The 133951-nt window shown below is 44.1% G+C and overlaps 4 protein-coding genes across 7 annotated transcripts; 3 read left to right on the top strand and 1 right to left on the bottom strand.

Annotated features, from left to right (window-relative positions):
• Positions 1-15259: 15259 nt before the first annotated feature.
• Positions 15260-61565, top strand: MYO15B (myosin XVB; the record flags this gene model as incomplete). The annotated part of the gene is made up of 66 exons (XM_082492298.1): positions 15260-17773; positions 18077-18280; positions 18356-18417; positions 19441-19504; positions 20310-20419; positions 21032-21106; positions 21509-21605; positions 21972-22075; positions 23732-23795; positions 24327-24440; positions 26073-26234; positions 26578-26691; positions 27128-27186; positions 27277-27400; positions 29217-29312; positions 29909-30040; positions 30227-30352; positions 30860-30937; positions 31270-31418; positions 31541-31586; positions 31965-32089; positions 32226-32343; positions 32850-33025; positions 33455-33548; positions 35231-35308; positions 36906-36963; positions 38542-38672; positions 38779-38874; positions 40620-40855; positions 40938-41116; positions 41598-41670; positions 42116-42322; positions 42424-42503; positions 42710-42807; positions 42985-43072; positions 44512-44622; positions 44804-44895; positions 45487-45726; positions 46215-46311; positions 46662-46808; positions 47102-47291; positions 47424-47514; positions 48066-48285; positions 49770-49885; positions 50938-50997; positions 51236-51311; positions 51811-51929; positions 52184-52302; positions 52762-52903; positions 53040-53151; positions 53478-53638; positions 53910-54022; positions 54139-54202; positions 54441-54513; positions 54863-54939; positions 55326-55402; positions 55981-56111; positions 56723-56817; positions 57115-57192; positions 57513-57621; positions 57957-58105; positions 58523-58650; positions 59639-59772; positions 60260-60393; positions 60836-60976; positions 61254-61565. 66 exons carry the CDS (start codon positions 15260-15262, stop codon positions 61311-61313), a joined length of 9987 nt encoding a protein of 3328 aa, XP_082348424.1. The 3' UTR covers positions 61314-61565.
• Positions 61566-63185: 1620 nt separating this feature from the next.
• On the bottom strand, positions 63186-101823 carry RECQL5 (RecQ like helicase 5; the record flags this gene model as incomplete). Of its 2 annotated transcripts, none has more annotated exons than XM_082492133.1 (19): positions 63186-64394; positions 64498-64570; positions 65066-65317; positions 66188-66266; positions 66479-67152; positions 67618-67758; positions 68207-68300; positions 68804-68880; positions 69026-69084; positions 69868-69904; positions 70411-70510; positions 71969-72196; positions 93771-93853; positions 94221-94383; positions 96599-96710; positions 97159-97264; positions 97947-98465; positions 100307-100428; positions 101703-101823. In XM_082492133.1, 19 exons carry the CDS (start codon positions 101821-101823, stop codon positions 64273-64275), a joined length of 3162 nt encoding a protein of 1053 aa, XP_082348259.1. In that variant the 3' UTR covers positions 63186-64272. The 2 variants fall into 2 exon arrangements, with proteins under 2 accessions (XP_082348259.1, XP_082348260.1); XM_082492134.1 differs by having other exon boundaries at positions 63186-64373.
• Positions 75825-86039, top strand: SMIM5 (small integral membrane protein 5; the record flags this gene model as incomplete). Of its 2 annotated transcripts, none has more annotated exons than XR_014269797.1 (4): positions 75825-75962; positions 82002-82125; positions 82548-82693; positions 84325-84350. XR_014269797.1 is itself a non-coding variant. In XM_082492136.1 (4 exons), exons 3-4 carry the CDS (start codon positions 84352-84354, stop codon positions 86037-86039), a joined length of 249 nt encoding a protein of 82 aa, XP_082348262.1. In that variant the 5' UTR covers positions 75825-75962; positions 82002-82125; positions 84325-84351. The 2 variants fall into 2 exon arrangements, 1 of the variants encoding a protein (XP_082348262.1); XM_082492136.1 differs by lacking the exon at positions 82548-82693 and adding an exon at positions 85918-86039 and having other exon boundaries at positions 84325-84478.
• Positions 101824-102539: 716 nt separating the features above from the next.
• Positions 102540-133324, top strand: SAP30BP (SAP30 binding protein). 2 transcript variants are annotated; one of them, XM_082492124.1, is made up of 11 exons: positions 102540-102673; positions 102798-102907; positions 105968-106015; positions 119586-119628; positions 125928-126016; positions 128550-128641; positions 129105-129165; positions 129663-129714; positions 130111-130169; positions 131402-131486; positions 132158-133324. In XM_082492124.1, the coding sequence occupies exons 1-11, from the start codon at positions 102559-102561 to the stop codon at positions 132337-132339; spliced, it is 936 nt and encodes a 311-aa protein (XP_082348250.1). In that variant the 5' UTR covers positions 102540-102558; the 3' UTR covers positions 132340-133324. The 2 variants fall into 2 exon arrangements, with proteins under 2 accessions (XP_082348250.1, XP_082348249.1); XM_082492123.1 differs by lacking the exons at positions 128550-128641; positions 129105-129165 and having other exon boundaries at positions 102558-102673.
• The last annotated feature ends 627 nt before the right edge of the window (positions 133325-133951 follow it).

Below are 133951 nucleotides of genomic sequence, written 5' to 3'. Positions count from 1 at the left end.
TGATCTGACAAACTAGTTTCTATTTCCTTATTTCTACTAGCTTCATTATTTCCTTGTTTCTATTGCTGCAGGATTGAGGCTGACAGAAAGGTGGCCTGCTGTTTTCCACCTCTTGTGCCAAGCACTGATGCTGCAAATTTACAGGAAGTTAGGGTTTAATCAGCAGCTTCTGACCTGGTGTGATCCTGTGCCTCATCCTGGTGCACCCAGATGCTTCTTTGTGCTCCTCACAGATGGGCTGATTCTAATGCCATTTCTGAGTATTTCATTTGCTGGCAGGCTTGGGGTGACATGGCAGTTCTGCTCAGAAAGGGCAAAAGCAGTTTATAGCTTCTCCCCATTTTCACCCACATAACTTGAAAAATCCAACTGGTCCACTGAAAGAGTTAGACAAGTCACAAAAATGCGATCATAATTTGTACACCTTAAAGTGAATTTAGATTTAAAAATGAAAAAAAAAAACCAAAACCTTTATCCAGGCTTCTTGTTATTTTCATGAAAGCACAAGCCAGACTTAAAGGGATTGATTAGTTTAGGATGTGTGCTGATTCATGGCAGATTTTTCCTAGCAATGCTTATTTCAAACCTACAGCTGAAGGATTCGCTGGAATAAAATGCTTGGCTTATTGTTGTGAGCAGAGGCATTAAGAATCCTTTTAGAGCTGCTGTGCCTAAAATACAAGAGAAATAGCAAAGGGACAAAGCAGAAGACTGTAACTTGTGTTGTGCTTTCAATTATATTCTGAACTGAGCAGGAGAGGATGGAAAGCCTCATGACATTCGGAACTAGGGTGTATTTTTTGTGCTGTCAGAAAACCACTAGCAAGTAAAATTAGTGATGGGGATAAGGTGTTCATGAAGGATGCAGTCTTCAGTGAATGTCTGTAAGCAGCTTTTGAATGCAACAGGGGGAAAAAAAATCCCTCTGTATTTCTCCCTTTCAGGAATTGCCTTCTGAGTCTTGCTGTTACCCCTTAGTCTGCCCATCAGCTGACAGTAATAATAATAGCCTGTTTCTGATCAGAGGATTCAGCTGCTGCCAAACTCCTTGAGTTTTGTGCCTACCTCTGCTTTTCACTTGAACTCCCCTTGTCTAGGATCTGATAGAAGCTTGCTGTCTCCAAGAGCTAATGCTTAATGCTTGGAAGCACTCCGAGGGCTCGTTGGCCCTTATTAATGTTATTGCCAGTCAGGCTTTGGCAGTGCTCTCCCCTTCTCCTGTATTATGCAGTCTCATTGGGGTCTGGCACCATCAAGTGCCCCTCCGCTGCAGGAGCTGAGCTGCTGTTAACACTGGCTGCCAATGCTTGAAAAAAATCCTTTCTTTATAGTTATATTGGCAGCATGTTCCCTCACCCTTGCAGACCTGTTTCGCTGCAGAGGGGAAAGTATTGGATCACAACTAAAGAACAGCCCAGATTTTCGGCATCTGAGTACACATATTGGGTACCTATATGGGACGCTGTTTTATAGCGGCCTGAGTTTTAGGTCAAGTGCTTTCTTGCAACGTGAGCTCTTTTATACGGTTGCATGTTTGGTGCCAAAATTCTCTAGTCCTAGAAAAGCTTGGCCTGGGGCTTTTTTTCTTTTATTTTTCCATCCAATAATAATGTAAGCTTTCCTCAGATGTTTAGCAACTGAATATTTGCTGAATTTGTCTAACAATTCTATTAGAAGAACATAATGTTGGAAGGAAAAGTACTTTTCATCTTAGTTGTAAGGCCTGAGGCATGTCTGGTTAGTAAGAGAATGAAATTTTTTTACAGCTTAATTGGTCTGTTTCTTAGAATTTGCAGCTACAATAAATGCATGCCTTGACTGTAGTCCTAAATTCAGCCTGCAAAGCATGTCACTGCCTATGTGGCCTCATGAATTGGGATGTCTTTAATAAGAGTAGGATGGGGATCTGGTGTTGAATTGGCATGGCTGAAGAATGAGACAGACTTCAGTAGAGGTTTTCTTCTAAAGCCCAACAGTCCTCGTTAAGCCACATGATTTGACTTAGTGATCTCTCTCAAGCAAAGGCCAAGGTTGTGTTGCAGCTGTAGCTGATTCCCTGAGGTAAGCCAGGTGGAGAAGACTGATTCCTTCAATAGCCGCCACAAGTCCTTGGTCACAGAAAACTCGAGGTTTTCACTAACAGCTGCAAGCCCCAAGTGCTTGGATTATTTCCACGCAGCACATTAACCTCTTCCTCTGATGTGATGGGGAGTTTGACAAGCTTTCCAGATTAGGCGTAATTTACAAGAGAACAGGTAAAACCCTATGCGAAAAGGCTGCTGTAGCAGTAGGATGGCCCTTGAGATCATCCTGCTGTCAATCAATTTGTTGCAACTGTTGCTTGGGTAGAAATGATGCCCCTCTAGCACAGCCCCTTGCCAAACACGTCTGGGTAGTGGTTTCTGGTCAAGGAAGGGCCTTTTCTTTGTGCTGCGCCTGTGGAGATGGGTAGGCTGAGGTGGCCTGGCTTTCCCTGGTGGCAGTTGCAAGCTCTGCAATGACAATAGTAAATGCTTGCAGGGAAAGGGGATTGTTTTCTCCACTGAACTAGTTTATCCTTGAGTCTTCCCCGTGGCATGGGAAGTGAACAACTGAAGTAAATGCTCGTCTTGGTGTGAGGGGTCATCTTCCACTGATTGGCTTAACGTGTCCGGAAAGAGGGCTGAGGCCACAGCTGGGTGTCTGCAGAGGGGTGAGTTTCTTCCCTTCTTGGTTGGCTGCTCCACAGCCTCCCGAGAGGTGAGTCTCCCTTGCTTTTTGTGCTTTCTGTCACTACAACCTCTGTTCGGAGACGCGTTTCTAGAGCAGGAGGGCTGAACCTGCCCTCTCCTGCTGCTTCGCCTCCGATCCGCCTCCTACCTCAGGGGCTCCGGCGGTGCTGAGGGAAAACGCTTCTCCTCTGCCCTCGCCTCAGAGCGGGACGCGGCGCCTTTTCCCGCCCTTTCGCCCGTCTCGCGCAGGCAGCAGAGGGCGCTGCCGCCCGCCGTAGCCGCCCCTGTCAGGCGGCTCCGCGCAGGGCCGCGGCGTCAGGACGGCTTCTCCGTGCGTTCAAGTCCCGGCACTGCCGCCTCTCCGGAGGTATTGCCAAGAAAAAGTTTGTCTTTTGTGATAACGGTGCAGCAAGGGCTACAGGAGTTCAGGGAAGTTCCAGGAAGCACCTTTGTCTCCTAGAAACATGCTGAAGTGTCCTGGGTGAGGTCCAGATGCTGTTCATGGCTGCCACCATTCAATGCCTTCTGAGCATGGTGTAAATGCATAAAATACTTCACTTTCCTAATGCTTTACCCTCAGGCTGGGCCCCAATGTTCATCCCCTGCTCAGCAATGCTGTTCCTTATACTGCCTTTGCAGCAGCCTCTGCTTTTGCCGCCTAAAATAGGACTCAAAGCTACAAAGCAACAAAGGTGGGAGGTGGGAGATTCAAACAAGTGATCTCTTCCACCGCTGGCTGTGAGCAGAAAAGGAGACAGCCCTGGTGCTGAGGGAAGTCATACCCTGCAAGGTCAGTCAGCTCTGCCAGGGACTCCAAAGGGACTGATTTTCTCGTAATGAAACACTGTTGTGTCAACAAACTCCTTGTTTTCCTCTTGCTTCTCATGAAGGTGTGCTTTTTCTGAATGTTGACTGAACCGTGGGGATGCAGGAGGAGGGTTGCCAGGAACACTACAAAGACAAGAGAGTTAAAAGGCTCCTCAAATTTGTGGCCTGTTTCAGTAGAGAGGAGAGTAGCTAAAACGGTGCTGTGATGTGTGACTGCTACCACCGCACACCTCTTCCCAGCTGAGCGCATAGGGACTGCTGCTGTCCAGCTCTTTGTGGCATAGATTTTGTGTCTAGAGCTAAGTTTTATTTTAAGACGTTTTGGTGAGGGGGACTCTCTTTAAGATGGATGGTCCTGAACATGTGTTGACAGCAGTCAGGGAGAGTCAACCTAGGTAGGAAGGACCTGTATCTTCATGTGCAGAGCACAGCCTGTCACTGGCTTCCCCTTCAAAAGATATGGATCTCATCTTCCTGTATGCTCCTGTGGCAAATGAGTCTATATATTTTGTGCTTATTCCTAAAGAGACTCTGAACGTTCATTTGTTTAAAGTCAATCTCCTGTTCTCTGCTTATGCTTAGGGCAGGGACTTAAAAAAATGAAGCTTGTATTCTGCTCACACTCTGCTTCCTTAAAGGGAGCTTATCCTTTTTTAGATTGCTGTGCTGGGCCCTTGAAAAACAGGCTGAGCTCAAAACCAAAACAAAACAACAAAAACCCAACCAACCCAGATCTGCTACACCAAGGACATCTCTGAGCTGCTGAATGCCACCCAAAAGTCAGATGTTACAGCTCAAGTCTAAGGAAGTGGAGAATATGGCAGGTTCACATAAAGGCTTAGTGTTATTTTTAGAGAATCTGCTAACTTAGGCGGTATATTGAGTTGAAAGTGGTTTAAGTTATTGCTGAGGGAGCTTTATTCCAAACTGCAAAGTCTGAAGATTATTTGATTTGAAAGAGTGTCTGTCCTGTTAGCCACAGGAGTGGAATTTGGGAGAGGTATTCTCAAAGGGTGTGATTATTCTACAGACAAGTACATCCTCCTGTCTTTATTCTGACGCAGATAAGAGCAGATGAAATGCAGATTTGTGACCAAAGGAGGTATGATAGCCCTTAATTAGTTTGATGGCTTGTGATGCTGTCACTGTTGTGACAGTTTGCTCACAGTTCAGACCTGAAGATATTTGCCTTTCCTTTCATTATAGGAAGACATTTTGAATGCCGATGAACAGTAATAAGGACTTTAAAAAAAAAAAAACATCTCAAGGAAATTCAGTTCCATCAGGTTAGGCCCACGAGGCACAGTTTCTGGAAATCATAAAACTTGTGTTAACTGGTAGTCACCTACTGAGGAATTAACCTTTAAAAAAGACTGGTTCAATTTTATACTTAGTTAACTTGCTGGAGACTCCATAGCAGGTGGCAATGGCTTAGTCCTAAAGGCTCAGAAAGCACAGGAAGAAGCCTTTACTAAAAGCAGTCTGAGAGTCCAGGCACTATGACTTCTGTTGTGCAACATTCAGGGTCCATTCTTAAAAAGGCGTGTTTTGACGATGGTAAGTGGGACATAAGAATTTCAAAGAGAAATAATATCATGTCATCTCTCTGAAGTGCATTGCACTTTCAAAGACTCTAACCTTGCATTGGATGTAAACCACTCCTAATCTGTTTCAACTCTTTAATGATATTGCTTAGGCAGATTCCTCTCTACTGTTCTCTGTACCCATTCAACTGTTACTTAGATGTTTGTTTGTTTGTTTGTTAAACCATTAGAAAACCCTGTTTGAGGGTAAGATCTTCATCTAGCAATTTTTTTAGTGCACAAGAAAAATGCTAATTTCTCAGTACCTTGCATCACAGCCATGAATGAATGTATCGGAGCTCCATGTGCCTCATTAGTCAATAACATGGGAGTCGGATACCATTAATGCTGGTAAGTTTTCTTTGACGAGAAACAGCAGGTAGTAGCTGTCATCTTTTCTTGTTTCATAAGGCTGAACAGACTTGGTTCAGCAGGTTAACTTGCTCACTGATGTGCTTGTCTTAGGACTGCTTATGCATAGAAAGAGAACTTTCCATTAGAATGTGTACTGCATGGAAGTGACTCAAATTCTATAAACCTTGTTAACGTGATATCTGTTGAGAGGGATGTATTACTTATGTGCATGGGGAGCGATGAGACCTCTCGTAAAATCAATAAGGATCTATCTACAGAAGATTAAGGACATTAAATACCTGCAGTGGAATAGAGCACGAGATACTGACAGGCTTGTTAATATTAAATGGGAAAAAAAGTTCATCATCCTATAAAATAAATGGCAACTTTTGGAGGCAATCCCCCTGAGAATGTCTTCTAAAGCCTGGCTAGGCAAACCAGTCCCAGTTTGCCACAGATCTTTAGTAGCAAAGCATAATAAGAGCACCTATGCTTGCAAAACTTGTAAAGACAATGTAACATGGCACAAAAAGCATGAGTGGCCCAATATCCCACTAAAGTTTTTGATGTTCCACTGTAGAATAAACTGCTTTTGACAGAGCATCTGTCAAAGTTTCAAAACCAAACCTTCTTCTATGTACTCTAACCTGCCTGTACTCTCTTCCTCATTCCCTCCCAGAGCTTAGGAGCCCTAAAAGAGTTTCACATCTGCGGTGTTGCTGCTGAGAGCTGTTCTGCCCTCCCATCTTACTTGTTCCTGCTCCCTTTCTTCTAGTACCTATTTGTGCTTTTCAATTTTATTTTTAACTATGTTAAAATTTTGCTGAATCAGTCAACTGAACTAATGCCTTATAATCTTGCCTTATGATCTGCAGTAAGGGAGTAACCAGCAAGAGCAATGGCAGGCAGGCAGGCCCGCTCATTTAAGAGGAAGCTCACAATTAGATCAACTTACCTGGAAGGTCAAATGGCATGAAGATGACCACCAGAACTGGTGCAAGAAAACAACTGAGGAATACAGAAGACACCAGAAGGAAGGAGTGGCCCCTTTCAGATGGCAGCCATAAAGTCATTTTAGCTGTAATGTGAAACCTCACCCCTACCTGCATGATTCCTTCTACCTTTATCTCTGCAGGCTTATTAGCATCTGCTGGGGATTTTCAAATACCTGGGTGTAATCATTTCAGTCTGGACAATCTAACTTTCCACTTTGATCCTTTGATTTATACTTCAGGGGCTATGATGCTTTCTGCAGAGAAGTCATTTCTCATGGGAGAACAGGTCCTGCAGGCAGCCACACACTAGGGCTGTAGCCCACACAATTGGAAAGTCTCTTGCCTTCATGTATAATTGGTTTGAAAATCAGTTCAAATCCAGGGGATTTCACAGACTCAAATGAGTTCTGTATTAAACCCACAGTTCCCAGCTATGCAGAAAAGGAAGAAGAGGAACAAGGACTGCTCCTTACTTGAGGCCATCCAGGCATGTCGGTGTGCCCAGTAAAAAGAAAGTATGATGGAAGCACAAAGATCATATTCTCTTTTGTTATACTGTAGCTAGCACAGGACACAACAACAGTGAAGATGCAGTAGAATGACAGATGGGCCTGTTTGCTCAGTTCTAATCATGCCAGAGTTCCTGCTGTTGTCGTTACTCTACCAGTTATTCACTGTTATTACCTGGTCTGGTTACCGAACCAGCAAGATTAAAGTTACTACAGGCTTGCCTGGCCTTGCATCTTCAGTTTACTCTTTCTAGACACTAACTACTGAGGTAGGTCACGGGATTAAAAGGAGGAAGCCTGAGCTGCGTCTTAGCACAGTGCAGAGTCTTTCGGCTCAGACCCAGATAAAGTCCATCCCTCCAATAGGGTGTAATACCATCTGTACAATGTGTTGATCTGTCATTTTGGCTGACCTCTGGGTAGGGGCCATGGGATGCTGGCTTCCAGTGTAACAGGATCATCCAGCCTCATTGAACGGCAGACAATTGGGCAACAAAGTGCTCCTGAAATATTCAAGGAGGCTGTTTTCAAATGTATGTAACTTAATTGTTTTGGTTTCTTCTTGCAGTCATGAATACTTTATTTGGCTTCCTCGGGTTATTGCTGAGGAAGAGGACCTTGGAGACCTCCTTGCTCATCTTAAAATAGCTGGAATAGGAGAGCAGAGGCCTTAACAGTTTGAAGCATTGAAAGGCCAGGAATTCTCTCTCAATAGCCTGGGGTACAGGCTCAAGGGAGAATGTTTTCTGTCAATATGAGGCAGCATGTGATATGGAAGGAACAGAGCAGATATTTTATATTAATGCAATGAGACCTAGCGGGGGGGGGAACAAAAAAGAAGATGATATTTTTGAACCAGCCTTATAGGCTGCAGGGTCCTGACGGGATTATCAATTCTGCTTGCTATAGAATGAAACCAAGAGGAGACCCTATTTATACACTTATCAAGTTTCATCTTAAAAATAGTTAGAAACAGCATTGACCCTTACTTGAACTACTGCCAAGCAAACAAGGCTGTTGTGAATTTATGCAAAGTGTCATTTCTCTGATCAATCATAACCAGATTCTACTCCTTTATTCATGTGATTTAGCCTTTTTTTTTTTTAATTGAGTTACCTTCTTATCTCTCTTTTCTGCAACAGCATCAATGCTTTTATTTTATGCAGTTGGCTTAAGAAAAGGTGGATCTGCTGTGTATCACTCTCTAATAACATTTAAAAATAATAGTGGCTGAATACTAGCTGAAAGGAGCTGATATTTTGAGTAAATGAAGGAATCTTTAGGAAACTGGCGAGCCTCGTACTTTCTCAAGGAATGTAGCCTCTTTTTAAAAGCCTTCTGTTCCTTCCACCTGCTGCTGGATTTCCCTGTCAAAGCAGTTTCTTCAAGGTAAAAGGGCTTTTAAGTCAAAGGAGCTGGCCAGCTGGAAATTCCCCTTGGTACTGGTATCCCCGAGTAGCACATAGCTGGCAAAGATGGCATAATTCCTAGCTCCTTAGTGCACCCAACATTGCCTTCTCAACCCATAAGTGTGTCCAGACAGAAATGAGCAGAGAAGGGCAGTAAAACTGGGAAAGTGCAAACAAGATTTTCGTTGAAAAGATGACTTAATTGTGTCCTGGTTTGCACATACCAAATGTTGAGGGTGCTGTGCATGAAAGCCAGTTGTGTCGGTATTCATACTCTTGCCTGAAACAAATCTCTCTTGTTATTGAAGCAATGACTTGGGCAAAAATACATGGTAAAACAGTAGTTGAGGTGGGCACTGAATCCAAGTCTCAGGCCACAGCTTCCACTGTCCAGTCTGCTCAGGGATCTGGAGCTGAAATCTGGAAATGTTTCATCTATCCTGGCACTTACCTCCTGCTCCCTTAAAAAAGATATGAACAAACTGCCAGCATCTTGCTAGGAGCACTTTAAAAGACAAACAAATATAGTGTTCAGTCTGTGCAGAGAATTCAGGTTAGAGGTGCTGAGGCAGACAGGCTTGACACTGAGGTGGAGACGGAGTATTTGCACAGCATCCATTTAGCCTTTCTCATCTCAGTGTAGCCCAAAGCAGACAGTAGTCTGATAAGAAACTGAACATGATCAGTACCTTCATCTTGGCCATCCTCCTCAGGCAAAACCCAATCATACTGTCTGGGACTTCTGACAAATCAAAGAGACAGAGGGCTCCAGTTCTGCCTGGGATATATGGAGCCTTGAAGAGGCTCCAACTGATAACGACATAGAATTTGTTAGAGCCATTTCCTCCACAGGAACTGTGAAGAGTTGGATTTTTCAGAGAAGTGTCTCTTCCCTGCCATGCACACATTAGAAGTTTAGAACTAAGAGCCCCTGGGCTTTTTTTCAAGATTGTATAAGGAATTCATGATCCAGATGACATCAGTCATTCTGGGCTTTACAAAAGTGATCTCTCTTCTCTGCAGAAAGGGATAGAGAGTTATTTGTAAATAATGAATGAAAGAACATGATGAAATAGTTAGCTAACCTGTTGCTCTACAGCCTCATTCTTATGAGCTAAAAGAAGAGGACCATCCAGTGACAGAAAGCTTAGGTAAAGTGTGTTTCTTAAGTTCTCCAGCTCAGTTCCCAGTTTTTACCTTTGCTTCTTAGTGGAGGAGCCCTCAAAGTACAGTACGTAACAGCCCAGGGGATTCTTGGAAGGAGACAGGAAAACAAGCCCCACGGAAACTAATGCTGCTAAGCATCTCATATCTTATCTTAACAGCACTCATCACATTTTATGTTAGGATTGCTTGTTCTGATTGCTGGCCACACCTGAGTTTATCTTGCTTAATCTCCAACTCTTCTTGGAAAGCCTTTTTAGGAGGGAAGGAAGGGGTAGAAGGGGACTCTGCCTTAAAGAACCAGGCTTATTCTCAGAGTAGTTAAATCCTGCACTAACCATGCTGTCACTTCACAGCCTGGTGAGTGCAGAGGGAAACTGCATGTACAGACTAGACTGTGTGCATTTGTGCTTGCTCTGTTACCTGCTTTCTTGAGAAAAACCTAGGAAGGGGAAAACTATTACTGAATTAGACAGCAACATTGTATGGACATAATCACCTGCTGCGAGTAACCTTGACCTGTCTGCAAAAGCTGTGTTTAAAGGGGAGCATGGCTTTATTTGGAAGTTCAAGTTGAAAGGAGATTTAATAATTCTGCTTGATTTGGACTGAGATTTAGGCATAATGAGGGCAAAAATGGTGCCAATTTTGCTGTCTTTTCAGTGCTGAGCTGGAAACTACTTTCCTGCTGTCAGCAGAGAGCTTGGTATTGGCAAGGAGAAGGTGGCAGAGGCTGAGCTATCCATGCTTGGCTCCCTGAAATAAAACTCCAGGGATGTAGAAGAAGGAGGCTTATGATTTATTTTTTTTCACTAGCCTAAGTTCTTATTCACTGTGCCTCATCTGGTAGCCTTTTGGATTATAGCAGACATGATTTGGTATTGGAATTGACCTCTCCTTTTCAGTCTTTGGAGATGTACCTAGTCATATCACGTTTGAGCCTGGCTCTTGCCGAGGTGAAATCCCACCTCTTCTCTTATCCAAAACTCTGCCAACCAGCTGGTGATATTGCTGGTTGAAAAGTTCAAAGGTGCTATGAGAAAGCTTAAATTATTGATGCCACTTTCCTTCCATACACCTGTAATCATCTGCTGTTTGGGCACAGCCTGGCAAGAATTGATGTTAAACTCCACAGGCTTGCAAGGACACTGGAACGGACTCTAGGCTGCATGGAAACAAGGTACAGGAGAGTGAATATGTTACTGTATACATGAATATGAGCTATGACACGCAGTACTGGGAAGCTTGCTAGAATCAGGACTGACGGTGTAGGTACGTTGAAAAAGTTACTGTGCAAAGAGATAAAGAAGGAGCTTGAGCAATTTGTACAGGTCAATGAAAACAGAAACTGTTAAGAATTAAGTTCCAAGCATTTCCCTTTAAGATTAATGATTGTACTTTTTCCTCTGTGTGAGCTGAGAGAAACCACGGTGTTTAGGGAAGATTAGACTCACTTCTCTATTGGTCTTAAAATAACAGCATGAGCTTTTTGTCTGTAGGTTCATACTGTGTTTCTTAATAGCATTGAGGTTCTCCTTTCTCTGCTATGAAGTATTGTAATTTCTTCTAAAAAGGAAGAACAAAATTGAATTGTTGTTTTTCCTGTAGTGATTTAGATGAAGTTGTTATAGTGAGTGGAGTTGAAAAACTGATGAGAAGGATCTTTCACCTGCTCCAGCGTGTCCAGGAGGCAGATGGTCCAGGGCAGTTAATTGAAGCAGGTCTGATGTCAAAGGAATTGTTTATATCAGCAGTGATTCATCTTAGCATTCCCAATAATAACAGTGGTGTTACAAAACAATCTGCTTTAAAAACCTGTCTCAGAAGAATTGTGAACTCTAGTTTTTTGCATTCTAACCCAGATTCAGAGTCTGGGGTCTTATCTTTACAGTGAGTCAAACCAGAGTCCTGTGTCTAAGCTCCCTACGAATTTGGGCAGTGTTTCTGACCTCCCTCATCATCCAAATATTGCAGCATTTTGTTTTGCAGAAGGATTTAGCTTTCCGGACACATGACTATCTAGCAGTAGTGCATAAAAGCAGACTTTTAAGTTTTGTTTTTTTTTACTGCATTTGGCATTGTAGAGAAGCAGTATCAACTTTAAGCCCCCAGGAGGATAGAATAATAACAAATATTCTGTACTGAAGATTTAGGGTCTAATTCAGCTACCATTAATCTCAGTAACAAAACTCTTGTTGCAGGATTTAGGGATCTAGGCCGCCGGTATTGGTGTGTTAAGCAGGGGGGGTGGGCTGAATTAAGGTGACTAGATACCTACAGTTTATATAGAGTACTGTTTAAAGACAGGGATAAAAGAAGAGGGTTTGATGTTAAGAGATTAACTCTGTACTATGCAATGTACGTGTCCAATACATTTCGAATAGTGTCAAATCTAGACCGGAGTAAAAAAGCAAGTTTAGAGGGAACACTAAAGATACTGATTGTTGAGGAACACTTAACTGTACCTAACAGTGCTGTTAGGGCAGCAGCTTTTTGCTCAGCATCAGACTTGCAACTGGGGAAAAGGGAGATACTGTTTTTTCCAGTTGCAGAAGATTGTTTTATCATGCAGAAGAGAACAAAATGGGTAATATACACAAAAAAAACCGAAAACAACTTTTGCAGTAAACCCATGTGCTTTACATACACCTAGTGTGCTTTAGAGCTCAGAGCATCAGCCTTCCTGGACTGTGTAAATCTCAAATGTAGTTTTGCTGCCCTCCTTGGGGTGATTTGGGTTAGGCAAACTTTGTTTCACTGAGTTGTTCTCTTAAGAGTTTGTTTCCAGAGCACTGGAATGTATTTTTTTAATGGCTTGCTTTTTTTTTTTTTTTTAAATAACTGGTAAGGATGCTTGGACAAGTTTTAGTCTGCAAGCAAGTCATAAGGTGTTCTGGAGAGTGGATGGATTTCCATCCAGCAGAGAAGGCTGCCTTCTTGAGGTACTAAATGTTAAAAATCCTCATTCCCTGTCAGACTTTGTAACAGCTGCAAGAATTTAAAGCTTTATGCTGAACTGGAATCTTGACTGTGTACTCTTCCCCCGTTTCCCTACCCTAGGGCAAGGAGAGGCCTGTGGATGGAAACAAGTTTCAACAAACATTGACCAGAACTCTTTTGGGCTTGTAACGTGTGTACAATAACCAGCGAGGGTTTACTTTTCGTTATGGGGAAGAAAATATTTGTACCATATAGTATAGCTAATCCTCCTAGCTCAATTCCATCTCTCAAGAATTCTCCACCGACCCTTGTGTGTCCTCACAGTCCTCATTACTGTTGGGTATGGCTGTCAGAGCTTGTAAACTGCAACCATGATTACTGTTGTGAGATAGGTAAATATGTTGCCAGCATCCCATAATAGTTCAGCATCTGACTGAAGGCTTCCAGACACTGTATTTCAGCCTTTAAACAAATAAGTTAACATTTTGTGGATTTATGATGACAGTAGGAATTAGTAACAAAATCTTGACTGCTAGGTCCTCTGTTACCTATTGAGAGAAACTGTAAGGCCTGTAGAGAATCTGTCAAGTTGGCTGTAAAACAAAGAGAAAAAAGGAGCAAAGGAAGAGAAGAGTTTAACAGAGAAAGAGGTGAGAGGACAAAATCCATAACGGAATTTCCCTGTGTCCTGTGTGCTGGTTTGTTCCTCACCCATCATTGGCTAATGTAATCTCTAAGGTAGTTACAAATGCCCCTAACAGGAGGATTTTTACCTTTCTTTTTTTGCTTTTGAAAGATGTTGCAGACTGTTTGGTTTCCTTGCTATAAGATTTTTTTCTTAGTCCTATTCTCCTCTTCCATTCACCTCCAAGTTTCCAGTTATGCCCTTACTGTTTTCTGGTTTGGACCTTTGCCTTGAAGTGTTTAGTGACTGGGGAATAAAAACGAGGCTCTGCCATTAGCACTTCATTCAGACTAATGTGTAGAAATGGGGTCTGGAGCCCAGGTGGTATTTTGGTCTGTCTGAAGCAGCAAGAGGTTGAATCATAAAATAAAGGTTCTTTATAACTGGAAAGGATAGAAGTGACAATTTCCAACAGGCTGAAAGGTTAGGTCTAATCCTTTGGGCACTTTTACATCCTTTATTTCCTACCTATGATTAGAGGAAAGATAAAGTGGTAAGTAATGATGATTAATACTTAGAATACCGAACATTTCCTAGACTGTCAGCTAATAACAGTGCACTCAGGAGGAGTTGTGTGGAGATGCTGTAACATTGTGGAGTAGTGTGTGCTTTTTCCTTCTTGCTCAGTTTAGCCAGATCCTGGAGGGCATTGAACACTTGTTCATGGAACACCCCATTCAAAACCAGGCCCATCATGCTAAAAGAAAAGGAGTGAGGCAATTTCACAGACATGCACTGGGTCTGTGTTAGGAGTTTTCTTTGGCGTACAAATGCTTGCCAGGATTTATGCAGTGTGTTTTTGCAGTACAGTTATGTATCAACAAAAATCCTGATGTAGAATCAGTTATAATGATTTGAAAATCCTTTTGCTGCAGGCAACTAACATACACTATCTTAAAAAGAAAAAAGTTGGTATTTTATGTCTTCAGAAGCAATTCTGAACTGTAGACATGCTACAAAGTTAAGCTAGTTTCAACTGCCTTTTCCTGCAGAGATTATCAGTTAACATGATTGGATTGTTGTTATTCTTTTCCACTCCATTATATTTCTTTTTCTACAACTTTATTTCTTCTCTCTTTTCCCTGTTCCTCATTAATTCCCTTATTTATTTAGGCTTCTCTCCAGTAAGATTTCAGGAGAGCTGTTCAGGGAAAGACATTATTTGCTATGAGAGCTAGTTTCCTCATCGATTGTGCTATTTGGGCTAAACTGTTTTCATGACAGGTCAAATCTTGAATACGATCTGTTCATTAATGTCATTGTCTTGCACTGCAGAAAAATTAAAGTGTTATCCCCTGGAAAATCAGATACTATTTAACTCTAATTACGATCTATATTTAAATTTACCAAGTACTTACTTGCTTGTTAAGAGACAAGTGCTCATATAAAAGGGAAAGAACAATAGATAAACACAAAAAATGGGGCTTATATTTTTGCATCCTTTCTGCTAATTATGTATCAGCTCAGCTTGTACAGATGCTGGTACTGCAGTATCAATTCAGCTTGTACAGTTTGAATTAATTTTTTTTTGTTTGCTTGTTTTGTTAACAATCAGTTGTGGTCTTTTCAGTTCTCCTCAGCAATACAGCATCTACTCAGTATTGTGTAAGGAAATTGAGTTAACTATTTACTGTTCATTCATCTGACATAGATTATTAGATGTGTTCCTGTCTTCTTCAGCACAAAGAAGGTTATTGGATAAGCAAAAGCTGAAATAAAATAATCATCCTGTCTTAAACTACAGTGTGGCCAAACCTTTGTTAACTGTGGAAAATCATAGACATTCGTTCAGTTGCCTGCATATGACCGGCCTCTTGCAAGAGTCCTAATAAAAGAAAAAAATAAGGGTGCATCGTGACAAAATAAAACAGAGATTAACCTGGAATAGGACAGTCAGTTTGACACTCCTTACCTGCACAAGTATGGTTCTGCAAATGTTTGTTTGGTTCTATAGAAATGAGGTAAATTACCACTTAGGAGGATCTACCTCTCTTTGTAGCTTATTTTACAGCAAAATGCACAATGTTTCCTTTCACAGGTGAATTGAGATAAGCCATCGCATACTGCTGAACCCTGGAGAAATGCCTCCTTCCCAATCCAAGACTAGGCACAGAAAGTTTGGAAAAGAGAAGGTGTTGAATTGTGAGAAAAAGGCAAGCTCACTGGGAGATTCAAAGATCCACTGTGGTAGACGGTGGGAAAGTAATAGTAAAGGCCAGGTGAAGGACAAAGAGTCATTGCCTGAACAAGATAACACCCCTGAAGAGGACCCCTTAAAAAGCCAGAGGCTGGTAAGGCTTCAGGGAAGCAAAGAAAATGGCCACAAAAAGTTATTCCGGGGGAAAAGAGCCTACAGGAGAAATGATAAAAGAGAATCTGGTTGGGGGAGAAAACATGGAGAACAATTAGTGTCCAAGTTGGAGGGAAAAAAAGGAAAGGCCTGCAAGCAACAGGAAATTACATCAGGGCGAGAAAGTGAGCACAGTAGTGATAAGGAAGAGAAGGCCACCACAAACAGCAAGAAACACAGTTTTAAAAAGAAGCGTGGAAAGTATCCTGCTGTTAGTGAAAAAGTCACCGAGTCAGAGTCTGTAAAATCAATTGCAGTGCAAAGTGCTGCAGGCTCTCTTCAGAAACATGACTTGCAGCAGAAGACGCACAATGCCAGGCATAGGGAAAAGCACAATGAGAATCATGGTTTTAAGGAAGCTCATGAGCAGAAGACATGTTCTCAGTCCCAAAGCAGTATGGCACAGAGAAAAGGTGAGAGAACTTGGAAAAAGCAAGTTGGAAAACATACCAGCGTTATTGTCGCTGAAAGTGCAGAAGAAAATATCCTGGAAACCTCAGATAGCTCCTCCTCTGACTCCAGCAGTGAAGACCATTTGACCCATAAAAAAGGTACAAAAGAGACTGTAGTGGACAGCACTGCAAGTAATGAAGAGACGAGTAGTTCTTCAGAGGAAGATGGCATCAGAGAGAAAGAAGCAATGCTTGAAGATCCTCCTGTGGCTGAAGGAAAAGGCTACAAGGAACTGCTTGATGAAAGCAATGAAGCATCTAATGAAACTGAAAGGGAACAGGCGACTACAGATGGAAGGAACGAATCTGAGGATGAAGGCACTGACTTTGCAGGACTGGAGGCAGAGGAGAAAATGAAGAAGCAATATGACAATCCACGACAACCAAAATCTATTCTAGCTGAGAGTAGTGAGGAAGATAATGAAGTAAGCATTTCAGGATTCCAACTTAATAGTCTTGAGACCAGAGAAAATGGCAATGATGAAGCAGGCAAGGAAAATATATTAGAAAATGACCAAATTCAAGCTATGTCAAAAGATACACATGATAATTCTGACAGAAATGGAGAGAACAGCACTGAAGGGAGCATTGACAAAGGAAAAGAAAATGCAACAAAACAACCATTGCCTAGTGCTGTGAAAGCAAAACTCCCTGTTCACCTTTGCAAAGTACTTCAAGGAACTGAACAGAAAGAGAGTGTGTATGATGAAGGCAGTGCACTGGAAGATAGCCCTTTGCTCTCCAAGCAGCAGATGACATTGAAAGAGGAATCTGGGAGGTGTAAGACTGCAGAACAAGGTAAAGTGGTAGGACACATACAGAGGGACAGTTCCTCAGACTGCAGGAAGCAGGAGTTAGCAGTGATGATGCTTACAAAGAAATGCTCTTCTCAATCCCAAATACTTCTCAATCTGAAAAACAAACATAAAAATGCTGAGACCAAACTATTAACAAGCTGTAAACCAAATCCTGTCCAGATGGCTTCGGAAACCAACTCTCACCTGAAAAATGTTGAAAACATCTGTTCCAAACCCACAACTCCAGAAACCCCCAGTACACAGAAAGAACCCAACATAGCTCAGAGTTTTGGAGAGAAAAGATTAAATCTTTCGAATATTTCAAGCTGCTCCACTATTACAAAAAAATCATCTGATAAACAGCTCCTTGGCAAGAAGAAGAAAGTTGGAAAAGTTATTGGAAATGTTAAACTGAGTTCAGGCCAGACTTCAGAGGCAAAACAAGAGAAAGCAGAAGTAGTGGTTGCCGAGGTACCTTCTGAAGAAGAAAATGTGTATGATGAGAAAGGATCCAAGTACTTGCACACCCATTCTACTTTTAGAAAAGTCACCGGCTGGCTTGGTCAAAAACCTGCCAAGAAAGCAGGCCTGAAAGCTCGTCTGCTGAGCGTGGCACGTGCAATTGGTATTTCAAGATGGCTTTTGAAGAAGTTTGGGAAGAGGAAGAGGAGCAGCAGACCTTTTGGATTCAGAAGTAGGGTGGCAATCCGGATTGTGAGCACTGCTGGGTGGGTTGGTCGGACTGGCAAAGCCTTCCCTGGCCCAGCCGGACCACTGCGGAGGGCTGAATTGAGTGACAAAGAATCTTCTCCTCCATTAGTGGAAGGTAAAGGTGGTCCTAAAATGGCAGAGGAAGTGGGACACATTGATTTGCCTTCTGGTGATTCCCCACTTAATGGAAGCAGTTCCTTTCCATACTTACTTAGCTTGGATGAGGAGAAGAACAATGCTACTGATGCCAAGTTTGCTATAGTGTTCCCCAGAGTCCACAGCATGGTTAAGACAAATAGCACCTTAGCCAGGGACTCTGGGAATGGTTATTCCCTAGAGAAACTGAGATCTCTATTGGACAGAAAATCTGTAATGCCTGTGCAACAGGGTTGCAGATTCAAATGTGACCTTCCCAGATCTTTGATGGATGAAAGCCCTCACAGAAACAGTGAACCGGGCTTCCTTCCACATCGAGAAGAGGATCCAATACATACACCAGATTATTCCAGTGAGGTAGATGTCAAAGAGGGTTCAGGTGTCCTCCAGACTTCAGGGCCCATAGGCGCACCTTGTGTTCATTGGTCTCAGCAGCAGGCTGAGGGATGTGATCCTGCAGCGTGGCTGAACTCTGAATTGCTATTACCACGACTAACCATTGAGAACCTAAGCAAATGGGCCATCTACAAGGACCCACATCTGGCCAACAGCCATGTGATGAAGGTCTGTGAAGATCAGTGGGAGGCAGAAGACATCACTGACAATATGCTAGAGATGGAATTAATGCAGAACAAGGTACAGGTGTTGTCTCCAGTATTATAATGAAGCTGAACTTCTCCCGATTTTCAGTAATGTATCTATGCATTTCAGGTTTATGTGTGTGAAGACCACTGTGGAGAAGTTGAGGAGACTGAAGATCTAACCAGGCTGGAGTATGTGTTGTCAGTGGTATTCTGCAGCTAATTCAAGGTCACAAGGGCTTGCATGTTATCCTTCAAAGCTACTGTTGGCTCAACAACAGAAAGCACATTATAGATCCTTGGCTACCATGTCAGAAAATAGAATTAATTTGATGAATATCATAGCTGAGTAATGGATGCTCTGCAGTAAAGCTAAGTAAAAGACTGAATTATGCTGTTTAAGTTATGGACCTACTGAATTATGTGGGGAGGAGCGCAGCTGCAGAGGGAACTCCTGACTGTTGTTTATAGTGTGTCCCGCAGCTCTGCTGCGCAGAGAGTGCACATTGAATCTCTGCAGTTACACACCAGAGAGAGCAGCTCGTCTTAGCAGACTTTCTTACAGATGCATCCAGGGAACTCTCTCTTGTTAAATGGTTCCCAGTCCTAAAATGTGTTCTAAAAAAACCAAGTATACTTTATAGGTAGGGGAAATGAGGTTTAGAGGCTGATGTGACATTTGTGGTGTTGCAGAGGGACAGAACTGGGAATTTGACATACCATTCTTATTGCATGAAGTGGGTGGTAAGTCAGGAAGACTTGCAGGATGAGAGGCACATTTCTATGTTGTTTGCCTACTGACACTCGCACCTGTGGTGTTAGTGACTCCTTTTGCTTTCAACTATGGCAAACTCAGGTCCTACATCTTTAATGGCTTTTAAATCATGTGTTCGCTGCTGTTGTTGAAAGAAAAGCACCTAACACTGCTTCTCACACATGTCCTGCACCTTCTACCCTTGCCATCCTGTTGAGATAAACAGCTGTAAAGGCAGTGTGCAAGGAGGTGTGATCACACGGAGATGGACAGGTTGGATGTTCTGAGCTTTGGCTGCTCTACTTTCTGATGTGTTTAATCCTGGACATGTTGGAACCACGTGAAGGCAGTGAATAGTTTCGGATCCTCGTCTCCTACAAAATCCTTGCGAGGGCAGAAAGGTTAATATTAATACATGCAAGTGAAGCTTCTGGCTGACGAGTCCTTTCCTCTGTTTGTAGGGAAGTCTGTGAAAGCTCAGTTCTGCTGTGTCTGAAGAAGAGGTTTCATCGCAATCTTATTTATGTATGGGTAATTGTGTTTGGGGTTTTCTGGTTTTGGCTGTTTTTTTTAAATTTTATTTTTCAGGGTTTTTTTTAAATTTTATTCAGTTTTATTTTTCAGATTTTTAATCATTCTGAGCAATGAGCTTTAAGAGAACATAATTTCTTTCATTCCATCAAGCTTTAATAATGCACTAAGTAGCTCAAGAGCTAACTCATTACTGGGAACAATGATAACAAGGATACTCACACTGCTTTTGCTCAGAAAATGGGTAGCGTTAAATATTTGTGGTAAAATTTGAAAGTCTCAGAGCTTCTCTTTAATGTTGGTATTTGTTGCCAACCCATGAGTGTACTTGAGTTCAGTTTTAGTTAATCCTACTGGATCTCTCCTGTCTTAGCAAAGCAGTTCTGAGTGAAAATTGTGGACCTCCAGAAGAAACTTCAGAGTTTCTGCAAACATTTCAGTGTTGCAGTCCAGAGCTACTTCTGAATGGCTAATTGTTCTCTTTTTCATTTACTGGCTCAGGTGTTCAAACCTGTGCCTGTAATTTCATGTGAAGCTTGGAGAATAGACAGTGACCAATGAAGATGACCATGGACCAGTGAGTGCCCACTTATACCAAAATATTAATGATAGAACTCTGAAAATGACGACTGAAAAATTGTGCTATGTTCTGAATAAGCTGATAGTAGAGTCAGAATAGACGGTATTCCTTAAAAGGTTATTTCAATCTTTGTATTAATATATGTGTTCAGAAGCATTCCTCATTCAGAAAATTCTAAGAAGCCACCAGATTTTTTTCCCTTTCTTGTTTTTGTTGTAGACTTACATTGGGCAAATTTTGGTTTCTGTGAATCCTTTCAAAGACCTCAGTATCTACTCTGAAGATGTGGCTACCCAGTACCACCAAGGGAGTCTCTCAAAAAATGCTCCGTATGTTTCTCTGTCTCAAATAACTCCCTAAATTTTGTTCCGTTTGCGCTCCAGAAAGTATTTTATTTTCCTCCAGTTGTCTGATAGAGCAGGATGAATGCTGCAGAAAGTGAACAATCCATCTGACAAAGTTGTAGTCTCTCGGACTTGTAATGCTACAGAGCTAAACTCTGTAGGTCCAATTTCTTCAGTATTGCTTGAAGGTTCTGAATTCAATGCCTGCTAGGATTGTACCTGAGTAGTTCTGGCAGTATGCACTCCCCACTGCTAACACTGGTACAGCCCTACCAGAGCTAGCAATGTAGGCAGGTTCCTCTAGTGCAGATAATACTGCTTGTGTCCCTTATATGAAACACCATGGCACAGAGTGTTACTCAGGTTAGGCTGAAGAGGTCCTGGAGGAATCTGAACTTTGCAATAGCTTGTATTAACCTGGTATTAACCTGATGTCAGCAAAGAACAAAGCTCTGATTTTCCTTGTTCCTCACATTTCTCAGATCAAGATACTGGCCCGTCTCTAATGTAGATCACTGATGAGTAACCTTTTGTTGCTGTATTTGTGGGGTAGAAATGTGAGGTCAGTTAACTGGGATTTTCTTTCTGTACATCTAGACACATCTTTGCCATAGCAGAAATGGCCTACACGCTATCTCAGTCATCAGAGCAAGAGCAGTGTGTCATCATCAGGTAGGAAATAAGGGTACTTTTTTGAAGGCTTGTTTATTTCTTTATGTAAGACTTTCATCTTTCTATTTCACTGTCCTTAAGGTTATCATTCTGGCTCTTGTGTGAAGGCTGTCAGTAGAGAACATGAATAAGATGGGTTCTTATTTCACGCCGTGCAAATACACCTGAATTTATCTTTGCATCAGTTTAGAGGAGTGGAAGAGAAGGTGTTTGGCATTCCACAGCGCAATCTTATTTGGGCCTATTTTGTCAAGTTGTCTCACTGTTTCAAACAATAGGTGACAAGTCTTCATTAGTTGTAAATCAGTACAACTCCATTGATTTACTGTAACAAGTCCTCTGATATGTCTAAATTAAGTAATTCTGTTTTGATGCCGGCTTCCTTACCTCTTGTTCCTCCAGTGGACACAGTGGATCGGGTAAAACAGAAGCAGCCAAAGCAATCGTGCAATACCTGACCATGCTGTACCAGAGATCAGACAGCCACAGGATCAGACAGGTAAGAGGCAACTGAGATTGACTTTATGCTGCAATAGTTAGGCAAGGAGTGGAAGCCAAAGACAGGGTAAAGAGGCCATACTGTTTATGTTATTTCTTTGTTTCTGGTTAATTGAGCTGGACTTAGGATGGCTTGTGGTTCAAGGTGAAGCTCCAGTAAAAACATGAGGACAGCTGAAGTATTTGTTGTTCTGTATTTTAGTATCTGGGAGCCCTGATGCTATGTAGAGTGCTGTATCTGTTTGAACAGAGAGATGATACCTGCATTAGAGACCTTATAGCAGTGTCTGGGAGGTGAATCTGAGCAAACACAGAGCAGAAGTAAACCCATGATTGCTACTGAAGTGTTCTCCATCTTTTCTTCAAGCCCTGCAATGTCCTACCCATCCTGGAGAGTTTTGGGAATGCCAGAACCATCCTCAATGACAACTCAAGCCGTTTTGGAAAACTTCTGAATGTCTATATGCGACAGTGAGTTAAAAGAACATCTTGGGATGCTGTCTTTCCCAGTTGTCAAGGGGTGCTTGGGTGAGAAAAGGTCTAGCAGTGCTTCAAGTTCATGCCATAGCCCTCCCTCCCCTACACTTCTGTTATCATCGTGATGGGAAAAGAATGAGTTTACACCACTATTTTGCTTTTAGATTTCCTCCATAAAAGAATAGATCTTCACCTCTCAAGATGGATGATAAATTAAGAACATATAAATGGCTGAACAGGTTTATACCAAGGAGCCATCTAATACAATGTTGTGTCTCCAACACTGGCCACAAGCATTCACTGAGGCAACAGTAAGAACAGGCAAAATATATATCATGCTTTTCTCTAATGCTCTGTTAGCTCTTAACCATTTGCAGCAGCTCAGGAGTTTTTCTGAGACTCTTGTGGTTTTCCAGTTTCCTCTTGGACTCATAGAAACTTCATGCCTCTGCAACAGTCTTTGGCAAGTATTCTACAGGTCTAACCAGTTCTGTGAAAAACAGTTTTTGTTTTCAACCTGCCTCCTTTCCAAATTTTGTCAGTTTGCATTTAACCTGTTACATTTACATTAAACCTGTCAGTTTACATTTACCTACAGTGAATTTTGTGTGCCATTTTCTTGCTCACTCACTCGGTATTGTAAGGTTTGTCTGCATTTATTCACAGTTGGCCTTCATCCTCACTGCCTTGAATAATTTCGTACAATCAGGAAGCTTTGTCACATTGTTGTTCATCTCCTCTTTTAGGTCATTTATCAAACATTAAGTTACACTCACAGTTCAGAGCACAGACACTTTGTGGAACTCTAGTGGTTGCCTCCCACTGTTAAGAGGATTAGGCATTTACTTCCACCCATGTCAAGACCTTCCCTCTTATGCCAGGGTTGCTTGGTCAAAACCTTTTGGAAAGTCATGTAGACTAGATCCCTTAGATAGTTCTTATCTTCAAATTTGTAATCTTCAAATGACTCCAGGAGGTTTGTGAGGCAGGATCTCCTTTTACAGAAGCCATATTGACTCTTCTCAAATCAATTGTATATATTCATGTGCCCACTAATTCAGGCCTTCATTACACATCTGCCTAATCTGCATGGGACACATGACAAGCTTGAAGGGCTATAGATCCTTGCATGCAGCTTAACTTGAGGCTGCTGGCTGCATGGCCCACTATTGCTGTAGTACTTGGACATCCTGGTTTTAGTCCAGGATCACTTTGTGCAAGACACAATTAAATTACAAAACAAAAAGGTGGTCCCTGTCCCCATGAGTCATCAGCCTGACATATGAAATGAGTGCGTAAGGTCCGATGGGGGAGTGATAATGGAACAGCTACAGCTGAAGGGAAGAGGCATGGCATGTTCCCTGGATTATTTTCAGGATATATCCCGTGAGGATCATTCAAGTCCAAGCTCCTTTGCACTCTGGAAGCTGTCCAGAACCCAAACTTGAATCTGTATGTTTCATTGCTGCTTTCTCTGTAATAGTCTGATACAAAACACCAGTGCTGGAAAGCTTCAAAATTCAGACCAAGTTGGTCAAGTCATACCCTTGTTTCTCAGCAACAACTCCATCTTCTACATCCTCAGGGAAATGGATCTACAGAAAACCTGTCACTAGCTTCTGACAGGATCTGTTGTTGTCTTATGCTTAGTGGCATCGTGGTGGGAACGTCCATCTCCCAGTATCTGCTGGAGAAGTCTCGTGTGGTATTCCAGGTGAGGACCAATGATGCCCTCCCTCCTAGAGCGGTCCCTCTGTCCCTTATTCATGTTTAATCTTAAATTGACTGTTAAATAAAGGGATGGGAATAAGTAGGAGATATTGCCTCACATTTCTTCTGTTAGCAAGAAATATGTCCCCTCTGTGTAGCACACGGTGATCACTTATTTTATTTCCATAAAATAGGAGGTTGCTCTGCCTCAAACAGGTTGAATTAAGTGACTTATTAGGGATTACTGGAAGTTAAATCTTTCCTCAACTAATTTTTCTTAATGCCTGGAGTGTGGAAAAGGTCAAATATTGGAGCTGTGTGAAAGGGATTGCTCTCAAATGGAATGTTCTTAAGGTGTCAGTGAGAAACCCTGGAAAATTTTCAAAAGAAATAGTTCTTGGGTGGCTTCTGGCCTCATCTTTCTGACCTCAGAGTTTCAGTGTCCTGCTCTTTGAGTGTTTATTCATGACAGCATGTATTCTGTAGGGTTTTAGAACTGGATATGAATCAACTCTATCAAATATGTCCCTGTCAGGCCCATGGTGAGAGGAACTACCATGTGTTTTATGAGCTACTGGCTGGGCTGCCTGTGGAGCAGAAAGAGGAGTTGTACTTGCAAGAGGCAGAGTCTTACTTTTACCTGAATCAGGTGAGTGAGATGAGGATGCTTTGCAGCAGCTGATAGAGTGAAATGGCCAAGCCATCACTTCTGTTTGGTTAGTGAGGCACCTGATAATTTTGCTTCCCTCCTGATGTGTCCCTCACAGGACTGTGTGAAAGTCTGCTCTGCTCCTTGTCACACCTGACCTAAGAAGGACTACCTTTGTCTCTTATGTGATCTCTTTCTCATCTTTCAGGCCCCTTGTGCTCCCAAAGAAAGTCTTTTAAAAAAGGAGCCATCATGTAGGCCCATGGCTCCACCACGTGGTGAAGAAATCCTTTTCTCATTGCCTTTCCTTGCATTTGCAATTCATTGTGGGACTGAAAAAAGTGGAGGATATTTCTTTCTACCTTCAGCAAAACACTTCATTGACTGAGTCAATGGGTGGAAATTTTAAACTCCTGAAATGTACTACTGATTACAATCTGTTTAAACTCGAAAATTGTTTGCCAGACTTATGGCAAGCCATCACCTTGGGGCACGGTTTCTTTTGTTTAAGAATGTTTTCCATACTCTAGAAATTCATAGCAATAGCAAGATATCTTTCCTGTTTTGGCTGTGTGAGTCAGCTTTCCCGGGTGGGCAAACTCTTTACAGCAGCTGTGGTCATGTGAGGAATCCTTGATGAATGATTGCTATCATATTTCCTTCAGGCAATGAATGGACAAGTACCATTAATGACTGTCCTGGTTTAGGCTGAAATGGCCACTGAGGACATGGGGCACCCCAGATGGGACTGTCAGATGCTTCCCCCCACCTCTCTTCAAGGATGGAGGGCAATTAAGGGTGCATCCCTTAATGGGGTGATACTCCTAGTTGGCAAAGGATCTGTATTGTAAACTGAACTTTTCAAGGTGATAGTTAACAGGAGTGCCTCAGCCTGCTGCAGAGAAGAAAAGGGAAAAAGATCAGACCATGAATAAAGAAGTTAGCAGAGACAGGCAAAATCTGTCTTGGGTCTTGGTAAGAGGAAGCCCAAGGTCTGCTTGGACCTCATTCTTGTCCTTATCTGAATTTGGTGATCAGCTAGAAACTTTTTTCAAAGAATGCCCTTGTACACAAACAGGTTCTACAGACCCCCTTAACCCAGGATTTTGTGAACTTTAGGGTCAGAGGCAGTCGTCCTCTTGTAGAGAAAAACATGAGAAGAATAGGAGTGATATGCCTATGTTGTAGTGAAGCTGTGGCAGGGGTGAGTGAGACTATAACCCAGGATGGCTCTCTAGGTGCACAGAAACCCATTTGCTTTGATACATTGGGTTCTGGTACTCTTTGGGGTAGCAACTCTGACATGACTTGCTTGGGAGTAGATTCTGGCATCCCTTCTTCTCTCAAGCTGCACTCTAGCAGTGGGCATGAGGTAGCTGGGCTGCCTGTATTGGAACCACAACAAAAACTTAGCATGTGGGCAAGAGAGAGCTTACTCTCAAAAACTCCAGAGAGAAAAGACTGGGCTGTATTGAATGCTGAGCTCCCACTAGTGGTGTCTTTGGTCTTTGTATTTCAGATTCTTCCAGTCCTTAAAACATTGAACTGCTTCTCTGAAGATTGCTGCTGGTAGCTCAGCTTCAGCCTGGGGCAAAAGGAGCTGACCACGATTATCTGTCCCTCTTCTCCCAGGGCAGAGCATGTGACATCCTGGGGAAGGAGGACAGTCAGGACTTTCTGGTCTTGGTGCAAGCTCTTGAGGGAATCAGCCTCTCTGACGATCAGCTGACCTCCACCTGGGCTGTCCTGGCCGCCATTCTGCAACTGGGGAATATCTGCTTTACCTCCTACGAGGTACGCTAAACCTTGGCAGCCTGGGAATGGGCTATTTGTGCTGAACATGGCTGTTATCCCATGTGATGGGACGGGGACATTGTTCTTGACTGAAGGTGACATCTTTTGAAGACTATTCCATTGTTTTCAGTTTAGGCTCTAGACTGACCTATGCAGGGACAGAAGATGGGAGACAAACAAAGGTCATTAGAGCTTGGGTGGCTCTTTGAGGAGCCAAAATGAACCTAGATGCTTTGCCCAGGCTGTGACCAGCTCTGTGCAGCTGAGGTACTGTTGAGAATATTAATACTAGTGGAATCTAGTATGCCATCTGTAATTGAATCTGCTGTTCTCTATTATTTAGAAAGAATCCTATGAACATGCAGCCGTTGCCAGTGACACTGAGATTCAGATTGTGGCAAATTTGTTGCGTGTCTCAGCAGATTTCCTGCAAAGTGCTGTCACACATCGTGTCACTGTGAGTACATTTTTGGTGATTTATCATTCATCCTGAAGCATGGAATGCCCTACCCCAGTGCTCTGTCAGCAGAAGGGCCGTCACCTTAGAAGGTCCAAAATCTGGGAGGTAACAGCAGGAGTAAAATGGTTGCTGTGCTGGATTAGTAATGGGGATGGGCTGAAACCCTCAAGGCGGGTCTGTAAAAATGGCAGAACTCACATCTAAGAGCGCTCTTTTCTGACATGAGGTGGCTTCAGGCTTAACATTTTGGCCAGCTGACTCCCACCCTGAAATGTGGCAGCAAAATTCTGTTTTTACTTTTTCCTTTGAAAAAATTCTCAGGCCACATAGGAAAAAAATTCATTTATTAAGCAGGCTGACTTCCTTGCAGATTTAAAAAGAAATGTGCACTTGTGAGATAATAACAGTAAATTCCAGCTCTTTTTGTATACAGGTGACGTCTTATGATCATATCTTCACCCCTTTGTCTGTAGAAGGAGCCATCGATGCCAGGTGACTTCTGCTGTTGTTGAATGGGTAGGTGAGATGCACCCAAGGGTGCTGTCTTTGCAGTAACTGGTTTTACTCCACTCTCTTACGCAGGGACTCCATTGCCAAGACTCTGTATTATCTGCTCTTTGAGTGGCTGCTGCTGCGAATCAATGAGTGGTTGGCTCCCTGGGAATCGGATTGTGCTGTGGGCATTGTGGACATACATGGCTTTGAGGTTGCTTTTCCTATTCTTTTCATATTGAGTGGGCTGCAAGTGCATGTGCTGGTTCTCCTTAGTCACTGCCAGAAATGGGAAGGTATCTGATGGGTGGGTTTTCCTTTGTTTTTCTGGTTTGGTTTGGTTTTGGTTTTGTTGTTTTTTTTTTCTCCCAGAAAGGAGACAGTAATTTTACCATGTAATGTAGATGTGTAATGTAGATGTCTATGTTCAGGGGGGTACTTATTTTTTTTTCAGAGGCAGTAAAGGAGTGCTCCTTCAGGGTGTGATTTAACACTTTTACTATAGACTCTCATTATGAATTGCTGTCTGGAGGAGCCCATAGTCTTCCATGACTGTGTGGCATAGGTAGAATCCTAAAGTACATAGGACTAGGTGGATAGCAAGTAGTATTGGTGTGTAAGTGGAGTACTAACAATCATAGGCAGTTAACAACCTATCTGGTGCTCCCACTGTGTCAGCATTGCACATTTGATACCTTTGCATAAACTGACCAGTATGGTGCTGCATAGCTAGTGCACATAGCCAGCTTTGGTTCTGTCATTCTAAGGAAAAAGGAAATTGTTTGGTTTTAAATCAGGACAAAACCTGCACTTTCAGCTAACTTGGCCCATTGAATTACTTCATATGCTGTATTAAATACAGATCAAAACTGACTTTTCAGCAAGTGCATTGGTGTTTAGAAACCAAGTTATGTGTGATGTTGGAAGGACACATGGGGATTTTAACTTCTTTCGATTCTCACCTAATTAAGGTTTTGCAAAACCCCCAGAAATGTCTTAGAATGTTCACTTATACACGAATTCCTGTAGAAAGGGAGTCCTTTCCCTGCAAGCTGTGTTCTGCTGCTCAGCAGTGGCCTGGGGATCCAGATCACTCATCAGCCTGTTTTAATGGACCAAACCCAGAAAAATACCTAGTTTGAATTTGCTGTACTGATGAGGTGAGATGAATGAGCTAATTCTTAATGAATCACATTTTAATTATTCCTGGTGCTATTACTAACAGAAGTAAGAAAAACATTTTTAATGTAGTTTTAATCTAACTGTTCCTGTTTATTCCTGAAGACTTGGATAAAGCTGGAAATATGTTAACACTATCTCTTACAATTAATTTCTTTTCATGTGCTTCAGCATATCCTGTTTTTCTGTTATTCCCAGCCTGAATGGGGTAAGTCCAGAATCTGAAGAGATTCTTCCTGAACAGCTAGGCTTTGGATCAGACCAGGGACAGGAGAACTGCAGATAATTTTGTAAGCAAAGGCCCTGCAAGGTGTCACTTTTTGAAACTGAGCTTAGGTTAGCATTTAGAGTTCTGGGTCAGGAATCGTTATCCTTGTGGCAAGTATACACCCATGTCTCTGCCCCAGTGAGCTTCTGGGTGCTTCCAAGACTTGCAGTAAGTAAAAAACAGGCAGATCAGGGGTTTAGAGTGATATGTGCTCATCAAGGCCTGTGAGTTTTATATTTAGGATTCCTGTTAAAATCTGTGTGTTCTGATGAATGCTGAAAACACTGGAGCCTATACAGGTGGGGGAGTGCATCCAGGAGTAGATCTCTTCTTCTTTGTGCTCCTTCACAGCTTGTCTTGCCTCTTGCTGTTCAGCCTCATCAATAAACCAGGCTGGGAGCTTGCAAACCAGTCATAAGATGATTTGAATTTCTCAGGTTCATTCACACATACTGATCAGAACAAGCTGCCTGAACCAGCATCTCAGATCAGCACCATCTGTTGCTCTGCATTATTCACAAAAAGACACAGCCTCCTGGGAGAACTGTGGGTTGGAAGTGATCGTACCTTCTCGTCTTTGCAGGATCTGGGTGTGAACAGCTTAGAGCAACTCTGCATCAACTTTGCCAATGAGCATCTCCAGCAATTTTTCAGCCAGACTGTCATTGCCCAGGAAGAGGTAAATGAAACTCACGCCAGCAGGTGAAAGGCACCACATATGGAATGAGCTGAGGCAGCCTCAGCTGGAGAGTATCCTTTAGTGGGGAAGCATGAAGCTGAATAGACCTGGGCCTCTTAAGCAGTACACATGGAATCATAGTCCAAAGAGCTGGCTATTTAATAACTTTTACTAATTTGGTAGTAAATTAAGGGAATGGGAGTGTGTTAGTGCCTTGCTTCCTTTTATGGATTTTATAAGTGAGTTGGTCAGGATCAAGGACCTCAGACCTCAGCTGGTGCTTTTAAAACCTGTTTGGTAGATTTATTGTAGCATTTTATGTACCACTCATGTCCTGGAGATGAAAGTGTATTTATCAGACTTGTTGCCTTTTACAGTTTGTCACTCTGCTTAGCAGCCTTCCACTCTTAAATTAGGAAAATCATTAGTGGATTTAGAAGAAGTTTCATAAGACAAAACCAGATAATTCTTAGCAAGTTCCTAACAGCAGTAAAACACTAACTTCCCCTGATGAATAAACCAAATCCTTCTGTTAAATCCCTCCACTTATTCTTGTTTGCATGGCTGGATTTGATTGGTTGGTCTTTAACATGCAGGAGGAATACAGAAAAGAGCAGCTAGATTGGATTCCTATTCCCAAGACGTACAGTGAGTCATGCCTTGATTTCATTGCTGCAAAACCCCACGGCATCTTGCGTATCCTGGATGACCAGACTTCACTGACTCAGGTGAGCAGCTCTTATCCTCTTATGTGATCCCTTTTGCAGGATGGTTATGGTAAGGCAGTTACACAGATTGAACAGGGACTGTGTTTGCACAAGTATTAGATGTTTTTACCTTCAGTTCAACAGTGGCTTTTTGGCCTGCTGGATATGTTGCAGCAGCAGAAAACATGATTTTCATTTCCTTTACAGGCCACTGACCACACTTTCCTCCAGAAGTGTCATTATCATCATGGAAACAGCCCTTGGTATGTCAAGCCCAAGTTGCCTTTGCCAGTCTTCACTGTGAAGCACTATGCAGGCCCTGTCACCTATCAGGTGAGCTGGCACAAGGCTCTTAGCAGTTGGAGCAATAGGCCAACTTGGAAGCATGCTGTGGATGTCCTGATGGACCAACTCTGAGTCCTTTGTAACTGCACATGCGTCTAGACCATCTGTTTATCAGAAATGAGAAGATTTGTATTAGGAGAGGCAACTAAGCTGCCTCTGGGCAGAAGCAAAATAGGTAATGGCCTCAGCTACACAACAGCCTACGTTGCTTGTTTCGGAGCCCTGGAAATCCAGAAAAGCTGTTGCTGCTGAAAGAAAGTGAGGGGTCAAAGCCTGTTGGGTAATGTGAATGGGAAAGGGAGCAATCACTCCTAAAATCAGAAGTAATTTTCCGCTCCAGTCCTGGTGGCAGCAGGAACAGCAAGCTTCATTCTCTAGGGCCTTCCCCTTGTTCCACCTCTCCAGCTGTCTGCCCCAAGTCAAGGTGCATGTAAGAGGGGTGTTTGCCTGTCTGGTAGTCTGAATGGTGCATTAAATCAGACTTTGCCTCTGCAGGTCCACAAGTTTCTTAATAAAAACCGTGACCAGCTGCGTCCAGAGGTGCTGGATATCTTTTCTCAGAGCCACCTCAAGGTACTGTAGGGGTTTAGGATGAAGGTCTCTATTGTAGAAACCTAATGAGCCACTCATTGCTTTCATGTGAGAAGCAGAAAGATCCTGGCCAGGTGTCAGGAGAACCTGGAGAAACTGAGGAGTTTTGTTCTACTGAGGGACACTTGGGAATTGAGCAAGTCATCTTTGCCTGCAGTTAATGCATTTTATATATAAACTGCACAGAGAGCATGAGGATGCAGCTGGGTTCCTGGCACTGCTAGGGGCAAGGGAAAATGGTCCCACAGTTTCAGGTAGAAGATTGTTCTTTCCATGTAGTTCAGGGAGCTTTGGTCATTTCTTTGTTTTTCCAGGTGGTGTCTCACATTTTCCAGAAGGCTAAAGCTGCCTATACTCAGCAAAGGGAGCTGGGTGCCAGAGGCAAAGGCTTCAAGCCTCAGGCCTTCACACTGGTGTCCAAATTCCAGCAGTCTTTGCAGGACCTCACAGCCAAGCTGAGAAGGTGAAAGACTCTTATGGTGCCATCCCTGCACTGGGCTGATTACTGCACCCAGAAGTGTGTGAAGTCTTCCCAGGTCAGCACAGAAAGGAGGATGATCAAAGGTTCTTCCTTCTGTTTTACAGGAGCCATGCCTTCTTCATTCGGTGTATCACCCCTAATCCCAAAAAGGTAGGGCAGCACTCTGAGGTCCGTATGGAGTCCCTCAGTTCCTTGAAGTTCAGTCCTCTCCAGCAGCTCTCCTTTCACAGTTGGGGTTTGGACTTCTTTGCTTCATTTGATAGCTTGACACTTTTCTTCCCCTTTCTCTGTCTCTCACCCGTCCCTGTGGCCATGTGAGCTGAGCACATGCTGGAGGATAAGAAGCCAGTGTAAGTTGTACACCAAAGGATGTGTTGGGTTTTGTGTTCTATTGCCCATAGACCACGGCAAGATCTAACCTAAGGACAGGACAATAGAAGGACACCCTTCCTAAACTCTCTGCCTTCTGTGTCCTTTTTTCTTTCTTTATTTCTTGTTTTACATTTTGCTTCTGCATTACATTCACAGCTGTCAAATATCTTTGATGTGGAGTATGTCACTTGTCAGCTGCGACATTCTGGGATACTGGAGGCTATCCACATTAGAAAGGAGGGATACCCAGTCCGTCTTTCATTCCAGAACTTCCTAGCCAGGTACAGTGGTGTACTGGCTTGGGATTCCCCAGCCACTCAAAGCCTGGATGAACTTGTTAGCGCATTGTGATTTGTTCTCCTCTGAGGACTCCAGTTACAGTCCTGGTTTCTGTTATATCAACATCTCATCTTCCAGGTATGGCTTCCTGGCTGGGCAAAGGCACAACTGCTCAGAGGAGAGAGAAGGCTGCGCGGCTGTGCTGTCTCGTGTGGTGGGAAACCCCTCAGATCTCTATCAGATTGGAGTAACAAAGGTGATACCTATAGAGAACCCACCTTAATCGCACAGACCCAGCCATCTATCCGCTGGCTGTCAATGGACAGAGAGCAGCTCAGCTGTCTGCCCAAAGAGGGAGAACATTGCGTCCCTTCACCTTCCTTTTGCTTTGTGTCTTGTCTCAAGCATGAAGGAGGGATTTTTAGCATTTCAGATAAAGAAACAGTGGACATGGCTCCAGGCTGTTGCAGTAACATGGTCAGCTCCTTTGTCTACCCATCAAGCGTTCCTTGATGGAGATCTGGGCTTCTGCCTTTCCTGCCTACTAATCTTCATCACCCCCTCATTCCCTGTCCTCCACAAATGCATCCATCTTTTCACCTGCTCCTGTGCCTCCTGCCCATCCCAATTAAGGGAGTGCAGTTTCCTTAGCAGGGAGCCTTAAATGCTACAAAGATATAAACCAGCAGCTTTTATTATTGATCAACTCTTACAGAAGCTGGCTGCTTTCCTTGTGGGTTAGCAGTTGTTCCCTTTGCCCAGGTCTTTCTAAAGGAGAAGGCCAGGCGACTTCTGGAGACACGATGGAACCAGAGGCAGAGTTGGGCTATTGTTACCCTGCAAAGGAAATTCCGATACCTTCTTCGCCGCAGACGCCTCCGTGTCCTCCAGGAGAAAGCCACAATCATTCAAGCTCACTTCCGAGGTTATCAGGCAAGGTCAGGAGTCAAAGGCCAGGCAAGGTGCAGCCCTTTGTCCTTGCCTAGGACAGCAAGGTGGGGATGTGTCTGACCAAGACAGGCTCCTGGCCTGCTCTGCTGGGGGTAATCCTGTTACTGGAATGGTGGAGAAGGGACTTCCCAGCCTGGTTCCCCACACTGATCAGAGCTTCCAGGGGAATTACAGCTGCTGTCAAAACTGTTAGAGTAACTTGCCTGTGCTAAGACTGGTACAGTGAAAGCTAGGGTAAAGGATGTAGTGAAAACATCCAAGAGGGGACCACACTTAACACAGTAAGACCAAATTCTGGCTGGCTAATTGTATTACTGTTCTGCGTGGCCCACACCCTCAAATTGAGTCCACTGTCTGCCTACATTTTTTTTGATGTTTCCCTCATTAGCAATTATTCTTTTTTCACATCCCACTAGGAAGCGTTACAGGAGGCTGAAGAAGACTTTGGTGCAATTTAATACCGCAATTTTAATCGCCAGACCTCTGATTCAAAGGAGAAAGTACTTCCAGGTAACAATACTCTTCTCAGGACCAGGTGTTCTACAGGAGCTATTTCTGCCCTAGGTAGAGAGAGCTGGTGGCTGGGTGAGGCAAGGGCAGAGATGGCTTTAGAAGGTTTCTTGGAAATGATCCAATGAGGTGTTCTTCACTCTCTGGATGACGTAAATGTCAAAAGAAGGAACCACAGAGACTGGAGCCTTCTCTCCCTAGATGAAGTTCAGGAATAGCAAAGGTAGTGCAAATGCTGCCGATTCCTATGTCTGTGTACATGAGCTTCTTTAGGTTGCCCTACACAAGATGTGAGCTTATTCCACCTGTGACCTCCAAAGCTGCTCTTCTGCTCAAGCTCTAAGGAGTCATTCAGCTTGCTCTTTTTGTTGTCCAGTTTAATTTCTGGTGTTTTCCCAGATGGTGACTGAAATGCAGGATTTTTTCAGTCCACAGTGATCCTTCTCTGACCACTTACAGCTACCGCAGGCTGCTGAAGTCCTTGGCTTTTTGGAAATCAGCTGGGCCCATAGTTGGGGTGAGAACGGGATGGCAGTGGTTTGAGAAGACGGAAAATTGTGTGCAGAAGAGAACCATGGTTCTGTCAAACGGGTTGAATATATTTTGCACAAGCTATTAAAAAGAAAATTGAAAACATAAAACCAGAGCTTGCCCTTAGGGCAGCAACTAACATCCCTATAGCTGTCAGCTTCACAAGGGAAGGAGGGACCCAGTACAGCTGCTGGCATGACTAGCAAAGGACGGAGTGAAGGGTTAAGGTCAGTGTTGTTGGGAGGCTGCAGAGGTTCCTTCTGCCATGCCACATCCAGAGCAGTCTGTTCCTTTTCCTGCCCCTTCCTACTTGGACAGGATCCAGCTTTTCTTTCTCCCAGGTAACCACAACAGCACAGCTCTTTTGAATCTGTTTCTGTTTCTCCAGTGTTTGCTTGCTGAGGTCTCTGTACATGCAGTGGTAACAATAAATGTCCCAAAGTTCACCTGCTGCAAAGTTCCTCCTTTCCCCCCGCCCTACAGCCTTGCCCTTTGGACTTTAGCATGCCTACTGTCTTTCTCAGCCCAACCCTCATAACCTCCCATCTAGTCACACCATTCTGGAACAGACAAGCAAGAGAGAGAGAGGGAGAGACAGAGACCCTGCTTTTCCATCTCGGCGTAGGAGTCAGGTGAGTGGTGAGGCTGGGGGATGATAGAATGGATGGGAAAGGGCAGAGCTGCAGGGGAGTTTGGCTTTTGCTATCCCTGCCACCCCCTCTAAAGGGGTCCCTCTCCATGGACAAGTTTGTCCGTCCATGTTCAGGCTGTGTTACTGTGTTCTTTGATGCTGGAGAAGGCAGGTGAATATTGCTGACAGCTTCTGTGTGCTTTTGTCCTGAGACACATCAAATGGCAGGCAAGGGAGGAAAGATGTGGCAGATGCTGGGCAGATGGTGAAGGCTCTTTGTGTTGAATTGTGTTATGCAGGGCAGGTGGTGGTTTCAGCAAAGCTAAGGGCTTTACCTGGGCAACACCTTCCCAATACACTGTGTTTAGTCCCAAGAAGGCTCTGCAGCTGTTCTTTCATTTCATCTGCTGGGGCAGGACACCAGCTCCTGCCTATCTGCAGAGTCTGCCTCCAGAAGCAGATGGAAGGGACCTCATATACATCTTTTCCCAACCCCTATCCTCTTTTCATCTCCTAACAGAAGGAGTTAGAGGAAAAGAAACAAAGGAGTTGGTCCCTGGCCAGCAGTGACACAGAGAACAGTCCCAACCAAGGAATGGTAAGTTGTCAAAAGTCTGGGAGAGTCTGAGATAAAACAAGACAGGATCCCAGGGTGTTCCCCCTCCCCCAAGCCTCCTCAGCCCAGGTTTGCTGGGAAACAGCAAAACGTCTGGAGAGTGTACAGAGCCCATGTGTATGCTGGAAATCTAGCAGCAAGAATGCATTTTAGGCTGCTATGAAGAGCCTTCTAATACATAACTATCTCATTAGTTCAGTGTTTCCCAGTATCTGGGCATAGTCAGGCATCATAAAGTGGTTCTGAGGCAAAGTACTGTATGAGTTCACAGCACTGGACCTGTTCTTTGGAGCTGGGAGAAAGACTATTTTTGATAATCATGTTCTGTTGTGAAAAGCAGGAATGAGGCAGTTCTGTACAAATATATTTGCAGAAGGTGTTGTAGAGGAAGTCCTCATAACAAATTAACTCCATAGTGTACAGGGTGTTTAACCTGTATCAACTGCTATAAGTAACACTGCTAAATAATGTCATTATTTGTATGTTTAGACTGGGCATACATTTGTTATGATGTGTGTAGCAAGGAAATCTGAATTGACATAATCCACGATTTTGCACAGATTTGTCTGACAACAGGAATATTTAGCACTGGGTGCTCTTGCACTGTCACCTGCTTCCTCAGGTGTGGATTCAGGACTATGGAATTTCAGAGTCCAGTTCCTGAATATGCTGTTGAAAAGCTAGATTTGAAGTCAAGGATCTTATTATGAGCAAAATCAAACTCATCAAAAAAGCTGTGACTCTATCTTTAAGCATTGCTGAGAGTTTATGTGGAGAGAGATGTCAGAATTGTATGCTGGTGAGTAGAGGATTTCCTATGCAGATCTTAAAAAAAATGAACAAAAAACCCAAAATGTAAAAGTTCAGGCTTTGTGCCTTTGGCTTGGTTTCATAGTGTCTTAATCTAAGTAGTCCTGCCTGAAATATCCTGAACTACATTATACACAGACACTGATGCTGATACGCTGTGTTGCATTGGCCTATTTACTTCGTACCTTGCATTATGCAAGGTACAAACCAGTGAAAAATCAAGGCTCATTGGCCAGATTGTTATCTGAATTACCCAGGTACAGATCTGAGCTTCCTTAGGAATCTAGAAAATAGTGACCTGCATCAAAGATTAGAATTGGGTCTCTCTTTATTTATGCTGCAGCACTCTTGTATACTGAAAAATAAAAATAAAAATAGCAGAAAAAAGAGGAGGAAGAAATGGCCTTTACCCTTCATCCACAATCTCTTCTGTACAGTATGCCAAACTTGTTAGTAATGAGAGATGAGTCAAAGAAAGTCAGCTTTCCTGTCACTTCCCCCTGTGGCAGCTGATTTTTTTTTAGGAATTACTCACCTTTCCCTCATTTGCTGACCCATGTCATATACCTGTGTTAATATGATACTTCCCTATTTGTAATGTTTCTGAATGTTGCATAGGCAGAAATTACTGGTTTTGCTCAGATGCTCAATCCTTGTTCTGGCCAGCTTTTCAAAGGCAACTTTACCCAATCTCAACAGAACAACTCAGGGTTTATATGTTGTTTCGCTTCTGGTACCCCAGTGACTGACTTGCTCACTCTCTCCACAGGATGTGGGACTACTGGAGATCCCTGCAGAGCTTGCTGCCCTCCTGCAGTTAGCTGAAAGTGAGAAATCCTCCCTCCTTCCCCCCCTTTCCTGCGCTGTTTTACTTTGCTGTTTATTTCCTTGTTTTCTAACAGTTTAAGTACATGCTTGTTCTACCTGCTGTCTGTCACCTGGGTTGTATTTGATTTATTATCATTGCAGTGTAAATATGATAAAGGCAAATGGTGTCATGTATACTATTTCCCAACACGAAAGGGCGGAAAAGCAACTCGGGCCACTGAGCAGAACACTTGATTAAAATTCAGTATCTTTGTTACCTTTTCAGCTCTTCTTTTGAACTGTGGTGACAGAAGTGATGACAGTGATGGTGCAAAACTTTCTGGTCAAAGCTATGTGACAGCAAACTGTGTAACGAACCCAGGTGTCTTGCAGAGCTGGATATCTGGGGTGTGAGAACTTAAACCCATTTTTTTTCTGCTCAAAAGATCTTTAAGGAAATTGAAGGTGAAGAAGTCAAAACTATAATTTTGGCACTTTCAAAGAAATATTTTGGGGTTTTCATTAAAAATGACTTCAATTACTTCTTAAAAAGTACTTACTAATTTTAAAATAGACGTAGGTAGAAACAATGTAACAAGTTAAGGATACAGCAATGTAACAATTAAAGGAAACGTTTTGCTGGGGATGGAAAGTTTTTGTTTTGGTTTCAAACCACCGAAATACCACTAACTGAAATAACTTCCCAAGTTGTTGACCTGATCTTGAGCATTAATTTATTAGCAGTTTTGTTTCCTTTGTAACTCTTTGTACAATGAATACATTTAAGTTGCCAATAGTTTAAGGCAGGATTTGCCTCTTTATGTTGGTGTAGCACTTAACAAAATGACAGCTGTATCTTTGGCCTTCTGTATAGTACAGTAAAAGATACAATCAGGCAGAAGAGTCTTGCAAATTGGAGCAGACTGTGCTGGATTCCCAAATACTTCATACTTCATGGCATACCTCTCCAGGGACTATCAGCTGGTCTAGTGAGCAATGTTACTTAGAGAAGCTCAGGGGACAAACCACACTGAAACTGCTGAAAATGAAAGCTGATGGGATGTAAACAGGGAGGAGGAGGAGCGCGTCGGGCACACATTGGTTTGGAAAAAGAGGAATGCACAGGAGCTGTGCTGCATTGAGGAATCTCTTCATTTAGGAAGATATTTGCTCCTCTGTTATCCATGATAAATCCCTCATCCAGTGCCTCAGCCTGAAGACCTCTCACTTGTCAACTGAACAGTTGTCAGCAGTATCTCTGCATAGGCTCAGTGTTTCCTGCCTTGTAAACTCTGCATAACAGAATTGAAACTCCAGGTGCTGACTGCCCTCTGGGTGTTACCCGGGGGTATGAGTCTGAAAGATCAGAGCTGTAAAAGGTCTTTCCTGACGTTAGGCCTTGTGGTCTCAAGGAAGTTAGGATGTGCCTGCTTGGGGATCTGAGGCAGCAGGGGTGGACTGGGTGTCCCTGGAGCCAGGGGACTGGTACAGGTGCTCAGGCAAGGTTAGATGCATGTTAGCCATGTGTTGCACTGTGGGTCGGATGTGTTCTGGCTGCCTTTCCAACTGCGGCAACACAAGACCTCTTTCTTTTGCAGATCAATACCGAGCACAGGCCAACCAGATAACAGAGGCATTGCCTCCAGAAGTCAAGGTCAAAGATGACCTTTCCCTCCCACTGACCATCAACAGCTATCCTTTCTCCTCCTTCATTAAGTCACACTTCCAGGTGGGATCTCTTTTTGTATCTTGTCATTGCTTCCCTACTGGGGAGACACACTAGTTCTAGTAACACCGGGAACAAACTATTTTTCTGTCCTTTCATTTCTTTGTAGAGGCCAGATTTCCCTGCCCCTGGTCAGCCTCTGCAGCACCCCTTAACCCATCTAGATGCTGAATACCAGGAGAGCGCGCTTGAGATCAACAAACTGGTAAGAGATGTCTTTCTTGACCAGGGTCTTGTTGAAGAACAAGTGGACATAAGACAATGTTTTAATGCTGTTATACAAGAAGATGCTGGTAGTGGCTACTGTTCTTACAATACATGGTGTGTTAGGAGAGCAGAATAAATTGCTCCTTCTAGGCACTGGAGCAGTCTGGCAGAGGTCACACGCACCCTGTTAGTGTTGCTGTGTTCTTGGTGAGGCATATACCAGCCATAGACCAATGGGATCAAAGTGAATTGCCTGGTTATTTAGCCTCAGAATTTAGCAGGACACATAGGAATTAGACTGCTAAGCCTTAGTTTCCCAATATTCCAGATTCAGTAGCAACGACAATATAGGGAGATCTGTCTTCTCAAGCACTTATTCTTATCTGTCAGTCATAAAAAAAAAAGTTTAAACCAAACTTTTTCCATTACATGCTTTATAGTAAATACATTGATTGGATCTCAGGTGCACAGTTGCAGCAGTACACAACAGGGGACAGTGAACTCTTGTATAAAGGCTAGAAAAAGGCAGGGACTTTGTCATCAAGAAAACAACACTTGGAACCACACCCTGATTCTGTAGTGTTTGCACGAGGGGGGTGGTGTTATTTCATCTCTGTAGATGTGAAACATACATTTCTTCTTAAAAATGGTAATGTTGACTCTCTGAAAATAGAATGAAACTCCACGTAATTTCTAAGTAAATCTGGTAATCCTTTTGAGAATTACATGTAATTAAAATAAGACAATTAGGAACGGTAATACCTAACCCCAGTCCCTTGTTTTGTCCTAATGATCTCAATTACAGAAAAGCATAAGAATCTATAAAATTCTGTCAATAGGATTGTTTTTAAGCAGACTACTATTATTTTTCCTGAAGATGAAAGATAAATTTTCTCCATTGCTAATAATAAAAAAAAAAGCTGTTTCTTTGGCAAAGAATTCCATGAGAACTAAACCACCATCATCTCCTGTTTTTCTCAGTTTATCTCTGACATGCTGACTGCCATTAACCATTTTAAGAAATGTTGTTCTCTAAGAAAAAATAGGCCATCACTCATAAATGTTCTTTCCAAAGCTGTCCATGGCACATTTTACAAAAATGTTAATCTAACGATGTATTGAAGTGTAGAGGCTGAAAGAAATTATTGTCTACCTAAGGGTGAGAAATACAAATTGCAAAAGCATCAAAGATGTTGATATGTATAGCCAAGAAGCTGAATCATTGCTTAAGTGAATTGGTTGAGATACCACATCTCATACTACTTGGTATAATATTAACTACACCAAAGTCTTTTCAACATTCAGTTGTTATACAGTGTTTCCTCATGTCTGGCTCTCTCAGCTTTCCACAAAGATAGGTAAGCATCCATTTCTTTTACATATTTCTACCGCTAGGCAACCTGTGGGCTCAGACACAGTAACAAATAGCCTACGGTAACTTGCTTGTGTATCTGAGCTCTGCCCAAAGAAGGGGAAGCATTTTGCCCAAGAACAAATTCTGAGTCAGAGGCATAACTAAGAAGAGACTGAAGTCATCCTGACATTTAGTCAGGGTCCAATCTCTATGAACACTGGCTCCCAAATTCCCCAGAACTTAGGTGGTGCACAAAATCTGAGAATAGATCCTGATCTGAGTGTTGGCTACTCTTAGACTGACAAACACCCTAGTGTCACCTTACAACACAGTTTGGGACAGAGGGTTACAGCTAGAGCTCTCTCTTTTTCCCCCCTGGATGCTTCTAGATTTTGCGGTTCATTGGTGACAAGAATCTCCATGGCTGGCAGGAGGTACTTCTGGGCAACTATATTGCTGGAAGAGGTTTGAATAACGTGGTTCTGCGCAACGAAATCTTCAGTCAGGTGGTTGCCCAGATATGGAAAAACCCAGACATGGAGCACAGCCAGCGAGCTTGGGTCCTGATGGCGACTTTGCTGAGCTGCTTTGCTCCTTCACCAGCACTGGAGAAGCCGTTGCTGAAGTAAGGAGGAGAAAAGACCTAGCTACACTTTCATTAATGTTGAGAGATGATCAGTGTGCTAAATGCAGTTGCCTTTTCCTAGATTTGTGTCAGATCATGGCATGGAGGGCTACAATGCTGTTTGCCAGCGCAAGATCTTGACAGCAGCACGTTACACAGAGATAGACTCTACATCCTCTCGGGCCTACCCTCCCACTCAGCTGGAGTGGACTGCAAACCAGAGGAGAGGGAAGATGGTGTTGGATGTTCATACCTTTAATGGTAACTTGTGCTTCTGCCCTTCTGCTATCTTTTAGTCCCTAAGAACTTTTCCAGTGTAGAAATCAGCATTCAGAAAATACTTCCCTCAGCTTAGTAAAAAGGGATCAGAACACCAATTGCTTTTGGCTGGTACAACCATGGGGGATACAAACATTTGAATCTAGATCCAAAAATCCCTAAGTCTGGGCCTGATGAGACATGTTACTCAGGCTGCTTAGTCAGTGGAGTGGTGGCCTGAGCAAACCAGGACACTGCGAGGGTTTTCAGCTATCAGGTTGGAAATGATACCTGTGCCATCCAACAGTTATTTGGGATGTGAATGTGTTCATGTGGAGCCCTCCATGTGCGTTCAGTCCTCCTGTGGCCCCTGCTCAGTGTGTAAGGCTTTCCAGCTGGGCTCTGCCTGTATCCTGTGGAGCTTAGGTGTTGCTTTGGATCCTGCTGGGGAGGATGTGTGTACTGACTTTCTTTTCTGTGCTAGAGGAGAAGTTCTCAGCTGAGGTGGAGTCCTGGATGACTGGGGAGCAGTATGCAAGCTGGCTTCTGAGTGCAAGGTACTACCAGAAGACGGGAGAAGGTCTGGGGGTATGAAAGAGGCTGTTACTAGTTCTAAGGTTCAGACTGGTCAGGGCTGCAGGGTAGAGGATCAGATGTGGAATAGCCACTCCTTACCCACTCCGGCTTGTGTGCTCTCCTTATCCACTCCTGTGCTTGTGCATTTCCATCTGTGTGCATAAACTGTGGGCCTCTTTAGGAACAGAGGAATCACTTGTATAAACTATTAGAGCAGCTTCAGAGAAAAGAAAGAAAAAAAATGGACAAATCTTGAGTGATTCTAGCTTTTCCTGACCCTGGGCACTTAATAGTTGATTCACAGCCTAAACCTTAAGGACTTAAGGATAGGCAAGGCAAAAAGAAAGCGAATGCAATGTTTTCCTTTCTTTCCCTTTCCCCTGCCTACCTGGACACCTTTTCTTTCCTTCCTTTCCCTGTTACCAGGGGCTGTGATAAGAAGTCTCGAGGCTGGTCTGTTTCTATGTTTACTGGCAACACATGGCAGGACCTGCTGGGCTGTGACTTTGTGCTGGACCTCATTGGAGAGATAGAGGATGCCAGTAACCTCAGCAGCCCCTCTCAGTCCTCACCTGAGTACCCCATCGCTCCTGAAAGGAACAGAAGCTTCCTCCAGAACTCTGACCTGGATTCGTAAGTCACCCAGTCTTCCTGCCCCACCACTTGTGGCCCTGTCACCCAGTGGCTTGTCTTTCAGCACTGTGCTGTCCTCATCTCATTTTCCTCTTCAACAGGATCCCTCCTGCTCCAGGCATCCGGGCCCCTAGCTTCCCACCACCTAGCCTGCCTCCAGAATTCAACAATCTCCATCCAGGTAAGCTCTTGCCCAGGACTGTGGATGGCACTGGGAAGGGCCAGACGGGTCCCAGGCAGGAAATCAGAGCAGACAGGATGACAGGTGATTCTTCTTGATGTAGAGCAAGGAAGGGGCTCCACTCCAAAACATGACTGTCTAATAGGGACTGGAGACAGGGGAATGTTCCTTACCTGCCTTGTCACCAGACTGCTTTTTGCTCTTAGATCCAAGATCCAGAGATGACCTGAGGCTGCCTGTAGGCCTGGATCACTATGTGGATGATCTCTTCAGCACTGTGCTGCATCAAGGCTCCAGAGTACCAGTAAGTCCCTTGATGTTCCCTCTTACTTTCTCTCCGCAGCTGTACTATCCCTGTGACTCCCTCAAGCACGCCTCTGCTTATTCACTCTTCCTCTGCTCAGCTCAGATATGCCTTTCGATGGCTCTTCCTCTGTGAAGTCTATCTCTCTGAGATCAGATAACTTTTTTCTTGGTGCAGGATATGGAGAACAGGGAAAGCCTGACTGGGCGCATGAAAGGAGGTGGGAAGATTGGACCCACACAGAGAGGAATCTTTCCTTCTACAGGTCTGTAAGGGGCTGGGGACAGCTGGGAACACCTGTGGAGCTACATAAGCTTCAGTGAGCCCAAGTCAGGGAGTCCCTTAAAAGCAAATTATTGCGTGGGCTCAACTGATTCATGAATAGCATTGTTTTTTTAGTGTAGGTCATCAGAAGTTGTACTCCTCACTCCCAGGTGCTGGGAGACAGATGCTTTTGGGAAGGTGCTCAGTAAGGGTACCACCTTTGTTCTCCTTTTAATTTCTCTCTCGACTTGGTCTTGGGGTCAAGGCAACAGGTAGCTTGCTTCTGACCCAGGCCACCTCTTCCTTAGGCCAATACTCATAAGTCCAGTATTCACCTTCTATTCACCTTGTGCTTTCACAAAATAGTTGCTGCCTTTCTCAGAGGAGGGTTTTAATCTTTCTTATTGCTTCCTTACAGACCTTCCCATCATCTCTAGCTATTCTTTGGGTTAGTAAGTCTGAACCCTGTAGAGGTTCTGGTTTGTGTGTTTGGTTTCTTTACTTATGCTCATTTCTGTGGAGCTAAGGCTCAGGTATTTTCAGTAGAGTGGTGTCAAACACCAGTATATTAATGGCACTGAGAAATCTGCATGTGTAGGAACACACCCAGCTATTTCAGAAAGGTGGGGAATGTTCTATTCAGGTCATTACTGAGTCTGGGACTGTTTTTGGCAATAGCCTTTACAATAGCAGAGGCTCTGGGGCATGACAAGACCTATTACAGATCACTGGCCTGAGGCCAGTTTGTCACTCATGTGGCTACTTACATCAGTGAGGGATGTGAAGATCTCTCCACAGCATCCCTGGGCCATTCTCACTGGCAAGGACATCATGATTCAGTAGACCTGTGCTGTGTGCTGACTCACTCCTAGCTGCAACTGATCTCCATGCCCCTTGCTCTGCTGGCTTTGCCCTCAGTGGGATATCTGTTTTGTTGGCCTCATGTGGGACTTGACTGCTGGGAGCAGAGGAATGTCTTTCTCCCTACAGTTCCTTCACATGATACACAATGCCACCCAGGCAGGGCTCATTCTTCATTCACCCTTGCTACCTGCTGCAAAGAGATCAATATGGATCTGGCAGTACCGGAGATCTTTGCCCAACTGTCAAAGAGAAACCCTTCTCTGTAATCATACATAGGCAGGAGTTATTTATATGCTTAGTCATGAAGGATGGTGGTATCCTAAGCTACACTGCAGAAGCGGCATCTGGATCCTGCTATTGTAAATTCTGGCAGGCCACACATTTCTCATAGGTTTCCTTTTTCCACCTGAGTTTTGCTGTGTCCTGCTGTGTGTGACGAGATAAACCATTCACATGTCCCTATGGTTGGCACATGTGGAGAGTACCCAGCCTATGTGATGTGTTCTGTGGGATTGATCAGGGCTTTCTGATCTGCGATTCTCCAAAAGCAATGTGCGTGTGGCCTTTTGCCCCTAGGCTTCACTGGAATGAGTCAAGCACCAGTTTACCAGCCCATGCCTTCCATGATGGGGATGCCAGCAGCCATGCCTATGATGCCAGCAGCTGGTGGGATTGGACCTATGCCAGGTAGTAACAGTGACTCAGCAACTATACAGGGGAAGAGGATGGAAGGGTGGCTGTCCTAATGGAGCCTGTGTATTTGAATGTCGGACAAGGTGCACAGCGAACGCTCGGCTCTGGGCTGATATTCAAGCACTGTGGGGAACTATTGCTTGTGAGTGTTTACAGATGTGTGTGTTTTCCACAGCCATGGTTTTGCCCCAGCCTGTTCCAGCTGTAGATCCCAATCAGTTAGCAGCACAACAGCAAGCCTTTATCAACCAGCAAGCCATGCTCATGGTGAGTGGAAGGGGCTGGCTGGGAGGGGCACAGGAGCTGGGGAAGAACAACACACAGGTGTCTGTGCTGTGAAGAGGTTAACCATGCTCCCCTTCTGCCTTAGGCCTGCTCTGCAACACTCTGTGCTGGGGGTTAGCTGTGTGGAGTTCGGATTATATAAAACTGCAAAACAGGGAATCCCCTTTTTTCTCCTTTGTATACATGGGGACACTGAGACACCATAGATAAGTGAGTAGCAGGGACAAAAGCAGGCCCCAAGAAGCCTCAGCTCTAATTCCCATGTGTTTTTAAGCTGGGATTTGCTACAGATGCATATCTGAGTATTCTGCTTTCTGTACAAAGCCTCGTGAGCGCATGGAGGTCGTAGGCTATCTCGCTGGTAGCTGAGTGTCTGGGGTGTTGTTAGGAGCTCTGCATACTTGGCCAGGTGAGAGCAGACTCCCCGGGCATGCCTTGTCCATAACATTGGGAAATTTGCAGTGGACTATGTAGAAGTTCTGTGATTATTAGTGAAAGAATGGGACAGCAGGCCTGATAGCTGGTGTGTTCGTGTAGCTTAGAGCTCATGAACATTGCAATTACTTCCTTCAGGCCCAGCAAGTGACCCTCCAAGCCATGAACATTTCCCAGCAACAGCAGCAGCAGCAGCGGTGGCAACAGTCTAGTGAGAATTCAAGGCCAAGAGTCTCAAGTCCACCACAAGCCCAAGCCACGACTCCAGCCTCAGCTCCAGTCCCAACCACTTCCCCCAAACCCAAGAAGCCTCCGAGCAGCCAGAATGCTGCACCACCACCAAAGGCTCCAGAACCGTCAGCTAAGGCAGAAGAACAGGTATGAGAAACAAATAATGGTGGTGAAATTGTTTCAAATTTTGTGATTTACATTTGCTCTGCTTCCCTTCCAGTGTGGCAGGGGTTTGGCAGAGAGGAGAGCAAAGAGCTATGCTTACCTATGATACTGAAGCCTTTCAAACTCTGCTTGCTGAATCTTTAAGACACAGGATCAATCCTTGGTGGCATTAGCTCTGTGGGCGTTTGGCTACAGTGTTGGCCAATTAATTCCCAGCCAATCTGAATTTTACCATAGGAAAATTCATCTCTGAATTCTTTATCTTCTAGCAAGCTGTCTTGGGCCTCTGACATACTCCTCCTTCTCTGGACTTTCTTGATGACTCCTTGAGTCAGACTGATCTCTTGAGATGCTCTCAGATGGGGAGAAGTTCTAAATCAGAACTTAGCGAGGGACGATCATCTCTTACTTAAGGGTACTATGGTATCTGCTGGCTAGTGCTAACTAACCATGTTCTGAACTGCTTGCAGGTTTATGACTACACAGAAGACCAGTTCTCTGAAAGTGAAGAAGATGACTATCCTCGTGAAACTTTCCAGCAGAAGAGAGAATATTTTCAGAAGATGGGTAAGCATCTACCACTTTGGGAATTCCAGTCATCATAACACCTTGTTTTGCAGCCTCCCTGGCATAACAAGGTGTTCTTGTCTCCCTGTCGGGAACCTCGCGAATCCCTGCTGCACCTGCTGGCGCTGTGTGTAGCAGGAGTTTTGGGTGCCTGCTCAGCTGGCTACAGTTCAGGCTGTGAGGTGTTGTGTTGCCATTTTTCTAGAAATCTTTGGGCTTGTGACTGCCACACCCTCCTTTGCCTCTAGAGAGCGTAGGCTTCTGCTGACTGATGGAAGGGTGGGAACCATGCCATTAGTGCTAGGTTTTGGCTGTGGGTTTAACTAGCTCAGGTCCCCCTTTCTCTGCAGGACAGCAACACATCAGAGTGAAGAAAGTCAGGCCTCCTTCCAAAACCTGGACCCCTCCAGCAAATACCCAGCCAAAGCAGGAGGAGGAGAAAGAAGAGGAGAGGGAGAAGAGGGAAGAAGAGAAGCCCAGCCCTAAACCAGAGGCAGGTAAGCTGATGTGCAGTGGAGACCCAGGCAGGCTGACAAGCAGGAACTTTACAGGAGCATTGCGCCAGGATTTAGCCAGAGGAGGAAAGGATCTGGATCTTCTGGGCGTTTGCATCTTGATAGCAGAGGGGAGAGAGAAAGGCCAGAGCTTAGGGAAGTGGGGTCCCAAAGTGAGGTAGTGGAAGACCGTAGCCAGTAAGCCTGGTGGTGAAAGAGAGGGAGCTTCAAATGAGATAAAGGGATTTCTCCTATACAGTTGCTGGTTTCTTGGTTAAAGCTATTGTCCTCAATAGCTCCTGCTCCCCCCTTGCCACCTCCTGAGCTAAAGCCAAAAAAGCAGACACCAAAAGCGAGGAAGGAGCCACCTGTAGTGAAGCATTCAGGCCCTGAGTCACGACCTGCACCCAGCCGGGAGATCCGCAACATCATCAAAATGTACCAGAGCAGGCCAGCCCCTGAGCCTCAGCCTATCGAGCCTGTCAGGTGAGAGACTGGGATTCACCCAGGTGGGCAGGAAGAAGATGAGTGGGACTATATCCCATCACTGCCACATGGCTTCATTGTGGCCAGAACACCTCTGCAGCCCCTGTGACTGTGTTCCCTATTTCCATGCAGGAGAGTGTCCAAGCCATTTATGAAGAAGAACGACCCCAAAAATGAGGCTCTGGCCAAGCTGGGAATGATGAACCTCACATCTCCCAAATCAGTGAGTTCTTTGCTCTCTGGTCACCTAAGAGCTTAGCAGAGAAGACCTGTGTATCCAATCTCCAACAGGCTGGGAGCTACCTGGTAGTGCCATAGCAGCCAGGTGGTTTCTTGTTGGGTTACTAGATAGCTGTGAGCCCATACCACGGTGCTGCCCATACTAGACTGGGTTCCAGTCTGTAAAGTCACTTGAGGTCCTGGAGAAAAGGCTCTGGAGCAGCAAGTCCTATTGTGGTATGTTTAAGGCTGATCTGGAAGCAAGCAACTCATGTTCCCCACATTTGGTGCCAAGGTCTTGGCCCCTTAATGTCTTTTTTCCCCTTCCCAACTGGAGGCTTCGATCTCAAATACTTGGTTCTCTGCACCTGGCTTTGCTTGATCTTCATCTGTTTGTAGATCATGTGCTGGTTTAAAGGTCCTGGTATCCCTGTTTACACAGATCTTGCTTTTAGGGTTGGACTGCTGCCCTAGGAATGATTTATAACAGCAGTGTCAGGACAGAGCACAGTAATGTAGAGAATGACTGGGTCAAATGGTTTTGCTTTCTTGCAGCCAAATGCTCTGCCACAAGAGAAAACACCTCCACCTACCAAGCCCAAGCCAGGCTCAGCTTCCAGCTCTATCAAGGAGAAGCAGTTGCCTCTTCTGTCCATCTTCAGTGGCCAGAGTACCCCACCAGATTCCCATGCCCCTCCTGCTCCCCCTCCTCCCCCACCATTGCCTTCACCTTTCCTGCCTGGGAACGAAGGTGGGCAGGAATCCACAGGGAAGGGTAAGTATTGACTTCACCCAAGTGGGATTTGGAAGTGGGCAGGGAGGGGATGGGGTGGTAATCAGCCCAGTGACCCACTGAGTGGGCTATGTGAAATCAGAGACAGTCACCATAGTTCCAGTCTGGCACAGCACTCAGCTTGGCACTACCCAGCTCTAACTACTCCCTTTCTTCCCAGTGTAGTGCAGGATGTCATACACAAACGATGAAGGAGGGGCTGGGTTTCTCTGAAAAATGCAGCTAAAACAAAAAGGACCTTTGGGCTACAGCTTTATCAAGGTCCAGTCCACAATACATTTTATTACCTACCTGAAACATAATTACTGTATCAAAGCTGCAGTTCAATGGATGGACTTTAGACCAGGGAGGAATGGGAAGCCAGATATTTTACCTTCTAGAGCCTCTGGAGGGACCTTAGAGACAGGCTGAGGAATGAGGGAATGTTTCTCAGAGAGAGAATGAGAACCTGGGAGACCTTGGACGCTGGCCACATAAGGAGTGTCTGGAAAATGGCATAGCTAATGCTTCTCAGCAGGAGTTTGGAAGTGTTATTCAGTCCTAGGTTTCGCCTCTGAATTGCAGTGAGAGCCTGGAGCCATAATTCATTTTATACTTTGCTGCTATTTTGGATACATCTTCCAATGTATTTCAAGCTGTTTAAAACCCTCATCAGCATCACATTTTATAACATGAAAGGAACAGTCAGTCAAGCACATTACTGCAGGACTCCATCCTGCATCGGTTTCCCTGATATAAAAGAATGTCCCTGTTTCACTCCCCCTCCCTTTTAAAAAAATGGATCTTTAGGAAGTCCTGAGAAAGTAAATTGAAGTAACTGGATTAACCTGAAAAATACCTATATGCTTTTGAATAGGAATATAGAAACAGCTGAACAGTGGGGTCTTCTACATTTGTTGATTGTCTATGAACTCTGAAGTTTTGAAAGCTGAAAGTGCTTAAATATATTCCTACCTTGTAACACAATGCCTTTGAATGCTTGTCTTCAGACTGAGCCTGTCTTTAACAGATCTCCTGCAGAGAGAAAAAACAGTGCAGGTTCTGGGTGCCTTGTACCAGAACCTTGCATCCTGCAAGCTCAGGGGAGAGCTTTTATGTCCTTTTGAAACCTTTAGCAGCCTTTTTATAATGACATAGAGTGAAACTGTGTCTTCAGGCTTGAGCACAGGGGTAGTATTTTGCCTGGGATGCTGTGTACTCCCTGTCTCTGGAGTGTTTCTATTATGAGCACTGAACTTTGTGGCTAATACAGCAAGCTGAAATGCTATCAGAAATGCTGGTACTCACATGATGACTGTTTTGTGCATACATTCATGTTAGCTGATCACTGACCTTCAAGAGGGTTCTTGACAGTAATCTTCAGTCAGGCACATGGCACTGTCCCCTTTCCCTTGGTAGGTGTTTGGTAGGTGAGGTGACCCTGTAGTCAGCAAAGCCCATCTTGACTGCTCTTTCTCCTCACACAGACTCTACTGTAACAGTAGCAGATGATGATGGTATCAAGACCCAGCTGTACAGGCTCACTGAGAGTGTCAGCTTTTCCTATGTCAACCCTGCCTGGAAAATCTTTCTGCGCAAAGAGGTACAGTTCATTAACTGAGGGCTGGCTATGGGGAGGAGGGGACTGGTCCCATATTTGGTTAAAATAATTTTTTGTCATAGGCACACAGTGTGATATAAGAGCATAAAGACAGTTCTGGGAGGAGGTCACATGACACAGGAGTCGGAGGCAGAGGATCATCTCATAGGGGATCTGAGTCCTTCTCTGCCTTACTGACTCTGGTGTCTCAGTTTCCCTACCTGTCCTTTCCTTCCTCTGTAAAGCACTGAGAAATCTACAAATAGAGTAACTTTGTTGTTACCTGGTACCTTCCTATTAGGATCATAGAATGGTTTGGATTGGAAGGGACCTTGAAGATCATCTAGTTCCAATCCCCCTGCCATGGGCAGGTATACCTTCCACTAAACCAGGTTGCTCCAAGCCCTGTCCAACCTGGCCTTGAACACCTCCAGGGATGGGGTATCCACAGCTTCTCTGGGCAACCTGGGCCAGTGTCTCACTGCCCTCACAGTAAAGAATGTCTTCCTAATATCTAATCTAAATCTCCCCTCTTTCAGTTTAAAGCCATTCCCCCTCATCCCATCACTACGGTCCCTGACCAAGAGTCCCTTCCAACTTTCCTGTAGGCCCTCTTTAAGTACCGGAAGGGGCTATAAGGCCTTCTCCAGGCTGAACAACCCCAACTCTCTCAGCCTGTCTTCATAGCAGAGGTGCTCCAGCCCTCTGATCATCTTCATGGCCTCCTCTGGACCCTCTCCAACAGGTCTATGTCCTTCTTATGTTGAGGGCCCCAGAGCTGGACAAATAGTACAAATGTGTTTAAAATCAAATATTGGAGAAAATGCACTGAACAGATCAGGGTTCATCCGATGGTCTCACCACTTTACTTTTGGTCCTTCACTCCTGGTCTTTCTGTTTACGTTCACAGTGTCTCTTTCCTGCCTGTGCTTGGAGATGGACTCACTCTTGTCTGGCATTAAGGCATATGGATTACAAAACATCCCATGGGAGCTATTTCAGCAACATCTGTAAATATCTGTAATGTTACTATTGTTTTTATCCTCCTCTTGCAGGTGTTTTACCCCAAAGAAAACTTCAGTCACCCTTATTGTCTGAACTTGCTGTGTGAACAGGTATGTACTGGTGTATGACTCAAGTATCTCTGTGGGGGGACAAAACACTCCATAATTACATTGCATAAGTTGCCTTTACTTCTGTATCCCTAGCAGTGTTAGTCTCTTCTCCAGGTCTATCCAGTCGAGCCCCTGCTCACTCTTCTCTGAAACTCAGGCTGTTTATCAGCCTCGGATGCTCCAAAACACTCAAATGTGGCCTTTTCAGTGGAAGCCTCTCTGTTTCCTTCCTCTGCAGATCATGCGTGACACCTTCTCTGATTCCTGCCTTCGGATCTCCAGGGAGGAGAAGCGCAAGATGAAAGACCTGCTGAGTAATTAACAGCCCTTCCTCCCTGTGCCCATCACAGCTTTTAGTTTGAAACCAGAAACCAGCCTCCAAGCCCTGTCAGGCAGAACTTAGGGCAGAGGAGAAATGTTTGTCACTGCAGCAAGAAAGCACATTTATGTGTGTGCTGCATAGTGCGGTATAGGAATGTTTGTTTATTCCAAATGGCCAGAAAATGCCCCTGAAATTTCTCTGAGCCAGAAAATCTTAGTTCTGATATGTTTATTGTGGGGAAATGAAACTGAGGCCCAAAGATGGGGTTTTGTCTCAAAATCCAGCTGTCTTCTTGTCAAAGCTTCATGGAGAGGGGGAGAGAAACTAGTAGTAGACTGGTGTGCACAAGTAACATGGTATACTTTCACCTCTGCATGTCATTTGCTGTGCTGTAATCATTGGGGACGACTGATGGGGATGAGTCCCTGGGGAGTGGGAGACTTGGCCATCTTTGTCTTACTGAGAAAGTATCTGCATTCTACCCCTGCTAGTGGAGTTCCGGGTTGGCAACGATGTCCAGTCAATTCAGGAGGATGGGATAAAGAAGAGGATTGTACTGGCTGCTCGGGATAACTGGGCTAACTATTTCTCCCGCCTTTTCCCAGTTCATGTGAGTCTTAATCTTCTCACCAGACCCTGGGCTTGCATTAGCTGTGCGGCTCTAGTTCACCTGGGATCTCTTTCTGTCTCCCTGCCTGGCCACATATCAGTCATTCTTCTGCACCTTCTGTACCTTGCTCCTTTTGGCACTTCTGTCAGCCCAGGGCCTTCTTCATGGTACATATGGTAGCATCTTCTTCTCCTGCTTCATCCTGTCCAGGTGGGATGGAGTCTTTGATCCTCTCTGCTGCACTTCCCTTACAGGGTGAAAATGGAAGCGATGTCCAGATCCTGGGTGTTTCTCACCGGGGTATGCGGCTGCTGAAGGTGGTGAAAGCAGCTGGCTATAATCCTGAGCACCTGAAGATTCTTCGCAGCTACAGGTGAGAAAAAGGGCACTGGTTGGTGCAGGATGATAATTTGTCACTTGCGGGATGCTTTCAGAGTGTAGGAGGCAAACTGAACTGGTGAGCTGAAAACTGTCTGGTTGTCCTGTGCTCTCTAAGATTGTCCTAGGCCAGTTGTGACTCGCTGACCCTCCTTCTAATGAGTCTGGCCTTTACCTTTTTCTTCCTACCTTGTGCTTTGCTCACAATAAGTGAGTGTAGTAGTATGAGTTAGCTCCATGTATGTCATCAGAAAGGAGGTCCTCAGAGTGGTATGGTGAAAGCCATGAGCAGCCTATGGTGCTATTGCTATTGTAATAGTCCTGGTGAAAGGCCACCCTTGGGAGTGTGCTGAGGCCTGCCTCCATTCTCAGCCCTTGGAACAAGCTCCTATCCCCATGATGAGTATTCCTAGCTCTGGCAGAAGGAGCCTGAGCATGCTGGCTGTGTTCTCAGCTTTGCAGATGTGCTGTCAGTGGAACTGAAAGGCAGCAATGCCCTGGAGTTCTCTCTGAAGACAGAGCAGCTCTTCCTGCACTCTCCAAAGGCTCTGTGCATCAAGACCATGGTGGAACTCTTCCTCCAGGAGCTGAGGCAGGTGAGGGAATGGCTGTAGTGCAGCAGGGAATGAAGATGGTTTCCCACATGGACCTGAGAGGGTCCATGGGATGACATGATCTGAGTCCGTCACATTCTGGGGACTAGATTTGATCTCTCCATCACTTTCTCCCCAGGATACCAACTACGTTGTTGCTCTGCGCAGCTACATCGCGGATGACAAGAGCCTTCTTAGCTTTGAGAAGGGTGACCTCATCAAGTTACTGCCCATGCAAGGCGTGGAGCCAGGTGAGGGAGTTTGTTGAGACTGGCAGGCAAGGTGGGGACTGGCTTCAAGTGCCTGCTGGACCCATGGTGCACCAAAGCTATACATGCTGCTGTCAGGCAAACCAGAGGAAAGCAGACTGTTAAGGGCTGGCATAGTCAGCCTTCAGCTCTGCCATACTCTGAGTGCAACCAACCTTGTTCCAGCTGCAATAGTTATCGGGGATGTTATCTTAGGATGCAGGAAAGCCTGGTCAGTCTGATGCTCTCCTTTGCCAGGGGGATGCCTCACTGCTCATTTGTCTGGGTAGCTGCCATGGTTCCTGACTCTTTCTCCCCTGTTTCTGCAGGCTGGCAGTTCGGCTCCACTGGTGGCCGCTGTGGTATTTTCCCCACCAGCCTGGTGCAATTGGCTGCAGCCCCTGATTACCTCAGCACCAGCATGGACAGACGTGAAGGGCTGCGGAAGAGCATGAAAGCTTCCCCAGAGAGCAGGAACACCAGCAAGGAGGTGAGTTGTCCTTGAGGAACTGCTAGGTGACATGGCCGGGTTCTGTGGGAGCTGCCAGGGTGCATCCATGGCCCTGGTAGTATCCGACCTCCAAGGCTAGAGGGAAGAAGATAACTGCTTAATCCTTACAGATGGAGGCACTCAAATACTATCATAGTGGGAGGGGGAGGGACCACACACAGATTAGGCCTTCCCAGGTCTGGCAGGTGAGAATACACACTGCAGTTCCTCAGCTGACTTTTCAGGGTGGGTTTGGTGCCTGTCCCTGCAGAGTTCTGTTCCCAGCCTGACATCAGAACCCAACAGCACCTTGTTAGTCCCTGCTGGCGATCACTACACCATGATGGACTTCGCCACAGCCTACTTCCGAGAGGCTCAGTCCATGTGAGTAGGCTGTGGTCCTTCCTGAACAGGCATGCACAGGACCTGTGTAGTCTGACCCACACCAAACCATTTCTGGGGATATTCCTCAGATTGCATGTTCTTTCTTCTCTGCCTAGGCAGGGACTGAAGGGGACATCTTCTGAAAAGAAGAGTGCAGCTAGCCTTGTCCAGCACACCAAGGTGAGCCCAGTCTCTTTCTATGGCAGAATTCCATGCTCCAGCATTGTCTCTAGCATTGTCCCTACATGGCAAAAGAGCAGAGGGCAGATCCTTGGCTGCAGTCTCTGAAGAAGTGGAGGTGCCCACTATTTTTCAGTGCTGCCTGCGATATACTGGGAGCTTGTGTCTTTCGTGAAGCCTGCAACACAGCTCTGTGCAATCTGCCTCCCCATCTTACCCTTGTATTCTGGCCCTGCAGGTCCCAATCCAGGAGTCTTTGCTCCGATACTCTGATAGTGAACTAAATGAGCTTGCTACAAAAAACTTCAAGAGTAAGTACCTCCCTAGGACAGAACACTGCAGAGGCTGGAGCCTTGGTAGCCACACATAGGCATCATGGGGCCCAGAGAGGGAATGAAAATTATGAGAGGAAGGCCCCTCCTAAGGCATTTCTGCAGTTAATAACCACCTGTGCCCATGCTGAAAGTGTCCAGCAAAATACGGTTTGCCTCAAGTGCAAAGTGCCCAAGAATGATGCCCCACTGACTACACGTCTGATGCAAGCCTCATAATAGCCTGGGGAGCAGAAAAGCTTTCAGGACATTTTCTAGTCTACTCTGCTTAGAGTAGATTTTCTAGATCACCTCTGCTTATATCTAAATGCTAGCCTTTGCTTTGCAGCTCTGATGCGGTTCATGGGAGATCAAGCAAAACTCAAAAACCAGAATGAGGTTGAATGCATCTATGAAATCCTTCAGGTTTGTGACCTTTCCCTGGGCAAGGTGCTGAAGGACCAATGGGAGTGAAAGGCCAAGACCTTGCTGGGAAAGGAGAGAGCAGGGAGAGCTGTAATGCAACCTTCTACATGAGAAAGGGAGCAGAAACAGAGAGGCTGATTGAAAAACATGGAGGGGAGGAGTTGCATGTAAATAGTTCTCCTGGATATCACTATCTGGATGAGAGCACCACTCGCATCTCCTTCTTTGCCCCTACATAGTGATGGAGACCAAAGGTTGCAAAGCCCAAACTTTAAGCCATATTGGCAGAGCACTGGAGCTGGGAGAGAAAGGGCACAGAGATGACCTGGGGCCTCTCTGATGCTCTTGACCCCTCTGTAATGCTGTCTTCTCTTCTCTGAATGCAGCTGTGCAAGGAGAAGGAGACTTTGCACGATGAGGTCTACTGCCAGGTCATCAAACAGGTCACCCACAACCGTAACCAGTGAGTACAAGCACTGTCAGCTCCTGTGTATGCACTGCTGGAGGGGACCCGTTTGCCTTGCTGCATAGACAGCAGGGCCAGGAGCGAGGCTGCCCCCTAATGATGTACTGTCCCTAACTGCTCAATTGCAGGGATTTTTGCTGAGCACTCATGGAATTTATCCAGTCACTGGGTTTGGCTTTTTCACTTCAATGGATGTTTATCCTTGTATTTCTGGATGCTGATATATCTGGGGGCTGGTAAACATTCCTGGTAGCTCCCAGTAGTGGTGCTGCTCAGAGCCCTGATTTCCTCTTTGCAGCCCTGGGGAATTGGTACAGCGGTTAGGACTGGCTTGACTCCACACTGCCCTGTGATATGGCAGCAGTGGCATCAGAATGGCTTTGACTGTTCCCTTTCATTGCTGTTAGAATAACTGAATCAATCCCTTCCTCAGCATAAGAAACCTCTAACCAAGGGCTGCCACCTCATTTTCTGCCACCTGCTATAGGTGTTCAGAAGGACAGAGGCTCATTTTGAGCTGCTTGGAGCAGGAATCATCTTTTTCCAAGGTGCTCACAGTTCTTTCTGTCCTGCAGGGAGAGTGTGCTGCGTGGTTGGTTGCTCCTAAACCTGCTAACTGGGTACTTCCTCCCTTCTAATATCCTGATGCCCTATGTCACCAAGTTTCTGCAGCTAGCCAGCGGTGATCCATCCAGCACCCACCATGGTATGACTGTTTCTGTGTCCAGTAAAATAAACAGCTGTCCCCTTGTTACTAAAGCTCAGTGGTCCAAGAAAGAAGACAGGATCCAGGTGGGGACATGGTCCAATGGCGAAATCTCACTTATCCTGTTAGGCAGGAGAAACGAGAGACCTGAGCCTGCAGGCAAGAGTCTGCTTTGTATCTCTAGCCTTTCTGTTTGCAGAGGTAACTTCCCATTGCATCTTCACTCAGGCAAGTTGGAATTGTATGTCTCTCTGAGGCTTAGCTTAGGCCCAGTTTGACAGCTAGACCTTGGGGGAAAGGCAGACTGTCGTCTTCCAGAGTCATCAGCTGTGAGGTATTTGGGTTGGAATCTTGCCGGAGAAGAGCATTCTAGTTCTCCCATCCTGTCATTCCTGTATACTCCTACTGCCCTGAACACTGTCTGGGGCTGGCCCCTCATGATTTGGATGTGTCCTGGCACACAGGCAGAGTGGGAGTTGAGGTTGTCTCTTTCCTCTCCTAGCAGTGGCCCTAGGTTAAATTCAACACAGCCAGGATGACCCAACACTATAGGAGACAATGCTAAGTCCTCTGTTTGGCTCAACACATGAAGCTTTTTCCTTTTCCTGCAGATATAGCCAAGATCTGTCAGAGCAACCTGAGGAAAAATTTCATGTATGGGGGCCGTCGCCACCTTCCTTTCCCGGTGGAGCTAGAGGCATTGCTGGTATTGAGGGGCAGAGAAGTGGGGATGCTGGGAAGAGAGGGAGGGCAGAGGTTTGTCAGGAGGTGCCATGCACAGTGTTACAGGGGTGGTCAGTGTTCCAAGAGAGGGGAAATGAGGCATGTGTCTGTAAGGGTACTGGGACGTGCAATGTCATGGAGTAGCCAGGGATGTGGGCAGGGAAGAAGCAGGTACTATGGGCAAGTAGTGGGAGGTGATGAGGAGGAAGGAAGAGGGAGGAAGAATTGTGGGGCTGATGGGACCCTGCATGTCTTGCTGCCTAAAGACTGTCCTTTGCAGAAGGGGCGTGGTGCCCGCCGGCTAATGATACTGATGCCTGGAGGTGTGGAATACCTCACCAGAATTAAAACATTCACTGTGAGTTTTCTGCTTTGAATTTCTTCATTGATCTGGACTCTGAGCCACACCAGGGAACTCCCTTATGTGTCAAAACCCTGGGCTTGGCCTGTGCTTCCCAATAGTACTGTGACAGTTTCCCACTCACTTCCTAGGAATCTCTGTAGCAGTGTATCTCTAAAAGGCCTGCACGATACTGGGATGCCTCAGCCAGCTTGCTTCTTTGTGCAATGGGCAAAGACATACTGCTGTCCTCTAACAAACCAAATATGTCTAACTGCTTTGGGGCTGCTCTGGGCTTGTCTGGCCATGATACTTATTTGCTTCTTTCCTTGCTTCAGGTGGGCAAGGAGCTCTTGCAGGAGATCTGTGAGCAGATGGGGGCAGGCGAACAGGAAGAGATAGAGGAATTTGTTCTTTTTGCCATCAGGAATGACAGCGATAATCTCGGCAAGTAAAGACTAGCATCTAGATTATTTCTTAAAGCAGTTTCTCCAACCGGGAGTACCATGGCTACTGTTTCGAATTGTTCCCCCATCCTTGGCTGGCTCGGGAGGTTCCTCTTCAGCAGTTTTCCTGTTACTAGGGTTAAGGGGCTGTGTTGCTTTTTCCTGAAAGACGTATGTGTGTTTGCATGGGTCTGTGTTCCTTTGGAATGGTTGATGCTGGCAGTTGTAAGGACAGGGTGGAGTAGAAGTGTGAAGGAAGGCTCCTGTCCCAGGCCATGGAGCTCAGCCCACTGTCTCAGCCCTAAGAGTGACGACCCTCTCTCTGCATAAACATAGACACAATGGTGAGGCCAATAAGATCGGAGGAGTATCTTCATGATTACCTGCTGGAGGACAAGTTGGTCACTGTGACTGTACGCAGGCTCATCTGGATGACACCTCTGCACTTTGAGAACAAAATTTATACTGATTTTCATTATGGACAGGTAAGTAACAAGGGCGATACACACCAGGAACCTCCCTAGCAAGGGCTCCCTAGCAGGGCCAGACTTAGTGGACAGGCCAATGGGAATATCCCAAGGGGGCTGAAGAAGTGGGAGGGCTTTGGCTGACCAGCTTCACATGCTGTTTCTGGGAACGACTAATAACTGAAACTATGGATGCAAGGAAGACAGTGTGCCTGTAGCCCTAGCCTATCAGCTGTACTGTTCCAGACACGGTTTGTGCAGTTCTGCATGCTCTGGGCTCCTGAGCCCAGAAAGCCTTTGCTTTTGTGTTATCAGCCTGAGCTGGATGTGTTATCAGCAAGGCAAGATGTGGGTCTCTGCAGGCTGGTGCTGCCCACACCTGCCTGTACCTTCCGGAAAGTTTAATAAAGGCCTCTTTGCTGTGCTGTCTCTCAGGTGCTGTGGGATTACCTGAATGGGAGGATACTGTTGAGCTATAGTGAAGAAATGGAGATGCAGGTGGGCATTTTGGCAATGCTCCAGCACTGTGCAAAAACAGAGCAGCAGAACTCTGCTCCCTCCAGGTATGTTTGTCTCAGGGTGGGTCTCTATCTCTAATGGCTGTTGGCACCACAGGGGTGAGTGCCTGAAAATTCTCTCTGGATAACTAAGGAATGGACAGTTCTGGAGAACAATAGCTACTAATCAATGTCACTACTTAGTGACCAACTCCTGCCCATAATCAAGAAAGTTTACCTCCTGTTCCCACTCTTAATGCTGACTGTCTCTGAGCTACATTTCCTTTTGTGGCTCCTCTTGAGCTGAGGCTCATGAGGGTGCCGTGGACAGTTATTTTGACTGCTGTGTTTGTTTGTAATACCAAGAAGGAAGTGCATGAGCTTATAGTTGGGATAAATGCTCCTTTGTTCTTTCTCACAAGTGCCAAAGTTTTCAGCCCTGGGCACTTGAAATCTGTAGTGAGTTGACCAATGGGAATGAAAATGTCTTTGGGTACTGGAAAACTTTTGTCCTGCAGCCCTGAGCTGTATTTTCACACTCCTTCCCTCCTGTATCCTTACACACTTAGAGTGGAGTTAATGTCTCCATCAGATCTCCTCACACCACCAGCCGCAGTGGATAATGGCATAACCCTGCTGGGCATAGGGAACTCTGCTCTGTGTACTGCTTTGGAGCATAGGAGCAAGGCAGATTTAGAGGGAGGTGTTTTTCAGCTGAGACTGCCTGTGAAAACAAACACCCTGTGGCTCTACGTCCAGGCTATAGTCCTTGCCTGAAGAGTTCCTGTTGTCTCCAGAAAGGAGGGATTTCTCTCAGTGCACTAGTCAGTGGTGCACAGCCACCTTTTGTGGTGGTCTCGTTTTCTCTGGTGTTTCCCTCCACATTATCCAATTCAGATACAACCCGTTGGGCTCTTCCCCTCTCCCTCCACCCTTGTCCCCAGCCATGCAACTGAAAATTGTTGGTATATCCCTGCCTTCCTCTTAATCCCTCTGGTTGATCTTTCGATTTTAGTTAGGCAGGGGGTGAATTATTATCTGCTTGTTGGCACAGGGAAGAGCTGAAGGAGTACACACCAAAGACCCTGCAGTCCTCCATCAGTCCCCAGGCTCTGCAGAGCCACATTGGCATGCTACTGAGAACCAGGCAGGCACTCCAGCCAATGGATGCAAAAATCCAGTTCATAGGTGAGGAGACATCCAGATCTGCTTGAGTCACCTGTCCTAAGTATGATGGAAGCTTCTCTGAATGTGTTTTTGGGACAGTTCATGAGATTGGCAAGGATCCTTGGAGCCTGGAATGGGCCATGGCTCCCTGACAGCCTTCCCCTGCAAATTGGCACTTGTTCCCAAGCATGGCCATCTACCATGATCATTGATAGAAGTTCCACCTCTTTCATAGAAGCCTGCAGTATATTTTCAGATCTCTGTACAAGTTGTGTTTTAATTGATATTCTGGCTGCATATGTGTTTTCTGGTTGGAAATGAAGAAGACATTTATTCAGGCTGCTGAGAATTGAGTACCAGTAGCTTGGGGGGAAAGGAGAAGTTGTTAATCTTACTTTTTAATGTAGAAAAGCTTGGGAACACTTGCAGCTTTTGACTACCTTAGGTTGGTGCAGTAGATTGCTGGCTGGAAGCTGCTGCCTGAAAGCCACCTTTTGCTTTCTTACAGAGCACGTGATGAAATTGCCATTCTTTGGCTACACCACCTACTTTGTAGAGAGAGTCAGCGATGGCACAATTCCTGTGCCCTGTTTCTTTGGTGTGAATAAAGAGGAGATCATTGTGGTGGATGCCACCACACAGGTATGCCAGACAATTCCTCTCTAGAGTCAAAGCCCTGATGTCTGTCAGATGGTAACTTTGACTCTTAGAAGAACTTGTGCAGGAAGAGACTGTATATACCTGCATCACAGCCACTCTAACAGCCCTAGCCCAAAGCAGGTGATCAGAGTGGTAGAACAGTTAGTACTACCATGTGTTCTTTGGTAAATCCAGTGAGCATGCTAACAGTGTCCACAGTAAAACTAAGTGCAGGTCACATTCCTGTTACTCCCGATCTAGCAGGAGTTCTGGGGACATGCTGTCAGCAGGAGCCTGCCCTATATTCTGTACACACTGCCCTGTGCCCCAGTCCTTGTCTCAGCTTTCAGTAGGCTCGTCAGGTGAATCCACCTGGGGAGAATAAGATGGTTTTATTTGTAAGGACTGAACCAGAGACTGTTTTGTGGCTTTTCTCCTTACACAGGCAGTCTCCCGCGTCATTCCATTGAAAGAGCTGCAGAGCATGCGAACCCTGCGGCCTGTCTCTGACGGTGGGCTTCCTGGCATAGAACTGAACTATGGCTCAGCTGCCAGCCCCAAGACTATGTGGCTTGAACTGTCACAGGTGAGATCAGCCTCAAGCTACAGCTTCCTCTTGGCAATTCAGAAATTGCTCTCCACTGCATAGCTGAGCCTCTGCTAAGAGACTGCACTACTAGAACTACTGCTCTCTTCTGTCTGAGAGGTGGATGGGGGCACTGTTTCCCAGTCCCCAAAGTGCAGCTTTGTCCCAGCACATACCTGATATTTAATTATGGAAAGTGATTTATGGGACTATTTAATTACGAGAAGCAGCCATTTCTGGGGCAGAGAATGACTTGATACGATTTGTCTTTTCACAGGCTAAAGAAATGTATCACACGATTGTTGTCATCCTGGAAAAAACAGAGCGGCACCACTAGAGCCTAAGAGGACCAAGCAAAATGCCAGTTTTCCTTTCTTTGAGCTTGTTCAGTGCTCCCTGCCCTGTCTTCTGGACAGGACTCTTTGAAAAGACAGCCATGACCTCAGACAGCTGCTTTCTAAGACTGCCACTACAGTGTTTGTTGATAGACTGGACAATAATCTCACCCCTCGTGACCTGCCATTCAGTCCCCAAGTACTCTTCCTTGAAGCGATGCATGCAGTAGCTAAACAAACCACAAGACAGCCTTTCCACACCATTGCTTTTTCATAGCCTGTTCCAACACAGAGCAGGGGAACAGATGCAAGCAATTGCCTTCAAGCTACGTAGTGTGGAACCATTGTTTTCTTTTTTTTTGAGTTAATTAACATGAGCAAAGACTGATGCTTGCTAGAGATTTGTGTATCACAATGCACAGCTGAGGCTATGAAATGATTGCACTGGTTGCTGGAGTTTCCATAGGCCAGCTTTTTCTCTGTATTGATATGCAAGAGGCCCTATAGCAGGATTTGTGAACCCGGAACTTGTAGAAAGCATCTTAATTGCAAAGCAGATCAGTGTTAAGACACAATTAACACATATGCTGGGGCACAGATTGAGCTGCAATGGTAAGGAAGTTTATTGTTAATTAATTTCTTACTCACATAATTACATGCATATGTTTCCCTCTACAATAAGGAAGTCAGGCATGTCCATGCAGCTGTCCTACTTAAATAATGGCTCCATGCCCATGGAGAAAGCATATTCGAATGGAACTTGTATTACATTAGAGGAGAGCATCCTGGGTTGTACAAAAATTCTTAATTTATTTTTATTGCTACAGCTATCCTACTGAACTGAAAAGTATCTGCACTTTAGGAGATTGCAATAAAATAATCACGTAGAGATATTTTGAAGACACTGGTTTACATCTAACACAGGAAGATTGGCCTGCAGGTAACTGGCAACGCTTGAGGAAAAGGTTGTCACTGTTGGCTGAGAATGGGATAGATCTGAGGGTGCTCAATGCAAGCCATGCTGCACAGCTACCTTCTTGCTGGAGAGCTGATGCCAGGAGTAACTACAGCATCTTCCCCATCAGGAACTTCCCTTCAAGTGCTGCTCAATGGGGCCTCTCAGGTCTTAGCTGAAGTGTGTTTCACCCTCCCCCTTCTGCAGTGCTACTGCAAGGCTTGGTAAAGCACCACAGCAACATGAAAGAAAGAAATAGAAGATATCTGAAGGTTAACTTATCGTTATTCCCCTTCTGTTTCTCTGAGCTTTTGCTGCCTTTACATATAAGCACAACTCATCTGGTTAGAAGCGCCCCACATTGTGATAAAGCACTTTGTCACACAACCCCATGCCTTAACCAGCCCTTTCCGGAGCCCCCTGATTTACAAAATAAACAAAGCATTTCTGAGAAGTTCACCCAGGCAGCAGCTGAACTCTATAGGCACTGAACTCCGGAGAGACAGTAACCCCACTTAACTGGCTGATGAAACAGGATTTCTAATGGGAAGGTAAAATAGAAGCCAGCAGGCAACAGCTGAAAAATACTTCTCTTGTGTAAAAGGCTTCTTGTAAAACCTTTTGTCCTCCAGTGAGCAGAGCATCCTGAAGATGAAAATGACTTTTGAGTTAAACGTTTCCAGGTTCTCTTTCTGGTTCTAGCTGGAGAAGTCCTGCAGCTGTAAGGTGTCTGCTGGCACATGCTTCCCATCCATCCCATCCCAGGCTTGTATTTATTAGCTGTCTGTTCAGATAAGAAATGAGCTTTCATGTCTACGTTCACAGCAATGGAGTCTTAATGTATCTTAGACCAGGTTAATTAGTAAGAAAAAGCTTTCAGGAAGAGTCCACAGCAGCTATAACATTGTTTTATTGCCAATTCCACACATACTCTTCAATACATTTAAAAAAAATACATCTGTTGAATACAATGATCCAAAAGCCTGTTTGATGGCCTCCCAGCCTGCAGTGTCCTCTAGCAGCGGTAGTGCCTGAGGCCACCAGCCTCCATAAGCATGGAACAAACGCAGAACCCAACAACAACCCAACAGAAAGGACTTGTGCCAGGGAATCAGGTTATTTCAAGCTCACTGATACCCTAAGGTTCAGGTCCTTATATAAATATAGCAGCAGAGGCACCACAGTGTCAATTTGAGGGCCACAGCAGTACCCTAACCAGTTGTAATGCAGCACTGCCCTCTGTATTGCAGACTGTGGGTGAGGCACAGGGAGCAAATATGGCTTTAGGGGTTACAAGTAGATGCTGGAAAAGTGTTGGCAACCTCAGTGCTACTATTGGAGAGGTTAATATTGAAAAAGCATCACTGTTTAAGTTAAAGGGCAGGCAGAACTAGACAAAGTTAAAAAAAAGTTAAGATTAAAAGAAAAAGAATCCAAGTTTCTCCACCTTCAGAAAGTAGGCATTGCCTGCATGGTAAAAACAAAAGGCTCCCCTCCTGCCCTTCAAGGGAAAACATTCCATCCAGGAACTCAGCGTCAAGTTCATCATTGGCAGCCCTGAGCAAAGCATGTGAACTTGTAGCATAAGGCTTCTACTGGTAACACTGAAATAAGCACTAAGAGATGGGGGAGCGAGGGGAGGAGCCATCTAGGAAGCAAGATGCTATCCCAAAGCAGGGTCCCAGTTGGAAAGTCTGAGCCCTTCCCAGACTGCTGCAAGGAGCAGAGGTTGGACACTGCAGAACAGCTGAGGCAGCAGACCCCAACGTACACAGCAGACACAGACTTCACGCCTCTTGGCAAGAGGTACTAGAGGGCTTCAGCGCCCCAGTTATTGGAGAAACTCTCTGTAAGCTCGCAGAAACTGGTTCCTGGAAGGGCGTGTCACTAAGGGCAGAAGTGAGCAAAAATGCAGTGGGAAAGAATTAAGCTCACTTCTGCAATTTCATGAAACCCTCCACGGCTGAGTTCTTCAAGATCCCCTGGTTCCCGACATGATGCAAGGATCAGCTCTCCAAGGTCTGCAGCTCCTGCCAGTCTGCTTCGCTCTCACACCTGACCCTTGTTTTGAAAAACTCCTTGATGAGTCTCTGGGCTTCCTCCTTCACTGCAAGAGAGGAAACACCACCTTTGAGATGATCCTTAAGACATCTGCCCCCTCTAAAGACATCAATCCATTTAGCATCAAAAGAACCCAAGATTCTTGGCGCTTTCCTCAGCTGCCAACTCACCAGTCTTGGGAGCAGGGTTCTGCTCTTCAGCCAGTAAGTGAGACAGGTGCCGAGCAAAGCCCTTAAACAGATCCTGCAGAATTGAGGAAGATAAAGAGCAGAAAGCAGACATCGGTTACCTCACCAGACTGTTTCCATGATTTTCTTGCCCTTAGCACTGGCTGGCTCTAGCACAAACCATTCATAGATTTAGACTACAGGAGTGTTGCAAACCTGCAAATGCTCTGCAGTGCATGCACACACATGCTGCCTTGCAGCATCAAGTAAACTACACCAAAACGGAACCTGTTGCCACTCCACAGGTGGGAGTTCTTAAAAGCGTGCCAGTTTAGTGTGAAAACATGAACAATCATGAACAAGTGTGGAATCAACATGATACCACTCTAAATCACACACAAACCCTTTCTTGGGAGAGGTGAGTTGCTGCACCTAGTCACTAAAATAGCACATGCCAAGATGTGACTTGGAAATGAAATGTGGTATCCAGATCATCTTCCCCTTCTTAGAGCCCCAGATCCCTAGGGAGATGCAGTCTCCTTCTGCTAGAGAGTCTTGAGCTGTGCCCTACCTTGGAAGCAAATTTGCCACCCTTGTAGAACGGGGTCAAATATTTGACAACGATGTCTGCTGTTTCTTTGAGGGACATGCCTTTGGTCTCTGGCTCTACAGTCTTGCTGGTTCCTTCTTTATCACACTGTGATAAGTTTGGATCAAAAGTCACTTTCTTCTTTGTTGGACAAACACTTTTGCTTTCTGGCTGGGACAGAATAGAAGATTTTGCCGCTGTCCGTAGCCGCTTTGTTGCACGACTTTCCATATCCTGAAGACGGGACAGAAGAAAACCAAAACCACCAACTCCTGTGGCAGCATTACACTTCCAAGCAGCCACTGCCTTCTGAGAACATGAATCTTTTCAGCATCCTGCAGGGTGCCCCTACAGTGAATACCATGCAGGAATCTATGTAACCCATTTTGCTGTGCAGACATAATACACCGTTCCCCACACAAAGGGACTTTGAGAAAAACCCTTTAAGACTACCACATTTAGAATTACCCTATGCTGTTACTAGGGCAGCTAATTGCTAGACCCCATCCGATACAGGAAAAAATGTCAGAAAAAGATTTTCCCAGGATGTCTGCTGAGAATACACCACTCAGGAAGAATCAACTACTTCAGTAGTGCCACACTGCTGCTCCATTTGAAAGAGCAAGGAGAAAACAGTTACCAGGCAGTCCTAGATGACAAATGCAGAACCAGAGAGCGAATGGCAAGGAAGGCTGTAAGCACAGCTCACTTCTGCATGGTCCTGCGGTTGTTCCCTTGACTTGAGAAAGCAGCTTGCTAATTATAGTTAGTTACAGATCTAGAGGGGGTGGAGGTACTCATTCCAGGCAAGTCATCAGCAAAGGGTACAGTCACATGTGTTGCAGAGAAAAGGAAACAAAGCAGAGTGGAGGGGAAGCTTTCCACTGCGGTCTGAGTTGCTGGCACTGCCCCAGTGGGCAGTAGGAGGACACCAGGAGTGCAATGCAACTATGGTTCTCCGCTCTGCTGCAATTGCAGGTGGGCCCTCCCCAGATAAATAACACTATCAGGTTAAGTCCCAACCAGGAGCATTGCTCCCAGAGAGAAACTTGCCACAAGATGAGCAGAACAAATAAAGAAAATTAGCATCCATTAAAGTCTTACCTCATCTGATCCTGGTCGCTTCCCACAGTCACCTTCCCCAACAACAGTTAACTCAGTTTCTGAGACATTTTCAGCAACACTAGCAGGAAGAGTGGAGAGAAGGCAAATTTTAATCATTCCACAGTGAAGATATTACTACATTCACTGTTGGTGGCCATAAGACTCAACATGGTAAAGCAAGAGTCTACCTCACCAGCCAAGAAATCTAATACAGGTTCCCAGTTTTCAGAACAAGGGGCTCTGCAGCTCGTTAATGGGGCAACACAGGGAGCAGAGAGGTAGAACTTTTACCTGGATTTTACATCAATTTCTTCCTGAAGGAGTTCAGATTCAGCAGCCTGCTGGATCTTAAAATACTCCTCTCTGTCTGTCAGAATTAATTCTGTCTCTCCCAGTTCTTCATTCTCTGCCTTGGATTGTCCATTCGCATCTTCTCCAGAGACGTCTTTGTTTTCCTGAGGTATTGGTTTCTCCTGACACATGCTTTGAGAAGAAACGTGAGGTAGTGTGCTTGCAGAACAGCCATCTTCTTTTGCTGAGCTGCAACTTTTGGTTTTAGACCCACCTTTCGGGAGGGAGAAGAATTTGGAAATATCCTGTGATTCTTTTTTAGCTGCTTCTGCGAGCATTTGCTGCTTCTTGCTAGGTTTGGACTTCTTAGTAGGGCTATCCTGAAGGGCAGCTTTTGTGTCTGGACTGGGTAGCTGTCTCTTCTTTTCAGGAAGGACTACTTCTACCCCAGTACTCTCACACATTGCTTGGGTTACTATTTCTTTCTTATGGAGAACAGGCTTTCTGGTGTCCAGTTCCAGACTGCGGTTGCTGTTGTCTTGCCCATTTCGGCAATCTACTGCTTTTTTGACAGGCTTTGCATCGCTCTCTCCCTGAATCTTCAGCAGTTCTGAAGCTGTCTGGAACAAGCTGGATTTCTTTGGAAATCCTGCTCCCACACGCTTGGGTTTGAACTAGGGAGAAAGGAAGAAGAAGAAATTTTGGATGTGAGAGCATTAAGGAAGCCTTGGGTGCAGAACCCTGAAAGGAGCTAAGTTTCTGTATACAATACACCAGTGTGTACAGCCATAAGCTGTGGGAGGCTCTGAAACTGACTCATCATCACAACCATCAACTGAGACATCAGGGAAATGGATTAGGTTAAAGTCACAGCCCCACAGTAACGAAACACACAGCATCCTTGTTTAGAGCAAGATGAGAAAAACATTTGATGTATGGCCAGCACAAAAATTCTATTCACTCATAGGAACGAGCAATACTAATTGATCTCACTCCAAAACCAAAAGACAGCTAGGGAAAGCAATTCCAATAGAAATATACAGCTATGGCCACACAAAGGACCTAAAATAAAATGATGAAATGCAGACAGACAAATCACACCATTCCCTCCTTGTACTATCCTATCTGTACTCACTCACCGAGTAAACCTGGGATGCAGGGAGGAAGTCCTCTTCTGCTGGAGACCCACATTTTGCTTCTAAGCTGCTTTTGCCACCAGTTCCGGACCCAAAGACAGAGAACAGCTCTCCCTGTTTCGAGGCTTTGTTGATTTCTGCTACCTGAAAAGAGAACAGGAATATTCTCTAATGGCCAGAAATCTTTATGCATTCCTGCCTCTGTACACACTAAAAGCCATAGTGGCAAAACATATGTCTCCTCTGGATAGACACCTATCTCAGAACAGAAACATCTTTCAAGAGATTTATTGCAACCAGCTAACCTAAACCAAGGCTTCTCTATTGCTAGCAAGAATCTGAGGAACTCCCCATTCCCTTTATTGCTAGACCTAGAGGATATTTGGATAAGCTTGCACTACTATGTAGGTTTCCAAGCAAACTAACGTGACTCTGGGCCCTGCTGGAAACAAAACCAAGAAGAAAGATTTGGAAGACATCCAAGGCAAAGCAGAGCTTCTCCTTCATCTTTCCCACACAAACTCTACCCTATTTCCCCTCGAGCTGAGGCCACGGCGCATTCAAGGGAAGAACAGCAGATGTATGGCCCTACCTTCTTTAGCACAGTTGCCTTGTATGAATTTGCCATTTTACTAGTTCGGAAAGCTTCATACTCCAGCTCCACAGCACAGGCATGAGGGTCTGACCTGTAACACAGGCTGGGGTGATTTACACAGGCTGGGTGATTTCTAGCAAGACACACTTCTATATCTGCAAAGGGAACACTAACACATAAGCATCTCCCAGAAAGTACAAAATTCACTCCCTCTGGTGCAAGAATAAGTGATAACTTCCAATTAAGTCCTAATGGATGCAGAGGTGAATTGCTGGAGAATGGAAAGGGTGGTGAAACTAAGTTTTAAATCAAAGTCCTCTTGTCCCATTGCTCAGTTTGAGAGGTACACTATCCCCATCTTGTGGGACAGAGAAGAATTGCGACTCCTAGACTCAAGCTGATTTAGCAGACTGATACAGGAATCCTCGTACCTGATCCTGAACATCACTACAAGAAGGATGCTGTTAAGTGAAACTACATCCTTGGACCAAATAACTTAAAAAGGCATTCCCTGAGAGTGGTAATGTTACTCAGGGAACAACAGGCCTTGTTTTAAGGTACTCAATACGCTATTCCTTTTCTCTCATCTCATACCCTTTTCCTCCTGCTGCTGGATCCTTTTGATTGGTGCTCAAAGCTTCTTCCAGCATCTTCAAGCAGTGTTCCCGTCCCTAGAAAACATGGGATACTCAAGACATGCTCTACAGAGGTCATACTGCCCCTCAGACTTCCATCCCTGATGAAGTCAGAACAGGGCAGGCAGAATCTTTGTCCTTTGCCAGTCAACAAGACTGAATGCTAATCAGCCTTTCTTACCTTCACTGTGAGCTTAGAGATTCTCCTGCTGCAGGCATCCTTCAAGGGGCAGTCTGCACCTACCATAGAAGAGACATTTGGAAAAGGTGTCATAGCAGGGCTGGGGCTGATGAAGAACATCTCAACTGGCACTGGGAGGGTGCCAGTCCAGTACTGCTTGGCATGCTCCTCCCTGTATAGTCATCCCAAGGACCACTGCAGTCACCCTTTTTACCTGGAGAAGCCACAAAGCCCAAAAGAATAGACAGAAGCCAAAGTGAGCTTTTCTCTCTAGATGAGAACATCTACTTTGTTAGTTTATGACTAACAGCTTTCCAAAACCTCCGCATCTCAGGAAACTCTTTTTCAAGGAATCCCAGCTCTTAAGAAACACAACCTTTTTCCCCTCCTTGCAATACCAACCAAAAATAAAAAAGCTGAGTAGATTAACATGAACTACCAGGTATTCTTTTACAATAGCATAAGAACTATGGTACTAGACAGAGCCCTAAGTAGCACAGTTACAAATGGCAAAGTTTTTTCAGCAGTTTCCTTATAGCCCAATTGAATAATGCTGCATAACCACTGCAGAAATATCCTACAAAGTCAGGTTAGACAGAGTTTTCCTTCTCTCTTGCCTATTTGGAAAAGTTGTTCAGAAAGATGCATTCCATATCTTCACCTCAACCAAAGCTAAGCTCTGATCCATCTCCTCCAGCCAAGCTTTCACGGCCAAAAGCCTAATCTCCGTGCCTAGGCATTAATACCTCCAGTGTTGGTGCTATATAAATTACACGCAGCTGCAAAATGCAATACTTCCTTCTCCCAAAGAAATCCTACTATAAATCAAAGAAGATATTTACTTGGAGGAACAAAATCTTCCTTTTCTGGTTCTTTGCCCTGAAAGAAAACAAAGATCAGTCAAACATTTCCATTCCTGCAACAAACATACAGGTCTAGAAGCACAAAAGACACATTTTATACCCCTGCTCCAGGGAAAATTAATACTGAAGTTATAAAAGTACTGAAAAAGCAGCAAAATGGGGGAAACAAGACAAACAATGAGAATCAAAGCCAAAAGTTCACCTTTGCTATAGGAATATGCAAGAGATGCTGAACTGGGAAATCTGTTTTTACTAATATCAGACATATTAAAGACAACAGGATCCAGTGCAGAGAAATCAGTAAAGGAATAAACTGTGTTACTTTATATTATGGGACTGACCCAGAATATGGAGGACACAGCAAAAGCAGAGGTACAAAAAGTAAAAAAAACAAAACAAAACAAAACAAGCAACAGCAAGATGCAGTAATTTACTTTCATTAGTGCCAGGAAACCTTTATGTCTGTAAGACAAGCTCACAGCAAACAATCTGTGAATCTCTTACAAAGGGATATCAACTCACTTTGCGCAGACTCATCTGCTTTTTGTAGAAGTTGTTCCACTCCCGCTTCCGACTCTCTTCATTGGCTTCATCCCCATTCCCACTGCTTTCTTCATCATACCTGGATAAGGCAGGAAAACAACAGGAACAAACATTTCTGTAGCTGCAGTATTAACTGGGGGACAGGCTTTGGAGAGCCTAGGTCATCCCAGTATTTACAAAAGATGATGTATTTCACAGCCTTTCTGGATGAGTCTTAGCTACCATCCCTCAACCTGGACAGCAGTGAGCATCCTCCAAAAATTTGAGCAGTAGCATGAACTAGTAGCACATAACTAGTGCTCTGAGAATGGAGGGCTCCATTTCAGAAGCTCTGCCAGCTTCTCCCCTGGAGTTGAGGAGTCACTGCCTTGTGTCGTGTACCCCATCTGTCAGTCGTTACAGCCCTTGGAGCAGAGATGGCAGAAAGGGCAAAGCATCCATTCCTCAGCCTCAGTTGTTCACAGGCTATTGTATTAAATGAAATCCCCATCACTAATAAACTGTAATGCAGCAGGTGATTCTTGCCAGATGTAGCCCAAGAGTTTCCTGCCTTCCACAGCTGTCACAGCCAAAACTTACAGGTATCACAAATCAGAGCTTTGAGGCTGTTGGCTACTACAACTTCCAAGACAAAGCTACAACCAAGTCGTGGAGAGGTTCAATAAATCAAGTGGTGAACAGTGTGCTGTACAACAGCATTGGCTATGGCTTCTCAGGTCCCGAGAGCAAACATGGGCTTAGGTCACAAGTACACCAGTTTCCTCCAGCTCAGCTGGACTTGCCTGAAGAACAAAGCTACCAGTCTCAGGCTGTCTAAGGCAAAGCAGAGGGCTACGCCAGCCGACAGCGCTGCACATCCTGGCAGAGCTTCAACGGCAGTGCAGGCGGTGAAACTTGCATCCTGGCAGCGCTGCACAATTGCTGCAACTCAGCCAGAGAACAAGGAGGAAGAGAAGTTGTCATCTCCACATGCTTTTTACAGAATTAATTATGTTTCCCACTACACATCCTCATTTTGCTGTCGACCTGACAGGGAAACACTAAAATTTAGCAATCTGCAGAAGCAGCTGATACTGGCACTCCATTATATTCTCTGTGATGACTAAGTCCTGTCAGTGGCCCCCCCGGCCTGCTGGCCCACAGACAGCCGTACTAAGTCAGGAATGAACTCTGGATCATGTCATACTTTGCTGTCACGTTGGTCTCAATTTAAACATTTTTGATCCTTGTGACTGTGAACGGGCTGAGCCCACTTTGCTTTCAAAAAATTTCAGGCTAGTTTCTTGAACCAATTACATTCTGCAGGGCAATTCTTAGGTCAGTCAAAACAGCTTTTGACTCTCTGGGACATGAATGTGATCAAGGCTGCCAAAGTGTGTGGAAAATGAATTCCAGCTCCTGCTGCCAGGAAGTTACAGGAAAATACCACCACACAGAAACATGTGCTGAAAATAGGAGTGGCTGGGCCTGCAGCTGGGAGATGCTCTCTTCTCTCTGATAGCTTCTATGAGCTGAGTTTGAGCTACCAAGTACAGACCTGCTAAAACCTCTGCAGCCTCTTCTCCCGCCTTCATACAGCTCTGGATCATAGCTATCCCAGGAGGAACCTGTGGGCCCAATACAGGTTTTGCTCCAGCTGTTGCTGCAGCGCTCCAGTGACTCCAGTTGTCTTTTCACTGCCGCTGGGTTCTTGCAGTAATCACAGCACTTGTTACAAGGTGGGGTGACATCGCCAAAGTACTTTGCTATGGCTGCATGGCGACATCTAGGAAATAAAAGAAAAATTATCTGGTAATTATTTTTATTGACAAGAACTCCACCCTCCAAACGCAAGGTGTCTTTTGATAAAGATTTGAATCTTTTTTTTTTTTATCCAGTGAATGCCTATTTCAGCAGGAATCACAGGGATTAAACCCTGGAGCAGAACTGGGGTTCTGTTTCTGGCACTCTGCCTCCACTTCTCCACATGTGAAACAAACAGTGGTGTCAATCTCTTCTGCTAAATGCTTTCAGATCGCCGAGATCTGCAAAAGGCATGGTGGATGAAATATGCAGTTATTAATTCTGCATCGTTGGCCAAATATATTCCATGTCCAATCAGAATGGCTCTAGGATAAATACATAAAGAGGTCCCATTGATCCCCACATCTCAGAGTTCAGAGTATGTCTGTATATTTCACACTGGAGAGTTCCTGATTTTGTTGTTTGTAGTTTGAAGGTGAAGAAATCTACATTTGAAGAAACAGGAATGTAAATTAAGTCCCAGAAATAGAGTCCAGACTGAGGTCACAAGGGAGCACTATTCAGATAATACAGCCTGGGTCTCGATCCGCTAACATGCTTCAGATCGGGTAGACTCCTACATCCATGAAAACCAGTCCATTTGCTCATACAGTATTGCACAACCAGTTCTACCAGCCTTCGCAAACTAGCCATGTGAAGATGATTAGATTCTTCCAGGAATCTTCAAAAGTTTTCTGGGAGACGTCAGTGGTTTTGGGTATGTAAAAGAGAGTTTGGTGACAGAAATATGTTCATTAGCAATACAGGCAGGAAGTAATTTCTCTTCTAGAACACTCCCTAACCTAAACCAGTGAAGACACTAATTTTGGTAGATAAAGAAGAACCAGGCAGTTACTTTTTTTTTTTTTCCTTTTTTTTCATTTTCTAAGAAAGTGGTGAGAATCTAAAGGAAGTTTTCAAAACTTGGGTTTCACAGCTGAGGTGGCCAGTTGTCTTAATCAAAATGCTGATACTAGATACACAGAAACACTTACTTCATCAGGCATTTAGAGATCAAATCCTGCAGCCAAGCAGCAACAGGAGTTATTTTAGAAGAGAATTATTTTACTGCAAGGAAGAAGAAAGTGGAGACATTTCTTGTCTACCAAGGAGCGCCCTAGTTGGCTTACCAACTTCATCTGCAAAAAGTGGGTCACAGAGGGGAAAAGTTAAGAGAGTGAGCACTTCATTTATTCTTATCATAACCCCCTTTAAGGTATGCCTAAATTTGCCCGAGATCTAACAAACGCGGTTTGCTTCCTGACTCGTGTGTATATACGTGTATGTGTCTGAGGGGAACAAAACTGTGTCTACCAAAGCATCACAAACCAACCCTGCAAGGCGGTTTGGCTCACTCGTTCCCACGGCCTGGCAGGTTAATTTACCAAGCAGGAGAGCGAGTGAAGCACCAAAGCAGCAGGTTACAGACTACAGTCACCAGAGTAATGAAATGTGTGTGCTGAAGCGTGAAGGACCTGGTGCTGCTCAGGTAAGGAGGGCTGCAAGAGGGTGACGTTGCACTGCACGATCTAGGGCACTGAAAGCCTAGAGAGGGCTACTACAAAGCTGGCTTTATATCCCCCTGCAGAGCTGCACTGACTCACTCTCCTCTTGCACTCAAAGAGCTCCTTTCACATGGCGGGGAAGGGTGGGGGGACCGGGATAGGGAAGCACATTCGATCCCCTTGTCCTGCCTTTCCAAAAGAACTACTGGTGCTGCCTGTCCTGCCAATGCGACGTGACTATAGAAATGTCAGCGAGCTGCAAGTCAGCTTTTTGTTTCCCCAAAAGAAAACAGGCAGGCATTCTCATTAGTCCATGTCTCTTTCTCTCACATGCACTGCTCTGTATTAGAGTTAACTGAGGCATACAGTAATGGTCAAGCCCTCTCCTCACTTCCACAGCCTACTCACCAGGCTTATGCTGGGGAGGGACATCCACGGACACCTCTGTCCCCTAATGCAAACAAGAGAGAGGCCCCAGGGAGGGCTGTGGTGGAAGCAGAGATCAGCTCTGAAGTCACTGGAATTTAGAGAGGTTCTAGTTTCTAACCCGTCAGAGCTTGTAAAGCCAAGCCCTTTCCATCCAGCCTCCTGTAGCTCCCTGTATCTTCCTGCAGAATTAACCAAATTGGGGCCACAGCCCCACTTTAGCCAGTGGTGCTCATGAGTTGGGTCAGAATGGAAATTCAGTTGCAGAACTAAGATTGCAGTCCTATAATTAGAGTCAAAAGGCTAAAACCAGAGTTACCAGTAGGGATGCTGGGGGGAACTGCTGGATTAATGCTTAACTGAACACAAGAGGTCCTGAAACATAGTTTGTTATGCATTAACATGTGGAGGGAAAACTTCAAGTCACATGAGCACCTGACTAATGCCCATAAGATGGAGAGAAGATTTACATAAATTAATAGCAGTTTGTATTATTATACATGTCCTCAAATTATTTCATCTTTTAAATATGCAACTGTATTATTTTCCTCCCCCACCCTTCAACAGGAGTATGTGTAAGCTGACTGCTGGTCTTTAAAAATCCTTATTTAATTTGAGGCATCCCACCGTGGTTTTACATCATGGGACAGGATGAAAAGCAAATAACAATCAGGTTTATTAACATGTTTTTGTCTGTGGCAAATTTCTGGAAAGCGCTAAACTGACCACACTATGCCTTTGTTTGGTACTCCTTGCTTTTGTACACCAGGTAAAACAGGAGCCCTATTCCTGCAATTAATAGAAAAAGATGAACTGTCAAAGAATAAAACTCACATATCCCAAAAGAAGCTCTGCGTCTCCCAAAATATACCAGAAAAAAGCATTTCCTCATATGAGCCAAAGAAGGGTACACAGCCTCATCAGAAGAAAAACCCAGCAAGTCTTGGAATAAAGCCAAGAGATGAAAGGATTAAAAAGACAAAAATCATATAAGGACAAATTATCTATGTAGGTGCCAGTTCCTGAACAAAAGCCATTTAATGAGCTTTATCAAAGAAGAGCAAATTATGAGGTTGATGAGGAATTACAATTTTGCACCTGTCTGAAGGACTGCACGCTTTGTAACACCACCTGAACTTCAACAGCCCTCTGAGACAAGACAGTGGGTGTCAGCTGTCCCCAGTATACAAGAAGCAAAACCCACGGCATCAAGAGAGCAAATGACTTGGCCAAGGGCATGGAGCAACTTCACCACCCCGGCACCCCGCTGCCCGCCAGCGGCAGACTGTGCTGCACCATCACTGCCATTTCTTGCTCTGCCCCTTCAAAGAACACAAGAGAAAAAGCTCCTTCCCGCGGGAGTCAGAAGGAAACTGGGCAGCATAAAGAGAAGTTAATTCCTTTAACACACACCCAAGCTATCACAAGGAGAGAATCAATTCAAGTCCCACTCCAGAAAAAGCTGTAATTAAAAGGAAAAAAAGAAAAGACCTTGCTAGGAGGAGATGCACAGGGGAAGCGAGCAACAAGTGCTGGCGCTTGGGCGCTCCGGGGAGTTTGCACCAGCGGCTGGCTCAGCTTGCGGTGGCTCCTCTCGCCGCCCGCCCTCCCTCTCTGGCACACATGTAACACGAAACTTCGTATCTCCAGGACGACCAATAACAAAAAAAGGCAGGGACAACAGCTGGCTGTCAGCGGCGGAGCAGAGAGCAGCCGAGCGAGGAGCGAGACACAAGCCAGGATGAGGGGAGAGATGACGTGAAAGTTTAAGAAGACAGAAGGAAAAACAAGAGGAGAAGAGTTCGCGGCGCGGCTGGGGTAAGGCTGAGCTATTGCTGGTGTTCGGTCAACCGTAGCACCTTAACATTCAGCTAGTTAGCAAGTAGCTGGAGCTTTTGTAGCTCTCTCTGTATGGTGAACTGCAGAATCAGCCGTTAAGCAGAGCTTGCTAGCCTGGATTTGTTTGCAAGGGACACCCAGGAGCAAAGGTGGCGAGAGAAAAGCTTTTAATAGGATTGCAGCAAGCTGTGCTGCAGCCGTACCGCTAACAAACGGATTCAGCCTGCAGTCTTGCATTGCTTCGCCAGTCAAAGCAGGAGTATGCAACTTCTTTGTTGGTTAGAAAGGCTGTATGCTCATTTTTCTGTTGCTGTTACGGAATGTGACCTTAGCTGATAAGCAGGTCTAGCACAGGGCATTCTCCACAGTCATGACTTGATAGACTAATACTGTGTGGACAAGAGAGCTGGTCGGCTCCTCTGCACAAGTACTGTATGTGCTGTTCGCGCGTAGCTGCCAGCACAGGCAAGCGCGTGTGAAACCAAGTGGGTACCAGCCACAGCATTTCTCCAGAGCTCCTCCCAGCTGGAGCTAAGTTTTATCCCCCAAATCCTGAGGCAAACAGAGAGCTTGAAAACAAACCCTGGTCAGGGAACTAGCACACTGTGCAAGTTAAGCATCTGTGTCCAATAGAAATAAATGGAAAAATTTTACACAGCTTCTAACAAGAACATTTTTTAAAAAACCAGCTAGTGTATCAGGCACAGATGCTGGTTTCAAAACAGCATGAGAAACCACTGCTCTGAGGAAACGCATACATACACGTTCTATGGTTTACAGTACCAAGACCGTCAGGTCTGAATGCAGCAGGAAGGGAAGGCAAGGGATCCTCCAAATACACGAAATTGCCCACTGTAGGCCTTGGTGTCCCACAACCTTTACTCCCACCTCCATTTGCTGCTGGGTGGGGGAAGGCAGCTGGCAAGGAGACTGACCATATAAGCCCCCGTTTTCTGCCATCCAAAGCTGATTACTCTGGAAGCTCTTGCAGCTCCTAGCGCTGAGCCCTTGCCTCTTCCAAGAGGCACAGGGGCAGTCAGGTACCTACAAACAGGTAGGGAGTGAAGCAGAAAGCCAATTCTCACCGAAAGATGTCTTCCTGATCCTACACATGCCTGTAGGGAGGAATGTTAAGGATCAGGTATTTCCACTTCTCTCCATTCCCATTAATGTGGAAGAGAGGGCAGGTCTTTGTGACCTGCTGTTGTACAAACACCGAATTGGAACTGCCTGTGCAAGAAGATCTAGTAGTTAAGACCCACACGCCTCCAGTCTAACCCTAAGTTCAAAGGGGATGGAGGGAAGTTTCCACCCTGCTAATGAAGGGTCTCTGTAGGTTGTTTGTTGCTGTTAAGTTGGGTTTCTCAAAGTACGGGAAAAACAGTTTAGGACAAAAAAAAAAAAAAGAAAAAGGGAGGAGCGAGGACAGAAGGGCAGGGGAGAGGAGGGAGGGAAGGAAACACGCCAAGTTTTCCTCGCCAAAAGAAAATCTTAACGGGTTTGGCTGGGGGCTTGTCCAGCCGCAGCCGTGTTGTACATATACGAAGGGGGGGAAATAAGCAATATGAAACACATGTCTGGATAAAAGAAGCAGGACATGGCTTGTGTTACAGCTGTCACAGTGCACGGGCCTCAGCCTGACTGCAATGCAAAAGCGGTTATGGGAGTGGAGGTAGAAAATAAACCAAGTTTGATAGAGCAGATCCTTTCTGTAACACAGCCCCTGACCCATCCAGCCTGCAGGGGCCAGTGAGCAGACAGCAGGACGCTGCACACTGGGTGGCAGGGACTGTAAGTGACCGCAAGAGAGCTGAGGGGGGAAGAGTAGCACGCACCCCTCGCCTCCACGCAGGCTCTCACCGCTACAGCAACCACAGCTGATACAGTTCAAAACAGCTTCTTCTGAGGAAGCAGCTGTTGTAGCCTTCAGTTTTGAGTTCCTACAGCCAAGTGGTATCTTTACTAGGATTAGACCAACACATTTCAAAAAACTCAAAAATGCATGTCAGTTCTGAGACCTGTAGGTCTGAGACCAGTCAAGGACAGAACACAGAGGTGGCTGAAAGAAGAGGGAGAAGGTGTTTCCAGCACTCTCAGGGGGCTCCAGCTGCCTTACCTCAAACACCAAACTACTGACAGACCCCAGTATGTTTGTGAAGTAACTATTTACAAGGCTTTCTCAGGCACACAGCTACCTCGGTCAGCTTCCTGGGAAATGGTTATTTTGCTGATACGAGAATAGACTTTGAGGCTAGATTCAAGCATCAGCAACCCTAAAAAAAGTTCTCTTGTAGAAGAGCTACAGGTTTATTTTTAAAACTGACCTTTTCCTTTCACTGGATGGTTCTGTTCTTTGGTTTCCCCACTTCTTCAAAATGGGACTAGTAGTGAGGAATTATCTCGTGGGGTTTTGTGGACTTGTTTGTGGGATGGACTGGAGAAAACTAGCATGTTCTGTAGAGGTGTAGAGACTATCAGCTCAGTGCCCCAATGGGTATCTTGGCTTCTCAAACTGCTATTGGATGGAATTCAGTAGCTTTTTATATTAACCTAATATTAGGTTGTAAGGGAGGGAAGGAACATTTACGGTGCTGCCTCAAAACCAATCCCCAAATAGTGGGTGGTGGAGATGACAGGGTATTCCAGCCAAATGGCTACCCAGTCAGGGCAGCTTTGTAATATGAAAGAATGTGTGGTCTTCTTTTCCAGACCAGCTAACAAAGTCAAAGCTTTTCTCCCATGACATTGGGCTGCAATTTACCAGTTTGGGTGTGTGCTGTTAAAAAGCTGAATTCTCTTGATACTGGAAACTATTTTCATCTGCTTGGGAATGAATTATAGGTCTGTCTGGCTCCGTTCACTCCTGTTTTAGAAAAAAAGGGCTTGTCTGTTGAACTATAGTTAACATTCACATGGCTGGTTAACTACAGTCATGGCAGCAAACATTGCATTAACAATGATGAGGGAAAACCATGCACTGATAATACAACTACATTTCTATAGCCCTTTTCATCTCAGAAGTACATTACAAACTTAGAACAATAAACAATTGTACAGGAATTATTACATGTTCTGCCAAAATGCATCTGAACTGTAACACCACCTAGCAGCCCAGCACTGTTTTAGGACAGGAAGCATTGCAAACCTTATCCGTACGAAATCAGAAGCACGTTTCAGGAACCAAGAACAAAGCTGGTAGGCTTAGAAACTGGCCAAGCCTTCATGTTCTTAAGAAAGTGGCCAAATTACAGTCAGAGTTTATTTTGAAGTTTTAGATGAGAATAAAAAGCATCCCCTCCCCTTCAGCTGCTCAGCACTCTCCGACCATGAGACTGGGATTACATTCTAAGATTTCCTAACAAATAAGCTACCACAATACATACAGGCTTTCCATCCCTGTATTGGTCCAATTTCATCCAACTTTCTTGGCTTGCCTGAGTGAAAACAACACAAAGTATTTGCTTCTCCGCAGCCACAGGCTTGGGAAAAAGACAACGTTGCAATGAGAACGGTGCCCTGGCATTCTGCTTGCTTGGGGCACATCAGAGAGATCCTACTTTGTAAAGTCTCTGGCGCACTGCTGATCAGGGTAATGGGCACAGCAAAGGATATCGAACTCACCTTCACTGGGACTTGCAGCATTAGAACTAGAGGCATCGGCAGCTTCAGGGCACCACCAACAGATTCCTCCCTCCAAAGCTTCGTCTCCATTTTTTGATTACTGTAGCAACAAAGCCATGCAAGCAAAGATTCTCAGAGGGAGCAGACTAAAACCAATGGATCCGTAGGTCATGTCAAGTGACATACACCCCGTGGAGCATGACTGGGTAAGGAGCAACCAAGAGCAGAAGCCATGCTTTCATCTACTTTCATTCTAAATGTGCTCAGTGCCTGAAGTGTACCAAGCAGTTAGGGAGCAAAGGCCATTTCATTTTGTAACTGCAACAAAACCAGGGACTTGCTGTCTTTCTGTGTAAAGATTTCAGAGCATTTTAGAGACTTGGATACACAACAACTAGCAAACAAACCTCTGACATTGATTACAAGTCTTGCCGCTTTGCAGAGGTGAAGTCACCCAACAGAGGGATGGGATGACTTGTCCAAAGTCACACAACCAGTGAGCATTGCTGGCAGGCCAGGAAGACTGCCTGCATTTACTAACTTCCAGTCCTGGGGCTAAACCACAAACTCAAATTTACGTTCTTTGCACTGAAATAAGCTGCTCAAACACCGCCAGGGTTATGACTAGACAAATGTCTCATTCCTCAGCAGTAAATTTAAGCTCATCCACTCCCTACAGTTCAACTTTTGACACACCTGTGTAGACACACAGGTAGGATACAGCTTTCCAAACCAAAGACAGACCAAAAAAAAAAGATCAATTTACATCAATTCCAAAATACTTATAGCAACTTGACTAGATTAAGGCAGACAGAGGGAAGTGGGACCCCACCTTACATAGTCATCCCAAAGCTCTTTCTTGCTTGACGCCTGGAAAGCTACCATGGACAGCCAGTTCACGGTACAAAGAAACCCCGACCAAGGCTTTTCTCTTGAATGTCTAGATTGAGGCCTTTTAATGGCTTTATTCTCAAAAGGGCTGAGCAGCCAATTTCTTTGAGTGCTTCAGTATGGCATAAGTCCATTAAAACAGTTCAGAAAGATAATCCCAGTGCTATTATGGCAATTTTCACAGCTTTATTCAGTGGGCACAGCAAGATGAATCTGCATTAAAAACAGGTATTAGCACTTTCTGGGAATCTAACTCTACAGAAGCTCTAAATGTAGGATACGCTTCTTTGGTTTTAAAGGGCCATCTAATCCTTGCAGCTGAGCAGCACTCCTGCAGACATCAAGCATCCCGCTGCATTATTACTGTGCTCTCTCTTTTCAGCCAAGGCTAACAACTCATGGCACATGGCAGATTTGGCCTTTTTTCCTCAAAAACAAATAAACCAAAATTAAAAGATTTGTTTTATTCCCTCCCCTGCCAGGCCTTGTAACATAGAGGAGGGCAGAAAGATTTGATTATCTAGTCCCACTGGCAACACCAGATAGATGAATTATTTTTCAAAGAACAGCCAGAAGAGGAAACAGCTGAAACCATGAATTTCAGGCTGCCACCCCAGCAGGAACTTCCAAACTGTCTGTCACAAGACATCAGCATTGTGTTCACTTTCTTTTCTACACGAGTTTCTCATCTTGACTCTCTTCACCCTGTTTTCACTTCATACAATCTCTAGCTACAGCTACGGAGCAAAAGGTCATGACAGTAGTCAGCCAACACGTTATGAAGACTAGGTTGCTCTGTAGTCATTCAGCATGTCTTCTGTAATAAGTTTCATCAACTTTTCTGCCAACAGCCGTGCCTCCTCTGCTCTGGAGGGTTCCGATCCTCAGTGGATGTCGTTCTGAGGAAGGACAATGAGCCATGAAAGATTCCCAATTGAGAAAAACACAATCAGAGAATTACGTTTGCTCCAAACCCCACAGAATCTGTGGGTATGAACTTGGGTGACTGTTCTAGGCTCTAGAACAGGACTCCAGTCTTAGGAAGTAAACAGTCAGTTAAGACCTACAGCTGTAAGTTTAAAATCTCTCAAGACTTGCCCATTTTAATAATGATCATTACAGTTACTGCTTCAATCAAATACCCTGCTTCACCTGGCCTTTACTACTGTTGGTGACTGGAAGCTTACTTGAACATAGTATAATGAAAAAAAAATTACAGTTCCACTTTGAAATTTTCAAGTAATGTCATCACTGTTGTGTTGTACATGAGGAAGATAAGGCAGATGCGTAAGACAACGTGTTTAAGTCACAGAGCACTAGCCTTACCCTTATGCTAATCTCAAGGGTAAGATCTCGGTTCTGCTGAAATCAATTGGAAAAAGATCACAATCAAAACTAGTCCTGACCAAGGACTTTACATCACAAGTAGAATGGAAGATACAAAAGTCCATGAATATAACTAGCTTTCTTAGGGGAGTGGGTTTTTTTTTGTTTGTTTGTTTTTAGGAACTGATTTATTCTTCACCCTTTGCTGCACTCCACAAGCAGAAATCCCAAAGCAGCAAGAGCTCCTGGAACCAGTGTGCAGTCAGCAGTGCAGCCGAGCAGAAAAACATTTGCTTCCTCACGGGTAGGTTGGAGACTGCACCACCAACATCAAACTTTGTCCCTGAATAAGTTCAAACCAATGTAAACCAGCAACATTCCTTGCAAGTTTATATTCTAAAACTCCTTCACTTAGCTCCTGATCAGGTACCATGGGGCAGAGGAATGTCCATTACTGAGACAACAAGCTCTTATCATTTTAGGCTTGGCACTTTGCTAATCCACGTGCAATTCTATAATCCTAATCAGTAATTTTACACTGTATACCCAAACTTCAGAAGCCTGGCTCTTATACTTGCTGCTTCTGGTGCAGCCCAAAGCATGGCACGAAAGGTTACAGCAGATTCCTTACTAGGAGAGCTTTTGGGCAGGCAGAAACACCTCCAAAGGGAATAAACATTTTCAGAATGTTAGAGCCAGAAATTAAAAAAAAAGTTTTTCTTCTAGAGCCAAGAGCAGAAAACACAAATCACTTCACCTCTGCCTGCACGGCCATCTCCTGGAATGGAAACAAAACTGGAAACATGCTGACACAGAATCCCGCAGCATTGTGCAAAGGATAAAGCAACCATTTCTGGAGGAGCTCACTTGGGGTATGGCAATCATCTGGAAAGAACTATTTAACCCTAGTCTCAAAAGTGACCTTTTCAGGTCAAAGGGCCACAGCTATGCCTCCCTGCTAAGTTGCACGGAGATCTGTCTGTAGATGTAGATTTTCCATCCACCCCCATCCCTAGGAAACCAGCTGGTTCCGATTTTTATTCCTTAGCTTGGATTTAAAAGAACAAAGAAAACCCTTTTTAAATTGCATAAACATACAAAATGTAATTTAACTTGGCACTGTAGTATTTAAGCCCAGCATGCAAAGAAACATCCAAGGTCTCTCTGTCCTCAGTGTGTTTAGAAAAACTGAACTCCAAGCATCCATTTGTTTTGAGTAACCAAACCAGATGTGCAGTAATGAACTAGCTGGCTTATTCTGGAAGTACTGTCTTGGTCACTTAGCTTTGTGTTATCACCAAGACTAGGATATTAAATTGCAATGTTCAAGTCCCATAAAACAGTGTTGACAATTACAACACACACAAGCTAGTGCATTCTGATATAATAATGACATAAGAATTACAATCCAAGTGTTGACCTGTCCAAAGGTTTGTTTTACGTGAAACTATGGATATTTCTCAACAATATCCTATTCCAGTTACTGACTGAAGCAAAATTTGAACCTCCATAGCTCTCATGGAAACTTGTTTATTGCAATGCCTTCCAAAATTTTGCTCATGGCGCAAAAGAACAGCAAATATTGGTGGCAAAACTGAGGCATCTAACTTTGTCTAAACTAGTATTTTCAGTAACAATACTTCCTGGTGAGCATTCTTTCTGAGAATAAAGAAGGTGTAAGATTACTGAGCAGGGCAGGAGGGATTAGGTCCACAAGGGAGGTATCTCCCCGACAGATCCAGGGGCTTTTCCTCCACTTATCACCAGCAGTGACGGGTGGACATCCTCTGTTCAATTCATACATTGGCCCACTAGAACAAACTGGTTTAAAAGAAAAAAAGCTACATTTAGCTTACCACATAAAACTTGCAGTCATCTGTAAGAACTTGAAAAGCATCAAGCTGTTCCCACTGAACATAGACTTTAGCTCTTAATATCACCATTAAATATCAACCAGTAAAACTGGTTGATAAAACATCATTAATGGTATTGATGTGAGGTGTTGAAGTGCGTGCCTTAGTTTTTGAAGGGCTTCAGCTGGAAGTGCAAGAAGGGGGTCTACTTTGTGTTACTCGGTAAAAAACAACTGAAAACTACTGGAGTTCAGCATTTGGAGTTCAAGTTGAGTTAGAATTGCATTTCTTTCTGGAAAGACAAGTTAGCACAACTGGAATAAAAAATAATTACTTTCATTGGGTGAAAGCCAAAGGCAGGCACTGTCCAGTTCTAACTCTAGGCCTGCTGAAATTAGTGTCCTTTTAGAAGAAACACCATTTCACCTTTGCTCAACAGTGCAGCTGACAAAAGCACCCTCAAAGCCAGATTTTGAAATTAAAACAGTGCCAAAACACGTAGACAATTAATAGTCCTCCACCTTAGCTACTGGGAACAAGGACTGAGACCAGACAAACTTGTTTTCCTTGTGATCACCAGCTCTATAAGAAGGCGGGCAGCTTCCTAACATTAGTCAGTGAAAAGGTTTATTCTCTATTTGGTTCTACAGCATAAAGCCTGGAGAAGTTGAGCCAGAATGTCTTCTGAAGGCTTTCTGAAGGAAATGCAAACCATTGGTGAGAAGTTTCTCCTTAAGCTCCAGAAACTGCCCAAGGCTGACCCAGTGGAGATTGTGTCCTTTTGTGTGGTTCTTCTGTTTATCGGTGAGTTTATTGGCAGAGGCAAAGGGGTGTCAGAATGTCTCTTCTCTTCTACAGGGGAAGCTTGCTCCACAGTCTTTGCTGGTGGGTTGGTGGTATTGGCAGTTGTTTTCCAGGCTGTGCTCTGAGGCCCAGTTTAATTTCTAGGTAATTTTTTAATACACATTGTGTATCTCTACATGCATGCAGAGCATGGTGGGCAACAGTATAGCTTTCCCCAAAGCTCTCATATTTAAGCATTGGTTTAAACGGCAGTATTTTAACCAACTCAGAGCTGCTGCGATGTTTTGATGCATAGGAGATTTGTTTATGACAAATGGTATTAGGGCATCTCACTGCCGCAGAAAACACTTAAAAGTCTGATACTCTGAGTGTCATTCCTGTGCTTAGTTCAGTGGAAGCCAGTATGCTTCAGATGAGGCTATTTATTCTCCTCTGGAAGTGGCAAGATCCCTCCTGCTGCTCTGTGTGGGGCTGGCATGGAAGGAATAACAAAGAGCTGCTTGATCAAGGGGGGTGAAGTTTGTTTAGACAATGGGAAAACAAGCAGGAAGGAAGGCAGGCCCTCCCCCTCAAAGAGGTACACTTTGCTTCCAGCCAAAAGGAAGGGTGTGTATCCAGCCTGGACACTCCTCCCTGGGCTGGAATTTAGAAAGACACACCTGCTGCTTTATTTTTTTCATACCTACAGCTGGTTCCCCACAGGTCCAGTAACTTGGCAGCCCAGCTCCAGACTTTTAAGGAACACATGCACACACACGTGCATGTTCACACTCTTACGTATTCTGCAGGATTAAACATGTCATCCTTTTTTATTCTAGATAAACTAACATCTCTCTCCCAACACCAACCATTATGCCTTATGTTGAATAATAGTAAGTTAGCTCACTACTTTATGAAACAAAACTCTGCGTTTGAAGCATCTATTTTTTCAAGCGAAATACAGAAGAAAGAGTAAAGCCAACCCAGTCATTAATATCTATCCTCATTAAAGGGTACACTGCACACACTCTTCAAAAATGCAACTGCCAGTTTGACTAACCAAATCCTCTCGAGTTGCTTCTGACACAACTATGGGGAGAGTTGGATCTCCATCCTTTCCAGGCACAACAGCACTACTTAGTTACTGCATGTCATCTCCAAAACAACAGCCCATTAGGCAGGTAAAGATATACCCCCATGTGGTTTGGTACATAGCTCTTCAGATCATGAAATATCCAGTAATGATTGTCCAGATTAAATGGATAACTAATACAAGGGAGCAGGAACTTAGGAGGAGGGAGGTGGGGATATAGGGGGAAAAAAAAAAAGTAATCAGCAAGAAACCAGGCTTTGTTCATTCTGCTGCTCACCACACAACTTGGAGGAGATGGAGGAGACAGGGTTACTCTGCAGTGATTGTGCCTATGTTATGAAGCAATATGCTTTGCTTCTCTTTCCAGCTACTGTTCTGCTGCTCATGATCATCGCCTGCAGTTGCTGCTGCTATAGCTGCTGTAGCTGCGACGGACGTCCTGACCACAGACGTAGGAAGATACAGGTCCGCCCAATTGCCCATTCATGAAGTGCAGTAAGAGGTGACACAGCCTACTATCAAGGACATAAATGGACATCATCATTCAGTCCTATGGGAGTGACTTTGTACAGTAGCTCACTGAAAATGGCAATAACAATATTAATTAATATGACTCAGAGGACCATAAATCACAGCATGGAATTCCTTCTTTCTGTGACAGCCACTGCTGGGCTCCATAGTGTGACCAGAAAGGTAATGCTACTTTACCATCACTGTCTCCCTCTTCTAGAGTGGGGCGGGGGTGCATGGACACATGCTGCTGAGAAAACAGATACGCTTTCCCAGTGAGAGCCCTGCAGCTGGGCCAGCCAAGGATTCCCTTTGTGAGCACAGAGCCACAGACCAAAGCAGAGAGCATGTACACTGCCACATGCTAGGCAGCGCCTACCCTCTTCACCAGAAGGATGGTGCTGGGCACCAGCAAAACCCACTGACATCACTGGGAGGTCCACATTCTCAGCGCATCTCAGATCAAGCTCAAACCTGCTCTCTCAAAAGCCACCTGCAACAGACACGTTTAGCTGAGAGGTCTGCTGAAAACAACAAATCGTGGACCTTCTGATCCAGGCACGACAGCTTGAGGCTCCGAGTACAGCTGGTAACAAATGCTCCCTGCTTTATTTCATCAGTGTTACAATGATGTGAAATTGCCAAAGAGAAAAATCAGATCATGTGCAATACCCTTTGTAAACAGAAAGATGAAGGCAAATGCAAAAAACTCACCAATGCTATGGCTTAATTTGGTCATTCTGCTGCTAAATGTGCTCCTTCTGCATGCCCCATGTGGTTCTGCTCTTCTGCTTATTGCAGGTGAATGGTTCTTACAGAGCATGGGAGTTACAGGAGCTGAACAAATCCCTGTCCTTACTTGAGGGACATGTATGCCTGACTCCCTGCACTGTGTACAGTTTATTTTACTGGACGTAAACATTATGCCTAAGGTATGTTTATTAGCATACACAAAGGCATTTCAGAGGAGTGACCTGCAGTATGGTAACCCTCACTTCAGGGTATACATGCAGCAGCTGACAGTGGGCATTGTGACAAAGCAGAGCCAGCAGAGCTGTATGGCTGAAGTTAACACGTGCAAATAAATCCCTTTTCCATGCTGCAGCCACTGTGTATGTTTGGTTTACACTTCAGTGAACTTCAGAAAGGGATTTATGTAAGTACAAGGCTATGGCGCAGGCCACGGCTTTCATAACCGGGACAGCTAAACAAAAGACCATCATACTGCATCCAACTCTGTAAGGCACTGGTCTTTCAGCCCAAAATGGAAAACCAACCAGTTTATACCTTCCCAAATGGGAAGGTATAGAAAGTTACATGCATATAGATAAGTCATCTTCTACCCCCATATTCCAACTGCTAAGTGTAGAGGAGTCAAAGGGATTACACATGCATATACTGGAGCCAACATCTAGCTTGAGAGAAAAAAAAATCATAAAGTTTATAAACAGCGGGCTTTTATATATTCTTCACACTTCAAAGGTGACAAAAAAAAAAGGAAACTTTGTAAAGAAACCTCTTTTCTTTGATGCCTGCACCCAAATTTGTAAAACCCACATTACATCAGTAGCTTCTCATGTATTTAATGCACTTCAATTTCTGCAAAGAAACTAGAGTTAGATATTTTGCATTTTTGTACTGCTGCATATTGGAATATATCTGCAGCCAGTGACACAGAGAATATTCTAAAACTTAAGACTAAAACTCAAACTATCAATGTTACTTTTAAATTAATAAAGAGAAAAACTTTACAGCAGAAGATGAGGATGTTCCTTAGAAAGCACATATCTGAGCCTCAACTTGACAATTGCCAACAGAAGACTGCACTACTATGAGCTACTGCATGGGCAGTTATACTAACAAAGTGCTGGCCTTTATTACGCTGTCCCAAAGCTTTCACTCCCAACCAATATGTTAGGGTAGGATAAGCTCAAGCGTGGCATCAATTTACTCTGATCAACACTCAGAGAGGCATCACACTAACCTCTCTGTCAGCTCTGTCTTTGCTCATTTCGCTTACAAACCAGTGGCAATCATGGTGACACAAAAAGTCTCAGGACCTCTTTTGCAGGAGACAGACTCAACAGACATTTCTGTATCTAAGTTAAGTCATGAGACCTGTGAAAGAACAGAGCTTACTTTCTTTCCTAGCTTGTGCTAGACAGTGCCAGCTACAGGAATTAACAGAATCCCATTGAGAAATGTTTCAGCAGCATTGAATCAGTCTGTGCTAGCAGTCAGGAGGAAGCTTAGCAGGCTGGAAACAGACCAACGACTGACAAGTTGCTGTCACTAGGATCAAGCTGCCAGGCCTTATCTCAGCAGGAAAAGCTACAAATACATGTTTCCAAGTGGTGTTACAAGTTAAACCACTGACAGATACCAGGCAGGGGGACAAGAGAAATGGCTCCTGCCTTATCTCTGCCACTCTAAATTCCTGAATTAGAAACAGAGAATAAACACAGAACTGTTAAAAAAAAAAAGAGGATAAAATTAAGCAGTGACCTAAAGAATTCAGGTGGCTTTCTGGAGCAGAGGAGGGGTCCCTGGACCAATTTCTACATACTTGCCTGGACCTCACAGGCCTAATGTTCTGCTTTGTACCATTGTACTCAGCTGGATTACTCCTATACTTGGTATTTAGATATGCCAATCACTTGCCTGGGCTGCATGGGGTCTGCCGCCTTCTTGCACACAGCAAGTCAGGTGGGCCTGAAAGATGCTCAGCAAATCCCCAGCTTACTGCAGCTCTTCAGTGTCTGTTGACTAGAAACATGCCAGTCTCCGAGTCCCTGCCCAGCACTCACACGAGCTTTTGTGGTTTTGGCTTCAATCATTACCCACATAAAGGGACCTGGCATGCCCTAAGCACCAGTGAGGATGGATCCTCTCTGTTTCAGAAAGCAGAGGGAGACCCAGAAGAGCCCAGACTAAGGCAAGATTGCTTCAAACGCAGCAACTTCTGCACACGTTGTGAAAGCCTGGGTAAGCCTAGAAGGAACTGCAAGGGAATAGTTACTCCAGTCCTGATGATACAAGTGTTGAAATAGTTTCTTTCTCTGAGGAACCTAAAAGAGACAGTGATGTCAGCCTCTCCAGCAGAAGTGGTTGAAGTTCTACTGATGACTTAATTGAATAGCTTCTGTTCTGTAACATCATCCCTCTGGTTTCAAAGTGATTTGCTTGGCTTGTGAAAAACAAGTTTCCTTTTACACACACCAATCTCACATACCACAGTCTCCTCCTTCTCCGTTCCCACCTCTCTCCATCACCATCCCTCTGGTCTTCTTCAGTTACAAACGCAACAGGGAGTCAGTTTTATTGCAGCTAACAGCAGTTCAATGCTCTGTAATGAGTTTATCCACCTAAACTGTCATGATGAAGTTTGGACTGGAGGACAGCCTTGTTCACAGTCTCATTTTAGATATGGCAGTCTCCTAATGGAGCTTACGATACAGATCCAGTGAGGATCCAGGAAACAAGCCCCTCTTCTCTGCACCACAACCTGCAGCCTTCCCCAGTCAGAGGACATAGTAGGCCTTTACAAGCACTGGAACAGGTGCACAAGCAGCTAAAGCCATGGATAGGAAGAAATGTCTGAGCAACAGCCGAACTAGGTCTTTTTATCTAGGCTCAAGGCCTTTGATTAGATTAGCCACACCTTTGCAGGAAAATCAGCTGTTAATCATTTACTGCGCTACAAACAGGCAACTTCCATACTAGCTCTACAAATCTCCAGGTGCAGTAAGGGGGTCTCTCATCACAGGCCAAGATCTCTTGGAGTGGGTGCAGAGGAGGCACCAGAAGAAACACCTACTCCAAACACAACAGCTTCAGGTATTTATAAAATTATATACAGCTCTCCTATTTCAGGAGATTAACTGTGGTTAGCAAAAGAGATGGAAACTTTCTAGGGTGTATAGTCACACAGGGTTTCTGCCTTTGGGTCTACAGAACTAGTATCTAGGCTGCCTCCTTTTTAAAGGCAATGGAAGCTATCCAGAACAGCTTTCGCATCCTGTGTGCCTGTCGAGTAGAGACTGGGCATGGTGATCTGCTATAATTCCAGAAAACAAAGTACAAACTGAATATATTTAGCAGCTGAGAAAGAAACAAAAGCTTTAGCAAACTGAAGTGTGAGCTTATGCTCCTAGTCAAATGTGACTTACTGGGGGTGAAACATGCTTTATATGACTAATCCTATCCTTTACAATATTAAGGATACAGACATAAGGGGCAACAAGTCAAACAAATTTTCAAAACCAGCGTATTACATTATTTTTAATGCACAGTCATGTTTGAGAGAAAGTGTGAACAATAATCCATCCTTTCCCTCGAGAAGCAAGGAAGCTTCAGTAAAGCCACAAGATGCTCGCAAAAAGATGCTGAATGTTCTTCAGAAAGCTGATAGCCAAGTCATTATGCAAAGTATCAGTAAAAGAGCAAGTGTGTAGAATTCACTGAGATCCCAGTTTAAATTATTGCTGGACTTAAGTACTTCACGGGAGGAAAACTTCTGCTTCTATTGCAGAGTAACAGAAAGCGTTACTAAAGCAAACTGTTAACAGCAGACCTTTTCTACAGAACTAGACTATTCGAAGCCCTATGGGAGCAACAAGGCATACATGAAGATCTTTGTTTATTCTTGGTGGGATTTTTTGTTTGTTTTTAAATAAGTGTTCATTTAATCTCCAGTGTGTGTCAGAGTTTAAGTGCCCAGTTCCTTTTTAGGGATTTTTCCAATGGTATCAAGCATGTGCTGTCACTGAATGCTTGCCTTTCACATATAGGCTGTACAGCTGACAGAGGTGAAGGGTTCATACTGAACATGCTGGGAGAGATGCTATATTATTAAAAATATTGATAAACTATGATTAAAATAAATCTCAACTGCCAGAATATTTTAAAGCCAGAAGCTTTCCTCTTTACATCTTTGTAGATCTGATTGTGAAACTGGCCTCAGCTGTCTTTCTTATAGTTTATGCTCTCATTTCTGTGAAGGGTGACTTTCCCTTTTGGAAGAGGGATGCCTGCAGGCATAGACAGCATGCATGCCTCTACTGGTTTTGGGACTGTGGCTCAGGGCATCGAGAGGATACACCAACATTTGATATTGCTCTTGTCTATCTCCAGCAGGGTGGAAGCCAGCATGTCATCACTGCAAGAGGCATCCCCAGTTCTGGAAGACCTAAAGAGACTAATTACAACAAGTGACTGGGCTCTTGGAGGGTTAGTGGTGATTGGCATCTTCTGTCTTGTTTTTGTTGCTCTTGTTTTATTTGCTGCCATCTTTGGGTGCTGCTCGTCTCCAAGGCACAAACAGAGTGGTGCATAAACAGCGAAGCTGAGACACAGTACTTGGAGCCCTACAGCAAGAATCAGTCCAGCTACAGCCTGATTGTGTTGTTCACAGAAAGCTTTCTCATCTTCTCTCCCTGGGTGGTTATATCCCCCATGTAACTTTCCTGCATCAAGAGCAATGCACCAATGCCAGCGAGTTGTTCTGTAAGTCCACAGCAAACTCAATACATAAGGCTACCTGTATTCAGGAACTGCACTACTAGCCAAATATCAAAATCAACTCATCTCTGCCTGGTTTTCATCTTTCAAGCAAAACCATGGGTTAGAGATGGCAAATGGTCAACCACCACCAAAAACTGATCAAGATGTCGTCTTCTGCTGCTGCAGTTACACAAGGTTTTTTTTCCCATCTTGCAAATGGGCAACAGGAACTTGACTAGCAAAAGCTTTGTCTAAGCCCACTCTCTAAAAGCAGATTATACTACTGTTCTCCTGGCATACTCGGATAATAGCCTAAATATACTATGCAAAAACTTGCTTGCCAAGTCTGTCTTTATTTGTTCTTATTTAGAACATTGTTCTTTATTTGTTCTTATTTAGAACCTTGCAAGGTCAGATTTTCAGGTTTGCTTTCACTGTTTGGATAGTGAATAGAACTATATTAATTCAAGATGTAAGAAAGAAATGCAATGTAGCATTCCTTTAAATAGCATCTTAATCTCCTGTACAGTTATGAGCAAGGAAGCCAATCAGTGGTGCTGCAATATGCTACTCTGGGATGTATATAGCATGTTATAGAGTAGGAAGAATGTACCAAGCTGGGAGAGGGAAGAAAAAGTATGGGAGACGTGACTTCTAATTAGGTCAGTGATATTCCCTTACAGAAATCTCTTTTAGGTACCCAGTGAAATCTTGTATCCCTTACTATTCATCTGAGCAAAGGAGAATGTTTTCTCTCTGTCCTCAGTTATTGCCTCACTGCTGCAGTGCAACTCTAGAGAAGGTCCTCACTTCAAATAGCAGTCAGGCTCTTTACAGCACGCATGAAGTGGGAGATGCTGCAAGATGGTTACATGGAGCCTAACCCGTGCCCTCACTGGGACACCACCCTGGAATGTCCTTTGACTGTTTTTGGCTTGTGCAAGGTTAGTTCAGTGATCCCAGTCCAGTTCTTATAGCACTAGTGTCCATTCCAAGAAATTATTGTCATGACTAACTCCACTGATAACCAGCTTAGGAATCAAGGAGATACCAAGACAAGGTTTCCTGAGGTTAGCATCTAACCAGATAGATACAGCTGCCTCTCCGATCATACAAAACCCAGACACAAACAGCCATCTGGCCACTCTTGCTGTGAGCTGGTAACACACACCAGAAGGTGCAGAGCTGCTTAGCCAAGTAAGTGGATCAAACTCCTATAGCAAGAAGCCTCCTACTAGCTACTTCCCAGAACCACCTTGACTTTGGGCAAAGAAATGCTCCTTCAAGTGCCCCGGAACTCAATGTTGTGCCATACTTCAGTATAAGCAAGACTTTCCCAGAGCAACCCCATAAACCCAGGATTTGTTTACCAAACATGACCACAAGGAGAGAACATGCTCACCAAGGCATCAGAAAAGAAGCACGTATTACAGTCACACTGAAAAAGTTGCCCAAGACACAGGTGTGAAAAATGAAACAGAATGCAGACTTGAAAGTAAGACACATGTTGACCATTTTCAGTTAGTGAACATACACTGCTCTCTAACTGGCAAAATTATAGCTTTGACGTCTTATCTAGCATAGAATAGTAATTAGGACAATTACATCTTACAAGCCATGAACTAAACCTGAACAATGCATGTTGTGGTTGCTAGTCTGCATTTAGACTGGGCACATCCATAATTTGAGTCTGTTTCTGAAACATTCTAAGCACCATCAGCTTCTTCAAAGTTCAATGAGAATCATGGATACCTAGTACTTTGCAGAGTGGAGCCCCTGAGATTTAGAAAATGATTAAATCTAAATGCTTCCATCCCATGCTGATTAGGCTGTGTGTCTCCTTGGAAGAGAGATGATGTAGTGAAGGAGGAAAGAATAATAAAAAAAGCAAGTGCAATTAAGTCAACCCATCAAAGACAGAACATAGTAAAATTCAGTTACAGTTTAATACCACCAGAGGAGTTACAGTTTAATACCACCACGTCACTTGGTCAGGCTCAAAGACCAACATCTCAGTTAACTCAGAGGTGGGAAGGAGTGAGAGATGTCTCAGGGATACCTTTGTTAGTCCAGACAGCAAAATATCGGGTGACTCATTCAGTATTTTCTTTTTCATGGACATGCAAGAACTCAGCCATAACAGTGCTTCGGAAGGAATAGCACATGGTTTCCCCAACGTTAAACAGTATTTGAAAGAAGCATACTCACCCCAGCTCCTCGCAGAAGTTCACAATGGCATCAAAAGCTGTCATCACAGCTTTGTCAGATTCTTTTAAGGTGCCTTTTTTTTCCTGAAAGTAGACGAGGACAATAACTATAGTTTTCAATTTAAATATAAACAGATAAAGTAACTCTAGCGATGACCAAATCCAACCCTTCTGATCAATATGGCAAACAGGTACAGACACCACCCTGTCTCTGCTTCACACTTCTGCTCACCCACACCTCTCTAATAGGGTTGGAGCTGGGTTTGGCAGCCCTTTCCCTTCCTGCTTCACTCCCCTCTGCGGTCCCTTGAAACAGCGCTACAGACAGCTCTAGACCCAGAAAAACTAATTTCATCTTTGCATGTTCAGAGGTGACTGCAGGCAAGAGGCAAACCAGATCAGAGCAAAGGCAGCATATCGAGGCAGGTGGATGCTATTCTGCAGATCTTACTTGGACGTTAGAGAGCTCCTTCTTAATCAGGAAGCTGACTTGATCCCGGTCATTCCTTGAGTAATAGAGACGGCAGCAGGATGGCTTCCCATCTCTCCCAGCTCTGCCAGATTCTTGGTAATACCCAGCCATTGACTTAGCAATATTCCAGTGGGCAACAAATCTGCATGTGATAAGACAAGAGGAAACAAAAGGCTGCAGGTTTCTCAGATCACTGTATACATGATTGCAGTGTTTGCAGACATCAACAACAGTAAAAAAAATAGGGTAGCAAAAGCATAAAAGACAAAGGATTTAGCAGAGCAAGGGATTCTGCACACAGAAATTTAAGTCCTTTTAACACAAGACACAAGGAAAGCAGCAGAGCTATAAGAAAACAAATGCACCTGAACAACAGGTGATCGGGATGTCACTCCAAATGGATGGAAATGAATGGGCACATGAATATCCCAAATGTGCATACAATTGCACAGCTATGAAGAGTGAGAATAAGGACATTGATTTAAGGAGTTTAGGAGATTTTACCATAAAATACAGCACTGATAAAAAAGTCCCATTTATTTTGTGGAACACAATTTGAACATTATGGAACGTGATTTGAAATACTTGATTTTAAAAAGACACTTTTTTGCCAGCAAAGTTTGCATGGGAAATTCTGTCTCACCAAGATCACTTGTAGATGGGGGCACCGTTCCCAGCCAGCAAATATGACTATGAATCATCACTAAACTGTATGTAATCTCTGAAGGACGGTTTTCAACACACCACTGCAAGACTGCTTTAAGCCTGCTTGTACGTGAATATTCAGTAATTCAGTTTATACCTGTGTTGAGAGGATTTTACATTACAGTAACGCTGCCAATGTTTTAAATACCAGTCTGCCTCAAAACCAGCATGTCCCAGAGGCAGGTATGATGCATATGGGTGTGGCAAAAGATTAAATGACAAAAGCAAGCAAACACGTCTTCAAACACAAACACTCCAGGAACAGGCCAGGCAGGAAGCATCAGAGCAATTATTCCCCATCAGGAAGCTTACTGAAGAAATTTATAAATAATCTTAAGCAAAATTGAATTGGCAGTAAAGACAGAGAAGCAGATTCCATCAGAAAAAGAGACAACACCTCTGTTTTCCCTTTTGTCCAGATGAGTTACCTCCAGAAGTTGTCAGACCTGATCTTACTTGATAACATACGCATGAATACTCAGAGCTCTGCCAGCATACAGCGAAGGCTAAGCAGCAGAGCCTTGTTGCCTGAGCTCAGGTATAATGTCCTTTAAACTATTAAAAAATATCTGGTAAAGAGTCATTTTAACTCCATCCCTTGGAAACTAACCAGATTACAAGCATGTTTCAACTATATTTCACTGTCAATCAGTCCTATGCATTTCAGTTACTCTGCCTTTTTTAATGACCGCTGTACTGAACAGGGCAGCATGGTTTCAGCAGGTCATTAATTCATGCTGCCACCCTAGGAGACTCCTCATTTCTCTGTTGGGTAACATGCATTAAGCAGCAAAATAGTCTGTCATTGCTATAGGATCCTGTTATCTGTCAGCAAAGTGACACAGACAGAAGGAAGGCACAGTTGTGAACTGATGTGATCGCCTCAATGATGTCCTGCCCCTCTCCCACAGTGCTCAGAGCAGTTGGTTTATGTAGATTTTAGAGTAAAGATCAGGTCTGTGTGGGGCATTGGGTGAGCAGCACCTGAGTTATCCCTCTACTAAGTGATCACAGCTCACAATACTAACTCAGCACAGCTATATTGTAGTGCAGGAATTCTAACAACACAAAGCAATTATGGTAACAGAAGTCCCAGAGGAACAGCAATTGAAAACTTGTGCAAAGTTTCTGTCGTTGGACTAGAGCTGTATTTTTTAGATGGTTATTGCCATTTGTGAATTGCTATTTTTTCCCCATTGCATTGCAAAAGGAGATCTCTAAAAAAAGCTGGCTCTGACTATTTTAGTAGATGGTGTATGAACTATATTAGATGCAGATTTTCTTCCCACTGCTTTTTTAACAGCAACTATTGCACTAAGAAAAGCGAAAGGGGCAGCTGTGATTGCATTGCGATGGCTCCTTTTGAAATCCTGGAGGGTGTGGCAAAGAACAAACATTCCTCCAATTTTCTTGGTTTTGAAGATGACTGGCAAAGAGGAGCTCTGGTGCCTTGTTTATAACTTCTTTACAAAACCCTTCCAGGTTTAGTTTTGCTGCTTCTAAGACAAAGAACCTCCAGCTCTGTTTTTGTGGGTTTTAGCAAGTATTCATCAGGCATTTGAGTGAGATGTATCAGGTAATAGAGACTGAGGCTTTCCCTTCCCACTCCTCAGGTTTCAGTCTCTTGTGGTGCACAACACAGCTTCACACACCTGACATTTGCTTTGTCTACTCCCATTCCAAAACTGATTGTTGCAACAATAACAGGGATCTTCTCCTCCATCCATTCATTCTGGACTAAAGTCCTGTCAGCTGCCTTGAGTCCTGGGAAGGGAAAAAGAGGGAAGGAAACAATAACAAAAAAAGAAAAAAAGAAAAGAATCAAGAGGATTTTCTTCCTCCTCCATTCCCCCATTGCGAGCCAACCCCCTCACTAATACTGAGTGATGCACGTACTCCTCCCTGCCCATGTTTAAGCTGGCCTGTGATCAAGCAGAAGTCTGCAGCAGCTGTTTCTATTCCAAAGAGAAAAATCCCTCCCGGGATAAAAGCATTTGTTATATTTAGGCCATACAAGATCCAAAAAAAACAACAGTTCTGGAGTGATGGGAATGCCATTCCGTTGAAGGTCCTGCACTTACCTCACACCTCTGACACGTGAGCATCAGACACATTGCAGACCCATGCCTAGAAAGCTGTTTTCTAGGTAGCCCCAACCCAGGCCTTAAAGGTGGTACCAGCTACTGGGAAATGCAGATGCAACTTCCTATACCTGCGTGATACGCCTTGGCTTTCACTCCTCGGTAGCTCAGTTCAATAGCCAGCTGGTCACACACATCCCTCATCCTGCAGTACACAATACCACAACCGGAGTACACCTGGGCAGACAGGAGAGAAAGTCCGTGACACTGTCTGAAGCCAATCAGCAAAGCTGCGGTCATCAGTATGACAGAGACAGGAGGGATGCCGAAAGCTCATCTCTTCTACAACTGAAAGATACTGTTGCAGCACAAAAGTAAATAAGACATAAAGAGAGTTTCCTTACAAGTCCTAACATCAACCAAATAAGGTCTCCCAGCGGGCAGAAGGCAAGAAGCAGTCTCTCTCCACCTTACAAATAAACTCATGTACAGAGGCTATAACTGAGTTGCCAAGAGTTATTTTGGGAGTTAGAATTAGAGCAGGAAATTCAATACAACACTTCAAATGCTTCTGTTCACCCTCGCCACACTAGAAGAGCAGAACATTGTAAAACACACAATGATCACCTGGGACACGACAAACCAAGACAGAAATGCTAGTCGCATATTCCTAATCCATTTTCTTTTAGACCAACCCCTTTCTGAGGACAGCCTTCACATTCTACCTATTTTAGAGGAACTAAAAAACATACATGAGCACTTTTAGAGGAACTAAAAAATACTCATTAGCACTTTCCTTCCAGGGACCTCCTCCATCCCTGCCACAGACCTGTCAGGGCCATACCAACCACTGCAAGGCCAGTGGCCACTACGGTAGATTTTGTTCAGTTTATCCTTCTTCCCCAAGTGTAAAACCTACCCCAGTGGTGTTCTTCACTTCAAGCGCCTTCAGACAGAAATCCTTCAGGTTGGCATATGGATCAGTCAAGAGCTCTTTGAACTGCACATCATAGAACAAGTTAGATCTGAAGCAAGGAGTTTTAAACGTGGAAAGTGGCTGCTTTAGCTTAAGTGCTGCCACAATGTCCTCCTGAACCTGCTTGGTGGCAGTGGCAGTCAAGGCAACACACGGTGTATTGGGTATGCGAGTGCGCAAGGTGCCCAGTCGTAGGTAGTCAGGTCGGAAATCGTGTCCCCACTGGGAGACGCAGTGCGCTTCATCAATTATCAGGTAGGACAAGAGGTTTCGGGACACCAGAGAGTTCAGCGTAGGTTGGAAGGAAGAGGCAGCTGCCATCTCTGGGGTGATGTACAGGAGCTTTACTTGGGGCTTCTCATTTGCTAAATCAGCCAGGATGGTCTTCTTTTCCTGGGCAGAAAGCTTGGAGTTCAGAGAGCAGGCTTTGATCTTCAGAGCCAGCAAGTGATCCACTTGATCCTAGAGTAAATACAAAATGGAAATTAAATTAAAAGCAAATGGATATAAAGAAAGTCACCATCAGCAAGCCAGATTACTAGGGAGATCCAGGTGAGGCCCCAACTTCCAGATCCAGGATCGAGTCTCAGGACAACATATACCTACAGTCTGGGTATTTAGACTTCAAGTCTAGATGCCTTTATCTTCAACTCTGAGCATATCTGTCCAGCTCTAACATCCGACTGCATTTTGTGCATCTATTCACTTTAAGACAGTCTTTTTGCTGCTAGGGAACACCGGCAGGGATCTGTGCAAAATAACTCATTGTAGCCACAGTGAGCTGAGACAAGCCACCAACGCGTCTCAGGATTTACATGATCGAGTTGTCACAGATGGAAAATGAATACCACCACCCTACAATAACAGAGTGCATTTCATTCTAAAATAGCTAAAGGATGTTATAAACACAGCTGAGACAGGACAAAATACAAGAATCATGCAAATCACCACTGCAACAGAACCAAGTCTGGATAAGAATCATGCCATGAAAACTGTGAAGAAAACATGGCATCACATCCAGATGAACCCTGGGCATACAAATTCACTTCCCTATCCTTACACTGAGCTGGTCACTTGCACTTGACTAGCCCATAACAATGCAGAAGATATGAATATTCCTGAAAAATGGATCTCTCATTATTTCACTCAATAACCCATTTCAGTGATTGATTTAATATCCACTGTTTCCTGTTCACAAAGTCAACTCTCAGCCTTCCCTATAATAAACTACACAGACTAAGCTCTTGAAGTCCGGCTACAATGAAATACATCATGATCGTTTCAGGCACAGCCACTCTATCTTGATGAGAAGACCTCTGAAGGTTCACTCCAGCTCTTTTCCCTAAGAGTCACTGAGCCCACCTCAACCTATTTGTCACTCTGACACATTCTGCTTCACCTACAAATCTTACCAATGGTAACTTTTTTAACCTCCATTTCACTGATAAATATTGCCTGCGCTGGAGCTTAATCAGAAGTCTTTGCACATGAAACCAATTCACTATTTATAGCACCTTTCTGAGCTATATCACCAAGCCTGCTCTTAATTCTTAATGAGTATTACATCAAGACTATAAAAGAGTTAAAAAATCCACAAAAACTAAAACCCAAACCAGCAGCCTACAACACCAGATATCATGCAACGCTAATCAGATGCTTTACAGAAGTCTAAGCAATGCTACAGCTGCTCTTACAGGGAGTGTTTCTCCCAACAGGTGATGAAACAGTAGAAAAGACAAAACAGAGGGGGAAAAAAAAGTCTCAGATGAAAGTGCTCAAGGAGAAGCTATGCTAAACCAGCTTCTTCCCATGACAGAAAGACTGACTGCAACAAAAAAGATATTTTGGTGCAGAACAAATTATGCCTTCAAAGGCAACTTCATCATTCCCGAAGTTACTACTTTGTAGGCAAAATGGCAGTTTTTGTCTGGGCAAAGATCCAGTTTGGTTCATTTGAGCTACTGTACTTTGCTGCTTCTGCATAGCACACTGGAGGTAAAAGACAAATGGAGAAAATGGAGAAAGGCACAGTTATAAAAAACACCAGGTTATTATCAAAGAAGAAAAAACTCCTTTTAGAGAACTGCATAGTATCATACCAGAGTTACTCTGCTCTGCAGCTAAGTTGAAGTCTCTTCACCTATCACCAGGGTAAGGAAAACACACCGAGACATCAAGACGAGAATCCAGAGGCAGGTCAACAGCAGAGACTCATGGACAGAAAGACAAGAGGCAGTCATGCCTCCAGCGTCTCCCGACCCCCTTCACTGACTGCTTTTCCACAGCTAACAGGAGACAGTTACCTGAATCAGTGCAATCAGAGGTGAAATGACAATGGTGATGCCCACTGCCAGAACTGCAGGAAGCTGGTAGCACAAGGATTTCCCTGCCCCTGTGGGCATGCATACAAAGACATCCTTCTCGCCTGCAAAGACAACAAAAGAAAGCTCAAGGCTACTGAGTGGTGGCGAGTTCCCAGGGCTCTGTTTGGAGGGGTGGGTAAAATGGCTTGTAATCTGTGACAACAGCATATGCGTGTGTGTACCGTGTGGCATGCCAACAAAAGACACTTCATTTTAGGTTCTAAAAGCATAGCAATACCTTTCGTGCCTGCAATGGTTTCCTTCAAAGGGTCTCTAATTGCTTTGTAAACACTTAGAAACAGCCTTACAAAAGTACCAGAAAATACACAGAAACCAAGATAAAGAGAAGTTAAACAAGTTATTCCTGCTAATTCTCTTCTAGATGAGCTGCTTGCTTTCATCTTACAGACCTCCAGTTACCAAACTACCAGCCCCATGAGAGATCTTTACCACATCAACTTAAAGCTTATCCCAGAAAGATACCTCATAAGAAATAAGGGTTGGAAATCTCAACCACATAGATAGCATCATGCAGTTAGTAACTGTTACTGCCCTAAGCAGTGTCCACTTCAAGTCAGGGAGATGCCAGTGCATGCAATGGTAATAGGCAGAGACACCCTGCTAACAGAGCACCACTTTTGGCCAGTCTGTTGTCAATAGCACGTCTGCATAGCTGCTGGCGATACATGAAAACTGTAACTACATCCTGAGTGCTGAGTTTGATGCTGTTGTGCTTCACATTGTGAGACCTGTCAGGGGACCTGGCGGTTGGCAGCCTGTCTGTGTGAGCTGCCTGTCCAACCAACAGCGGTATGTTGGTTGATATATTAACACCAGCAAATTACGTTTCTGATAGCGGCCACACAATTCAGAGAACAGATATAAACTATTCCAGGAAATCAAGTCTTCTACTGGTATCATCTCTGTCTAACATCATCTACAACAAGGACACGTTTACTCTGAAAATTTATAAATGTAAACAGTTTTGACCTCATCTGACCATAAACTCGCTGGCAGATGCCTCCAGTGGAGATACCAGCAAGATTGTACTTTGCTTCCTATTTTCTGGTTGATGCAAAAGTGGGGTTACAAGCAAAATGCAAAGGAGAACAGGCAGGGCAAAGCCGTGCTCAGAGACCGTGTGCAGCACATGCTCATTCTCCTATGCCACTAAAATGATCTCAGAGCAGAGGAGGCCTTGGAGGGCTGGGTGGTCCTGTCCAGTCCAGGTGAAGCGTCTCCTCAAAACAGGTGCAATACCAACTCCTGCAGTACCACCCTCAAAGGAAGATGGAAAACCAGACATGTTTCACATTTTTCCGATACTGAGCCTCACCTCTGGCCACAGTCATGGTCGCGCTTTCCTGCAGGGAAGTCTTGAAGGACTCAAACCCGAAGACCTTCCGCAGTGCTTTCCGGACCCTGCCTTCCAGGCCTGGCCGAGCCTCACCACTCATCTTAGAGAAGCTGTGAACAGTGACAGGAACTGATGCTAAACCTGAACCACCACCCTCCTCTGGCCGAGGCCTGCCCCGGCTCATTGCCACCTACGGAACCTCCCCCATGGTTACCCTGCCAGGCTCCCGCCTTTTTTTAGCCCCCCCAAGGATGCTATCCAAGCCCTCTCACTGGAAGGGACCCCAGTATCGTTTATTCCGGGACAGACCCCCACTGAAGCCTCCCCATGGGGCACAGGCCGGGCACAGCCGAGGGGGACCATAGCTGAGGGGGGGACCTCGCGGCTCCCCAACTCGCCCCCCCCGCCTTAGGGGGGAGGCGGGGCCTTTCTCCCCAGCGGGGCTGTATCCTCCCGCCGCCCCATGCCCCATGCCCCATGCCCCATGCCCCATGCCCCATGCCCCATGCCCCATGCCGTCTCCCTCTTCACCCCGACCCCTCTCACTCTTGGTCAGGGTCCGGCAGGTGCTGTCTCGGCGCCGCGCGATGACGTCAGAAACAGGCGCTTAAAGGGCCAACCCCTCCACTATAAAGAGGCCGCGCGCCTTTTATCCGTCCTCTCTCTCCCAGATAGAAGCCGTGCTCCTCCTCGCTGAGGGGTTTTCTCCTTTCGCCGGAGTTCTCCCAGTTTAACCTGAGCCCGCTTAAGGTGGAAGAAGGGTGGTGTTGCTATGGCGACTGCTCTGGGTACGTCATCTCCGCGCGCCGGAAGTTCGCCCTGGCGGAGGCGGAAGATGGCGGCGGCGAAGCGGAGCGTTCTTTCTTCGTTGGCGGTTTATGCGGAGGATTCGGACCCGGAGTCGGACAGCGAAGCCGGGACGGCGGGAAGCGACGGTGGAGGGGCTACGGGTGAGGGCAGGGAGGGGGCCGAGGGAGGCGGCGGGAGCGGGAGGGCCCTCCCCGGGGAGGGGAAGGCCCCGCTCGTCGCCGCCCCCCCCTTTCCTCATGGTTTTCTTGTTCCCTTTCTCTTTAGGAGAGAAAGGAGGCCTGGTCTCGGTTGGGTACGGAGATGACGACTTCACCCGCTTGGATGGGGATGAGGATGGGTATGAAGAAGAGGATGACGAGAACAGCAGGCAGTCAGTAAGTACTTTGCCGGAGAGCTTGACCTGATCCCTTTCATGCATTGCAAAGGCTTTTCTCTCTCCAGAGAAAGCCCTGCGTGGCAACCCATGATGGAACCTAGAATATCTGACTCCTGGTGTGGATTTCAGCACTTTCCAAATATTTCTACTCACTTTGTTTTCATGTAGAAAGCATTTGCCTTGAAACCCATCAACAGCTTGGTGCAGCTTTTGTTGCTTGTTACTAACTGTGTTGATGCTGTTTGACCCTGTTATGGGAAAAAGTCTGGTACAAGTTAACAGCCACACTAAATGAAAACTATTGTTTAAATGTAATTGACATGTATGAAAACCTTGTAAGAGGAACACACTCTTTCATGGTTAGCTGGAGGATTAAAAAGAATACAGTTTTGTGGTGTCCTAAATTATTCTTTTGTGTATAACTTAACCCATGCACTACATCAGGTTACCTTGATGTAACAGCGTCCTGTCTAGACGTGAGCAGCTTCTGCTTGTCATAGGTGCATGGCATGTGTATAACATTACCTAAATACTGAGGTAACTGATGGCCTGTGAGACAGGACATGTAGCTCACTACCTGTGAGTGCAGCTATAACACACAAAAGGATATATAGTTCTGTCATGTGTCTGTAGGAGCAAAGCAATAAGTTGTGTGGGGGAAGAAGCTTCTTGTCTCCTTTCATTCTCCTCAACCTTTTGCTTGCCACCACATGAAGAATGTGTTATCTTGTCCCTGTTCTATTTTCCTCTACCATGTAGCCAGAAAAACCCAGGGCTATGTTACTATAATTTTTCCTCATTGAGATGTACTTTGTGTGCATTAGATCAGTCTCTTATGAGACACTCATTGTTTCTGCCATCTGTTTTCCCAAGTAGCTGACAAGAAATTTGTCAGTCTCTTGTTCTTACTTTTGGTTTTCTTCTGTTGCTAACTGGGGAAGGTGCAAGCAATAGCATTCAGGGTCTCACCCTGGCATCTGCCTTAGCAAAGTAATGAAGCTTCTTTTCTACTTTAGTGATTCTTCTTTTTTATATCCAAGACTAATAAATCTTCCTTCAATGCAATCTATTTAAACTAAAGAAAGTGGTAGGTGTGATCCAGATGCTTGTCTGGATCAGCTGTGTTTAGTTAGCATTGACAAATAGGCTTGTAAATGAAGTAGCCTTTATTGTGTGTACAGTTTTCAGTGCAGGTTGCAGCTGTCCATCATCTGGGAGGTGCAAGTTGCTGTTCAAGTAGTGGCAATCGATCAAGTCACTCTGGTGCCAGCCAGTAGATCTTGCATAATTTGTGGTTACAGATGTGTGCAAGTTACACAGGGTGCCTTCTCTCCAGTCTTCTTGCAGGAGAGCAATGCTTGGCTTTTTTGCATTAAGTATTCTTTGACCATGATCGAGAGCTTCCTTGATATTGCTGGTTCTAGTAGCTTATATTGGTTGAGTTGTTTTTAGAAAGCAGTGCGAGTTGGACTCAGGTTGTCCTGGGCTTTTATCTAAACAACTGTTATCTACCTTAAGAGTGACTGAAAAGCCTCTGTTTTTTTTCAAAGGCGATTCTCAGTAATAATTCTTTGTTTGTTGAACTTGTTTCAGTGATATCCCCTGCTGGGTTAGGAGGGTTTGGGAGCTGTTTCAGTTACCTGTCTATAACATGAATGATTCAACCCATTGTTACTTTGTTGAAAGTTACTTCTATCTTTATAATATAGGTGGGACTGTAGAGGGGAGAGGAGTCTCATTTGTGATAAACACCCAGTTACTTGGTAGTATGGTTCTAGTTAAAAACTTACTGTTATTAAACTTTGACAGTTAAGACTGAATTATTGGAATATGTATATCTTTATGAAGGGTAAGGTGGAGAGTAGCTGAAGTGAAGGAGTTTGAGGTCTCACTTATGTGGGATAGGCATGTTAATTCAGGCAATTAAAACTTACAGACACTATTGTGTGGTCAATCTCTAGCTTGCCTTGCCAGAACTTGCGTGTGTGCTAATACTCTGAGGTGGGCATTTCGTTATAAACTCTTCCTTTCAGTTGCATGTAATCCTGTCACTTTTTTGTTTTTCTTTTTGAAGCCGAAACACCAAGTTCTTGTTTTGGGACCAAACTTGAAATTTGTGGTGAAGTTTGGAGGAAAAAACATTCTTCTGAGTTGTGTGAGCATGAAAAACGTTTTCTGCTCCTCAAACTTGTTTTGAACCCAGAGTATGTATTTATGCCTGGAAACATAGTTGACTCTAGGATTCCAGTGAAGTAGCCCGTAGGGCGGTGGAACAGCAGGACCAAAGCTAGAGCTTACATCTCACGTGGTGTAGAATTTTACATGAGGCTGAGTTCAGTATTTTAAGTTCTCACAGTGCAAAAATTTGCCCATTTCTTTGGTTTATTTCTGGGTAGAAGCAAGAACTGAATGGAGTCTGTTACCTAAACCAGTGAAATTTGTCAGTGGTTCCCTTCTGTGCAAGTTCACATCACCTGCAGAGACGACAAGATTACTACACAAATAAAGATGCGGTGTCTGCTGGCATCACCAGATCCTTGGAACTTGGTGCTAGGCCAAACCCTCACCAAGCCTGCATATGTGGATGGCACGCCACCTCTGTGTCCTCTGTGTGTTGCTGATGTATGCTTGGGAGTATAATAGGTCTTGCAAATGCTGCTTTTTCTGTGAGTACTGCTAAACAGGGGCAAGTGCAAAAAGCCCGCCTGCCAACTGGAAGAGACGGAATTATCAAATGACAAATGCTTTTTTTCCCCAGTTCTGTTGCTTCTTATTGTCTAGTTCTGAGCACTCAGGAGCTGCATGAGTTTTGTGGGGGACGTCTGCTACTGAGTAATGCTTTTGCCTAAAAAAAAAAACCCAACCCAAAGCCAAACAAACACTTCTTTCCTTGACTGTAGGTCTTGTTTTCTGGTTATGAGTGGGTGGGGCAAGAGTACCTTCTGTGGAAAGGGTCTTGCACTACTGCTGGGCTGCTGAATGCGAGCCCTTTGCTGTAAGTGCAGTTACTTGCCAAGCCTGCTCTTTAAGCTTAATCCTGTAAATTCTTGTCTTGTAGGAAGATGACGATTCAGAGACTGAAAAACCTGAGGCTGGTGAACTAAAGGTATTTGAAAGTGTGGTATGGCGGTGGGGGGGAAGCTCAGTACAAGAGGAATGAGTCTTAACAGCATGGCTTGGTGTTCGTTTGTGACCTTCCCTAGCTAGTTTCATACTTTCCTTTCTGTAGCTGTAATGTGTTTTTTTGACTCTAGTTCTGGCTTCTGCCACAGGTAGTTAACCAGTTAAACTACGGGCTGAGTCACGATCAAGGTCTGCATTTGTGAATTTAGTCCTCTTGTGCATTAGGTCTGAGGTAGGTTTTCTGACAGCGTCTCACATATTTTGCAATGATCTGGGAGTGCAGTATTCAGTACAGAATTCTCTTACGACCAGTGTTAGTTAGAATACTTTCTTCATTTAGAACAACTTGAATAAATGATCTTATGCTCCTAGAGATCATGAAATGTGTCAAAATCGATTCAGTTGTCTCCAGCTTTTTCTGTCCTTCTGAATGAAGCAGTTTTTTAAAAGTTGTACTTAAAATGTAAAAAGTGAAATAGGATCCCCAGGTGATAGCTATCCTAAATAGTTGAAGTTGTCTTTATCTTGGGATTACATCTTGTTTCTGTGGAACAACACGTGTTTAACAGCACATAGGAACATACATCAGGCTAAAAGCTGGAAGGCAGACAAAAGACCGAATCCATTTGAGAACTGTGCTCAAATTTTTATGCTAGTTCAATCCCCCATGCAATATAAGCAGTCTTGTGGGATACCAAGTGAATGACAATTGCAAAGGCCCTTATTTTATCCAGTAGATTCCTCAAGGATGCAGACAGTCTCTAGGCTCTGCTAAGGAAACCAGAGGACTGTGCTGCAAACTGAAATTATGTAGAGCATTTGAATTAGCATAGGACTTTGACAGGACAAGATGAAGGCAAATGAATGTGTTTAGCTATTCTGCTTTTAAATTAGTTTTATAGCAGCACCTTCTTCCAGTTTTCAGAATATTTTTATGGGTTAATAGTGATAGAGAGTTGAAAATCTTGGCAGCTGTACTGCAGCTGGTAAAGTCTCTTGCATCAGGGTGTGAAATATCATTAATGTGAAATATCATTAATGCCTTTAGCATACAGGTAGGAGGCACTTGGGAATGGAATTGTCTCCTTTCCTTGTTGCAAGAAAAATAAATTACCTTTTTTTTTTTGGAAGGGAGGAAAAGATAATCTCTCACTTCTATCCTTTTTCTGTTTCTAAATTTTTGCCATTATGGCTGGTAAGCATGCTGTCAAGATGTTTCTGTAAAAACTGCTGGATTCAAATGAAGAATTCAAAATTCTTCTGTGAAAGAAGAATAGATGGGTTTTCCTTAAAAGAGAAATTTGGTGTACATCACCACAACCTCTGTTGTAGGGCCCTGTTGCAATTGTATGAATTTCTGCTTCTACTAAAAGGGCTCTAGGACTTCAGGGCAATGGAGAAAAGATCTGGCAAAGAGAGAAAGAACAAAATCGGACTATAGTAGCTCTTGTCTAAGAAATAATGCGTTACAGAGGCCTTACCACTGAATTGTGTGGCTACTGCTTTAATATGTTGCTGATGTTTCACGTTGGCTTGTTTGAAAAGCCTCTTGATTTCAGTGAGTTCTGTGTGCTACTGTCTAGGTGCATTTTGCCCTTCTGAAGAAGAGCTACACATGGCCCAGAGCAGTGTTTCAGCTTCAGTGGGGAACAAAGAAAAACTAAATGTATTAAAAGCATTTGGTATCTTGGATACTGAAAATGTAAATTAAAGTTAAACTTTACATTTTACCTTTTTTTGTTTTAATTCCTGCTGTCCTCGTGTGGCATGAAAGGTGAGGAATTGAGAAGAATAGCAGGGAGTCAAATCTGAACCAGCAGTTTCAGACTTCCATGTCATCCTTAATAGATGTCTTCATATATAATTGAAAAAGAGAACAACCTTCTCAATTCTTTTGGGTTTTTTTTTTTTTTTTGTAATGCTGGCACCTGGGGTAGAGGTAGATGCACACCTTTGCTACGCGGCATACTGCAAAGCAGCTCGGTGCTGCGCGGGTAACAGGGCAGGCATGCCGCTGTATGGCATTCTGTGGGGCACTGATGGAGTTGCACTAGCCATGCTGTTAAGAATTTAACTCGGGCTGGGGGGAGATGGAGCATCATTGTAAAAGCAACTGCTCCAAGTAAAACTACAAATGTTCCTATCCCCCTTTTCCACCAAGTGGCACTGTTCTCGTTCTTCCTCACTGCTTTGAGCTTGCAATATCTATGACTATCAACTAGTAAGAGTTGTAGTTGCTGTAAATCCAAAGTGCGGCACTTAATTATAACTTTGCTTTGTCCCAGCTGAGTGCTGTGGTTGTTCTTGCTCTGTCAATTTCATTGTAAGACATCACAGACCTGGAAACGTCTTTAAAGTGGTATCATGGGCTCTTTATATATATCTAGGGTTTTTCCAGGGTCTGAATCTGACTGTATGCAGAACGTAAATCCTTTAAAATGCATGAATGAGGTAAAAACATTGCAATTCATTGGTTAATTGTAGTCCTGAATATACATTCAGCATTTTTTTGGTGTTTGCCTCTGTGTACATATGGTGAATGAACTACTTTGAGATTATGTCTTGAATAATTGACCAGGACACTTAAGCCAGGCTGTGTGTGGAGAAGGAGCTCCTTTGCTGCTGCTGCATCCAGTGATTTGGCCTCATTCTGCACCAGCCCAGATGCAAAACAGAAGGTTCAGTCGGTGTCAGTTGTGGGTATAGACTGAGGAGACCGAAAGTGGGGAATGGTGTAAAAACTGTCTGGTAAAGTGACAGTGGGGAAAGTGGAATTTGGAGCCCACCTGAAATAGTCCCAATGGGGAGATGTTTTCCTACCCCACCCTATGGTGTTTATATTTGTCTCAGGTTTTTGTCTTGATTGCAGGGAGTATGTGATTGTTGATCAATCTGAAAGCATTCTTCCAGGGCAGACTTCTGACCTGTAGGATTCTCTGTTACTGAGCATCTGTGAACCAGTCCCAAACACTGTGCTTGCAGCTGAAAGCGGAATCTTCCTCTTTAAGTAGCAAAGTCGGACACCTTGCATCCTGTAACTGTGTTTTGAAGTGCTTCAAGGACTCATGGAAAATTCAAATTCAAAGGACTCATAGAGATTCAAATCTAGGTAAAAGTAATTGCTCCTCCAAATTTCACTCTGAGAGAATGTTCTCAGACTCTGGACCAGGACATATTTGTTAATGACCAAAATCACTTCAGGGGTCCCTGGTTTTAAGTAAGCAGTCACCAATTGTAAACACGCAATTGTCATAAGCACTTCAGAAACAAAGCCTTCCGCTTAGAAGGGAAAAGAAATGGTCAAGAGAAGCTGTTGGCAAAGGTGTGGTTTTAAAGATGGAAACCCACAGCCTGAACACGTTCTTTTTGTCTTTTTCCTCAGATGATGGAGCATTGGGTACAAAACAAAGGACATTGTGGAAACAGGGGTGAAATTTGGTGTTCTGCTGGCATTGGTTTGGAATGACGAGGGTTAACGGGCTGTGCAGTGAGTGCAAGTTGCTTGGGCTCTAGCCAGCAGCTGGCTACAGTTACAGCCTTGATGCAGTAACAAGATACAAGTCTTCAGAGCTCACTAAATGGACCGGCCCTGCAGGAAGAAGGCAAATGAACCTTAAATGAAATATTGACCTTGTGCTCCAAGTCTTGCCTGAGGGGTTCTGTACTTCACATTGTAGGGCTGGATGAATAACAGGTTGCAAGCGCTGATCAAGGACAGAGCCCAGCCCTGCAGCTTGGCTTACCAGAGTTTTCACAGGGGGAAATCATTAACTCTTGAGCCTTGATTGCGGTGTCAGGACTAGCCAGTCAGGGAATGCTGATAAATATTGCCACTCCCTTGGCAAGTGAATGCCTGACACGTGGTAATAGTTTTCCAATGCAGGTGGCTACTTTTCCTTTTCTGGTTTTGTATTAAGGGTCCCCTCTGCATCTTTGTGGCGTTGTATGGCAAGGCAGACAAACTGGGATCTAGCAGAAGGGTGTCAAACTTTCAGAGGAACACTGTGTTCCTGAGCATGTCTAAGTACCACCTCTTGATAATCATCAACTCTTTATTATGTTTAGCTTTTATTGATCCAGCATACCTGTAAAGTAATTTTACTGTGTTATGATGCGTAGGTGTGTACTAATACTTTAGATAGAGGCTTTTGATTGCAATGTTTTTTTTTATCTTGCCTGCCCATTAACCTGTTTAAATGCCAGAATTATCTTGATTTAAAGTAAAAGTGGTAAGTGTGAAGAACCAGTAAATGGGTGTGTGCGCAGTAACGTAATCCTTGTAATTAACTCCTGTTTTGATAAGGCATATTAATTCTTCTGAATTCAAGATACATTCATCGAGACAGATTCTCAAAAGATGCCTGGACCTAATCAGTAACTTTCACCTCAAGTACAACTGTTTTGCTCTGAAGAAGGGGGAAAAGTGTGTTTGGGAGAAGTTGTATCATTAAAGCATTGCTGTTCCTTTTAGGTATTTCATGGCAAGCTGTATAAAAGGAGCTGGCATTAGTAAGCTTTAGAAAAGAATTTGAATCTTCTGTGGTGGCGAATTATGAAGGTTGCTTAGGAAATACCAGCCCGTGATGCTTTCTGTTCTTGAGAGGTAGTCTTAAAAATTCTACTTAGAATATGTTAAAGGTCATATAACTGAAGAATATGTATTAAAACTGCTGTTCCACCCCTAAACTGCACTCTGTGATGGCTGAAGTGGCTGTGTATTTGTCTTCTTGCAGTGGTTGGATCTGGTAGGATATAACTGGCTTGTAAGTATGTTGTAGAAAGGCACTCCCAATGTCTTATCAGAATTAGAAAAAAAACTTCATTACCTTCTTTTTTTCTGCCCCTCCCCGCTTTTTGATGTTGGCTGGGTTTGGCTTCTGATGGGCAGAACTGGCAAAAGAGCAGCTGTATTTTTAAAATGGTCTTGTGTTACGCATGGCTGTGCTGCGTACCTCTTTGTAAACACTTTCAAAGCATGAACTGTGCAGTTTCCAGGGCCAGGGTTAAGGTTAGATCTCCAGTGGTTTGTTTCCCGCTCATTCCTTTGCCTATGAGCACAGCCTGAAGGTGCCAGTGATAAGCACTGCAGTCTTGGATTCGTCTTTTTCTGTATTCTAGCTTCCTTTTAATATAATTGTGTGAAATGCTGTCTGAACTTCCAACTCTGCGTATTTTTCCCTCGTTTTAGGTTTGGCATGCTATTTTCCACTGCTCTGTCAAGAACCAGAGACTTTGGCAGTTTAGCAGTCAGCATTACATGAGCCTTTAGAGGGAGTAGAGTTAACTCTGCTTCCAGAGCTGTCCTCTACACTGTCACAGTGAGTGCTCAGATGTTCAAACAGCTGATACCTGGTTCCCATTTTTTAACTAGATGGTTGACCTTAGTTATTGCCAGAAAATATCAGCAGCAGTTAAACAGTTTTGCATGCAGGAAACAAAACAGCATTCAGCATCTTTGATTATTTTGCCCATTACCCCATGTACTTCTGTGTCTCCAGCTCTGTCTGCCTGAGAGGGAGATAGATCACAGCATTGTTGGGCTCTGAAGCTGGCTTACCTACTTGAGAGCTGCTGGCTTCAATCCAGCTCTTGAGCTGTTTGGAGGATGAGACATGTCCACAGACATGCTTGTTCCTTCCTCCCCGCCAGGCATACATGCTGCGGCAGACTCTTCACTCCCTGCAGTATTAAATACCACAGATTATTGACACAGGTGTGGCTTGCCTTTCTCCAAAGGAAGAGCTTGGCTTTTTCTGTTTGTCTTTAAACTTGAAGAAAAGTCCTTTCTGGAGCTGCTTCCCCTTGCATATTTCACCTGATAAAGGTCTAAGTTCTTCAAGTCCAGTTCTGTTGTTGCAATTATTTCTGTCTGCTGTACTGAAATAGGCTGTTCTGAATTTGCATGTTGGTGCATGTCAGAGTGAGAGTCTGAAGAGTCAGCACAGATGGAGGATTGCCTCAAATACCAACAAATATCTGAAAATAGCTTCTTCTGTTCTGGGTACAGAAGGACCAAAATCTGCAAAAACTCTGTGGGATTCATTCATGGAGGAGCGCATATCCCAGTGAGGATACTTGCTTTTACACCCTGCCTCTACTCCAAATCATGAAAAAGAATTTTTAGTCCTATGTACTAGGGAAGAAAGCTCGTGCAAGAAGTTGTTTGTCAGCTCTCCTGAGCCTTTCCTTTGTTGCTGTGAGATTAAGATTTCTTGCAGCCCGGCTTCACCTTCTTCTTGATTCTGCACTGCAACAACCTGTAAAAAAAAAAAAAAAAAAAAAAATCATCAAAGTAGCTTGACACCTCAAGCCCTGTCATTTGGTGCTGGTTTGCCTCTGAATTCCTGTTTCATTGTAGGAAGCAAAAGTGATTTGAAAGCAGACTTTATGGGCTCTGCAGAGCAAGGCACATCTCTGCAGACCACTGGTGGCTTCAGGTGGAGAGTGCTGGGAGCTGTGCTGCTGGCTGCACTCGAAGGTGGCAGCTAACTGCTGGTGTGCTCCCATGGGCTGTGCAATCTTCTGTGCAGGCTCTTTTGCACATTGGCACCACTGTGCCCTGGCTGATGTCTGTGCTGTGGAGGCGCTGTACTCTGTGGTCTTGTAAAGCCCGTGCACAGGGTGATGTGCAAATGTTACACCAGGAGATCCCCTAGCATCAGAGGCAAGAAGAGGAGGCCGCCAACAGAAGCGGGTAGCTTTGGGACCAGGGTGCTGTCATAAGGCAAATGTTATTAACTGTACCTCCACTTGGAAAGCGAGAGTTCTGGCACACGGTTCCTTGACTGGAAATTACTTCTAACAATAATCTTTGTCAAATATTGAGATGGCATATGTTGGGTGAACGGAATCAAGTTTCAAAGAAGCTATTTAAGGCTTTTATGCTATGAATGCTTCCCTTGTAAAGCATTTTGTCACAGAAGTGTTTTGCTAGATCTTGGTTGGGGTTTTTCGGTGGTTTTTTCAATGAAATTGCAATGAAACGAAGGTGGATTTTTAGACATAATTTAGCTTAAAAAGTAAAAGACAGTGTCAGCTACACATGTTCTTTTGTTTTGATAAGATGCTTAAGGAATGTCTCAGGAGTTGACTCTTTCCTGACTTGTTCTTCCTTCCCTTTTTGTCTCTGACAATAGTATCTCAAAATAGGTAGGTTTGTACAGACTGTATGTAAGTGTCGCTGAAGGCTGGATGTATCGGTTTTTTCCTATAGGTGGCTTATTTCTGAGCTGCTGGGCTTCTCTTAGTATGTAGATGATGGTCCCTACAGTTTTTTCTTAGTTAAATTTCTTACCCTGTACTGGGCACTTTGCCTGGAGCTATGTATCAGAGCTGGCAAACAGGATATGGCTGTAGGAAGTGTGCTTGTTTCAAGCTTTCTCTTGGGATTCTTCCCTCTCACAATACAAAAAAAAAAGGGGAGTGGAGGAATAAAAGCACCGTTCCCTTGCTTTGTCTTCCCCAGGCTCTGAATACACTTGACAGGAACTCTGATTGCTGCCCTCAGCCTGGTAGCACACCAACATCAGGCAGATCTGGTGAGCAAGAAATGAAATAGTTCTTGTCATGCACTTTTAATATTAAATGAGAAATTTCTGGTGTTCTCTTTCCATAAGCATTTCTGATGTTTGTGGAAAAGCAAGAATGTAATTGCTAGCGTGTTCCTTCTTCACAACAAGACGAAAAAGCAAAAAAGGCAGGGGGAAAAAACTCTCTCTAGGGTTTGGAGAGGTCTTTCTCTTGCTGCCTGCATATAATCATTTTACCTGCTCACTCTGGTAAGCCCATCTTCACTAGCAGCTTAGATAACCCTTCTAACAGTTTATGCTAAGTTAGAGAATTTCTTTCCATCATACTCAGCCAAATGAGGCTGTTGATACATTAGGACTACAGGAGATAGTCTGAATTGTAGAGAGGAGGAAAGATTACAAAACCTTGTTTCTGACGCTTGCTCAGGTGAGAGAAATCCACTGTAACAACTACTGCAGCAGCAGGTCCACTTCCAGTGCAGTAGGACTGCACTGAAAAATTCTCTGCATTAATATCTTCAAACTAATCCACTAGCATGACACCAATGTGACTGGTCTATACATTTGGTGGCCGTCAGTTTAAATTGGTGTTAAATTTCTTTACGTGCAAGCAGTCAGGTGAAATGAGGGAGAGAAGAAATTCTCCAGTACAAGAGCATTCTCTGAAAAAAAACAAGAGAAAATGTTGTTGAGGGGTGCCGTGGAAGCTTCCTAGCTACTTTTTTTAATACTATCCAGAAGTCAGTGGAAAAATCAAGCTGTAGAGCTAAGTCGGCTGTAAGTCTGGGAACGCAGTTGAGTGGTGGCAAATCTGGCATCAACTTCTCCACTTCTTATAATTTGCATCTTATTTAAAGCAATCAGTTTCTGGTTTTGTATCTCTTGTGCCTCCCTGTTCAACAAGTTGAAGTACACCAGCACTAACACATGCAACTGCTTCCATGAGAAATTGATGTTTGAATTTGTACCTTTTGGTGACAGTGAATGCCAACACTTATGTTTGATGTGAGGTTTGTACTGGATTTATGGGTCTTGTTTCAGGAAGGATTTAGCAAGCATTGTTGTTAGTCAGTCCATTCTTTCCATTAAATAAAGCTGTTCTGGGCAACCCTTTCCAAACTGGAATTCATCAGTCTCAGATTCATATTGTTTTTGCTTCCTTCCTTTAATCTCTGTTCCACACTGCAAGGATTGTGTTTGGTTGTTTTTATTTTCCATGAAACCTGAGCAGAGACTGGTTTTTATGTAACTGAATGGAAACACTTTACTACTGAAAAGATGATCTATATTTCACCACAGAAAGGTGAAAGCCAAAACGCAGCGCTTTCCTCGTGTGTGTGCATACACACCCCTTTCAGCTTGCTCTTCTTTCACTGGTTATGATAGGTGAAAACTGAAGCATCAAGCTGGGTTCGTATCAGCTCATGTGGCCAGCATTGTCTTGCCGAGGGCTTGAAGAAAGTGTTTGTCTTGGGGAAGTAGAAAAAATGGAAAACCTTTTCCTGAACACACACAGGAAATAGACCGGTGAGCTGGTGGGCAGAATTGCTCTTAGAAGCACAGAAATTGTGACTTATGTTAGCGGTATGGTTAGATGTATTTTATTTTTTTTTTTTCCTTGTTGTTTTTTTAATACTTTATCTTTGCCGTAGCAGTTAGCGCTCTTCAGACACTGCCCTTTGCTAGTCTCCGGATCAGGGGAAGGGAGTCTGCCTCCTGCTTGTCTTGTTGTCTTTAGCAGTCCTCTTCCAACTTGGCTCTGAACCACAGCAGCATCCCTTGACTCCTTTCAGTGGGTCTGCTGGAACAAGGCCCTCAGGCTTTAGGCCCCTGAACAGTTATCTTGTGCGACCAAGGCTGCGAAGGAGATAGCAGCCAGAAAATCGACTTGCTGAGTGCATGGGAGGAATAAATCACAGTACTGGTTTTTGTTTTTTGACTCAATCTAGCCGTTTTTAGAGGTCATCGTGTAATACTAGATGGGATAAAATAATTAGAGAAAAAGAATGAACATGGGACGCTTTTCTTTTTCCCCCAAGTTTTGTATTTCCGTGAGGGTAGAGAGAATTTTCAGCATAACTACTGTGTCCAGGGTGGCTAGGAAAGTAGCAAGAGACTGCCTGCAAAAGTAAATTAAGAGATGCTTCCGCACAGCCTTTCAGAGATCGGGCTTGTGAAAACTCTGCTGTATTGGAAGGTGCCACTAGTGAAGTCTTAACCTTGTTATTTTTCAGTGATCAGGACCCAAATGGAAATGATGCCTGTAGCTCTGGGATGCTTGAGGGCTCTAATATCAGAGTAAATATACAAAAGGTAGAGGGATTTGACATAAAATGCCCTCCGCTTGGAACCACTCATCTGCTTGATTTTGTGTTCTTCACATGAGATGATACATAGTGCAGTGGGTATTGATGATGTAGTAATCTACAAAAAGACCACCTTGCCCTGAATGGATTTAGGTAAATTCTCTGCTTAAAATTCAGTTATCTTCCAAATTTTCCATTGATTAAATGTGTTTGAATTCCTTTAGAAATCTCTTGTCTGTAAATATTTATTCCATGTCACAATGAAAAGATAGTAACCATGCAGTATTTATTGTACCTCATTACTCAGCGATTTTCGATCTCATTCATCTTTATATTGGATGTGATCTGCAGAAAATATGGTGGGTTTTGTTTTTTTCCTTTTTAAATGCTGTTTTTTCTAGTCACTTCATTGCATTCAACATGTGTCCCAGACTTAAATTAGCCTGAGAGAGTGTAGGACAGCTCTTGTTGGATGATTACTCGACTGAAGGTTTTTAGACTGTCCTTAAGTTCTGAATCTTCAGCGGATAGTCAGAGGCTTGAACAAGACTTCTTATGTCTCTCATCTGCCGAACTGCATGTCTTTGGTCAAGTTGTTGATACTTGCCTTGCCATAGTGTTCGACAGTAAACTGAGCAAATGTGAACAAGCACGGTAGGAGGAGTTGGTCATCCTTTTGTTTTCTGAAGGCATTTAAGAGGCTTGAAAGTAGTCTGACTTAATGAAAAGCTGTGTTGATGTCTTCAGCTTCTTAATGATGGAGCTGTGGGTGTAGGTACACAGTAATTCATCAGTAAGCAGAATTCATATCCTCTGGGCAGTGAGGTGTGGCTGTAATATGTTAGTGAACTTGTTTTCTTTTGCTTGGTGTAGCTCTGGGGTTTCTGATGTCTTGGCTATGGCCTGAGGATGTGGAGACTAGACTTGCTAGAACGGCTGTGATGAAACGGGTGTGGGCGATCAGGCCAGGTAAATACACGGCGGCAGCCTGATAGGACCGGCTTTATTTAGCCTGCCACAAACGGGGCAGACTTGTGCTGTACCTCTGGGACTAAAGGATACAAATTAAGGAACAACCTTACTTCTGGTGAAAGCAAACTCATTGATGGTTTTGGAAATGCATAAAATATACTATTTAATGCATCTAATGTTTTAGAGATACTTGCCTAATGTAAGGTACATAACAGGAGAGGATTTGGCCATCAGATTATCTCTCAGAATATTAATTGGCTTGCTCAAGTGCCTGCTTAGCAATGTTGGTCATTTGTTTTTTTTTCTTTTGCGTTTGTGTTCTTGGATGGTGAAAGGACAAGTGGGCAGAAGATGGGAGGGATAATGGAATAATAAATACAGTGCTGGGTAAGAGGAAGGATCAAGAGGTGCTCAGGGATGTAGCCCGTCTCTTCCTCTTCCCGCTCAGTCCACTTAAAACAAAACTTTAACAAGATAAGAGTGCAGGATGTAATTCAGTCACGGTTGGAACAAAAGCAGCTCCCTCCTTTCACCTCAACCAACACTTGCTTGTTGTCTCAAACTAAGGTGAGAAATACTTTTAATTACATATCTAGCAAGTTCTCCCCCTAAAGGGAATAAAGCAGCCTTCTAACCTTGTGTGTTTACTGCCTAATGAGTCACTGTATGCTGCCTGGATGTATGTTTCCCTTGCATCTGTAGCTCTATGAACTTCAGCCCGCATGCAACATTTGCATGCTAACCTGAGTTTGTCCATGCAACCTATTAGTTACCGCAGAATTGCCCCCGCTTCTCTGGTGGCAAACTGATGCTCACCCTCTTAATGCCATGTCGGTGTGGTTGAGGCTCACCCCGTTAACGCTGTGGCTGCATAGGTTTGTGGAGAACACAGCCTAGATTCCCTGGATTCCTGTCCAGTGCTCTCGCCAAAGAGAGCTCCTTCTCTTTGTGTAAGTTTTGTGCTTTGCAATGTCATGCTTTTGTGTTAATTTTTTTCCTGCCTGTGCTGTTCTTTCCAAAGACACTGGGAGAAGAGGTGTTAATGCCCTACACCGAGTGCATTAGCTTAGAGGGGCTGGAGCTGTTACACTGCAGTCCGTCTCACAAAGGGGCCTGGCGCCTCGCCAGCTGGCCAGCAAGAAGATGCCTGTTCCTTCATGTACTTTTTTTTTTTTTTTTTTTTTTTCTAAAATAGCTTTAGCCTTGTATTTTTGTGATCCCAGTGTACTTATGGAGAAACAGTGCTTTTCTTTTTCCATGAATGGCTATAAAAAGTGCCCTGTAGCAGTTAATGCCACACAAAGAATTTGGTTTTCTTCTTCCAGAGGGCTTTGGCTTCTCTGGAAATTGGTGGGTTTTCACAGTGAATTTGGCACAGCCTGCTCCCCGATTTGGCTCGGTGACCTTGCTGCTTTCTCCTTACCTTATATGTCTGTCACCTGATTGGAAATGGAGTAAAGGAGGGGATTTAGAGAGTGGTAACTAAGCAGCAAGGAGGCAGCATTATGTCTGTGTCAGGTTGAATGAATAGCTTCAGTGTTTGGAGGCAGTGAGGAATTTTGGATGCACAGTCCAGTGAGTCACAAAAGGTCTTTGGGAGGGAGGCAGGGGGGAGAGGGCAATGTTGGGATACAGCTGATACTGTTTCAGAAACTTTATTTGTGCTGAACTTGATATCACTTGTGACTCTCCTGGGGTCTCTCAGAAGCACCGAAATATTTGAATGTTGGTCTCAATATGGTAAAAACATATTTAGGAGTGTCTTATCCTACATAACACCTCCTGCTCAGCAGACTCTGGTGCAAACATCTGCTGTGCTCCCGCAACTGAAGCAGCCTTAATTTATATTACTATAACTAAGGAGGCATTATCTGTGTTGAGAAGATCTCCAAACAGAGCATTACAAGTCAGTGGAGGTTGCCCTTGAGTCTCTGGTAGAGCACATCGTCTGTATCACTCCTGGAAAGGAGCAGCCAAGAGAGACTTGACAGTGGGAGCGTTCTTCTAAAATAGGAATACGGGATCTGCATCACCACCGCACTCCCTGACGGTTTGGTTCATAGAGGGTTTGTCAGCCAAAGCCCTGAACGGCACAATTACAGAAGGGAATTCTGGCAAACCTCGGCTGCCCAGGACCCCGCAGAGCCCTGAGTGTCTGCAGAGGGGCTGATCGGATGCTGCTCTGAAGCTGCTGTGCTCTGTCGTTGGCTCTGGGAGCATTTCAGCTGTTTTCGTGTTACTCCAGGGAACACTGACCCTGCTTAGAGGCCTGCGAGTTGCACAGGCCTGTGGTAGGCATTCCCAGGGTTTAAGTAGTTTTCTGTGGGCTGGATCCAACTTGTATTTAGCTAGCTATGCTCTAAAACATTGACTCGTGGCCAGTGCCATGGGCCAGTCACTGAAAATGAAGAACCTATGGTCTGATCTGTTTTGAGGAAAGGCTTTGTGAAGTACAGCAGTTTTTGCAGAATTCGAAAGGAGCTGAGTGTCCAGGACTTGTTTCAACAAAGTCTTAATTCTTTCATTAAATTTAGACTCTAGCTCTGAAAAGAGACAGAGCATCCTGTTAGGCTTTGACTTTCCATGGTACAAATGTTGCCCTATTATGTAATAACTTGCATTTTATTCTTAATTTTTATTCTTTTGTCTCGGAAGTAATGTGTAAATTTCTAAGCAAAAGGACTGTATAGCTTTTTAGGTGGAATCATACCTGGACTAAAATCTGTTTCTTCCCCCTTCCTCCCAGGAATTTTTAGAACTGGAGAAAAGAGATCCTCAGGAGCTAGTTGGTAAGTTCACTCAGAAGTATTTATTCATGTTTGGGTTTTGTGTGTGTGTTTGTTTTTGTTTGTTTGTTTGTTTGTTTGTTTTTTTTTCAAATTAGACCTTCTAGTGTTTCCCTTTGTAAAAAAAATTTCACTCTGTCCTGACAATGCTGCAGTTTGAATTGTTGCCTGCAATGTTTTATCTCAGTGGAATATTTTCAGTGAAGTTTTCTTTCAGAAGAAAGGTACCATGCCTAAAATATATGAAAAAGATATATATGTAAAGAGCAGTGTTGGTGTTTTTCTAGATTAAAAACAATAAAGCAGTATCTTTGTCCAGACACCTCTGTGAGAGCCAGTATAACCAGGAATGATGATGGATGCTGTGGCTTCAAAAACTTACCTAAAATGCCCCACTTAAATATGATCCACATAGCGATTTATAGCTGCTGTGTTGACATAGTGTAGTGAATGTTTTCTGATGGTTACTGAAACTTTTTAGATTTGTGACATCTAACTTATTCATTGCACCATTATTAGGTTTGGAAAAAATGCTTTGGAAGTCCAGGGTCATCAGCTGGAAACAATATCCTCTGCTTGGTCTCTGTGGAGCTCTACAGAAAGTGTATTTTATGTTGAAGCTCTGACTATCTTGAACTAACCCTTTGTTCCTGAGGTTACTAGTACAGTTGTGTGGTAGCATGTAATAATATCATTAAAAAAAATGAATTTAGACATCACTTCGTTACCTGTCAGGGCTCAAGCATGATATTTCAACCCTACAGTGTGATAAACATCACATAAGTCAGCGGATACTAAGATGCTAAGCTGTGACCCCTATGACAGCCATCACTCAGAAATTTTGGACTGAAGTCCTTTTCAGTTGGCCTGTCCAGACTTTGCACTAACCTGTTATGTTGAATTTTCAGCCTTCAGGGGCAAAACTGCTTTAACCAGTCTCATCATAGAACGCAACAGAGATCTTTCTCCAAACTACTGATCTGCCTCAAAATACACACTAGAAACACGGATGAGAGAATAGCATTTAGGGTAAAAAGTAAACGAGAATATCTGAAAGCTAACAGCCCTTCTACTGTCCACTTTACATATGGGTGAAGCTCTACACTTGTAAAGCAATGTAGTGCGTAGTCCTATAAGGCTCAGGTTACAGTTTTGGTAATCATCTTTTCCCCCAGTGACTGCCCCATCCGCGAGAGATTAGAAGACTGAATCTCATTTGTCTCATGACAGCTCAGACCTGCATGCAGGCTTAAAAGCTGCACAGAGCACACTTGTGAGTGTCTCACACTCATGAGTGGACAGTGTTGGTGAGTCTGAGACCTGGATTAAGGTTTGCAATACATCTTTGATATCCTTTCCCAATAGTAGCACACACAGAGCAAAGTGTAGGCTAGCTTTGTGTAGAACCAGGTTATTAGAGTTCAGTATACTTGCCATGCTGGATTCTGTAGGTCTTTTGCATTAGACCATATCTTATCTAGCTGAAAAGGCACTGTTGCAAGAGCCTTATGGTTGGTGTAACATGAGAACCACTCCCTTCCTGGTAACTTTGACTTCCAGAGTTAGAATTCTTGAATGGAAAGAGGTGCAGGATTTTCTGACACAAAGCAAGTAATTTCTCCAATCTGAATATCTAAAGTTTTGTCTAATATCAGTATGTGGAAGTTGAAGTTATCCTTAAACAGTTTTCCACAACTGCTTTTTGCATTAAAAGCTTGTGGGCCTGCCCTTCTCAGAAGATAAGCTTACGTTGTTCAGCATCACCTTTATTAAAGTCCATGGTTATGTAGTTGCTTAAGTGCAGCATAATTGTAGGCTCCTGCCAAAAGTAATGTTTCTGTTTTAACTCCCCCGGCCACATGCTAATGTTTGTGTGCCTTGAGCTGATCTGGGAGTTGGAGCCAGCTGAGATCCACCTTCACTGGTGTCTTTTTTTTTTCCCTTTTTTCTTTTTTTTTTTTTTTTTTTCTCCTGTTCTCTCCTGCAAAGCTTCCAGCTGGACCCATTCCCTGATCTGCTTAGTGCACGCTAGGTGAGCACCAGAGTTGACGCAAGGAAAACAGCAGGAGTGAGCAGCTGGGAAGGGCATGGTCCTGAAGTAGTGATCACATAAAGAATGGGAGGGGAGATTTCCAGCAGTAACTGCCCTGTGGTTGAGGAGGAAGTATATGTGAAACTTATTTTGAAGAGTACATGGTGCTGGTGGACACTGCATTTGCTGTTTCCTGCAGCTTTGCAAAATAATCCTTTTGGGATACACATTTTTGCCCTGAAGTTCTTTGCAGCACGGTTGTTTACCTTTTGTACTGTAAGAAGTGTTCTCTCTAGCCTTTAGGATATCCGAGTACAAAGTCAGTGTTCATAAGAGCAGAAAATATGGCTGAGTTGCAGGTCTTTTTCTGCATTTCTCAGCCCACAGAGCAGAAAGGGAGCTAGTGTCCGTCCATGGATGGGTGACTCACTGGCATGTTGTTGCCTCCAGTTCTTCCCTCTGATTTGGCTTTTCTGGTGCCAGGAAATCAGAAACCCACACGCCCTGGGTTATGCCAAGCAGACTTGATTAGAGTGCCAAAGAATGCAGTTTTAGAGACCAGGCACCACCGGTTTGCGTGTCTCCAGGGGAAAGCCGTGCCCCTCTGATCACCCTTTCCAGGTCTTTGCTTGTTTTTTTTGCATAGTGTGACCTTTATAGACAACCTGGCACCTGGTATTACCCGCAATCCCTTGTGGCTCCTTAATACACAGCATACAAGTGAACCTTGAAAGGGACGGGAGTTCTTAATCCTACCTGGGGAGCAGTGTTATTCACTGAGAGCGCTGAGGCAAGATGCTTTACCAGACCTTAGATGATCCACATCCCAATCTGTTCAGGTACAGCCTGCTCTCTCTTCCTGTCTTCTCTAGTCTTTTGATTTTTCTCTGCACTAGGGAAAAGTGCGTACCCATCTGTAGGAAACACAGCTCCTGTATGCTCCCCGCCATGTCTCCAGCATAGCCCGTGGACTGTGAGCCGTCATTTCCTTCTGGAAGGAGCAGAGTGCACAGTTTGCTCTGTGGCACTTTCTCTCCTGCTATGCAGTACGTCTTTGTACGTTGCATATATGGTCAAATAACCCAGCTATCTGAAACTGAAGCAGATTAAATGTAGCATTTCCATTTAATTATCTGCCTCACCAAGATCTGGCAATCAAATATCCTCCGTTGTTTACTGAGATGCTGAATCTTTGCTAGGTGCACTCTGATAGTTGGCTGTGCTTTTGCCTCCTACGCAGGACCCTGGAGCAGCTGAATGTCTTTGCCTTGCTACAGTGCATGGGCTGGCTGCACAAAAAGCTACAAGCACCTATTACTTGTGCTGATGAAATTTTTAACTTTTAGGTCAGCTTGCAGAAGGAGAATGCACGGACTAGGCACCAGTTTCCGTCAGCAGCAGGGTGCTTTGGGTTGCAGACCTGGCAGTGCATTGGCTCCTACTTTCTTGAACCCCCTCCCCGAGTCATGAGATCTGCTGTATGGCCTCAGTTCTTTATCTGGACTGTGAATCTGATTAGGGGAAGATATTTACTTACTGTGAGCCAGAATCAGGGTGTGCCCATAGTGATTAATGGTGCCAACAGCTAACTTCCTGAGGTTCCCACATGGAGATCCTCTGGGTTGGGAGCCAGCAAATCACAGGCCCTACTAGAGACTGCAGCCAGTGTCACTACCTATGACTCACGTAAAAGTAAAATTTTGATCTTGGCAGAAATAACAGGATGCACAAAGTGGTTGGATGTATCCTGTGAGGACACACCTTGTTGTTAGCTGTCCATCTGCACTTAACTGCTGTAGAGGCAGAAGAAAGCTACGCTTGGGACTTTGAAAACATAAAATCTTTTATAAAGGAGCCTATGGCCATATGTGCAGATTCCAAGATTAGCTTGAATGGTGATCCCAGCTGCCCCTTTCTCTAGGGAAAGACCTGGTGGGAAGAGGCTGTGACATCAGCCTTTCGGCTCTCTGTTCGGGGAGGAAGTTTGAGGACTGCTCGAGGGCATGGATTATTTGCTCTCCTTACTGTAAAATAAGCCTGAAGGGGTTGAACTCATCCTTTTCTTCCTAATGATGTGGCATCTCTGGCTGTGATGAAATGAAATGACTGAGTAATGATGAATGTTTGTCTGTGCTTGGCTTGTGTGGTGGAGCGGAGTGCACGTAGCCTCGCTGCTGACTCAGTTTTCAGCTGTGTACAGCTATGGTGGGATTGCAGGAGAAAAAGATGTCTTGGTTCCAGTTCCTTGTCCAGTTCCTTGTAAGGCATTAAGAGACGCTTTCCCCCATCAGTATAATATTGATAAATGATTGTTTTCACATGGCTCAAACAAAAGAGCAAATGAGCACCAAAACCTGGAAAGTCATGGGTCAAAATGTATTGTCTCATTGGGAGTTCTTGTTCCTCCTCCAGTGTTATTTCTGTTTCAAAGGAGCTTTGACTTGATTGCTGAACATACTCTTATGACTTTGTGGCTTTGATGCTAGAGAGAGTTCTTGCCCGTAGTTCCTGAGTTAATATAAGCCCACAATTCCTCTTCCCATAAATGTTTTGTTTCTCTGTGGCTCTTCTGGCCATCTGCAAAGATAAGGAGCCTATGGGATGTCTAACTTGGAGCTAGGCTTGATTTTTTTGCTTGGTTGGTTTTTTTAGGTCCTTTCTTTGCCTTATGAAGTCTGTATTTGATGGCCTTTTTTCTTTTTTAATGTTTCTGCTGATGCTGTGAATCTCTTAAGCCATTTATCACCTTTCTACCTTTTCCGGCAAGCCTAGTGTGCCATCTATTATGAACTCTTCTCTCTATTTGCTACTGTCTCTCTGGGTTCCTGAAACTCTAATTAAACTAGAGGCTTCCCCATCCCACCAGCAGCTGTAACCTATAACAAACGTCTGCCTTGTTGTCAGGGAGCTCCAGTTTGCCTTCCTTTCTGTAAGGGCTCTGGCAAGCTTTCCTTCTTCCATAGAGGCACCCTCTTAGTAAATGCCAAAGGACACTTTTTGTTCATTCCTAACTACTGCTGAAGAATTTAACCCTCAGCAACATCTTGATCAAACAGAATGAGTGGTCACCTGCCAGCTTTGCATCTCCAAAAGATATTGTCCTTAGTTCTTTACATTTTTACAAAAGAAATGGAAACTGTAGTAGCACTGAACATGTGTAGTGTTGATTATCTGTACCCTCAGCTATCTGAGGCTCTGTGCTGGAAGGCGGGAGAGCACGCTGAGTTCAAATACCAGTCACTGTCCTTTGGGCCCTTCGGGGCTTTAGTCAAAGGAGCTGAACTTGAGCATGCTGGAACTGCAGTTCAGGCGGCTTTTGCTGAAGAATATACAGTTGAGGAGCCGTAAATGTGAATAGCTTTCTTGATATGACTTCTGTGCTGCTGTCAGCTCTCTTTTATCCACTACAGACTATGACTCTGGGATGTCTTCCCTGTACAAATTATGGTTGGAAACAATCCCAGCTGCTTAAATGTGGCACAAATCTCTGCTCCAAGACTTGGGTAGAAAACTGCCTGGGTTTCCCATAATAGTGGGAAAGTAGCAAGCAATAGGGGGGAAGATGGCAGTTTCTTTTGCTGATAGCTCAGTAGACTAATCTTTACAGGGCGGGCAGGTACTCTAATAGTATAACCCAACACAAACAACTATAGAAACCTGACAATCTGTACTGGTCTGTTCTCTGTACTGCAGAATGAGTTGTTCTTTCTAGCAGTGGTCTGACTCTGTCAGCAAAGATAAAAGTGCCTGCTAAGGAGATGTTAAGGTTGAAATGTAATTTTTTGTGGCTGACTCCCGACAGCCTTGGGGAAGGTTGTTCCTGTCTCAAACCATTTTGGTTCATGTAGGAAGGTCTGGAAATAAATAGGACCCAAAGTGATTACCTCCCCCGAAATGGCAATGAGCCAGGCTGTTCTAGATGCAACAATTGCAGCTGGAGTGGAAAGTAGCTTAGCTTTTCATATTTCCTTTCTGGGGTACAGAGACCCCTGAAAATGAAGCTTTAAGCAGGTGTGTGACACAGAGGCATCACATAAGGTAGATATTAATAAAGCAAGCATCACAGCCCTCTTCTAATCATCTAACCTTTAGGTGAGTTGCTTCTTGCTCAGCACTATGAAAACACCATGAGTACCGGTTGACAGCATTCAACCCATCGATTCTCAATGATAGAGTAGCACTAGCAAGGACATAAAACAAGTTTAATGACTCGCGTGGTTTAAATTCCCTTCAGTGTTGCCAGAACTCATGCCCAGTTTGCTCTCTACAGCTTCTTTCTCAGAGAGAGTGCGGAACATGTCTCCGGATGAGATCAAAATCCCTCCTGAGCCTCCTGGCAGATGTTCTAACCACTTGCAGGTTGGTATAAGTCCACTTTATTATTTTTTTAAAAGGCTTGCAATTCAGTAGGGAGGGGAGATATTTGGGAACTCTGCTCCGTATTTTTGCACAAGTCAAAAATGCAGCATTAAAGCTGGGTTTTTACCACAATGAATTTATAAATGCAGTGTATTACTGCTTTAGACTTGAAAGCAATTCTAGTTTAGGAATCTCAAAGTAGCTTAAAGCTCTCTTCCAGTTTCTCTGGGCCACTTATGCTTTAAAATGGCTCTTGATCCCACCAGTGACACAGAAGCAATGTTTACTGTGAAGGCTGCTATCCTCTTACCTCAGCAAATTCAGCTCCGTAGGAAAGAACAAGTCATTGTTTTTCTATACGGGTCCGAGAATCCCCTAACTGGAATATTTGAGGCAGCATTGACTGGATTCCTTTTCCACCTACATATCTCTAGATGATAAACATTTAGAGGGAAGGCTTGTAACTTAGAGGCAGCAAAAGAAAACAAATGCGTGTTTTCTCTGGTGCACACCCAAATAATTGCAGTAGCGAACTTTGCAATAGCCTTCTGCTCTGTTCTCCTCCTCCTGATGGAGTGCAAATGAAAGAGCAGGGACTGCTGTTTCCTACCACCCGTTTGAGTTTTAACTGCAGTTATCTGCCCTGTAGAAATACAAGTAAAGAATCACTTCTGGAACGCTCTATAAAGTAAGCTACTAATGTGCAGTGGTGACTCAGAATGACTCGCCGTCGTGATCACACTTTCTTCTTCTCCGCAGAGTGTACCTGGGCGCACCCATTCCTCCTCGTGTGCTGCAGGAGGATTTTTACTGTTCTGACATCAATGAATTAGAGTGCGTTAGATCTGAGGAATGCACAGAGCTTGAGAGAGTAGACAGAATAAAGCAGATTTTCTCCCCCTTAGACAACAGTTGACTATGTTAAATCAAAGGAGAACTTGTCCTCTGTTTGCAGGTCAAACCACATCTTAGAATACTTTGAGCAAGGAGATGGGATTATTCTTCAGAGATGCAAAATGTTCTAGGCTTTTCACTGTTGATTTGCTCTTTCCTTTTGTCAAATTCTTCCTCTAAAAAACTGTATCTTGAACTCTGGCAAAGGGATTATTTCTTATTATAAAGTTGACTGAGTAGTTCCCCGTCTGTGGACTTTGTGAGCTCCCTCCACGGGGAGGGGACAAAAAGGAACACCTATTCAATCCTCTCTACTCCCCGAATTCACCTTTCTGCAGTTGTTTCTTCAAGCCTCACGATATGTGTGCTGGATGTGAAGATGGTGTAATTTCTTCTTGCTAATTTTCTGAGAATCTGATGAAATTTCATCTTAGAGCTTTTTTTAACATTGATGAAATAGGAGTTTCATATCAGCTCTTAACAATCCTCTTTTATTCAGGTGTTAGCAAACCCTTAGACCATAGTCAGTTCTGTATTCAAGTTGACTGTCCATATGGAGGGACACATGAAGTGACTTATTCAGAAGCATCAAAGGAAAATTGACTCAACTCTCCCATCCTGAAAGACTGAAGGTCTACCCTCTGGTCTTATTTTGTATGCCTCTTGTACCTGAGAAATTTGTGTCAAAAAGAAAAGATGAAGGCAGTTACTGAGAATATTCTCCTAGTGGTACCACTTAAGTATATGTTCCAGCTGAAAGTTTCTGCTTTTGCTATCCTTTCAGCATCACTAGAGTAAAAATACCTTTAAGGTCTTTCACTACCTTGCTGAGGAAGAAAAACAAAAATCAAGTTTATTTTTAAGTCTCTCAGTCTTTTTGGAGAGTAGACTGCTCGACGCTTCCAACCTGAGTCAGTTAAGTTGCTTTTTGCAGAGGCTGTGGCTTCAGTAAGATATCCGTAGACTTCATAACTATGTGAGTGATCTGCAAAGAGAAGCTGATTCCATCTGACTGGTCGCTTGTGCCGAAGCAGGGATTTACAAGTGCATTGTTCCTAAGACCGTTTGGCTGCCAGTAGACACCACCAGCAATACCTGATGATCACATTGGGTTTAGTTCTTCAGCAAAACTAGGCTCTGCTCCTGTGTTACCCAGGCACAGCCATGAGCCGTCCCTTCTGTGCGGTGTAGTCCCACAGCTGTTTTTCAGGTGCACGCCTGAGTCTGAAGGTGGGTGTGATGGTCACTGTAAATTGTGGGAGAATGTCTGTGGAGTTCACCTGTCCCTCTCAGAGCTGACTTCTGCTTCTCTACCGTCATAGCTATAAAGGGAAGCAACAGACTGGGAAGGAGTGTGCATTACTGCCTAAATGCAAATCTTAATCACTGAAGCCTTCAGGAAGTGCAAAGATCAATTCCTTTACCCACCTGGGCAGTTCATGAAGATACTTTCAGACCTGAAAGGCAGGAGTGTCTGTATAATCAGCCTGCCTGACCGTAGGGGAGAGGTGGAATCCTTGCTCCATGCAAGGGAGGTCACTGGTTCAGTTGGCTTGTTTCCATATGTACACTCTTGATAGTCAGCTGGTGTGCTCCTCCTTTCCATACCGGCTCACCCTGTAATCTTTCTCCCTTTTAGGATAAAATTCAAAAGCTATACGAGAGGAAAATTAAAGAGGGCATGGATATGAACTATATCATTCAGAGGAAAAAAGAGTTCCGCAACCCCAGGTGAGCCACCATCTTTTCCTATGTGACCAAAGCACCACAGAGTAAATTCCAAGAATTTTGCTCTTTGTTGGGGTTGTAGCAGAAATTGGATCCCGAGCAAGAAGTACTAGTGCTTACAAAAATGAGAAAGACATAATTTGATTGTAACTGGGACAGTAAAACTCTTATTTGAGCTCTTTGAGGCAACAACTAGAGTTGCTGTGTCAGATTTTAAATGTACAGGCTTTGCATGAAATATTTTAGAAGATGTGTCTTTTCTGGGAGCTGGGAGATTAATTTGGGGGAAGTCAGAAATGTGGTTAACGGCATGCCACATCCATCGTAGCAAGCATAGCTTCTTGGGTTCCGATTTGACTCTTGCAGTGTGAAGAGGTGACAGCCTCTTTCTACTAACAAATCTGAAACGCTTCCATTTCCTTCTGGTTCACTGTCTCTGTTCTCAACTCTTGTCTTTCCTTTGCAGCATCTATGAAAAGCTGATCCAGTTTTGTTCAATTGATGAACTCGGTACAAATTATCCAAAGGTGAGGTGCAATACTTTTTACTGGCAAGGGAGTGGGGAAAAAATAATGTAGGGGTGTAAGGTCTTACCTCCGGCTTTCTTGAGCCTACTTGTTTAGAGGCCCTTGAAGGGACCTTTAGTCTGATCCTCTGCATTGAAGTGAACATTTTTGTGTGGTACTGAGCATCAGTGCTTCCAACTTTGTTATAATGATTCTGAACAAAAACTGCTGAGGTGGGTCAGTATACATGAAATTCGAGGGGGAGGAGGGGGAGAGAAGCCGAGCAGCAGAAAAATGCATGTCTTATCCCAGCATCCTTTTGGCTTCAAAGCTGTTTCTTCATTCACAACATAACGTGGTCCTATGAAAGAAGGTCTGATGTGTTCTTTGTGTCACTGGGATACAAGAAGAAATCAGTGATGAATATCATCAGTGAACAGAAATACATACACAAAATCCAGTTCAAAAACGTTGTATGTGTGGAAATAGCCCTAATCTGACTTACTTTTTTTCTCTAGGACATGTTTGATCCTCATGGCTGGTCAGAGGATTCTTATTATGAGGCACTAGGTAATTCCAGGAAGTCTTCTTTTGTCCTAACTTAGCTCTTTGTGTTTTGTAGTTAATTAACTGCTCTAGAGTCTTTGCTTGCTTTATAAATGAGAAGTCATTACATGCTGCTCTTTAACTACTTCATTCTGGTTGGATGTGCCTGAATGTTATTGATGCTTCATCAGTCTGGAAAGCCTTTTCATTTAAATTGGTTCTTCAATGTTTTCATGTCTTAAATCATTAATTTAGTGAAGCAATGCTTTGATTAAAACACAGTAGTTAGTTTCATGGCAGTTCAATTTTCTATACACAGTATGAAGTTTTTGATTGTTTATGATGGGAAGTGTGTGAGCGAGAGCGAGCTGTGGGTTTTTACTGTTCTTAGTGCTTCTTGTAACTTCTGATCTTTCTCAGCTAAAGCCCAGAAGATTGAAATGGACAAATTGGAGAAGGCCAAGAAGGAGCGCACAAAGGTAGCTATTCAAAACCAAAAGAGATGGAGATGCAGGGTTTTGTTTGTTTCCCTGCTGAATTTCATTTGTTGCTTTGCTGTTTCTTGTGAACTGTGCTCTGCGTTAATACTGTTTGTTTTTTCCCTGGTTCTGTCCTTTCTTCTTGCATGTCTCTTTCTGCACAGATCAAGTTGTTTGTCCTTCCTTATAGGTCTGTTACTCTAGGCTGTTTATTCCACTGGATTTCCTTCTGTTTTGTCAGTATTTTTAAACTACAGCTTTTAAAATGGTATTCAGTAAGCCAGATACAGGCAAGATAATGCATAAAAAATGGTTGTTTGTTTTTCTTGATCTATGACATTTTGCCTGGTGGCATAGCCTAGTTATAGCTTAATTTCCTCACCATATCTCACTGTGAGACAATATCTGCTTTCTGTTCTCTTTGATGTTGCCTTCTTGCATCTAATTTCCAGAAATGTTGGGCCTATTTTAACTTAAACTGGGCTTGTTGCAAAATGTACATTCTTATGTACCCCCAAAAAGAACACAGGCAGGCTTTGGGAGATTTTATTCCTGTCCTTCAGTGGTGTTGCCTTTAAGAGAGTGGCTGGTGTTAGAGAGCTGTCTAATGTTAGAGATTGCCATCTAACCTTGCAGAAGGCTCCTTCCAAATTCAGTATGTGGAGGTATTTTTTTTCTTGCAGTGCATGCTGTGTCTTGCTGCTTATTTTGGTTTTTGCACAGTAACCCAGGTATCTGATTACATGCTTGCCCATATCTGCAGTTTTGAAAATACGAGACTTTGTGCTGTTGTAGCTCTTGTTGCTAGGTTTCCTGCTATGATGCAGTCACAGCAAATCGTGCAGGTAGGGACTTGTCTTGCATGTTTCTTAAAGGAAAAAGAACAGCAACTTCTAACTGTAAAAATGCATTCTTTAATGACCCGGATCTATCCTTTCTGAGCTATATCAAATTCCTGTCCTTATACCAGTTAACCCATTTTTACTGTACCTGACTTAAGAGCTGGGTTGCAGGAATACTTAATGATCATGACTTCAGGATGCTTTGGCCTGAGGTCTATGTCTGTTTTCCTGCATGACACTCATCTTGGAGGCCAGTGTCTTACATGACATTAAAGCTGTTCTTAACCCCCATTGCTTCTCTATGTTTTAAAAAAAAAAAAAAAAAATTATGTATACTAGCTTTTCATTTTTATCTTCTCCCCTTTCTTCTGTGTGTCTCACCCTTTCCAGATTGAATTTGTGACCGGCACTAAAAAGGGTACAACAACAAGTGCTGCTTCTACAACAACCACAACAGCCAGTACCACTGTGGGAGGTAAAGAACAATTGTGACTCTACCTATTAAGCTGCAATAATGCTGGGGATAAGTGCTTCCTGGAAACCCTAAAGGCTCCTTATTGATTGTGTATACAGTGTTCCTTCCAGGAGCGGATGGACTAGCTTTTCCCTAGTCCCTATATCCCATGGCTGTCCTTCTGCAATGAAAGCTTAGGAGGCAGGTTGGATAGTGAAGAGGTTTAGCAGTGGGTGAAGAAACCTGCTGATGTTTATGGTTGCAGAATGTTCTTGGGACTGATGTGTCTCAAGAGATTTGGAAAGACTGAAAATCACCCTCCCGCCTGCAGCCTGCCTTTTAAACTGGGAGGAAGGGAGAAGAAACACTGCAGGCTGGTGAGTGTGTCCTGTGCCTGTACCTGAGCAACTGAGGTTTGTGTGCTCTGTTAAAATTAAATGTGCTTTGGGGCAGGGAGTGAACCTGTCTCCCATTTGGCTAGAGTTCAGGTGTAGAGTTTTCCTTTGACTCTTGAGGTATACAGTTGTCTTTCCTCCTCAGCATTTACTGCCAGTGTATGCTGAAATTAATGTGAGGGAAAGTTGTCTGGCCAAGCGGTATATTAAGAGTTGACAAGACGGGGTGTTACAAAGGGACTGGTGACCTTTAACATACTGCTAATCCTTGTTTGCTTGATCTAATCAAATTCACAGATGCCCAGAAGAGGAAGAGCAAGTGGGACTCAGCCATCCCTGTAACAACGATAGCTCAGCCTACCATCCTCACCACTACTGCAACGCTGCCAGGTGTTGTCACAGTGACAACCAGTGCGAGTGGATCCAAAACTACAGTGATATCAGCTGTTGGCACCATTGTGAAAAAGGCAAAGCAGTGACTGGTGTGCTGGTCCTGGATTTTTGGACTTAATTGTCATTGAAGCCATTGTTTTCGGAAGGGAGGGGTAGCTTTCGCCTTTGGTAAAAGATGACAAGATTCTTTGAAACAGACCACAGTTCCCTTTTGAAAGAATGGGGGCAGGAGCAGGCATGCCAGCTGTGTGCCCACAGGAATGGACCTCTGCCGAAAATGCCTCTGTCTCTTCTTGCTGTGGGAAGAACCAGTCTGTGTGTGTTGTACTGGAGGAAGATGGTATCTGGAGTCAGCTTGTAAAAGTTAGCTTATTAAATTACTGCGTTAGGGTCTTACCCCACTTGCAAGTCTGGTTGGGGGGGGAGGGGTGAAGGGGAAGGCAAGTAGCAAAGGAATATCAGTATTACCCTTTTGTATTCCAGGTCCCGCTCAGAGGCTGCCGGCAGCTTGTGATATGTACCTCCCTCATGTATGCTAACTTAGTTCCAAGGGAATTAAAGCAGAGACAGTTGGTCCGTGTCCATCTTCAAATGCGTAGCAGAGACTTGAAGTGATCTACATCTATGAATGTAGACTCGCTCTTTGTTACAGTACTGACATCTGTACCTGTGTGCATATCTGCATGGACCTTAGTGACCACGTGTGAAATAGTTGAACTATTGAGGAAACTGTCCTGAAATAGTCTTGTTACCGTCTTGCAGGGATGGAGATTTCTATGCAGAACCCGTAAGATGTAGAGGTTTGATTTGTGAACTCATTTGCAAAGACCTGTGCAGAAAACTCTTCCATTGCCATGGAATGAGACTGGAGAGCAGATAAGCAGAGGAGAGTGTCTGATCTTAATTGTGATATTGTCCATCTTTGTACTAGATAGTGATGTACTGTGACATGCACACATGGCAGTTATTGCTTGCTCCACTGTTGTGAAAAAGTATTTTCAGTTGAAAATTTTATTGTATAAATCTTCTTACCCGTGTAGCAAAAAATTATTATAAAAATGAAAACGTCTTTAAAAAAGCCCTGGTGTCATAGATCTGTCTCCATTTCTCATCCTGGCGAGGCAGAATCCGTATGCATTTGTTGTGCTGTGGGTTACAGGTACCATGAGGTGAGTATGTAATAATTCCATGAGAGTGGGCGTGGCATGAAGGTTTTTTCACATGATGGATTTTTTTTAAATCTCAGACTCTGGGGGGAGCCAGGGGGAAGGGGGCATTAAACAGATTTTGTTTGGAAATACTTTTGTTGTAGAGGATGTTTTGAAATAGTTGGTAATTCAGCTGTTTATGTTTTTCAAACCTATTCCTGCATCTTAAACTTCTTTAAAAGTTGCCTTCTAGCACTAGCACCTACGTCTTTCATAAAACCTTCATCTGTAGAGGACAGTCTCCTAAAAAGGAGCTCAATGGCAATGAAGTGGTTTGTCCATTGTTTTGAGCTCAGTGGGATAAATAACTTGAATGGTTCCATTTGTGTAGAGAAACAGCTGCTAACCTGGACTCTTTTTTTTCTTCCATGCAGTGATCACTCCAGATAATTTAAATGGTCTTTAATTATTAGGCCATGATTTCTCAGATTCTGTAATTTTTCTGTTTTCCATTGTTTTAAGTTAAATTTCTACCCAAAATGTGTTTTTT

Source organism: Vanellus vanellus (genome assembly GCF_965231255.1).
Source record: "Vanellus vanellus genome assembly, chromosome: 17".
Classification (NCBI taxonomy): domain Eukaryota; kingdom Metazoa; phylum Chordata; class Aves; order Charadriiformes; family Charadriidae; genus Vanellus; species Vanellus vanellus.
This window is presented reverse-complemented; position numbering and strand designations above follow the sequence as displayed.

Coding starts and splice junctions, on each gene's coding strand:
- SAP30BP (XM_082492124.1), top strand. CDS start 102,559: ATGGCGGCGGCGAAGCGGAGCGTTCTTTCTTCGTTGGCGGTTTATGCG. Junction 119,629..125,927: donor AGATCCTCAGGAGCTAGTTG/GTAAGTTCACTC, acceptor TGCTCTCTACAG/CTTCTTTCTCAGAGAGAGTG. Junction 129,166..129,662: donor TCGGTACAAATTATCCAAAG/GTGAGGTGCAAT, acceptor TTTTTTCTCTAG/GACATGTTTGATCCTCATGG.